The 121,896-nt window shown below is 36.7% G+C and overlaps 4 protein-coding genes across 8 annotated transcripts; 2 read left to right on the forward strand and 2 right to left on the reverse strand.

Annotated features, from left to right (window-relative positions):
* Positions 1-2,836: 2,836 nt before the first annotated feature.
* On the forward strand, positions 2,837-7,733 carry LOC149788918 (docking protein 3-like). Of its 2 annotated transcripts, none has more exons than XM_089975054.1 (3): positions 2,837-3,028; positions 5,422-5,642; positions 6,271-7,733. In XM_089975054.1, exons 2-3 carry the CDS (start codon positions 5,429-5,431, stop codon positions 6,612-6,614), a joined length of 558 nt encoding a protein of 185 aa, XP_089831180.1. In that variant the 5' UTR covers positions 2,837-3,028; positions 5,422-5,428; the 3' UTR covers positions 6,615-7,733. The 2 variants fall into 2 exon arrangements, with proteins under 2 accessions (XP_089831180.1, XP_089831179.1); XM_089975053.1 differs by having other exon boundaries at positions 2,847-3,082.
* Positions 7,734-18,417: 10,684 nt separating this feature from the next.
* LOC149788919 (uncharacterized) lies at positions 18,418-49,072 on the reverse strand. Of its 3 annotated transcripts, none has more exons than XM_089975055.1 (3): positions 48,956-49,072; positions 22,656-22,947; positions 18,418-19,754 (listed from the first exon to the last, which is right to left on the reverse strand). In XM_089975055.1, the coding sequence occupies exons 1-3, from the start codon at positions 48,980-48,982 to the stop codon at positions 19,435-19,437; spliced, it is 639 nt and encodes a 212-aa protein (XP_089831181.1). In that variant the 5' UTR covers positions 48,983-49,072; the 3' UTR covers positions 18,418-19,434. The 3 variants fall into 3 exon arrangements, with proteins under 3 accessions (XP_089831181.1, XP_089831182.1, XP_089831183.1); XM_089975056.1 differs by lacking the exon at positions 48,956-49,072 and adding an exon at positions 25,164-25,286; XM_089975057.1 differs by lacking the exon at positions 48,956-49,072 and adding an exon at positions 24,420-24,631.
* Positions 49,073-55,673: 6,601 nt separating this feature from the next.
* LOC149788920 (ankyrin repeat, SAM and basic leucine zipper domain-containing protein 1-like) lies at positions 55,674-101,666 on the reverse strand. Of its 2 annotated transcripts, none has more exons than XM_089975058.1 (12): positions 101,536-101,666; positions 93,304-93,514; positions 92,552-92,674; positions 91,852-91,966; positions 85,830-85,941; positions 81,281-81,415; positions 79,795-79,937; positions 75,109-75,241; positions 73,842-73,957; positions 71,248-71,368; positions 66,248-66,352; positions 55,674-64,670 (listed from the first exon to the last, which is right to left on the reverse strand). In XM_089975058.1, the coding sequence occupies exons 1-12, from the start codon at positions 101,659-101,661 to the stop codon at positions 64,488-64,490; spliced, it is 1,623 nt and encodes a 540-aa protein (XP_089831184.1). In that variant the 5' UTR covers positions 101,662-101,666; the 3' UTR covers positions 55,674-64,487. The 2 variants fall into 2 exon arrangements, 1 of the variants encoding a protein (XP_089831184.1); XR_016424277.1 differs by having other exon boundaries at positions 64,647-64,670; positions 71,158-71,368.
* Positions 101,667-101,837: 171 nt separating this feature from the next.
* On the forward strand, positions 101,838-121,564 carry LOC149788921 (NADH dehydrogenase [ubiquinone] 1 alpha subcomplex subunit 12-like). The gene is made up of 4 exons (XM_089975060.1): positions 101,838-101,994; positions 114,281-114,363; positions 115,912-115,984; positions 121,172-121,564. Exons 1-4 carry the CDS (start codon positions 101,849-101,851, stop codon positions 121,341-121,343), a joined length of 474 nt encoding a protein of 157 aa, XP_089831186.1. The 5' UTR covers positions 101,838-101,848; the 3' UTR covers positions 121,344-121,564.
* Positions 121,565-121,896: the final 332 nt, after the last annotated feature.

Genomic DNA, 121,896 nt, shown 5'->3' on the forward strand with positions numbered 1-121,896 from the left:
GTCATATACGCTAAATATAGACAATTGACCTTTCAACCATGAATACAGTCGGATGTAATAATGTCGGCTTTTTGCATATTAAAGCGGAGAAAGTACCGGGTGTAATGAGGTTGACATTTTGAGAAAACGTTATTCTTGATCGCCAGTGCCCTCTAGCGGCGTCCCCTGTTGCTACTATTAGTACAACCGGGTAAAATTTGACTTAACAGGCGTTTCAGGTAATACCAACTGTGGCCTGATCTCCCTCCCCGGGTCTCTTTCCTCCCGTCCCTATTTATATCGCGGAATTAAGAAGTGTGTCATGTACACATAAACGCGGGGTCTAGATACACCATTCCTACAACCCCGATTAATTAAGAATCTTGTATTACAAGAACAAACTGGTCGCGAATGCCCTATGGGCGCAGGCGACTCGTAATTCTAAATTAATTAATTAATTTTTAAAATCTCACTTTGTTTTGAAGGGGGAAAGAACTCGCTTGATATTGCATATGTATACGACTCGATATGATGGATTCGGCGTATCCCAACGCCATGTTAATCTCTTTCTTTCCACCAACTCAAAACATGTCTAGTTTTGTGCAAAACTAACTCTCTCTCTCTCTCTCTCTCTCTCTCTCTCTCTCTTGCCGCGTGTCACCTGGTTCTTATCCACTTTCAGCATGATTTGATATCCAGTATTAACTTTGCAATGAAGCTCGCGTCTAAGACACAACCTGCTAGGACCAACATCTCCTTGCTGCGTATAGGCAATGGTTAATCAACGGAACACATTAATTGGTTGAATCTGACAACGTTAACAACTGCATGGAAAGAATTACAGGCTCAAAGATGTTTACATCTTTGACGACCGTTTCAGAGGAAAGTCAATAATATGTTAGCCACGGGCTTATGATAGTCCTAAAAATTGGGAAAATTCAGAGGACTGACTGTTCGAGATAATGGCACAATATGAGATGCATATTTAAATTCACGAGGATGAATGGGTCAGGCGAGTTTTCCTGCGAGACTAGCATAGCCATGATAACATACATACATATATATATATATATATATATATATATATATATATATATATATATATATATATATATATATATATATATATATATATATATATATATATTCTTTATTTTTTTCTTTCTTAGTTATCATCATAAAAGAGTTGAAACTTAGTGACTGTACATGCAAAATTCTTCTGAAGAGGTTGGCTGCTGGATCTGGTTTTAATAGACATGTCCAATGAACTGCTGTGTAAACACGGAAAGACTAGAAAAAGCACCGTCTTCATCAAATTCCAACACGTAAAGCATGCTTTACATGACAGTGCACCCAACACGTTAGATTACAGACTAGCACTGTACATTTCGGATGTCATTTGGAGCTGCGAAAAAATAAATTCTTGCATGCTTTGTTTGCCAGCAAGTGGACACTGTTTTGTTTTCGAATGACCTAGATTATCGTCGCGAACTTACGAAGTGTGGAACTGAAATATGGTTAATTAAGTGTTCCAAGCGGGGCTTCAGTTTGAATTTCCTAATGGAAAGTTGAAAATCTTCAAGGATGCAATTGAGTAGTGAACCGGATTATCGTCTGCTATTAACGCCTTGTGATTACTGGAGAAAAGCAAAATATAAATATTCAACAAAGACATTGAAAATTTATTCATAAATAATAACGACAATATCGGCAAAACTGTAATGCATACCGTATGATAAGTGTAATGAGCATTTTGTTACAAATTGTATTGGTTTATTTATCTCCATTGTTGTTACATTGTTGAGAATACCCTGGCAAATACAACTCAACCTTCCTGATTGTTATTTTATATGGAAGACCGATTTATAGACAATATAGGGTTCCAGTGAACAGTCTAGGTAATGGGGGGATGGGCGTTGAGAGGGAGCAATGACCTCTGTGCGTCTGGCAGTGCGGGCGATGTCTGTAGCTTTTGAAGTTTAATTTTCTGACATAAAAACTGTTCTCTGTACCAAAGTATATTGTCCCCAGGCAACTCGAAACCTCGCGCCGCTACTGCGCTCTTTTGTTTTTGTAGTATTTTAGGCATATCTTTTTTTTTAAATTATAAATATGACGTGTTATAACACCTCGTACAGTCACCCCAAATGATATCGCTTGTGATAAGGCTGAAGTATAATATGCATAACATCCGTATGCGTGTTGGGAGTCGTTTCATTACACCATTTTGTAATCTTATTGTATAAAGCAACGTTTTGTTGTATTTTTGTTTTTTTCATGATGTTCGAGCTCGCAAAAGATAGAAATCAGTTAAGTCGAATGATGCCCTAGTGTTAGACATCACTATAAACTGCCCCACTGCAGACATCGTAGCGATACGACTGAAAAATTGTTAAAGCTACATTAAAAATCCAAATCACAACAGCCACCACAAGATCCTTTATGTTTTGTTTCTTTTCACGCAAAACTCGAACATTATCAACGACGATCAAATCGTCACCACCGGAATGTGACATGTTTTTCGGTGTATATATATAGCACTCTACGTATTCAAAATAACATATTTTACTCTTTTATGTCCACTGAATTCTTCTGTGTTTGCACGAATAGGTATAAATGAGTCGTTACAATCATTTGTGACCAGAATAAACACACAAAAAAGCGTTATCAGCTTAGATAGTAAACGCAGGTTGGTTGAGTGCGCTGAGTTTTCTGCTAATTATAAGCGCACTAAATTCAACGCCCAGTTTTGCATCTTGTTCTGCACATTGTATTTACCTTTATCTTAGAAAGATATTAAGATATGAAAATGTAGGCCCACTCGGAAATTCCGATTGCAAGGGGACTTGAGAGTGATCAAGGTCCTGGATGTAACAAATATTCATGTCTCTATATACAGATACTTATATACTCCACGAAAGCCTACCCACGTGACCTATGACACCCAAATACCACGTTTTCGTGGCAATGCAGTGTGCACTACACAACTTCCTGTTATATACAGTGTGCGATCAATAAAGAATGAAGAGAACCAATAAATAATCCAATGGTAAGTATACAGTACAGTCTGGCAGGCATCTCGGAAGCGTTGAGACTCTGTAAGGTAAGTGGTTATTTGGCTTTAGTGAAATGTTGTAGCCATAGTGTAGAAGCAAATCCCCCACCCATCCCCATTATTTCATATTAGAGTATCATTCACAGACTGTTCTTATTGCTCTCTCCCCTTCCGTTGTGTGTCAACACTATGTGAGTGAAGATGCATCACAATGTGTCTGATTGGGTGTATTTATAATGAATAGGTTACTTTAATATTGTTAAGTTTTTCTGTTGTTATCCCCACCCCACCGCCCTTTCGTTTCTTGGTCGAGATCAACACCTTTGTTTTACTAATCGCCTTCTTAGGTAGGTAATACTAGATATTGTATAATCTGGTGAATGGAAAGCTAGGCTTATGGTGTATAAGATCCGAATCGGAATACCAACAACAACAAAACAAGTTGTGGACTTGGACAGCCTAGCATTCTCTTATGCAGAATCATTTTCTTCTAAATTATGACAGCCATTTAAAATAATCAATGAAATAATAATATAATGAAAAGGTAAAATAGATCATATATAAAAACATTGTAGTAGCAAGATGTAAATTTTGTAACCTATCTCTAGAAATTGCAACAAATCCGCAAGAGTGTCATGGATTTTATAAAAGTAAGTACCTATTATGTCTGGTGACAACAAATGTCGATAATGACATAATCATCGTAACTCATATCCTCAGTGTAACTTTCATCGCCTGTTGGACTGTTTATGGTGAGGACACGTCAATCCCATACACATTTAGAGATCTTACGGCTAATGAAAAAACAGATACCGTATTTGCCACAAAAACTCAGATTCTATTTTTAAAGTGGGTTCATATGTTAGTTTGGAATACATGAGGGATTCGAAGAAGAAAAAAAAAACTGTTATGAAAAGAAACCTGTTATTTCATCAAAACATGAGAAATATAATAATTTGTATAGACCGTCTGACTGTCGTACAAATATCATTTATGTACGAAATGTATGTCCCTAGCCTTAAAAAATCTCCCTCAGAATAAATAAATACGCCGATAATTGGTTTACTTGTTGGGGTGGGGTAGGTCAGTATGTGAAACGGTCTTGGTCCAAAAATTCATTTATTAAAACAAAGGAAAGAAAATACATTAAAAACCTCTGAAAATACAATAAAGATATATTTCTTTTAATCGCAGTGATCCGTAACGAAGAGCGCTTTAGACCACTCGGCCACTTGATTTGGATTTGTAACGTAGCTTTTAAAAAAAAATCAGTCATATTGCTACGATGTCTGCATTATGACAGTTTATAGTGATGTCTAGCACTGGGGCATCATGCCGCAGACATGTAGCATGATATCCCCACCCAGTCACATTATCCTGACCCCAGGCCGACCAATCCTAACACTAACCTCTTCATGCTGAGCGCCAAGCGAGGCAGCTTTTATTACCATTTTTGTAAGTCGTTGGTATGACTCGGCTGGGGATGGAACCCACGACCTTCCGCTTCCGAGGTGGAAGCACTAACCACTAGGCCGCCGGAGTGGTTATCATATATGTAGTATACGTACACCTTCTCGTTTGTTTGTATCCCACTACCGATTTTAAAACGAAAATTATCAAGGAGATAAATAAAATGTATAAAAACTTAGTCACTTCATTCACTTAATTCCTAACCTGATTGTCGCCAGGGGTTTTACTATCTTATCGTCTTTACATGGTTTAAATTTATATTTGAGGAAAGTGGTTCCTTGTTATTTGTGTACACTTTTAGGCAGTGTAAAACTGCATCTAATGTTCAGTACACTTGTGATAAATCTTGGCTCGTCAGGTGTGAGTTATTGGTAGGACTGCGTTGCGTACGTTTCAATAAGGCACGGGTTTCATCTAACATTTTACAGTTTGTTTCTTTAAAAAACGTATTGTTTGGTTGGCAATAATCAATGTTTTTTATTTAACATTTTGTAATCCTAAATCTAAAATGCGTTGACATAAATTATCCGCTAAATTGTTTTCTTTACTTTGTCGGGAAAAGTTTAGGATGTTCTAAAATATTTTTTAATTTTTTGTGTGAAGAATTAAATATTCTGATCAAAACAGTTTAAAAATTGTGGAGATATACGTAATCATTGTACCTATCTCTACCTCTGAATAAAATCTCAACATTATTATAAGTACCCTAAGCAAGGTTTATAAACTTTAAATTTTAGGAGAAATGTTTAGAATTTAGCAAAACCTGGACCAAGCGATAAGCACTATTTTTGTGTAATCCTGGAAAAATGTTAATTAAAACCGTTTAAACCAAGCAAAGGTAAATAAATTTGATATATTGTTCGACGTTATTAGAAGAAGTCCATACGAAAGATTGCGGCATCCTGTCTCTTTTCCAGAGATATTATGTTATTGAATATGTCGGACGGATATTACGATAAACTGGAAGAGGAGGGAGCAGACGAAACACATACCGGATGTGACCTTGACCTCTCCAAGAAGAGAGCAATAGAAGAGTTGCATAAGAAGAAGTCACAACAGTTCAAATTGGAGAAAGAACTTCTAAAGATAAAAAATGAGTTAAAGCATATTGATAGGATTTTGGTACAATCATCAAAAGGTAGGTTCGTAGAGGGGCATACCTATTCTGCGATCCCTGCATTTTTATATTATGAGAGGAAAATTTTAAAAATTGTAGGTCAATACATCATTTTCCAGTGTAGACTGACTAAACTGAACCGTTGTCAGATATCACAGTATCAATTTTGAACCACTTTCCATACTTAATAAGGAATCTCTCTGTTATCGCTGAGGTAACGTGTTAAGAATGGAAGCAGGTTCTGAGATACACTTTACTTGTGAAATTACAGTTATCATTTTATTTATAGATTTTCACTGAAGACAATACCTCGCTGTCGAAATTTTGACCTCTTCAAAAATAGATCTTCCTACGAGACTTAATTGGCAATAATTTCTATAAAGTCTAGCGAGATTACGAAGGGAACTTTTTCCTAATCCAGATTAATCATGGGTCAGCTTATATTTGACCCTATTTTTAATATATCAGACAAAACTGTTCTCCATTGGAAGTAATATTTCATTTTACTGAGTACTCAAATATCCCAAAACTTCATGTCAATACTATTATTTTCTGTCATCCGAAGTTTCAACTTGCTGGTATTTGCACTGTCTCTAAAGTATTTTCGGTAGATGTTTTCACATTATTTTTTTTTCTTTCTCTTTTTCAGAAAGTTCAACATTGTACGATGTGCAAATCGTTGAAACAGAAGCCTCGTCGAGACTGAATTTAAACGGAATGTATTCTTTACACGTAGATCAAGACTCTCTCACCATAAAGGATATTTTGTCAGATCAAAGTGTTTACTGGCAACCTTACAGATCAGTCAAACGATTTGGTGTGGATGAGATGAATGATAAACATGTTTTTATCCTTCAAGCAGATGGCAAAAGCTCAACAAATACGGACGAATTTCGTTTCCGAACAGCACGTGCGGCGGAACTCTGCGAACATGTGAGCCACTTGTGTTACATGGCGGCTGCCTTAAGAACAAACCGTATCAGTCAGTGCTAATAAAGGCGAGGAGTTAAACCCAATGCGTTATATAGATGCTTAATCTGAGTCGTTGGAACGGCTTCCATTTCCAGCATATCCAGTTGCCAAATATACCTTCTCGATTTTTTATTCCAAAAATTAGAAAGTAAGGAATATAAATGTGTAGATCTGCTTTAACCACGACTTTTTATAGCAGACAGTCTTAAAAGAAATCGGCTTTCTCGCATTTAGAGCAACGCTCCCATACATCAGAAGTGACTTTGTACGAATCGGATAATGTTACCCGTGTTAGTTCTGATATATTATTCAGCCTTCGAATTTTGTCATAAAATGTGACCCAAGTTAACGTATTATATTGTGAAAAGTTCCTATTTTTGGACAGCACACTTACATTTAGATCACAATCCCCGACTTTTAGATTCCAAGTACCCATATGCATCAGCGCATTTGACGGGCATATGAATATATTTGTTCATGTGTGAATCACGTTCGAAAGTGTGGTAATACGTAATTCAACATAATTTTTTCATATAATAATTACATAACATTTCAAAATCATCGTCGTATTTCGGAACGCTTCGGACTCTTAAGATGACAAATCATATGGAGCTGATTGCATGGTACCATGTTTATTTGGATGCACAAAGTGAAGTTTAGTGGAATGCGTCGGAGAAAGAAAACAAATCGTTATGATTGTATTTTAGGGACTGTGATACATGGCAAAGAAAACTATCTCGGTTTTGTCAGTGATGATGTAATGCGCAAACGTCCGATTAATGCCCCATATACTGTTGTATGGTGTCTCATAACTGAGTGTACTGTGTACAAATCATGCATTATTGAACAAGCAATCTTTTTTATATTAAAAAAAAAGAAAACAACAAACCCCCTCGCAACAGACATAGTTTGTATTCCAGACTTAGGCCATGATATTTCTTCATTTTGACCTCGTCCCGTTGATTCCCATGTTAAACAAAACTAGAACTAATAACGGGATTTTATAATTAAGAAATCCGAGCATATTCAACACCAATCTGTGTATGACCTAGTTAAATATTGTAATTAAATGTAAGTGTTCTCGCTGCGATTTCAAGTCTATTATTCAATTTGCGCTTGTCAAATAAATGTAAGAGTTTTCTTTGCATTTTTTATCACCAAAGTAAATTTATATAAATTTTGATCGTTCGATACACACATCTGCATATGTGCAGCATAATCAAACTGCCTGGGACTGTCATGCATCCAGATCCATATGCCACCAGTACCATTAGATTTTTGCTTACAAATAATGATTATATTCTGTATTATAATCGGCAATCACACAACTTGCTGATAATGTCATAAATTCTCACAGTTTACATCTTATCTCCTTTATGACTGTCATTCCCTTACTAGCGAGTTCAGATCGAGGCAGTCTGAAGACTGCTTTAATAGGTCGTAAAAGACAACTTTCTTCAAGCTCTTACTGCGGAGTAAAAGACAGTTCTCTTCAATCTGCCATTGGAATCTTTGTTTAATTACTGCTTTTCTCGAGGAAGTAAATGTCTTCGATAAAAACGTAAAGTCTCGTTCATCAACACGCTTGCTCGATTCAAACATAATTATCGATGTTACGCGAGATCCTCGTGAACGAGATTCTAACGACTACGAAGTTTCTACTTTATTGAAGCTTTTGTATTAATGGATTTTGGGCAGACTTATCTATATCTGGGTGGTCCTATATATTAATTATACTATAATTATAGAACTATTTGTACGAGCGCGGGCCATATTTGGCACGTGTGTCACTCTGATCTGTATCTATAACTTCCGGAAAATATAGTGATTTTAGGAATTTTGATTTGGAGATATACATATAATTTACATTCTTCTCGTCTCAGAATTATACATAAAACTTAGTAGGTCTCGACATTGTAGACTGGTAGAAATAGTATTTGCTAATGAATCTATTAAGTTTCACAGATAAAGATAACGGTCACCGTAACCCATAAATTTCCCCTTTTTTTGGTACTATATCATGGGTACTACTCAAAATACATTCATCAAAATTAATTGGTACCAAGATTTGGTCCCACTCTGATAAAACGTGTCAAGCTTGGTTACAGGCCCGATCCTAGGATGTGCGGGGCCCAAGTCAGCAAACGATGAGCGGGTTCAGAAGCAAAACAAATTACATTGCTGAGTTTATTTCCTGAAAGCGCGGGGCCCAAGGCGGTTGCCTTGTTCGCCTTGCCATAGGGCCGGGTCTGCTTGGATAAAATCTTTGCTTAAAATTTGCATGCTGAATAACTGTAAAATACAGTAGTATATTTGCACTAAATCTTCGATTAAGCAGAGCTCTTTAATTGGACCTTCATATTGAGCTACTGCCCTTAAATGTTACTTTATACAAATTTTGCAGAGGGACAAATATTTCAGTTAGGCATGTGCTGAAGTTGAGAAGCTTTATAAAAGCTGTTCCTGCTTGAACACTTTTTTAACAATTCTACCCAAAATGAAGATTTGAAAATTTCTTGCATTCTCTACTGGTGACACATTGGTATTTTGTAAAAGGCTGAGACAGTAGAAAGTAAGAAAAATATCTCCTTTCTCGTACATCTCTATACTGGGAACTTTTATTCTAATTAAGAGCTGAGGAAGGCAGAGATATTTGAATGGCATTTTGTGATGTATGTAAGGCCTTCAATAAAGTCTGGCATAACGGTCTGATTTACAGGCTAAGGCATGCTGGAATTTGTGATAGGCTATTTCAACAGTTCTAAACTTATCTTCGTAATAGGACTCATAACGTTGTTATAAATATTGCACTTCAGATGATCAACATCATACTGGTGTACCTCAAGGATCTGCACTTAGACCACTTTTAATTATAAATTATACATTATAATTTACACAAATGATATTGTCACTGATATTCAGTCCGGTACGAGATTGTTCGATCATAATAATTTGTTATAAATGTGGAGGATTCAGCCATAGATGCTGGTGTTCTGAACAAAGACCAACATAAAACCAATTTGTGGGCCGATCAGAATTTAGTAGATATTAACCTAAACCAATCCAAGTGAATACTCATATCCAGAAAATCACATAAGGGACGTCATCTACAACTCTTAATGAATGATATATTTATTGATAAGGTAAGTCTTATAATACTCTTGATGAACTTGGCATAAATATATGCACGAAAAAAACTTCAAAGCGCGTAAAGTGATATCAATATTACCATATTTGAAATTAAAATTTGACAGGCAATCATTATGGTTCTTATTTCATCATTAAAAAACCTCTAATGGAACATAGATATACTAGGATAGATGTACTCAGGATAAAATCAATGGAATAAAACTGGTACACTCTGTAGCAGGAAGAAGCGTTTACAAGCAACGCATATGCTGGGGGAAAAACCCCAAGTGAAATTAACGTTACAAACATATAATGATAGCCAAAAAGAACCTCGTGGACGTATCCTTTAACGTGCAAATGAATTCAGAAAAGACAAAACTGAACATTTACGGCGAAGCGGGCTATAAAACATCACAAGATGCTGCAAGCAGATTACATGTAAGAAAGGAAGTAAGTTCTTTTATATTAGTTTTAAAATTTTATTTTATTTCATTACGTGATATTTTAATGTAATATTGTTTTCTGGACTTGGCCTATTTCCAAAATTGAGTAATGAAACATTGTATCTAGTTGCTGACTTCGTTCCAAAATCAGTGACAGTTTTGGTAAACACCTTTTTTTTTTTTTTTTTTTTTGGTCTTTCTTACAGTAAGAATCATTGAGTTAAGGTCATACCTAGACGACGTGACATTAAGCATATGTCAATTGGTAACAAACTTCTATTTTTTCCCCAGAAGGATGAACTTTTGACCCTCATTCGGGAATCCGTTTTGCGTCTTAGTTCGTCTTATAACTGTTGTTTTGATAAAGGATTGTCAGTTTTGCTCTAACACCTATCACTTTAAGTTGTGTTATGTTGTGACCCGTTTGGACTGAATTTTTATTTTCTTCAAATTATTGAATTCAAGTGATTATTTTCCCTGGAAATACAAAAATGCTCTGATATAATTCTTGGACAAAGACATTCATTGGAATTTATACTCTTAGCTATTTCAATGCTTCCTATACAAACAGAAGTTTAAATTTCAACGAATGATCTCCCTGACAAAGTAATATGCTACCAATCCAATTGCCAACAAAATGGTAAATTTCATATTGCATTGCGTAGAATAGCTTTTGTTAATTGGTGTTACAACATTTCCAGTAAAATGATAAACAATGTGTTAACTTAGATAAATGACCTGGATGAAACATGAACTGCATTACAGGAACAACATAGACAGGAAATGACTGCCAAAGGTAACAACAAAGACAGGGTATCATGTTTAATGTTAAGAAGACAATTCAAATATGATTGTCCATATTAGACGCACACTAACGTTCTCCACTCAGTGTATAAAATGTCATAAAACTTTAGATTCTCAGCCCATAAGAAGCTATATTGATCCCAAATCGGGGATATTTCGTGTATATGGCTGTGATAGTTGCATCCCAGATATTACTTAAATGAAGAGGAAAGTGCAAATTGCTTTGTAGATTTTCCTAAATGCATAAAAAGCTAGGATGCAAAATAGGCAGGAAAAGCTAAATCTCAAACCCGGCAAGAACATACATAGTCCGATAAACCCATCCCCCACCCAACCTTTGTTGATGCTGATGGGCGATATATGGGTCTAATGTCAGCTGTTCATTAAAATGTACAATTGGTTTCAGATTTTTACATCTTTTTAATGAATAAGCGATCCCCTCATCCGCCATCAATATCATCACAGGCGAGGGGCTGATTTATCGGCCTAGCACATACACACAACATGACATCATTCAATCTTGAGACTACTCTAGACAACTAGGGAGAAGCATGATGATAGAATATAGATGTCTCTTCAGTAACAGAAGAAATGTATCCTATGTTCAGTCATAAAAAATTTGTTTGTGCTACATACTTAACGACTGTCGTTTTTTCTCTGAGACAGTGGATCATTGTATAGAAGCAATAATGACTGACTCTAGGACTAAATAAGTTAACAATCGCTTGTTCGATTTTGTTACCTGAAAACAGTGCAACCCAGACCATAAAATACCAGCAAAGCACTGTCTTTCACATTCTGCGACTCAACACAGAATCCATTAAGAATACTTAGCCAGAAAAAAACCTGTCTAACAAGTTCAGCTCTGCTAAGTCAGCTTGTAGGAAACAAGAAGCCATATATAACTTCACTAAGGTCTCACTGGATAGTTTCGTATTTTGACCCCCCCCCCCCAATTTTTAAGGTAGAAGGCACGAACCTAATTATTACAATCCTAGCATTTATAAATTTCTTACATAAGATAAATTTGTAATGTGGTTTACATTTACTTTGAGTTAGGCTTGGAAATAGGTTGACTTGTTGGTGACTGCTTGTCACAGTTAGACGAGATCAAATGCGTAACTTGGGCTGCAAATGAGCAGCCGACTTGGCTTACGTATTTACGTGTGTCTGCTACAGAGGTAAATATCTAAAAATCTAGATGGTTGAGTGGTGACGAAAAGTATGCTCATTTGTTATAGTACTATTGAACTTTATTCATGCATAAGGCACATACTGATTCTTTTAGCTGCATTGTCGCAGGACAATATTCAAAACAGCTATTTCCTGTCAAAAATTAATGTAAAAAGAGGGGTTCGTGGTAGTGTTGGTTCAGTATAAAAGCCACCAGTTGCATGAGGAATTAACTTTAATACCTCAGTCAGAATTTTACAAGCATCCTTTAAACAAAGATCATTAGTTAGTTTTTATTTGTATCTTTAATGTAATGTTATTATCATTTCTCTTCAAAAGCTCATCGTCGGATGAAAATATGCCCAAAAAACTGTCCAGTGAGACCTAAGTGCACTCCGCCAGTAAAAAAGAACACAGCCTGCTCAACACATTCTGCCTAACAGAAATTTATCTATTGGCACATTCTACCCAAAGGAAGACAACTAGCGCTGCTTATTATGTCCGACGAAAATCGCCTATCCCGGACGTTCTTCTACCCGACAGAACTAAAAAAGGTTTCAAACCTCAACAGAAAACAACACCAAACACGTTATATAGCAACTAGTTTGGTACTAGGTGGCTACAGTACTTACATACATAGCAGCTCACTAAGGGTGTCACTTCAGACTAATTTCAACCCATTTTGTCTTGAAAACTATTTTAACATGTATGTTGTTCCATAAATTGACTGCATGCTTACTTTTCATGTATATAATAATTGGCAAACTTGTTTGGATGTATATTGTAATATGATATCCAGACTTACTCTCTCTTTTTATTTTCAGGAAAACCAGTGTTCAATAGTCAGACATCATCTGACCTATTATACAAAACGTTTTTTTCTTTCTTCCATTGACAACATCCTTAGTATTATCTTCACATGACTATAACTTGAACAAATAGTTATTCTCTAATACGATGTTTAACTACGAGCGGTATTTAGAATGTTCTGACTGCGGGTTTATGGGCCGTTGTGTTGTCACAGAGTATTCTGGTTCCTTGGCCTCTCTCCCACTCGTTACTCTTTGTTATGACGAAGAGTAACGGAAGGAGAGAGGTCAGGGAACCAGACTATTCATAGAATAGAATGATAATTCGGGTACTTCTGAGCGGACGAGTGATTCGGCGGTGTTCCGCAACTATTGGCAACACTTTGGAGGCACAAGAATATTTAGTGACACTAGCGGTGTTAGGGAAAGGTACATAGATGACCGAATCTTTTCCATCGAAATATAAAACTTGTAAAACTCTCGCGACAGACCGACTACGTCAAGCGATTAGTGGTCTCTGTTCGTTTTCTCCTATTTATTATTTTCTCTTAAGTCTAGTTCGTAAAAGGAAATCTGTTTTATCACCTTTGACAATTTCATACGAAATTATTTGGCCATTCTTTTCTTATCTGGCGAGTAGCTATGGAGCGATTTCAACGTCGGGAAGAACCATCGACCCAGGGGAAGCTAATGGCAAGTTTTCAAATATTTTTTGAGCACATACCCACGTTGGCTTGAACCCTCGGAGACAGATTTGTGGTGTCAGTGATATGTTTAGGCGAGTGCCTAAGATCACTCTGCCATCCGGGGCCCCTAGAGTACATGTAGAAAATGTTTTGTTTGGTTTGTATGATACTGTTGTGAAAATAATTTCTCTAATCTACACATTTACCATATTGAATAAAAGATGTCTATAATTGTAATTGTTGGGGCAAAGATCCATTTAACTTTGGGTTTCTTTTGGCCACATACAGTATTCGGAAAGACCGCGGAAGAACCATATGAACTGAGAGTACTGGAACAGCCACCAGATTGACCAGACAGGCATTTTTGCAAATCTAAATATTGTAACCCCTGCACGATAACCACCCATAATTTTATAACGAAATATATCCACAGGTTCCTCTTGCATATTTATCTGATGAAGATGGACCACCGATGTGTGTGCGTGCGTACGTTCGTGCGTGCTTGTGTGTGTGTGTGTGTGTGTGTGTATTTCCATCGCGTTTAGTGATACGACTCTCCTTCGGAACATTTCACATTCTGGGGGAAGAACATTAAAAGTCAAATTAAAAATAACTGGGTCATCTTAAAGTAAATGCGTGTCGTCTGCTACATTTTTCTAAGGCAATGTCTTTACATTTTGGCTCTTTGTCAAGAACAGCCGGATACAGATTTCATGGATGCCACACGTGAATGACAGATAAGTTGCTTCCGGCTGCAGCAAAGCATTAGTCACCAAAAATAAATAGTCTGGTCTTAACAATTAACAATACTGTAACATTGTTTTAGATTTTAACATAGTTGCAATTATAATTCAGAATATTGTTTTGGTTAAATGAATATTTTACAAGAGACTCCAGATTATAATGTAGTTACAGATAATATAATTTTAATTACATGTTATGGTTTCTATCTATTCTATTTCAAGATGTACTGCACATGGTAAAAAGTCAGTATGCATTATTATAATAGAATTACGCAGTATCGCCAAGGCGAACGTGTACAGTAAACTGCTATTGTGATAAGACAAAGGACATTAAACATTTGTTGACGTTTTATATTACAGCAAGTAACATTAGCTCTGAAGAGTTATTCCTCCGACGCATGGAACAAAGAGTATATACAGATAAAGAAAATGGAGTATTTTCAGCATAAAGATCCATATAAATGAACATACAGCTGTTGCTGTTGTTGTTTGGGGTTTAACGCCATTTCTCAGCGCAAGACCGGCTATACATGGCGCTCAGTATAACTATTGGAGAAGAATCTGGGGAAAACCCCAATAAGAACAACCGACTAAGAGGAACCTACTGACAAGCTTTCTGACATACCCACGTCCGAGTCCGAGACTCAAACTGACGCGGACATTACATACACACAGCAAAGATTTAAACAGAAATTGAAAGCATTATTTAAGAGCCATTTAATCAGAACATATACATGGAGTACACACATACAAAGCACGGATTACTGTTTATTCATACGAAGACAGAAACATGCATGGATACTCAGATATATACATTTATTCTCAATTTACAAATCTAAAGTTCATGTCATGCAAATTAGATTAAGACAGTCAAAGAATGAAATAAAAACATATCATTCTAAAATCAGCTCCACTACAAACTAGGCTAAGCACCCCATGTTACGTAGAACAACGGCTAAAACTAGAGTAGGAATTAAATTAAAACATGGAATTAAGTAAGCAAAGAAACACAACAAATATAAGTTAGAAACTAAGATGCAAACAGGTATTAACGACAAAGACACATATTAAACCAAAAACAATTTACGAGTTTTGCCCATCATTGGTAAGTCGTGAAGTCTACTGGATACAAGCAGTTTTCGTGATGTTAGTAAGCAGTTTGGCTGTTGCAGACGTATAACACAGACGTACACGTTTGTGAAATTTGATATTTGACAGTCATCCATTTATCATTAGTTTTAGATTGAAACTGTGTTGTAAACTCATTTTGTGTTTTGTAGGGTTATTTTTTCTCAATCCATTTATATGTTTCATGTTGTTATTTTGTGTCATAATTAATCTGATTTTATAGTGTTTGTACGACATGTGTTTTATGTTGTCTGTGTGCAAACCGTAATTATGCCCTTATGTGTTAAGTTGGTGTAAAGTGATTAGCTTTTAAAAGATTAAGCCTTCTGTTAGGTCGTCATTATCATCAATATTATTATTGTTGTTGTTTGTTACGGCGACGTCACAAATTCCGAAAGTATAAACGAGTTTCGTTTTCGAATATCACATGCAGAAAAACGTTGTGGTCACCTGAGCCACATGAGTTCTTTGGTGGCCTTGAAAACGAACATTCTCACCAGTTATCATTGTACGTATGGTACCCAGATCTGATGGCACGAATGCAAATGGGGTCTGTTAGTAAAACATATGCTGTTCCAGAAGTAGGGTGGTAAGCAGGCAAACAGTTTAACCTCGCACTATGCACGATTTCAAGATGCATTTGCCTACATCACTCAAACCGATTATGCTAGGAAAGAACGTATGAAATTGTGTGCTGAAATTGTATGTTTCCACGTTGTCTGGAACCGAGTTCTCTGTAGATAAAAACTTAGACTCATCCATATTTTTAAATATAATTTAGAAGATAAATCATATGTAATCTTAAAACCAAACCAAATTAGTCTTAGAGACTAATTAGATATTTGAAGAATTTAGCATGAAGTTCATACTTTATTACATTTTATCATCCCTGATGTACTTATAGAGATATGAAATGATGCTTCTTTATAATTTTGATACTTTAGGATGACAAACATGAAAATCGTCCATTCAGTCTTTATACTTTCTTTTTGTTACGTCATCTTTTCTCGAATTCCCTGTAATGTTTTTATTAATATACCTTATGCACAACGAACACATGAACGTTGAGCATTTACATCGCGTAGTACACAGTACAATTTTACTAATCTATTTTCCTAACTAGCTTCCTGGGCGTTAACGTCATGTCACCGCGCTTCATATAGCAATCATGCCATCATGTTGATTCTACTTAAGTTGTTGTAGGGTTTAACGCCATTTTCCAGCACAATATATGCTATAAATGGTGGAGGAAGAACCCGGTAAAACCGCGCAAAGAACCAAGCTTTCTCACAGACCCACATTGGACGAACCCATGCAGACTGAGGTGAGATGGCTGTGATCCGGAACGGTGATCGCTTTAGACCACTCGGGGCCCCTTTACATAAGTCAAATTGTTCATTATTTTAGATGGAAAAATTATGTCGGTGTATTTTATCTTATTAAATACTTTGTATTAAATCATAATGTGACTGCACTTTTGCACAACAGGAATACTTTACAGCCCTCTAGTATTCGACTATGGAACTTGATTGATATCTACCGTCTACAGCAATCGCGTCATGCACTAGTCATGAAATCGATGTTTGATAATCATATGGAATCAGGTCACAAATAGTACTTCCACTTCAGTACCCACGAATGTAGTCCCAGCCTATTTTTAGAGAATTCTTTCCTCTGTCATTTTGGTGGTGATATAAGAGTAATATTTATGCATTTTTTGTAGGGATTTAAAGATAGTTATTTATTCGTTAGAATATGAACTTATGGTGTGGTTTTCTGTATTTATTTTGGCGACAGTGCTAAGTGAGTAGTAAGGCCTTGGTGATGACCCGGAAATGAACTATGTGTTCTTTTGCGTGTTGCTTTGTTTACAGTCCAGCCTCTCAATGAAATGCCCTTGAATCTTTGACAAGAACTTAAGGGTGAAGTCATCTTTGAATGTATTTTAGATTAACATATGATTTGTATTGAGTGTCACACTAGAAACTTCAGTACTGGTAAACAAATGTAGAGACTATATAAGAAAAGTGCGTTCTGGGTCCATATTCACAATCATGTCGATAGATTCGGACAACCTCGGCTTTCTGCGAGACACAAATATAATTCCAATATATGTCGGCGAAGTACTTTGCATAACAACCGAACGTTTTGTTCGCCGGAGATTTCTTTGCAAAAGAAGAAACTAGAACCTGTTTGTTTCAGCTCGGCAATTTCTATGTATAGAATAACCGTGGGATTGACCGAGAAGTTGCGAGGGAATAAATTATTCGATACATTTGTAACTTCTCGGTGTATATATAAACATTCGTATTAAACTTATAGTAAAATGATCAGACTATAACGATGCCTACTGTCAACATTTTTATATAAAGAATGCCTCTAGTAAAAACAATATAGTTTGCCCAATAGAACGCCTCTGCGTCAAGAAATGTGTTTCGACAAACACGAAGGACCTAAATCTAAAATGAAGATCAATATTTTTGGTCACAAATAGTCAGTCTTACTGTTTGTAAAGGATGCTGTTTATTGTTATAACACTGAAAGTTATAAACCGGGGACATTAAAATCGTTATGGTACATTTACGAGTGTACTTGAAGAATCTGTTACAGGTGGTTTTAAACTAGTTTATATTAATGAAAATGTCATACGGAATTGTAACGATCAACGCTACTTAGATGCATGCATATATTTAGGACGCATCTTAGGTCTCCCCTTGTATAGAAGACACCTGCCTAATTTGAACTTTTGTTTCCGATACAATTATATCACGTCCTCTATAGCAATAGCGCATCTAGAAGATTCCTGTGTACAGAAGACACCTTCCTAATTAGAACTAAGATGTTCAGTGTCTTATGTTACGTGTTTAGGCTCGAATAAACAGTAACACAAGAAGAATAAAAAGACAAGCTTTGAAAAATATAACAATTTATTTCCCTGGAACAATTCTGTAAAAAATGAAAAATATGAACTTACGGTTTTAAGAATCAAATCCCCCCAAAAAATCCAAGAATAATCCACGAATAAAATTTTAGAAGTCCTAATAATAAAAAATTCTAATGATTTCAAGTTCTAGTCCCGACGAAGAATCCAAGATGGAAGACGATGACGTATGTTATAACCTGTAGTGTGTTGAAGTCTACAGTTCCTAATAGAAACAGGAAATATCACTCCGGTTTTGGAAATCTGAATAAAAATTTTATAAGAGCTATCTTTGTTCAAGAATCTCACATGAGCACACGTATTTTCCAGGAAAAAAGAATTAATCCTTTTGAATCCAAATAATTTGAAATAACTCCAAACGGCACAACAGTCACTCTCCAGTGTAATAGCACAACTGTGTTTACTTCTCTAATACGATGGTTTAAAACTTGAATTGTACACCCCGAATAAGGGTCACGTGGTCATGTTTATATCACGTACTTTTAACATGACCCTGACGAAAACCAATCATTTTACTCTAAGAAATATTCCCATAATGATCTCGACAACAACCATTCACTTTAAAATAAAAATAGAACTTATTTACGTGGTTGCTACTAATTTTGAATCAAGGTCAGGATCTAGGTCAACACCTGGTGTTTACAAAACGAACAGTCAAGGTCAAACTATTTTCTGGAAAAAGTATCATCGCCAGTGAATAAATTTACATTACAATAACATGTAATGAAAAATAAATAAAATTTGAAACTGACAAACAAACAATTCAAATTTAAATAAATATATATTAACTCAGATATAATTAAATCAAATATACATAACAAATGCTATTATAGGATGTCGTCTATAGATAGGTAGCATCTAGGAAGACCCTATATACAGAATAAACCTGCTTACGAAGAACTAAAGTGCCACGTGTCATTTGTTTCATCTATGGATAGGTGTTACTGTTTTATACATACCAACATGAGATTTATCTTAGGAAGTATTACCCAAATACTGGGGCAGGTATGTTCCTATTGGAGAAGAAAATAGCTTTGTGATGTAAAACTCTGGCCTCCATGGACCAAAAGGTTAACTGTCCTTCTCCCGTAGTGCTCCTGTAACCGGCATCTATGCAGAAACGCTGCCCGTTAACGCTAAGTCCAAACCTCCTAATAAAAGGATACGGCAAAGTGTGGATAATCCTTTTTCCACTGCTGTCCAGTATCTTAATGCCAAATATATCCACTCGTAATGTGTATTCACCTTGCAGACCACATTTCCTGGATGCATTGCTGTCAACTACATGGACTTTATACGCGAATCCTGAAACATAGAGTGAAATATAGAAACCTCAATCTTCCAAATTTTTTATTTTTATTTATTTTTTGGGGTGGGTGTGAGAGTAATAGACTAGGCTGTTTGCTTGACTAACCTTTGCAGTTCATATATTATTCTTGATTTATACATAATACTTTTGAAACTTATTATAAATCAAACGCTGTATCACAAGCAACAGTTACATATTGCATAATGTAACGAGCGTCAAACAATTTGTATTTTATAACCTTGAGTTTGGGTTTCTGTTTATCAATTGACTCTAAAACCTTTATCTTACTCCATGACGTTTTTATATCACTCTAAACTGTTCCCGGATAATGTGTGGACCAAGATATTTATGACCGTAGGTTATAATGTTTATAACATATTACATTAAACATATAGTATATGTTGTGAGATAAATGTGGCTTTAGCAGCAATGTGCATATATTACGAAGTTAGGTGAGTGAAATATTGTTTAAAAAATAGAGAATTCTACTTTCCTTGCAACATATATACTGCAGTCAATTCTACCTCCATTGCGACATATATACTATCAGATTGGATGGCTAGCAGTTACAGCAATACTACAGCCATGAATGTAACTAAATATATTTTTATATGTAATGACTATAACAATCTTAGCGATTAATTAACTTTCAGATAATTTATAACATTTACAATTTAAAAGTGGTACCTCTCATAGGTATTTACGAAAATAAAAATAAGGCTTGCTACCAGGAAGATTCTTCGGAATGACTTCTAGAAGAATTATGGCTGTAGATTTGGTGCATTAGAGTATGAAATGCACATGAATGATCCAGGAAGTACAGTTGAAAGCGAAGATTTGTTTCATAAAATAAAGATGGTTCAGCGTGGTTGTATATAACATAAAGTGAATTGTTTGTGTTATCATGGCTGTATGACGACCAGCCTTTCCCAATCTCATTTGGTTCTCGTCGTGCGAGATTGTGAATTTGGGCCTATAATAGGTGTTAACTTATGGGGACAACCGGCTTACTGGGGAATGCGTCACGTGATGCTGTTCCAACTGAGATTTTTTATATATATACAGATTGCTGTTTATATGAAAACATTTTGACATTGTATATCTTTTCTCTATTATGTTAGCATGCATTTTTTCGTGGTAGTGGTAGGCAACATCTTTACGTTTTATCTCGTCTTACGGAGGATATTTATTTTTCTTAGGTTTTTGTCTTTTGTGTGATTCTGCAGGCTTTCAACTGTTATCATATTTGCTGCCTTGCTTTTGCTTGGCACTATATAGCCAGTGTTGTTCTGATATGACGTTAAGCCCACATCCATCCATCCATCCATCCACATACATACTCGTTAGTTTAATTTGGTGAGGTGATAAAACAAGTCGCGATCTGCATTCGGAAAGCATTGTGAAGCTTGGAAATCCGACCAATTTCCTAACTCCAGAAACAGAAGTTCCAAATTCAGAAATGTCCTGAAAGGCCTACGATTTTAAGTGTAGTCAGAGCGAGGTTATAAGTGGTCAAACGTTTATATTCTGAGCTTCAGTTAGAATATCGTGCATTGTTTCAAGAATATAAGACTAAATCGTTATTTGTCTGGAGTTATGTGCATATCGATGACTGATTAGAAGTGCAAGGAATCCGGGAAATGTAATACCGATCAAAGTATCGAGAATACTGCGAGGGTACACGTGATCTTGCATGAAATTTTCATCCTAAAGATGAAAATAACCAGAGTGATGTTGATATACATGCTCCCCAATTTTATAAATATAAACAGATATAAGTACAAGATACCAGTTCGTGTTCAGTAGCTATTAGCACAGTAGGCCAGTTTTTTTGTGAAAATATCAATGCAGGAGGACAGTTTTTGGGAAAATATTAGTACAGGAGGCTAGGTATTGTGACGGTATGGGTATAGTAGGCGAGTCTTGAGACGTTTTCGGTACAGTAGGCGAGTTTTTGTCACTTTTTCAGTACAGGAGGACGATTTTGCGAAAATATCTATACAAAAAGACAATCTTTTTTGACATTATCGGTCCAGTTATCCATACAGGAGGCCAGTTTTTATGAAAATATCAGCACATGAGACCAGTTTTGTTACGTTATTGTTACAGTAGGCCGTTTTTGTGACGTTATCAGTACAGGAGGCCAGTTTGTGACGATATTGTTACAGTAGGCCGGTTTTGTGACGTTGTCAGTAAGGGGGGGGGCAGTTTGTGACGTTATAAGTACAGGAGGCCAGTTTGTGACGTTACTGTTACAGTAGGCCGGTTTTTGTGACGTTATCAGTACAGGAGGCCACTTCTTTTAAATCAATGCGCAACCATTTGTGCATACCTTTAAGGATAATATACTTATTCAAAGTGATGAAAGAAACAGTCTAGTTGTATAAATACCCAAATTCACGTCATGTCATATCTAATAGCATCATAAATAACTATGAAATGTTTTTGTGTGTTCATCTTGGCCTCAAAGTTGAAGACTGCTACAGGAATCATCCCGGGTGAATGAGGAACAATCTCAAAATGTTCAGATGTAAAACTATCCTCCACTAATCTAAATAAAGACAATTATTGCTGTTTTATGAGTATATTTCATTTGTAATAAGGACTTTACAACACTCGATGTTTTACTATAACAAATGTCTATAACGTTTAGAGAGTTTTGGATTGAAATAATTTTGCTCTGTTTGAAGTGCTACCAGTAGTTATAAAGTTATCTGGTTAGGTCGCCCATGATGATGTAAAATTTTAGTTCCGTCCATTGACATAAATGTCGCAAGTTCTATTAGAAACACAATATCTTTGTCAACCGATGGGTAGAGAGCATGTATTTGGATTTTGGGGGACTGAAATCAAAGTAAGCCCACAAATCAGAAGACCTGACATTAGATGAAACTAACCGTTGACAAATTCTTCCAGTTGCTCAACTTCTTGTCGAACTCGTGCAAGTTGAAGTTCTAAATCCCTCTTCTTGTCTTTCTTTTCTTGAATGGCTTGTAGCAAATCATACCTATCCAGATTAGTGGTATCCGCGACGTCTAGGTAGATAACTTCCTCGAGAACTGAATCTTGTCCACGGCGGCTGCACGGAACGCACGGCAGCACGGTTCTGGATACTTTTCTTATCATGGATGAATCCCAGGAGCAAGATAACGCATTGTAAATCCAATGACTGCCAAAGTTGGATTTTACCTAAAACAATGGTGAAAATCCAGATTAGAGAGAGAGAGAGATTGAGAGTCTCATTTATTATGTAGGACAATATATACAAGATATGTATAAAAAAAATGTATTCAAAAGATTTTGACTGACAAAAATAGTTTAGAAATATATTTAGAAGTCGATCAGAAGACGACTCAAAGTGTTGTGTCGACACAAATTAACTTTCTGAGGCGCAATGCAGACCATTAATGAAGACTGAGAAACGATGTATTCAAGAACCAGGTTTCCGTCTGATACTCCGTGATACTCCGTTAAAAAAGACCACAGTTACTCATCCCAAGCGCAGATGAACCATGGCTTGCAGAGGCTTAGGTAAACTATTTTCTGACGTGCGCGCTGTAAGACTGTACGGGGGATGGAGGAATCCATATATATATATATATATATATATATATATATATATATATATATACTGCAAAAAGATCAACATATATATATATATATATATATATATATATATATATATATATATATATATATATATATATATATATATATATATATATATATATATATATATATATATATATATGTATATATATATGTATATATATATATGTATGTATGTATATATATATATATATATATATATATATATATATATATATATATATATATATATATATATATATATATATATATATATATATATATATATATATATATATATATATATATATATATATATATATATATATATATATATATATATATATAATGTCGAGCTTACGACAGTATGGCGTTGGAACCAAGATAGATTCAATACACGTCTTCGATGTCCTACCGAACGTGCAAAACGAGTCAAGAGACTTATCGGTATTTGTGTTTTACATCAACCCTCAAAATTTTGCATCAGCGAAGTATGATCAGTCTATGAGGGCTTAACAGATGGACAGACAGACGAACGAAGTTCTGAGAGTTATGACTTGCTCATGCATAGTCATAGTAAATAGACGATGATAGTCTAGCAGAAGTGATGTGTGCGTGCGATAAACAATTTATTTTTAAAAAATATAGTTCCGAAGTTTACGTTTACGTCAAATTTTCTAAATCTTATACCGTGCATTACAGTTTAATATTTCACGTAAAACTTTACTCAAGTAAAATTTTGTTAAGTTACCGGCTATATCTGCTTTCCTTCACATGTCCAAAGGCGCAAAAACACAGAAATGAAGACAGCAAAATGTAAAAGAGTACCAAAAAGGAGAAACTTGTAATTATTCCTTCTTTTTTATCTGCAAGATGTTGAAAATACACTTGAAAAACAAAGTGTAACAAATAAAATGATTCCACGAATTTATTTAAATGGTTCACTTTGAGATGTAAAGTGAAAATCATATGTTACAGAATTACCGTTAGGCATCTTTACTGAGACAGAGAGAGAGAGAGAGAGAGAGAGAGAGAGAGAGAGAAAGTATTCCAATATATATTAAATTACACACCTCTCATCAACTCTTCCCAGTGCAGACTGCAGTTTATCAGCCGAGTTTAACATTTACTGATCAACATATTCCTATCTCATCCTGTATTTTTTTTTCTTTCAAAAGATGTTTTAAATATATAATGAGAATGGCCCCTGATGTCCCGGATGCATGATGTTTGTTAGCAATTTGCTGGATAAAATAACAACACAAACTGCGATCTGCCAGGTGGCTCTGGTTAGACCAAGATAATATAAGTTATGTTTCATCAAACAGGTCAAATATAATACCATTGTAAATTATTTGGCAGTCACGTCCTTCCTTCCTTTATCATCAGGACCATTGTTCATTGTATCTTAGGATTATGTAAAGTATATAAAAATATCTATAAACATACCAATTACTCATGAAATAATTGACAAAGAACTTTGCGCTGTGAGATCACTTTATTCTTACATGTACTATTTTGCTTAGATAAAACTTTTGATGGCTTCTCCGGGTATTTGTTAACCAGGGCCGTAGAGAGCGATCACAGGCCGTGGGGTAAGAAACACCCGGGCCTCTCCTAATTCTTCTTCTTCAAAAAAATTTCTTTTCTTTTATAAAATTAAAAATTGTTGTTCGGCCCACTTACGGGCCCTCGCCGTTTGCCCCCCCCCCCCCTTGTCGGCCCTTTTGTTAACGCTTATGTATGTGTGTATTTTTGTTTCGAAAGTGGTGCATATTAGGGCCTGACCAAGAAGTTGATATTGTTTGCACACCTACTTGTTTGAATGAATGCAGAGATTTCATTGTGGACCTGATATATTTTTCTCCTGGAATCCTAGCAAAACTATACAGCTGCAGCCCAGCAACGTGTTCTGGTGCTATTGTCAGGCATCAATATTCCCAAACGTCGTCTCAAACACCTGACCTTAGCCACGCCCACAAAGGCAAATGGCAGGTTTCAAAGTTCGAAGATTTTGTGCACATGCAAACCACATCATGTCCCAAATAAGAAGATTATAAATCTGATTAAAATCAGATCTCCACTTTTGTACATGAAGATTTGACAGCGACCGCATAGGGTTCATGGTAACCTATGTTATTATCATAATCTCTACATTTATCCGCCAATCAGATGAAATCTTATATGTTCGCGTTTGGAGACTCAGCAGTGTAAATGAAGAGCATGAATGTGTATCGAACGATTTGATTCACTTTCAGATTTCTGAAAGCTGTATTTCAATTGGTTAATTCAAAGGTCACCAGAACATGACCCCTAAGCGGTCGTCGTGAGATCTTCACGTAGGACAACGGAGATTTGATTTTAATCGGATTTGAAGGCCGTTTTCGCGAACGATTTGAGAGAAGTTGATAACGACAGCAAATAGCATACACGCAATCACAGACAAGATGAAGCGATGGTCTATCCAGTTTCTCAGAGATGCTGACAGAAACTTCTAAAAACACAAGTTATCACAACTTTTGCCACCCCACCCCCCATAAAAAAAACATAAAGAAACCCGCAAAACAATGCACATAGGACATCGCTGTACAATTACAAAAAATCTGAGTAGTGACCTTCAATTTTGAAAATATATTTAAATTTTAAAACAATCACATGGAACAGCAGTCCAAATCATTCATTATATGATCAATGATACGGAAGCTGTGGTAGCTCAGATGTCAGAGCATAAGGGTCACATGCTTGATATCCGCCAAGACCAGCGTGGGTCCGCTGCCCCTCTGCGCTTTGGTGAAAGCATTTGGCTCCCATTTCCTCTATATGATATAGACAGCAATGTGTTAAAAGTACCGTTAAAACAAAGATAAACAAAACAGAATGTTTACTGATACACGGTCATACACGTATTGTCAACATACAGTACAGCTTCGTCTGTGCCTTTTGCTGCTATTTACAATCACTTTTGCATATTGATAAGTTGATTGTTTTATTTTTTTTTTCTATTTCTATTCACATTGATTAAATCAATATAAGACACACTTATGATTTAAACATGAAAGATGGTTTTAATGAAGAAAGGAGATCAATACAAACATATGGTTAGCTATGCCATTCACATGAATGGTCAACCATTCACGTACCAGCGCATGGAAATCAGTGTGGAATAGAAACTAAGCGAAATGATGAACCCACAAGAGGTAATTCAAATAGTTTAATATAATTACAGTTGATATAAGTTATTATTCTGCTTTAATAACAGTACTACCGACCATAAAACTATGTCAGTCAGCCAGTCAGTCTGTCTGTCTGTCTTCCTTTGGTCGGTTTGACTTAACTTCTACCATTATTCATAAGTCCATAGACATCGTGGGATGACGCAAGTGAAAATCCTCTACGCTCGTCTTTTCATAGATTTTCGCCCGTATCTTGCTACCACGGTCCAGAGAGAGAGGTTGGGGGGGGGGGGGGGGGGCTTTGAACATTTTCATCTTTAATTAATAATAATCTATTTTAAAACCGATAAATTTACCGTATAATGTTGACAGGCTTTGCAACTTTATATTATTAATTATATCAACACTGTAGATAAATCCCGAAGTAGTGAAGTGGGGCTGTTTAGCCTCAATGGGAATTAGCATTAAAAACACCCCTGGGCCTGTTTAGCCTCAATGGAAATTTAACATGGGAGAAACACCTGGGCCTGTTTAGCCTCAAGGGAATTTAACATGGGAAAAAATTTTGGGCCTGTTTAGCCTCAAGGGGAATTTAACATGGGAAAAAAAATAATCTTGGGCCTGTTTAGCCTCAAGGGGAATTTAACATAGGGAATAAATTGTGGGACTGTCGAGGGACAAGGGGAATTGAACAGGGGAATAGAGTTTGGGCCTGTCTAGGGACAAGGGAAATTAACATGGGAAATTGAAACTGGGAGGGGTCTCTATTTCTATTAAAAAAAATTTAAAAAAAATAGGGTAGGCAATTGAAAGTCTATCTCTTTTCGAGAGATTGGAGTGGCCCTGAAAAGGGCCTTTGGGTTTTATGTTAATATTAAGATATATTAACATAAAGGGCACCGCATTGGTCTTCTTCTTGTCCTTAGGCTGCGCCTGATTGCAGGACCGTAAATCAGGACTCTTTTGAGGCATCCTTGACGTTCTACATAGATCCTACGTATCCATAGGCTGGTGTCTGTCCTATGGACAACTGTCCAGTTGGATCGGACATACATTGGTATGTCCGTCCGGAACATCATCGAAGACACAGCGTGGAAGATTGTACGTCGGTCCACATGTTGAGGCGCCGAGAACAGGTGAATCAATGCAGTGAACTGCACTTATTTATAGGGAAAGGAAGGATTGAAACGGATTGAGTTTGTTGACCAATCCAAACACGCGTTACAAAATTCAGTCAGCCCGCATCCAATCTGAAGAGAGCAGTCTGTGACGTCACGTGGTCTATATAGATTCGCTAGCGCCTGTGCGCAGTCAATTCATGCGACAGTTTTTCAACATGACGGAAACTCAGAAAACGATAAATTGGGGTGCACCAGCAGTGGAGACCACCCAAGGGAACCCGGACTTACTTTTAGAAGAGGTAAATTGGGATTTTGTGGATTTTCTTGCCTCGCAAGAATTTGTTCCGGAACCTTCTCCACCTTCTCCTTCATTACCACACGTAGAGAATTTTAGACAGAGACAGAAAGAAGAATTGGAGAAATTTATACAACAGCAAAAGGAAGCGGAACAAACTTTTCTCCTACAGCAACAACAGCAAGAAGAGGTAAGAAAAAAAACAGCAACAAGAAGAAGCAGCAGCAAAGAAACAAGGGTGTGAAAATCAAACGGTCACGGTACTGTTAGACATTTTAGCGGAGTTAAGAAGTCTGAAACAAATGTATCAGACTTCTTTATTACGACCGAAGAGAATACGACCTTCCCGAGCTAAACACTCCAACCCTGTGACTAAGCCTACCGTGCCACCCTTAGTGATTTCAACCAAATCATCATCAACAGTACGCAGTCCAGAAGTAGGCCTTGGCCGTGGCAAAGGCTTAAGACAGTTAAAGTTGATTGCTTAAACTTACCCCTACACCAAAAATGGCCCTTTTCAGGGCCACCCACGTCTCTCGAAAAGAGATAGACTTTCAATTGCCAACATCCATTCAGACTCAAAAGAAACAAAACATTTTACCCCTATAGTACGTGTGTATGAGTGTGTGAGTGTACGTTCTTATTTTAAAATCAAAACTCAAAGACACTTACCTTTTATACCTAATTTATTCTTTTATAAATATTTACAATCCAATTCACAATTCACAATTCTCAACAGAACACTTTAAAAAGTTCATACACTTCTTCTGTCTCATTGTTTAGTCTCTCTGTTTTTTAAATTTCTTCACAGTCACAGTCTTTTTCTCCTCTTCCTCCTCACTTTCTTCCCTTCTTTTCTTCTCCTGTTTCTTTTTCTTTACCTGGCTGCTTTCTTCCTCTGAAGAATCCCTCTCTTCTTCTGAAGATTCCCTCTCTTCTTCTGGCTCCTCTTCTTTCTTTTTGGGCAATCTGGAGACCAATGTCCTTTTTCTTGATAATAATAACAGGTATCTTGACTTTTGTCTTTTCTAACCCCTTTTTTACTTTTTTGACGGTCTGGACACTCTGAAGACCAATGCCCTTTCTTCTGACAGATATAGCAAGTATCTTGACTTTTATCTCGCAAGGAAGGAGAGTAGTCCGTCGGCTGGTCTGAAGAGAATTTTCTAATGACCCCTCGCAAAGCTCTGATGAAACGTTCGATCTGGGTAGTCTCTTCCATCGTTGTGCTCGGTTTGAGAGTGAAATGAATAGTGAAAGGACAAGACACATACCCTTTTATATACGCTGGTCTGCCATGACTATAAATTAGTCCATGGTGTTTAAACTTTAGTCATTTAACGTTTTGCTATCAAGATGAAACGATCCAATTCATTTGAGAAGAAAGAAGAAGAAGAAGAAAGTAAGAGGCAGAAACGTGATCTATCGCCTCGTACCAGGGCTGAAGTCTTGGCACAAATTCATGCCAGTGATTTTGAAGAGGACATGAGTGAACCAGTATCCGAACCCTCTAAACAAAGTTCATCACCCTTAGTCAACCCTGAAAAGTACTATCACATTCAAGAGACGGAAAAGCGTCCCTCTAGAAAATTTAGAACCACGGCTTACAAATACAGGGTGAAGTTTAAAGATTTCAAGTCCGACGTACCCTTGGAGAAAGCAGAAGGGTTCATCACCGACATGTGGGATTCTTTGCTCACCACACTCAAGCGACAATGTCAACCCAAAGAAGACGATCGCTTGAGACTTTCCATACAACACGACGGCTTGAAATCCCCTGTTTGGATTGAGTTTAGCACCCCTGCAGAATTGACCGCTTCCAAAGTCATGGGCAAGATTCAACACGTGCAACAATCTAATGGCCAGTTTGACATCACCGATGGAAAAGCCACACTGGACATGACCCACGTCTCTCCTCCTCAAGGGACCGGACAACGCAATAATGTGTTATTGGTGAACGGTCTTCGCAGCACCAAAAAGAGCCTCGTCCAAATTCACAATTCTCAAGACCAGATGTGTTTAGCCAGGGCCATCATGGTGGGACGAACCTATGCCAACAAGAACGACACGGCAGAATGGAAAAGAGCCTGGAAAACTATTCGACAATCGGGCAGAGCCAAACAACGAAACGAAGCAGAACTCCTGTTACAATAAGCCGGCTTGCCCAAAGACAAACCCTGTGGCATTCCTGAAATGCAAACATTGCAAGATGTCCTAGCTCCACGCTACACCTTGAAAGTGCACCCTCAAGAAGTGCGCGGACCTCTGTTGTTTCGAGGGAAAGACTTTAAGGACGGAAAATACATTCACCTCTATCATCACGATGAACATTATTACTGTGAGAAATGTGACTATGGCTATAACAATCGAGAGCAACACAAGCATTGCGGATCGAAATGCTCAGGATGTTTGGCCTCTCCACCCTGTTTGAACGAAGGGCAAGAACTGGTGCATTGTCCAGCTTGTCTGCGCACGTTTGTCAGCCGTACCTGTTACCAACAACATCTGAAGACGCAAGGTTCACAGCAGAAATGTGCTTGTCAACTGCTGAGATTGTGCCCCACGTGTGGACAAGGCATACGTACCAATAATACCAAGGCACACGTATGTCGAGGAAAGAAACGATGTCACATTTGTCACCACATTGTGGACTTGGAACACCAATGCTACGTGCAAAAGTACCATCCCCAACCAGAGAAAGAGGATGGACACAAGAAGAAAGGCAATTTCATCTTTTTCGATTTTGAATGCATGCAAGAGACCGGCATTCACATTCCTAATTTCTGCGTGGCTCATCGAGCGTGCGAGAAGTGCATTCAAGAACCTATTTTCAGTCATTGCCCTCACTGCAGTAAGATTCCTGGAGGGCGTGAAAAAATCTTTCGAGGACCGAACACGCTAGCCGATTTCGCCCGATGGGTCTTATACCCCATCGACAAGACGTGGAGCCAAGAGGACATCGAACGTTACGGAGATTGTCATCGTCATGCCACGGTGATGGCTCACAATTTTTCCGGATACGATGGACAGTTTCTTTTGAGATACTATACAGAACATGGTACCGAGTGTCCTAAAGTGACTTTGAACGGAGCCAAAATCATTTTCATGCAAGTGGGACAAGTACAGTTTAAAGATTCGATGAGTTACTTGGCCATGCCTTTGAGTCGGATGCCTAAGACGTTTGGAATGACAGAAATGGCTAAAGGGTACTTTCCACACTTTTTCAATACGGAAACCCAATCAACATGCTGTTCTACCCCATTTGCCTGAGGCTCACTATTACGACCCCGACAACATGCGTACCGAACAACGAGACGCTTTCTACGCTTGGTACCAGGCTCACGCCTTAGACCCTTTTGACTTTCAGGAAGAAATGCTAAAGTACTGTCGTTCCGACGTGAACATTTTACGACGTTGCTGTGGAAAATTTCGAGAACTGTTCATGGAACACAGAGGGGTCGATCCTTTGAAAGAAGCTTGCACCATTGCCAAAGCGTGTTCCTTAGTCTACCGACAAAGATTCTTGCCTGAAAACACCGTGGCTGTCATCAGTCCTCAAACGACCAACTATGTCAAACGTCAATACTCGGTCAAAGCCCTACGCTGGTTACATTACAAGGAAGACAAATGGATTCAGCATGCCCGCAACGGAGGGGGTGAAAAGACCATCGGAACGCATTCGGTCGATGACTGGGACTTAGAAAACCCCAAGATCGTGTACGAGTTTAACGGTTGCTTATTTCACGGATGTCCCGTCTGTTACCCTGACCGCGGCACTAAAAATCAGTTTTTACAACGAACCATGGAAGAATTGTACCAGGCCACTTGTCAGCGACGCCTAAAGTTAGAACAGGAAGGATACCAAGTGGTGGAAATGTGGGAACACGAGTACGATCACCGTATGAAAACCGATCCCGAGTTTAAATGCCTCGTGGAAAATTACCAGTTCATGGACCCGCTCAACCCGAGGGATAGTTTGTACGGAGGAAGGACCAATGCCACCTGTTTGCTGTACCAAGCTGACGAAGAGAAAGGAGAAGAAATCAAATACTTGGACGTGTTCGCTGTATCCCTACGTGTGCAAATATTGTCGCTTTTCTGCAGGGCACCCGCAATTGTTAACGGAACACATCGACCTGAAAAACATTCGACAATACTAAAGCTTGATCAAGTGTAAAGTTTTGCCTCCCACGGACTTGTACCATCCCGTGTTACCTCACCATTGACAAGGCAAACTGATGTTTCCTTTATGCCGTACTTGTGCCGAAACGTGCAACCAAGATCAACCTTGTCAGCACACCCAGGAAGAACGGGCCTTGACGGGGACGTGGGTCAGCGTAGAATTGTTCAAAGCTCTGGACATGGGATACCAACTGTTAGAAGTGTACGAAATTTGACACTTTCCCAAGACAGAACAATACCACAAGGGTGACCCCACGCAGGAAGGCATTTTCGCAGACTACGTGGATGCCTTTTTGAAACTGAAACAAGAAGCCAGTGGCTATCCGTCCTGGTGTCACACTCCCGAAGACCAAAAGACATTCAAAGAGAAATACTGGGCACAAGAAGGTATTACTTTAGATCACATCGAGAAAAACGGAGGCAGGCGAATGTTTGAAAAAGTGATGTTAAATTGCTTGTGGGGAAAAATGGCACAACGACCGTGTTTACCCAAGATGGAATATTTGACCGAACCTTCCCGCTACTTCCAGATGATTCACGACAAAACCAAATTTATCAAACACGTGGACGTCGTTCGCGAGAATTTGATCTTGGTCAATTACGAAGAAGATCTGGACTTTGTACAAGACGACCCCTTTAGAAATGTCATCATTGCGGCTTACGTGACAGCTCATGCTCGCTTAAAATTGTACGAAGCTTTAGAACTGTTAGGAGAACGCGTCCTGTACTTTGACACGGACAGTTGCATTTACATCCATCACCCGAGTCAACATCACCCTGACATCGAAGGAGACCGTTTAGGAGCCTGGACAGACGAGCACCCCGACGACAAGATTTTAAGTTTCGTCAGTGGTGGTCCTAAAATTACGGCTACGAATACCGGGACAAACAAGGAGAAGTGCACACGAAGTGCAAAGTGAAAGGACTGACTCTGAATTATCGTACCAGTCGAGTGGTGAACTTTGGGGTATTGAAAGAAGCCTTGCAATCTGGAGAAGATGAACACTTTAAAGTGACCACCTATCAACCCAACAAGATTGTACGTTTACCCACCCGCCACATCGTCAGTCGATCCCTGGAAAAAGTCTATCAAATCGTGTACCAAAAGCGAGTGCGACTTCCCAATCATTTCACCTTACCGTATGGACACGTCGGTATTGGTCTGTATATAAAAAGGAACCCTAGGCAAGATCGATAGTTCATTGTGACTACTAAGACCAAGCTAACAAGATGAATACTTTCAGAGAAACACAAAACAAGTTCAGAAAGGCACAATTCAAGTTTGGGGCTTCTGAAGTGGAATGCGATTGTGAGCCTTGCGATGGGAACGATGCTGTACGCTGTGACCTTAGCGATGCCGTAAAGCATCATGGGAACTTTGTTCTCACTATCCCTATCATGGAAAGTGATGCTGTGCGTGTCAAACCTGAGGGATGCGAAAGCGATGCCGCTCGTCCTCTTGGACACTTTACTGGGTTTCGTTTTAAATGTGGATGTCCACCTTCACGTCTACCCCCCTACGGATGTCATCCAGCCCTGAGCAAACTCCTGTCCATGTCACCCAACCCTCATCGAAACGAACCTGTGAAAGACGAATATTCGTTCCCTGTGCGTTTGTCTGAATACTGCAACTTTGAAAATCGTTTTCAATCGTTCAAAGGAAAATGGCCTAAGTATCTGGGAGGACCGACCCCCGAAGAATTAGCCAGAGCCGGATTTTACTACTTCGGCGAAGGGGATAAAGTCAAGTGCTTCAGTTGCGGTGTGTCACTTCACCACTGGGAACCGCAAGATTCAGCCTACCTGGAACATGCTCGATGGTCTCCCAGTTGTCATTACTTACCCTTAGTAGGACAATATATTTAAATGGATACTTTGCAAGAGAACATTCGTGCTTTGCCTGTGGAGTTGAGAGAACGCATTTACCGAGAGCTGGTCAAAATACAAGTCAAACGTAAAGAACAATTACATCCGTTACGTCACCAGATGTTTAACCACTGGTACCTGAATGCTATACAAGGACTGATTGAGTTGAAAGTGTTCCATTGGACAGACATTGATCAATGACCCCCTGGTTTTAAAAAGAATTGGTTTGGTATTGATAATTCTATTTACTACATTGTAAACTTACTGCATCGAATTCCAGAGGAAGAGTTAAAGACTCACCAACATCTTTTACACAATGTCAACTTAGTGAAAGAGGAAACTTCTGAACGAATTGTAATGTGAAAATTGGTGTTTAAACGATTTAAATTCGACACTGAAGTAAAACCATGTCTGTGCAAATGGTACATTTCTTGTGTCAGAAAGAGGATTTAGTATGACCAATTCATGGATACTTTGCTAGAGAACATTAGTGCTTTGCCTGTGGAGTTGAGAGAACACATTTACCGAGAACTGATCAAAATACAAGTGAAACGCAAACGCAAAGTTATTCATCCGTTTTTAAATTATGCTCTGTTCCAAAGTATAAGAAGACTGATTATGAGTGGATATTACATCAGGCAAAAAGGTAAACGAGGCTATTGGCCACCGCCCAGGGATTCCAAAAACAGTGTATATACTTATGGATAATTTACAAGAGAACATTTTGGGCTTGCCTGTGGAGTTGAGAGAACGCATTTACCGAGAGCTGGTCAAAATACAAGTCAAACGTAAAGAACAATTGCATCCGTTACGTCACCAGATGTTTAACCACTGGTACCTGAATGGTATAAGAGAACTGATTCGTCAGAAATTGTTATAGTGGTCAGACATTGTTCAAAACTTTGAGGTCGCCAATGATCGACATGTTCATAATTTTGGTTACTGCGAGATTCACCTAGAGCAACGCATTGAGGAAGACAAGTTAAAGGATTACAAACATATTTTACGTGGAATCTACTTAGCGGAAGAGGAAACTTCTAATCGAACTCTGAAGTTTAGGTTACAGTTTGGAGCATTTAAATTTCCTACTGGAGAACGAAGATGTCTGGCTAGAAAGTACGTGTATTGCATCCGAAAAATAGAGAATATAAAAACAGGCTGTCATGCCGAGGTTTTTATCACATGTGATTGAACAGATTCCGTGGAAGGAACTCAATGACCATATTCAAACCGTGGATCATTACCATCAATTATTACAAGAACTGTATCCGTCCAATTTGGGACGACGCATAGTGTGTGTCTTAGTGACTTGTTTTCTGGGATTTCGTTTACCAGCCGATTCCTTGTGGACTCTTTACGAACAGTATTTACCACCCCATTCAACATGAAAGTGATGCGTTTAAATGTTCACGAGACACTCATTTTGCTCAAAGCCTTGCGTTTTCATCTGGATACTTCTCGACCTCTACGGGAAAAAAAGATTCGTCAACTTTTAGCTACCCAAGACGTGTATGACGATGTGTGTGTAGCTTGTGACTTACACCCCTATTGGGCAGATGTCCGTGCCTGGAAAAAAGGGGGTTTTGAAGCTTGGACCCAAGAAGTGGCACAGTATGCACGAGAGTTGTTCAAGTAAAAAAGTTACTGTTCAACCTGTGTTGGTGACGGTACCAGAAGAAGAACCCGTCACCTAGGACAGGACTGTCGTGGACATGCCTGAACAACCCTTTCGGGAGGACACTTGCGTGACCTTACCCCCTATAGAACTGGTCAGAACATTGCCCAAAACATGTTGTACAGACAGTTGTGTTTATTCCACGTCAATGGTTTTCATGTGCCTTTTATCGTTGTACTTATGCCTTTGGCTTTTATGTATTTTTGTCTTTCGTGTTCATGTTTAAAACATTCAATAAACGTGTCCTGAAAAGGTATATAAACTCTTGTCTGTTTTCGTGTCACAAGTGACATTCCTAACACTATGGCTACCTCTGCTGTCTCTGCTCCCTCTTCCTCCACTGTCAAAGTCATCGACGAACACTTAGATCGTGCCAGTTGGGAGGCTTTGTATCTTCGCCATCCCTTTAACATGCTCATTGCTGGACCTAGCGGTTCAGGCAAAACCGAATTCGTCAAACGTTTGATCGAACATAAACATCATTTGATCGATCGACCACCTCAGCGCATCGTGTGGTGTTACAAAGAGTGGCAATCGGCGTACAGCCTCTTGCGAGAAAGTCAAGGCGATTCCATCGTGTTTGTGGAAGGCATTCCTAAAGAAGACGACGACATCGTCTCTGACTCCCGTCAAACCCATTTGGTCATTTTTGACGACATGTTAGGAGAAGACGAAGAAGAAATTAAACTGTGGTTCACGCGCAAAGGGCATCACCGTAATGCCAGTGTCGTTTACATCACCCAAAATTTGTTTCAACAAAGTAAAGCCCATCGCACCATCAGTCTCAATGCACATTACGTGGTCTTGTTTAAAAGTCCTCGAGATAAATCGCAAGTGCAAGTCTTAGCCAAACAGTTAGGGACGCCTTGGCTGACTCAGGCGTACGACGATGCCACTCAAACTCCACACGCCTATTTACTCGTCAATCTAAAACCTACGACCCCCGATGATTTGCGATTTCGTACCCAATTGTTTCATCACTGGTGCCAAGACGGAGGGCCTGTCCTGTACACGTCTCCGTCCTCGACTTAATTTCACTCAACAAAAAAATCTATAAAAACATCAGACACTTTTCGTCTGTCTCACACAGCGTCAACATGACGTCCCTTCAATCACATCTCCCCGTCAAATTGATTCGTGCCTTGTATGGCATCAGTCGAGAAAAAAAACACAAATACGGGCTCGTGTCTTAGAAGCTAGTCTCAAAGAAGTCTTACGATGGTTCACGGTGACGGCACATCAATTACTGCAAGGGATCATTCAGATTCCTCATCAAACCAAACGCTTTTTTGATCGAAACAAAGTTGCTTTGACCCAACTGGCCGATCCCCGCATCGACACTCAAACCAAAAAACAAATCATTTTGAAACCTGGAGGGAGCGGTACTCTAGGAGGGGTCATCATTCGCTCTCTCTTAAGATGGGATCCTAATGCCCCCAAAGTTCTCCCCAAGAAAAAAGTCAAACGAATCTCCAAGAAGAAGAAGAAAAAGACCAGGTCCCCAAGGAGACCTGTGTCTGCAAGAACTTCTCCAGTGGCGGGACCCTCCTCTTACCAGACACCACCCCGGAAAAAGAAAAGAAGCCCCCAGAAAAAGAAGCAGAGAAAAAGTCCCCAGATAAAGAAAAGTCCACAAAAAACTAGTCGCAAGAGAGGCACTTCGGCCAGGACGCAACCTTACACTCGCAAACGACGACCTGCAACGGCGGTGACCGCGTCTCCGGCAGCCTCAGGTTCATCCACTTCCCCGTTGATGACACCAAGAACTGAAGAGTACTTGGAGACGTTGATCTCACCAAGAACGTCTCCGTTGATGACCCCAAGAACTTCCCCAGTGGCAGGACCCTCCAATTTAGTGGCAGTGGCTGATGCTCAGAAAGTACCTTCTCCCAAAATCAAAGTTCAAGAAAGATCGGGCATGTTACAAAGTTTACTGGATTTGTCCAAGCAAGAACTGGCTCGATTTAGTCCGTTGCGTACCCCTGCACGACGTGTCATGCCTGTCCTGAAGTTAATACGACGTAAAGACAATCAGTGGCGACGCGTTCCAGTATAAAAAAGGTCTGTGACCAAGTAGGGGTATCAGTGTTTTTGGTGCTCCTGAAGATGTCACCCTCCAGAAAACATCCCTCTTCTAAACAACCCCAAGGAAAGAAAAGGAAAGGACTGCCTCCACGTTTAGTCAAACATGGGGACATGTTATCTGTCCTGTCCAAAGCTTCTCCACCCCTACGAAAAAAACTCATTCAAACAGCCTCCAAAGAGGTCATCGATACCGTGTGCGAATGTTGTTTGAACGTCTTGAAAGGTACGATCCCTTTGTCCAAACACCAGAAACAATGCTTAGGCAAACATCGTCACGTTCTTCGCCAAATGGTTCAAAAGAAAATCCCCCTTCGTCAAAAGAAGAAGATGTTGGTCCAACGTGGAGGAATTTTACCCCTCTTGTTAGGCCCATTGTTGAAAGGAGTCTTGGGAACCATGTTGGGAGGACTGATGGGAGCAAGATAAAAAGGCCCTCTGGAGACCCAAGATCTCAGAATTGACCCTTGACACCCCATGGAAGGACGAAAACTAGCTTTAGTGCCTTACAAAAACGATGGATGGAAAACCATCGTTGGCAAGAACAACGCACCCCGCATTTACCTCCCAATCCCAATTTGAGCGAGATGTCCCAGTTACAACACGAACTGCAGTCCTTGATGGATCGCCAAGATTTGTCCGAAACAGAAAAATCGCAAAAGTACGGTCAACTCTTGCAACGACTGCAACTCTTTCACCAGAAAGCCTCAGACGAAACAGCTCTTCCCACTCTGAAAGATTTTAAGACCTTGATGAAAAGTCCAGCACCATCACCAGTACCACCACCACTACTACCAGTGACGAAGACAGAAAAAGGAGAAGAAGAAGGGTTTCAAACTCCACCAGAAAAGTACGCAAGTTGACAACACCAACTACCTCCAGAATTGGATGGATTAAAATGATGATGACCACCCCTTCTTCATCACAAGAGAAAAAGAAAGTGAAGACAGAAGTGAAGACAGAAGTGAAACAAGATCCGATATCCCCTGTTCTGAGATCCTCCTCTTCGACACCTATTGCCGGTCGCACACGCAAAGCATTACAATCCAAGAAAATACCCCAAGAAAAAAAAGTACCATCCTCCAGGAGTGGGTGTCTTATTAACAAACAAACACGAAATGAAAAAGGTGTTAGCCAGCATTTACTACGATCCCTCTCATCCTGCAGGTTATGCAGGAGTTCAAAAATTGTATCGTGCTGCCAAAACGCGACTGAAAAGTCTCCGTTTACCGCAAGTGCAAAGATGGTTACAAGAACAAGCTACCTACACTTTACACAAACCCATTCGACGCAAGTTTTCCAGAAGTCGCACCCGAGTGGAAGGCATCGATCATCAATGGCAAGCCGATTTAGCTGATGTCTCTCATTTAGCCAGCTACAATCGTGGCTACAAATATTTGTTTTGTGTCATCGACGTCTTTTCCAAATTTGCCTGGGTCGTACCCTTGACTTCCAAATCGATCAGTGATTTAGTGCGAGCCCTTCAACGAGTGTTGAAACAAAGCGGCCGTCACCCTCTTCGATGCCAACGGACAAAGGCACCGAATTTCTGAACCAAGCTTTCCAAAAAGAATTAAAGAAGCGTGACATTCATTTTTTTTACCACCGACAATCCCGAAACTAAAGCCAGCATCGTGGAACGTTTTCAACGCACTTTGAAAGAACGCATGTGGAAATATTTTACGCATCACCACACTCTGAAGTACATCGACATCTTACCGCACCTGGTGCAAGCGTACAACCAATCTTACCATCGAAGCATCGGACGTGCCCCGCAAGAAGTGACTCCCGAGAACGAAGTGCTGGTGTTTGAGCGCCTGTTTGGTACGTCCCCGACGAGGGCTGTCCCCAAGAAATGTGGAGTTCCCGAACGCAGAACCCGTAAATTGGGCAAACGACGTGTCAAAGAAGTCAAAGTACGTTGGAAAGGATATCCACCCAGTTTTGATTCTTGGATCGACGCTTCGCAAGTCATCGACTATAAAAAGAAGTGACCATCATGCCCTTTCATACAGACGCAGCTACTACTGCTACAACTCCTTCACCCAGTTCTTCTCTGCAAGATTTACAAGAACAACCCTTGTGGGTGTGGTGTGGAGAACGTGTGCCTAAAACGCAAATCGTCTTTTTCTGCCAAATCTTCGTGGTGTATTGTGTCATCGGTGCAGCCATCGCCAATTTGAGTTTGCAACAAGGAGACAAACAATTGTGGACCATTTTATTAAGCAGTTGCATCGGTTACCTGCTTCCCAATCCCTCCTTGAAATTCTCCTCGAACGGGAACAACGGGAACCTTGTGTCCAGTGCCAGTGTCAGTCACCACTCCAACAACAACAATAACCCCATTTTGGGCGGAGACACTCCTCTGACGTCCAGTAACCCCTCGGACAGCCACAGACCTCTGGAATTATGAACAATAACAACCAATTTTACTTAACCTTACCCAGTGACAGTTCCATGGAGGTTTTTTCCCACAACACGTTGTGCTGTTACACGGCCAAATTACCTCAGGCCATCCAATTAGATCACGAAGCCCATTGGGAAGTGGCTTTAGTGGAAGTCATTCACCCAACCCAAATCCTCAATGTCCTTCCCAATCAAAATATTTTTACGGTGGAAGTTCATGACGAAGCCTTGCAACAGTACTTGGATGCCCACGTCAAATATGATAAGAAAACCCCTGGCACAAAAACTCAAAAGTCGACCACCTATCACTTGTTCATTCCTCCAGGCTATTATTTTAGTGGTCAACATTTGGTGAGCAATATTGCTTCCAGGTTTAATGTCGTGTTTCTTAAAGCTTTGGAGAGTGTCAAAAAAAGTGTCACCTTGGAATACCACAAAGTAGCTCGTCGCTTCCTAATGAAATTTCCTGAGGGGGGAAAATCATGTCCATTTTATATTGTCCTGAATTGTTTGACATGTTGGGTGGAGATACGGAGATGAGGATGGCCATGCTCAAGAAAAACGAATTGCCAGTCATTTCCGACAATGATTCTTTTAGCAAGTTATTTCGTTCCCCAGTAGAACTGAACCAAGGACTGAATTTGATCTTTGTGTACTCTGATGTGGTGGAGTACAACGTGGTGGGACACACCTCCGTTACTGCGTGTCATTCCTTTCAAAGTGGATTCTGCCACGGCCGCTGACGAGGAAGGTGGAAACACTTATCACGTCCACCGCGAATTTGTACATCCTCATTATTTGCCTGTCAGCAAGTCGTATTTGGACACGGTCAACATTGCTATAAAAGGAGATCTGGGACAAAATATTCATTCACCAAAGGAAAAGTCACGATGAAACTGCATTTTCGAAAACGGTTCTCTCACGACACGTAAGTCATGTATCCAGTGTACCGAGGGGTTGCTCGACAGCGAGGACACGGTTTAGGAGATATGCTAAAATAAGCCTTTTGTTCGGTGGCCCCCGTGTTGAAACCGATGGTGACACGCTGATTGAACGCCTTGAAAGATGCGGCACTGAAGCAAGGCAAAGAATTTCTCCAAAATGTCATGATCGACAAACAAAATCCCAGAGAAGCCTTCATGAGGGCAGGCAAAAATGTCTTGCTGCAAACGGGTAAAGACCTTTTGGTTCGACGAGAAACACCTATAAATGCCCTGCACGCTACTGAATCAGGCATTCGGCAAGGACAAGGCAGAAAGAGACGACGAAGAAAACACCCTTTCACCAGACTTCACACGTCTAAAGCTAGAAAGACAAAGAAAAGAAGAACCGTTCGAGACTTAGACGTTTTCGATTATTGAGAAAGAGAAAAAAATGATGCACCGAGAGTGTTGCGCTTGTTCCAAGTCGGAACTGGATCTGTTTGCCATGCCCCCCACCATGATGACAATGCAAGAATCCCAATGGGTGGAATTTCATCCCGTCTCCTCTTTGACGGATTCCGCTCCCATCGAGTTTGAAATCAAAGGTCAGCCCGAAAATTACATCGATCTGAATAGCAGTTACCTGTACTTGAAAGTGAAAGTGATCAAAACGGACAACACCAATCCAGGAGGCGATGCTAGAGTAGCTCCTTTCAACAATTTCATGCATTCCTTGTTCAGCGAAGTGGACTTGTACTTGAATAACAAACTGGTCAGCAGCAGCATGGGTACTTACCCATATCGTGCCTACCTGGAAAATCTCTTGACGTACGGAAAAGAAGCCAAGAATACTCATCTGGATGCTTGCGTGGTATTGGAAACCTGACACGGCAGGTGTAGCTACGTTTAGCGACACAGTCCTGACAGAAGATGACAATCCTCACAATGTGGGGTTTAACGACCGTCGTAAGAAAATTCTGCAAGGGCGAAGTTTAGAACTGATGGATCGTTTGCATTTGGACATGTGGTTACAAGAAAAGTATTTACTCAACGGGGTGGATATCCGTCTGAGACTGAATCGTAGCAGTGCCGCTTTCCATTTGATGGCCCATGCCAATGAATACAAAACTATCATTCAAGAAGCCCGACTTTACGTGCGTCGTGTGGAAGTGTTACCTAAAGTGGGAAACGACGTCAGTCACACGTTGAGCAGAACGACCGCCAAGTATCCGATACGACGCGTAGAAGTGAAAACGTTCACCATTCCCGCTGGACAGCGATCTATGATCGAAGATCATCTGTTCCAAGGACAGTTACCCAAACGTTTGATTGTTGGTATCGTCAGGAATTCAGCCTTCAACGGAACCCACGATCAAAATCCTTTTGAGTTTCAACATTACAATGTGTCCAAGATCGAAGTCAGTCGCGACGGCAAGACCTTGTGTACCCTACCCTTTGAGCCTAACTTTGGTGTCGCGAAGAATTATTTGACATCGTACTTATCCCTGTACGAAGCCACGGGACAGTTAGGAACCAACACCAGTCACGGTATTTCGTACGACGGTTACGCAGGAGGCTATGCTTTGTGGGGTTTTGATTTCACTGCAGACCAAGGCAGGGACGAGGGACATTTCCACCCTATAAAATCGGGTCAGATTCGTGTGGAACTTCAGTTTGCAAATCCACCTCCAGATCACACAGTGAACGTCCTCCTGTATGCAGAATTTGACAATACCATAGAAATCAACAGTTTGAGAGAAGTCATTCTAGACTATTAGAAGTCATGGAAGACTGTTATCCCTCTTTACCAAGTGGAGAAACTTTGGGGATGGAATGTGAGGAGACCGGGGAAGAAGAATCTCAAGACAAAGACGAAGAAGTTATCATGATGAAATCAAGATGGCCAGAACAAGAAGCCCATTTAGTCTCCTGTTTTGCTACATTCCTGGTAGATATAATGAAAGAATTGATCAAGGAAGAGTGTTATGGATGTCACAACGGTCATCCCAGTCAAATTCAACACGACAAATGTCTGATGTTGAGTCAAGAAGAAAAATTGGACGAATATCTGGACAAAGCTTGGGGTCTCATCGAGATAGAATTCGTGTTGAATGAGTGGTATAAAGGCTTGGATAAACATTCTTCTCCTCCATTAACATCTCTGGAGTGCCGTCGCATCGAATCTCTCTTGGACCAGAGTAAGAAGTCGGAGCTAAACGCCTTTTACTTGTCAGACATTTTCAAGCAAAAAGTCAGGATCGAATTGATCACTTATCATTACCTGTGAAGAAGATAAAACCCCACACAAATCAATGGATACCTAGGAACTTTATTACCTTTTGAACCACAGCTCGTACACTGCTTCTTGGAATCCTGTCGTATGTGCAAAAGATGAACTCCCTCATCGCAAACCTCAAGACCATCAAGCTTATGTGATCAACACGGATGACAGTCATCTCCCAGGAATCCACTGGGTAGCCATCTACTTTCCTCAAGAAAGATGTGTGGAATATTTCGATTCGTATGGATTGCCTCCTCTGGAAGACGATATCATTGACTTTATGAGAAGAAATGCTCAGATCACCCGATTCAATAATGTGAAATTACAAGGCACAGATTCCTTGGTGTGTGGACAGTACTGTGTGTATTTTCTGCATCATCGCAGCCTGGGCTATTCCTTAGAACATTTAGTAACTCATTTTGATCCTCGTTCTTCTTCAAGAAATGGTGTGAAAGTAGATAAATGGTTTTTTGACCATTATGCTTATCTTTTGTCTCAAGCTAGGAAACGTAGTGTCCATCAATGGCCTAATGACTTCCAACAGTGGAAATCACAATTTCATTCACAACGTTGTCAGCCCTGTCCAAAATAATGTGTTAGTTGAAAAAAATGTTTGTCATTTTTAAAAAAAATGTTTGATGTTATATTGTTTGATTATTGTTAAAAATGTTATAGTTGCTTGTTAAGTGTTAAGTGATTATGAATAAAAAAAATGTTGTGTTTTGAAGAAAAAAATGCCTTTGTGGTTTGTTTGGCTATAGGAATCTTGATTCATGCTCTTTGACTTCTTACTATCCCTCTCATGACACTCATTGAACGTTCCGGCTCGAAAACCTTATAGGGATGTTTTCCTTCACGTCCGAGCTTTGACTTTAAAAACCGGGATAATTTCCAGTCTAACCATCCATTGTCGACTCATCCTCCTATGAAGATGTGCTCCAAACTAGCTAAGCTAAACGAAGCCTACGTGAATTTGTATAGGGTCAGACACAGTCTGATACCGAAGCCTGAAGAGACAGAGAATGTGAGAATGTTAAAAGTCACTGAAGACCTGATAGAAGAGCTCTTCAGAGAAGAAATGAACAGGGAGAAAGAAGAATGGACAGAGAAGTAGAGACTTCAGAAATAGCAGAGAGACCAGCAGCAACAACAGCAGCATCAACCTGAACCTGACAGAGGCTTTGTCGACTGTCGTATCGACACCAAAGAGTTCTTCTTCTCTTTCCGAAGAAGCAGACCTATCGTCATAAAGTCTATCGTCAGAGGACGTCGCATTCTTAGAAACTAAAAGATTTGTCCTAGCTTCAACTTCGCACACAAAAAACAGCCCTTTTCAGGGCTACCCAATACTCTAGAAAAGAAATAACAATCGATTTGCCAATGTGTGTATGTAGAGTAGTGTGAATATAAACACTTTTTTGTGGTGTGAGTGTATGTGTTTGTGATTGTAAGAGATCAAGTACGTTTGTGTGGATAATGATAATGTTTTTTGCTGTTTGACGTGCGTGGAGAGTAGATTTGGGGTTTGATTTGATTGCTTTGCGTATGTGGATAGTATATTGAAGTGATTAATGAAAATTTTTAAATTAGTAATGGGTAGTATAAAAAAGTGAGTGAGTGTTTCTTTTAGGTCCGCGCGTTGTTTGGTCATGATCTAGGTAAGATAAATTTTGTTTTAGGGAGATGTTTTCCTTCACGTCCGCGCTTTAACTATAAATTGAAAATCGCTTGGCAGTCTAGCTACCCTGTTCATTGGTTAACAAGACAATGAATACCAGAATAAGCAAATTTCTTGAACTCCAGATGCATCTGGAATACCCCAGGCGCCTGTTAAATGAACTGGCAGCGGAGGCCATATTAGAAGAGGGAAGAATAAAGAAGGAAGAGGATTAGAGAAGACAGAGGGAAGAGGAGGAAAAGAAAATAGGAGAGAGGATGTCGTACAATATTCCAGAGACAGAGGATTGGGGTGCTGAAGCCAATCATCCTCCCTCTGCGCTCCCAGTCAAAAGAAGAGTGAAAGGAGACTGGAGTCGGAGATGTGTGTGTGGTGCCAGACCTGGAAGGTGCCATCATTAACCAGGTGCCCTGGAGTTCTTAAAAAAAAAAACAGCCCTTTTCAGGGCTACCCAAACCTTTAGAAAAGAAATAGTAATCCATTTGCCAATGTGTTTATGTAGAGTAGTGTGAATATAAACACTTACTCTTTTGTGGTGTGAGTGCATGTGTTTGTGTTTGTAAGAGCTCACGTACGTTTGTGTGGATAGTAGATTAAGGTTTCATTTTAATGCTTTGCGTGTGTGAATAATAGATTTTGGGTTTGTTTATTGCTGCTTCACGTGTGTGGATAGTAGATAATATGATATGAGAAAAGTAGGGGATGTTTTCCTTCACGTCCGCGCGTTTTAAGTGATGATCTAGGTAATATAATTTTTGGGCTTTAGGGGGATGTTTTCTATCACGTCCGCGCTTTAACTATAAGAACCCACAGTATTCGTTGTTCACACCATTCTACAAAGAATAAAAAAGAAGATGGCTTCGAACCACCTTGATAAAATGAAAAAATTGCAAGACGTCCTGGACAACTTGGACATGATGGAGCAAATGTTGGTTAACCTAAACGAGGATCACTATTCTTATAGTCCCCATCGAGTGAAGATGGAGATCAACAATTTAAGAAAACTAAAGGACATCATCAGTGATCTGTTAAAAGAAATAAAGGAGGAGAAGGAGGATGAAGAGGAAAGGATAAGGATGAGAGCATGGAACGAAAAAATTGAAAAAAAAGAAGAAAATGAGAAGAGGAAGAAAGAAGAGAAGGAGAAGCAGAAAGAAGAGAAAAAGAAGAAAAAAGAGGAAGAAAAGAAAGAAAAGAATAGAAAAAGTGTAGGACAGAAAATAAGAAGCTGGTGGAGAAATAGAAGAAATTAGAAGAAGAAGAAGAAACCCAAAGGCCCTTTTCAGGGTCACTCCAATCTCTCGAAAAGAGATAGACTTTCAATTGCCTACCCCATTTTTTTTTTTAAAAATAAAAAATAGAGACCCCTCCCTGTTTCAATTTCCCATGTTAATTTCCCTTGTCCCTAGACAGGCCCAAACTCAATTCCCCTGTTCAATTCCCCTTGTCCCTCGACAGTCCCACAATTTATTCCCTATGTTAAATTCCCCTTGAGGCTAAACAGGCCCAAGATTTTTTTTTTCCCATGTTAAATTCCCCTTGAGGCTAAACAGGCCCAAATTTTTTCCCATGTTAAATTCCCTTGAGGCTAAACAGGCCCAGGTGTTTCTCCCATGTTAAATTTCCATTGAGGCTGAACAGGCCCAGGGGTGTTTTTAATGCTAATTCCCACTGAGGCTAAACAGTCCCACTTCACTACTTCCCGAGGAATGAGCGCACACTGTTACGACGAACCATACTGTTGTATGTTACTTGGTGAAAGTTCAATTTCAAGGGTTTCATCCAGCCCAAATTCTTTTTCTCGCTCACTCCAGATTTCTGCGTATTTTGTCGCTTATGCATACGAGGGGATGGGGAACAGAAAACAGGAAGCATTCCGATGAAATTGTGTACCATATTAATCTCTTTTAGAAAACGTGGATTATTAATACTTTTATCATTATTTTCATGATTTAATTAATGATTAATAAGTTTCACATAGTTGCAAGGGCGCCGTTGCAAGAATGTTTATATATACATATTATTGCGCCATGGACGGCTAACAATTTGATATAGCAATGGCATTGGTATATCAAGTGACTTTATCCCAACACTTTCAAAACCATGCTTTTTTAATGTATGTGGTTGGTATATATGTGTGCGTGCGTGCGTGCGTGCGTGTGTGTGTGTGTGTGTGTGTGTGTGTGTGTGTGTGTGTGTGTGTGAAACTGACAACGAACAGTGCAAAGCTAATTTTTAGCTAGCATGGTAAACTTTTGTAATCTCAACGCTTTTTGTGTTTATTGTTTGTCTTGTCTCTGTTTTGTGTTTGCATTTGACAGACACTCAAGGCGAGTCCAAGGTGCTAAGGATAGTTAAAATAAAGTTTTGCAGTGTTTGTTGTCAGTTTGTTGTATTTATCTTAAATCAGTCCCTGAAACGCGATCCCTTGCGGGTTCTGTGCTCTGTTATTCGCCATACATTTGTATTCTGTTTATCTATATGCCTATATGTGTGTGATTTTCATGCCTTTTTTTTATGTTAAACACCATCTAGTTTGGAATATGTTAAAAATACTAAAATCTTTAGAAGGAAATTAAGTATCAGTGGCGTCAATTGTAATGGAACTGGACAGTTTACATATGTAAATTTTGACTCGTGAAACAACCCACTTTTGCGATATCCGCAACAATTGTGAAACATCCGTTAAATGCGAACAAATCCGGAAATGTGGTGAGCCTACAAGAACACATTTGGATGACGTGGACATTTCGCCCTTGTCTTGTGTGATGTTATGACGTCATTTCAAGTGTTAAGATGTGCTGCTGCACCCGTGAAGCTGAGAATATGCAAGGAATTTCTGAACTTAATTAAAACAGTATTCGTGATTAGTAAATAAATTAAGATTTCTGGCCCTGAATAATATCACTAAAACACTCATGTATGTATATATTTTTGTGGTAGAGCAAGTAATGTGATTACACTCGTGTAAGGGATATAACAGAAAAATAATTTTAAAAAATCCAAATATTTCAGTGCAGTATAATGTGTACACCAATACACTCGAATGGTATACTAAATATCACAACCATAAATGCTAAGACAAGTAGTGAAACGTGGTTGTACGCATAAAATAGTGATACGTCACTATTTTATGTGTACAACCACGTTTCAGTACTTGTCGTATGCTCGTGAAATAGGGAGTATTTTAATATATAACAAGTATCCCTAACACATGTAACAAATAAGACGTGAATTTTTGAATGACTCCGTGAACCACATCAAAAGAAGACTATCATTAGAAACATTTGAAAAATTGGTTCTGTAAAAACACTATTAGTCTTAACGATAAGATTTTTAAGATACTCATTCGGGACAATAAACCAGTCAAGAACATGCATTTTTTCACCATAATACAAAACCTTTCCAATAGTAAGAAGAGGTGCAATGGATAATGTAATTTAACGTTTATTTCAAATTTTACAGGCCACATTTAGGCAAGAAATAAATGAGAGTATCAGATGCATGTCTGACATAAATAATGTATTCTAAGTATCAGACGCAGCCAACCCAATTATCTAACCATAAAGAAGAGGTCATACGAAGGTGAGAGTGGTCTCATTTTAAATCTAACGGTCTTTAGGCTTTGATAAATAGTATAATATGTTAATCCATGAATTAATTTAATTGTTATTTGCTTTCGTCCACCATAACTTGCACAGTGGATCGTCTTGTATTTAATATTCCATATCGATCTGTCTTAGCCACTAGGAGGAAGCCACTGTATACATTTGCCAGGAGAGGTTAATAACATAACCGCTTTCACGAATGTAAAAACAATACGGATAATAAATGTGTTCAGTACATATAATAATTTTTAAATACTCCCCAAAATGATCCCCATAGATAACCAGAAATAATTTAGACAGACACAATCATTTGACTTACCATCTGTCTTGCAAATCTAGAAAACATTTGTAACTGTTTCTGACATAGCTGAGTCCTGTAACATTCATCCGGTTAAAACAACTCCAGCAGAAAGAGACAAAAATGCTGACATGACAATCTTATCTTGATGTGATGGGCCCAATTACTATAACGACTGAAGTTGGAATGAAATATTTGTACGAATGGTACCGGTCGGTGTGTGTGTGTGTGATTTGGATTTTTAACTTAGCTTTTAACAATGTTTCAGTCATATGGCTACGATGTCTGCAGTGTGGCAGTTTATATTGATGTCTAGCAATGGGACATCATGCCGAGACATGTAGCATGAAGTGCCAACCAGTTACATTATACTGACACCAGGCCGACCAGACCTAACACTAACCTCTTAATGCTAAGAGCCAAGCCAGATAACTACTGCCACCATTTTTATAAAACTTTGGTATGACTCGGCTGGGGTTCGAACCCGCGACCTCCCACTTCCGAAGCGGACGCTCTAAACACTAGGCCACCGGAACGGATGGTAAAATTACATATAATTAGACAGCACAGAGAGAAACATATCTATCAACAAATGCTTGTATACCTTTTACACACAAGATCAATTATCAGAACATAAACGACTATGTCACAATGTTGATAATTCGATATATATGTCCAAAGGAGGCTCACTTGTATAATAATAATAATAATAATAATAACCATCTGCACCAATTAATTATATTTATAGCTTTTTTTAATTTACCATTATATCTCTTAAAGATGAAAGTGACACACAACGGCAGAACTGTGACGACGGTGTACCAGCCTATGCGAAACTGGTTCTCGTTATATTACCCTGGACAAATAAAATACTCAAACACCTTTCATCAGGGTTCTAATTATATTTTAAATTATTCCACAAGACATATAAACCAATAGTTGACAGAGGAGCATATTGTATTTAATTACTTATTCTCACATTGAATTGATTAAGATTGCACTAGTACTCCATTAAGAAAAAAATAAGCAAAACCTATGACGTTTACAATGGCAGACGAAAAACATTTTAATTCAAGAAACGTATATTACATTTATGAAGGAGAACCAATAAATCAATGGGTGTATGACCACGACGATTTGACATACTAGTATCGAGATCCACATAAAGAAAATAATCTTGATTACAAAATGCAACATACATGCCATTGTTTATTCATAATTTGCCAAGTTATGGCATCATTTTGTCGTCGAAACACTTAATAAAAATGACGCGGTTGAAAACAAATGATACCGATCAACGTGGAAAAATATATTTCATTCAGAAAGACTTCATAGTTGATATGGTTAGGAAAGAAGGAAATGAAGTATTAGTTGAAAGGAAAATCACGCTTGTAGATTTACTAATATTCATGAGACAGTCTACCTAATAGCTAGATTAATAATTTAATGATTAAAATATTTTAGATATTTTGGTTTCCATGTCAATGCATTTATAGCTTTGAAATATTTGTAATCTGCAAATGGGTCTCCTTACCAAGCAAATCCAGTATTCGCATGTATTCTGCAAAAGTCACTTGTTTTACACACATTTCCAATAACTTCTCGACAACAATTGCTGTGTAATGGAAGTTCTACTAAAGCGCCAAGACTATAAATAATTTTCTCTAATCAATAAATGGCCATAAAATAATCCAAATTCACATTTGCATCATATCTTCACAACTGCATGACAAACTCTCATCTGCGTTGTTTCCCCGTGTTAGATTTCCGTAACATAGCGCCAGTACTTAAATACCACAAAATACAAATCACCACCCAAACACAAAATGGACGGAACTATTTTCCTACTCTATCCATGGGTCAGTGTTACAACGATTTTGAGCCTCATTTCACAAGTATCACTTCACCATAGTTGCCACCATAGCATGAATAAAAAGCGTCTCCATATATTGGAATTGTCCCTTCTATTTTTACAAAATATCAGCCCCCATCACATATATTCAAATGGAGATACAGAATCAATCAGTACCTTTAGAACTACATGGCGACATGCCCACTTATCCTGCTGTGACCTGAAATCACTACGAAACTAAACCATGCATTAATTAAATCTCAACACTGCACTCTTAGACATTTTCCCCTAGAAATGTGCTAATTACGCGGGCTGAGGAATATTTCCCGAAGACCGACTTCTCAAAATCAAACAACTAATCACTAAAATCGAATAAATCTATAAATTAGATACGTAAATACAAACTGCACATACTCTAGATTTATTACATGTCTAAAGAAAAAGCTATACCAGCAAAAAATAAAATATTTATACATCACGTAATTATTACAAATATCAAATGGCGATTGCCAGTACAATAAAGCTGTTACGGAACATATTACCCTTCAAACAGTTTGAGATTTGCAAGACTATTTTATCACGACATTTTAATGTTGCATTAAATATTTGAAGAGTTTAAATAATGTTTCTGTGAATAATTACAAACCAGGCCCTGAACATTATTGTGATACAGCGTGCCTAGCCAACAGTGCCTAAAGGTGCGTCATTAACGATACAGATTATATGTTACAGGATATTGAAAGTGGAGCACGATATAAATATGCAGAATCAAATCAAGAATACTACTTGGATAAAGATGACAAGATACAAAATGTTGACGAGTACAAAAGGTCGAGATAAATGCCATCATATACCGTGACACCAACAACCTCTATTGATGGACTATGAGAGACAATCATTAGATTCACAACTAACGAACATAGAAGATGGATAGAAGCAAACCTGTTGGAAATATTAGATTACTAGAATACTTGCTGCAGTTTAGAATTGGATTTAGAAATTAAATTAGACCTACACAAACATTTCAAGAAGTATCCATTAGTTCCGAAGGAGTTTAATAGAGTTATAGCAGTTGATAAATGATTACAAGGGTGCAACAGAAACAGCATCCATATTGTTATCTACATTTGAAAAACAAATATAGATATGACAGCTGCAATAAAAACATTACATACAATTATCTTTAATTTTAAAACTGATGCATAGAGTTGCCTGGATTGCTCGACAATCATGGTAAAAACGTGAAATGACCAAAACCTTTAGACACAAAGGAAAAAATTACTAAGACTTTTCGAAATGGATGAATAACAGTGTGTTTAGTAAACAGATGGAAAATGTCAAAATAGGAACAGCTTAAATATATACACAATATTTATTTCATATTTAAGAAAGATTTATCATTTACAAGCAGGACAATTAATGATGATGACTCGGTGGGTTAGTCAGTTTGACAAAAAAATGAGAAAATCAAATCGACAAACCCAATTCACAGTGAATTCGCTGCATTAGAGCTAAGTGTTTGGTCTACGAAGCATTATACCACAAGTTGAAAAATAAAGACGGTCGTGGAAGGAAACAGTTAACTGACCATTAACGATTCACTGTGTTTTATGTTTGTACAAACGTTTCGCTTGGATATGAAGGATGATATCAACCTTTTATGACACTATTGACTACAAAAAGGACAGCATATCTGGTTTTCCACAGATGAATAAAAGTGTCCCCGACCCTGTCAAGGATGAGTTGAACGGTATACCAATTAGAGAGGTTTCTGAGTTATAGTCGAACGTATATTCATTAGGAATCGATAAGGGTTAAAACATGTTTCGAAGAAATTAAACACCGTGAAATAAAATACTTAAAATTCAATATGTACAAAGTTTGTCTATTTAATCACATGGAAGATTGATATGAAATTAATTGACTCATTATACATGTATGCTGAGATGCCTCCTTTTATTGCCAATATAAACATTACCTTATGGTCAGGTAATCATGACAAAGGCAATGTGAACGTGCACCTTGCAATAAAGTGGATGTTTGATCATTCTGTCCCTTTTAAGGTTATTGTAAAGATTGATACTGCTATCAGTTCTTATTTAACATCCTGGCTAAATAGGACCTATGATCCAATTATTAAAAATTATATTCTCTTCAAGACAGTAAGTATATGCATGTTTCTTTTAAATAGTAATGACTAGGTTTCAATTATTTTTAATGTTTTTGCAAGCAACACATTGGATGTTTACCTCTGATCTAATGCAACAACCAATATAAAAGTTCATAAATCTTACAGGTTCAATATTCAAATTTAAGACATTTCTGTTAATGCCTGGTTTTATAATTTGATTGTCATATTGATATGAAGTATTTACTGTCTGGAAACTATATTCAGTAAATCATGATGGAGAACACTTACAACTGTTAGTAATACGAGTTGTATTTTCAGACTTCACTCTGTGGTGAGGCTTAGGACTTCACTCTAATGTGTAGTTTTGGACTTCACTCTGATGTGTAGTTTTGGACTTCACCCTGAAGTGTAGCTTTGGATTTCAAAGTGTCCACCAACCCTTTTGTATATTTAAATTGAATAACAGTTTGTGGTCCAGCAGTTAAACTAGATCAGTTAAGTTCACATTTTAAAGAATACAATTTGCACAAGGATTCTCTCGATTTGGAAAAATGCGAAAATCGAAAAGTAATATATATCCAGGCACTGGTTTTTTCTGTCATCAATGTAATATTTGCAATTATAAATTGTCTGTGTGTACTGATTTAGTAATTTTAACACACAATTCAAGACTCGTTAAGCCCATTTCCATGTTCACTCAGTTTTTCTAGTTGTTTCCTCTGACTTTTTCATGACGATCTCAAGGATGTTAAAATCACTGGCAATTAATACACACTATGTTTCAGTAGTGCCATCTATGTAGAAGATATTCTTTATGAGCTCAAAAATACCCAATACAATCTATTGCTGCATTGATCTACACAGATCACCATTTCCATTGCATCTAAATTGGTAAAATAGATTTCTTTCTCAGGGAGACCATTGAATATAGCAAAAATTTTATTTGTACAAGACAGAAAAGCATTTTTTGCAATATATTTTAACTTTGCCCTTACACTTTACAATGATAACAATATTATCCAGTACAAATTCATGTGTTATCAAAAAGTTTCTTTTTTCCTCATCTATTTTTGTGATCAATACAAATTCACATTTGTCTCATTTTAGAAGCTTGCTTATTTCCTTGCTCCTTAATACTGCTACATATTGACCTTCAGTCATCTCCAGCTGGTTATCCAACTGTTAAATAATGAGAGTATATTTATTTGCTCTAAGTGAATAATGGACATATTTCATCAAGTGGATGAAAAATGAGTGGTGAAGCCACGAGAGAAAATACTTAAAGTTTTCTAGCATGGGTACATGGGAAAGCCTGCCAGTAGCTTCTTGTGGGTCGGTGGTTCTTCCCTGGGTCCTCCACCAGTTATACTGGCCGCCATGTATAGCCTATCTTGTGCTGAAAAATGGCGTTAAACCCTAAAACAACAACAACAACAACTTAAAGTTTTCACCCACAAGATAAAATATATTCATTATTCTCGTGGAGCAAGCAAATTTTATTTTTTATTTTATATTTAGATGTATTGCCTAGCAATATGTATAACTGACAAGTAGCCGATGTCTTACTGGATCCCACACGATCATATCATCAGTTTACTGTTTATGTCCTGCTATTTTGTGTATATTTGCACAGAAAATCTAAGTTGTAAGATAATACTACATCCCATTTCTAGCTAAAAATATAGAGAAGAAAAATAAAAAGCGTCTGCCCATTTCATGATCTGAACCTGAGTTGCCTGCATGCAAGGTGGCCATATTTAGCATTAGGCCCCATGAGCATCATTAAACAGTTCCACAGTTTTGTGGTCATAAGGTTATCAATATCTATTGATGGGAAGTGAAAAAAGTGTTTTTGTATTCCACTTCGGTGAATTATCAAGATTAATTCTCTCAGAAAATTCAATAATTATTGGCCTAGCATACAATAGTTCATCATATCCTTTCTATTTCAAGAGTATATACCTATTAACGTTACCTGTTTTGTGTTTTACAAATCTTTTTGGCATTGTGTGTCATTTTGTTTGGCATATAGAGATGACTCGTGTTTGCCAAACATACCCTCACTTTTGAAGTCCTTAGGCTTGTAAGCAACTGAATACAAATTATTTGCTTGGTAAAGTTTGGAATTTATTTGCTCAGTAAATTTAAAATGGTAGCCCTTCTCAAAATTAAAAAAAAAATCTGATACCAATTTAGGTATGCCAGATGTATCACTTGTCAAGTAATTGAATAAGTTTATCCAATCTTCAGCTGTTTTCTTCTCCTCTTGCTTCAACTTGAGCTGTGTTCCTCTTTCACATGATTCATACTAAATGTCTTGACCATGATGAATTCTTGTTCTCATGACCTACATAGAAATGTACACTATTATATGTCTGAGCAATGGTATCTTGGGTGGTAGAGCAATGGCCTTGTAATCCAAGGATCACAGGTTCGAAACCATCCAGGACAGACATGATTGGCAATCTTAATGTGTCTTTGGGAAAGGCATTTAGCTCCCATTTCCACAGAACGATATAGCCAATAACGTTAAAATTGCAAATAAACCGCACACTCCCAAATTATGGTTGAAGAGAAAGTTAAAATTGAAGATATGTGCAACAAAAGTTCTACAATTAACCACCATTCTTCACTTAAACCAATTATTCATTTGAACAAGGCTCATATAAAAAAGTTCTACCGTAAGTGTTGATTTCTTGGTTGTGAAGAAAATATATAATATGTAGAAAGGTTTGAGAGAAAAAATATTCTAATACTTTTTCCTTTCAAAAGAAATTTATTTTTCATCTTAAAAAATATTAATAAAGAAACAAAAATTCAATACACAATGAGGTTCTATCAAAATAGTTTCACATAATGTGAATTTTGGCAATTCAGTTTATTAAAAACATTTCATCATACATCACTCAAATTATCTAAAGTATTTCCATCTGAGAATACTCCCTCTCTCTTACATAAACACAATTACAAACCATTAAATGAAACATCATTCGTATTGTTGTTGAGTAAACAAATACAAATAAACTGTTTCCAAATACAATAAAATATTAATCTATTTTTGTAATAACATAGTCATCTTGTCAAGGTTCACTATAATCTCCATTCTGATTTCTCTTAGAATGGTTCAGGGTATTACTCAGATTTTTAATAACTTTCATACAGATATCATGCTTGAATCAGGAGTATCAGTAAGGCAATGGAACCAGTTGTCTGATTGGAAAATACTGGCACTGAAACAACCTCCAACACCATGACCACGACTGCTGATTCTGCATTCAAAATGGTACATTTATCAATGAAATTAAAATGTATTATCTGCATGTCGAGAACTGAATTTACTCAACATCACTAAACTGAAAATGTGTTAACTCTCCTAATGTCTTTATTATGTCTTGAATTTTGAAACATTCTTCTCCCTCTCTCGCATACACACTTAAGCATACTTATCTCAAATGGGTAATGATTTGGGGTGACTATGAATTTTATAAAATTGAATATCAGCTAAAAGTTAAAGTAAAATTAGAAATTTGACCTCAATTTAGATATCAGTAAAATAATCAATGCCATTAATTAAACTGAGTGTGTGGGCTGTGACTGTGTGTAGTTAAAATACAGTAGCATCAAGTTGCCTTGTATCACTTTTTTTTGGGTAGAATTATTGTAGGTACAGATTTCCAACAATTTCTAACTAGCTTAAGGCAGGGATCAAAAAGATGTTTCACAATGTGTGAAGTGTTGCATGAAATTAAGGGGAGCATGAAACTTTTTATTAAACCTAAAATTCAAACAGCCATAAAGTTCTAGAATGAACTCAAGTCTTAAGTCCCAAGTCCAAGTATAAACCTAGAATTTCCAGGTCTAGTATGAAGAACATCTCACATGTCCCGATTCAGCTTCAAAGCAAAACGAGATTATCATTGTAAATTTACAAGGATTAATCTGTAATGGAACCAAGATTCCTAAACAGAGTTCTAAGCCTCATACACCACTAGCAGTATGGGATGTCACTAGCAACTTGTGACATCAAGTTTGGAGATCACAAGAAATTTGGGAAATCACCAGCAGTTTGGGACATCACTAGCCAATGGTCATCAAACCACTTCATATCACATCAACCCTTGGCATATTTGTCTAGCTGAAACAGGATCTACTGCTCTAATATTTGATTGGATGCAGCTGAAAGAAACTGATCCAATCATATCCCTTTGTTACATTTAAAATGGTGTGTTAATACAACAGCCTCTTAACACAACACATGTCACATGCAAGTTTCTCCAATTTAAAAATTTTAAGCAACTTTTAATTCTCAGCCAGTTCTTTTGGACATAGTGGAAATCACCTGACTAAATACCAAACAGGTCACATAATGAGCTCTCTGGTTAGTTTATTTCTCTTGTTATGCACAAGGACTCTTTTATTTGCAAGAGGGTACTTGCTGAAAACATCAATTCAGATTGATAAAGATGTCTAGGGGTTGATGTTGAATGAAGTGGACCAGTGATTCTTGCCTTGCAATGATGAGTTTAGGATTGCATCTTGTGCTTGAAAATTACTATGAACTTTAGGCCTTTATTCAAAACTGCTATTAACTTCAGGCCTGTATTTAAAAAAATTGCAATGAACTTTAGGCCTTTGTCCAAAATCACAATGCACTTTAGGCCTTTATTCAAAACTGTTAAGAACTATAGGCCTTTATTTTAAAATTGCTATGAACTTTAGGCCTTTATTCAAAATTGTTTTGAACTTTAGGACTTTATTTTAAAATTGCTTTGAACTTAAGGCCTTTATGTTAGTAAGGCTTATGTTTGTCTATAGTAATTACATGGTTATCCAAGAATTTCAAACCTTGTACAATACATGTACTAATATCTGTTTTGGAAATAACTAACTACAAAGGTTTCCCAAAATGGGGGTGAGGTAGCAATTGAGAACATAGAAATACAAATATTGCCCTTTCAGATTACTGTCTTCACAAATTCATTCTATTTTAACCAGTGTGTTTGAAATTAAATTTCCAAACCAGGTGTACTTCAGGCCAGCACCTGTTGAAACAAATATAAAAGAAGTTTAAGAAAGCCAAGCAGGTGGCAGTTTTTACATTCTGATATCATCAATGGGGTTACAGTATTTGGATATAAAATCTGGACTTACATTATGATGTACACAGTGATCCCTCACTTTAATACTGTTCAGGGAAGCCATAAACGTGTCTTGATATAGGGATTATCACCTTATAATGGGGTACATCATACACCTCACAATAGTACTGTTAAGCAGATCCATAAAAGAGCACCTTGATATAGATAAGGTTAAAATGATGAGGCAGAACAGTGTTCCCTCACTATAACAATATTCAGGGGAGCCATAAATGTGCACCTTGATATAGACAAAGTCACTTTATAATGTGGTAGAACATAAAGGGATCTCTCACTATGACACTATTCAGGGAAGCTGTAAAACTCTTATCTTGACAGAGGCATGGTCACTTTATAATGGGTTATATTATACAGTAGTCCCTCACAATAACAGGGGTCCTGGTGGCTGAGTGGTCTAAAATGCTTGCCTCAAATGATCGCTGCAATCAGGGATGTGGTACTAAAACCACCACTACACTTCAACCAAAATTTCTGAGGTGAACCAATTTTATGGTTACAGCACACACACACCACAGCAATGATGTTCATGACTGTACCTATGCTGTATCAGAGACAGTGTTATAATGAGGTGATTTATAGTGAGAAACCATATTAACATGTCAATAAATTCTAAATTTGTATCATAATTTGTTTTAATCTGATTGTTATCATGATATGCAATCTAATTGTTTTTTCTGAATAACCAATTATGTGGTACATTTATGTTATATAATTAATTATGTACTGAATATACATATGCAGCCAACTTTAAACAGACTTGACCCAGATTACATAATGCTCCAGCAGAACAGGGTCTATGCTGTTGATTCTGATTTTGATTTCTAGAAAACAGCATGGACACTGCATAGCATCAAACAGCATAGCCCTGACATAACATAGAACATCATGGATCTGTAATAGCATTGACATGGCACAGCACAAAACTGCACAACCCTGGCATAACATAGAACATCATGGATCTGTAATAGCATTGACCTGGCATAGCACAGAACTGCATAACCCTGGCATAACACAGAACATCATACATCTCTAACAGTATTGACATGGCATACCACAGAACTGCATAGAACTGATATATCATTGAACAGCACAGAACTGACATAGCCCAGAAGAGCATAAATCTGACAGCAAAGAGTTGCATAGATCTGGCAAAGCTCTGAAAAGAATGGACTTTGTATAGGATAGAACAGCATGCTTGTGTCCAAGTTCGTACACAGAAAAAGTAAAATAATCTTGGAGTTTGTGAATGTACAACTAATGTACTGGATTTCATCAAAAAGTTGATTTTGTTGTTGTTCTAGGGTTTTCACATGGAGGCCAGTATAACTGGTGGAGGAAGAACCCTGGAAAACCCAGGGAAGAACCACTGACCCACGAGAAGCTATTGGCAGGCTTTCTCACGTCAAAAAGTTGAGAATTGATGGAAATATATATATATACTTAATTGGTGTAGTGAATCTATGAATATCATCCTATACTAAAGCATGCATTCATAACTAATTATTGCATGCATGTAAATATGAGAAGTTAATGGATCACTTTTTTGATATTATTTGATGAATACACTGTCAAAAAATACAGCATTTTTCTTTTAAAATGGGAATGCATCTGATTTAACAAGATTTGTTTCTTACCAATGCACCAACCTGACACATTAATTTGTTATACTGCTGCACAGTTTTAAATTTATTTAAAACTCAATTTGGATGCAAACAAATCTTTGATTTTATATATGTTACTCTTTGTTTTCTTCACTGCAGTAGTACTCTTACATATGACCTAGTGGTCTCAGGTTTTCGCCTTTACACATGCATCTCACCACTCTCCATGCAAGTTCAAATCTCTGATCGACCAATGTGGATATGTGACAAAGCTTGCCAGTACCTTCAGATGAGTCAGTGATTCTTCCTAGGGTCAACCAAGGTTTTTTTTTTACCCACCATCCAAATAGCCTGTCATGTCCTGAAAAATGGTTAAAACTCACAAAAGAAAATATAAACAAACAATAATGCTTGGTCTGTCTTGAAAAGAATTATCAAAACAGATATTTCTTGACTATTTTCTACAGAAACAATTGATTTATCCATTCAAGATGACACAGGTTGATTTGTCCGTTCAAGGTGACCACAAAACTCTGACAAGATATCCACAGGGGCTCCAAGTCAGGTTAAATTGTGAGAAATATACTAAATTTGTTGTTCAAAGGCATCAAATTCTAAAACTAACCATTCTCAATGGTTGAAATATCTTCTAACAACTGGAAATCAAAATACTAATAAGTTTATAAAACTTTTGGGATTCCAAAGTGTTAATGCCAGTCTAAACACAGCTAATATCTACATAGTTTTAAAAGCATGTCTGGAAACATCTCAAGGATTTTAAAACTTCTCCATTTTAAAGTTACGTAAACACAAGGAGATATGCCTTTTCCAGATCCATTAATTATGAGACTTGGAGAATCATTTTAAACTTTTGGGGGCATCTTACTTTCAAATCAGCAACCTAGGTGGAGATTTTGGCCCAAAACCGAATTCTTTAAAATTTTACAAAATTAAAATATTTTAAAATATATCTACATGGAATGAAATTGTTCTATACAAATGAAATAATGATTTATTTGCAAAAATGAATGCTTGTTTTAAAAAAAAAAATTTTAAGCACAGAAATGACATCTCTTTAAGGTCTCACTACACAAATTATGTCAATCAACTGTTATTACATCAAACTGTATTTCATATGAAAAATTATAGCCAGCATACTGGATTAAAAAAAATATGTTAAAAATTAAAGAAATATATATAATGAACTTAATTAGTGCAGTGAAGCCTTAAATCAATGTTTTATCACCAAAATAAACCCTGATTAACAGTTTGGCCTGTTTTGTTTTTGGTGAATCCTGGTATAGAGAATTAAAAATAGTACTGATCACACTCACTGACCTGCCATTGGAGTCAAGTTCTTTGACCAAGGGTAAATCATAACTGTCACGTGTAGGCTGATCCAATGGTGGGAATGCCTTGCCACTGATCCACTGCATATGTCTCAGTTTCTCTTATATGTATGTATGTACAGTCATGATGGGCATATTCATCTTACAGCATACTAATCACCATGGGAAAAAGCAGCTACATGTTACAAAGATTAAGTTAAGCTTTTGAACTAAGCTCAGTTTATCCGACACTACTGTATGTACAGTCACCTTGAAAAGTTTTGCTCACCACATGTATAAATAGATCACAGTGACCTATTTTTCATCATTAACCCACGATGTTAAGATTTTGCATATAACACAGTTTCTGTTAAACTATGTAGAATCATGAAACTTGATGGGTGTATTCATCTTGGAGCATGCCACAAACCAAAACTAAAAGTAGCTCACTGTGACATATTTTCCATACAACAGTGATTAAGTTTCTGCATTTAACTCTGTTTATTCTGACACTAGAGTATGATACCATGAAAATTCATTTACTGCAGTATTTCTGTTTGAAAACATTATAGGAAAACACCATCATATAATATCCATTATATTTTCTGAAATAAAGTCTTCTATCTTGAAGATAAAAGAAAATAAATGATCTCAGCTCGAAAGAAACTCGCAGCCCCCACCCTTGAAAAGTATGATGGCCAGTACCTTATAGTCAATGAATGCACTGTGTCTATGTTAAAATTGTAATTAAAATGGGATGATTAAGCTTACAATGTAACTGACACCCTGTAAAAGACATTTGCTAGCAATTTGCTAGCCACATTATTGATTTTACATGCAGGGAAACTTAGATTGAGGTTCCAAAACCTTGGAAAAATATTTATCAGCGAGGTTTAGTTAACATAAAACACACTTAATCAACAAATGAAAAAATATAATGGGAATATGTCAATTTCAAATAGAAAACAATTGCTCTCCTGGATGATTCACAACCTTAGAAAGTAATACATGTGCTTAGCACATAACAGTACCGCTTCGGTGGCCTAGTGGTTAGAGTGTCTGCTCGGATGCAGGAGGTTGTGGTTTTGATTCCCGGCCGAGTCATACCAAAGACTTACAAAAATGGCACTACAGCTGCCTCACTTGACACTCAGCATGAAGAGGTTAGTGTTAGGACTGGTCGGCCTGGTGTCAGGATAATGTGACTGGGTGGGACATCATGCTACATGTCTGCAGCATGATGCCCCAGTGCTAGACATTACTAAACACTGACACACTGCAGACATTGTAGCCATTTGACTGAAAAATTGTTAAAGCTATGTTAAAAGTCTAAATCACACACACACACACTAACATGCCAGTAAATAACAAAAAAGTGACATTTTTTACAAAATAAAGTTTCCAAAAATTTGGATTTTAGCCTGGATATCTTTCACAACATTTCATTTGACCACCATTCTGGCAAACATGGCATGTAAAACATTTAATTAAATGATCGTTAACATTACTGTTTTGTAAATTGCACAACTTTTTAAATTATTTTGTCATGTAAAATAAAAACATGCTGTTAATATCATAATATTCATATTAACAAAATTACTCTGGATTTTCCATATATTCCTTACTGATAGAATCTACTGAAGCATTGGTACAACGAAAAAGTACCATGATATGTACTACTGGAACAAATACCACAGTAAACAGATTCAGCAGTAATACCGCACACCTTTACCTGACAATGATGTATGTACAGTCACGAAACAATGGATGTACTCAAGTCTGAGGGTGCTACTCATATGGGCAAATATGGTTTAACATGACCAATGATTCTTGCCCCAACATTAAGTTTCTACATTTAGCACTGGCATAATATTTTATAGGTTTATTTATATTATCAAATATTTAAATCAGGTCAACTGGTGTAAAGGTCACAGTGATCTATTCTTCTTCCTCAAGTGACTATGTAAGGGTTCTCGATTATGTCACAGTGGAGCAGGTGAGACACAATATTCTTTAGAATTTTTTTATTTTATAAAGCATCAAAGACATACCTTGTAGCCACCAACCTGTGCTATCTGCAAAAATATAGAAATAAATTCTGAACCCTGGATGTGCAGTCTTTTTATATAACAAATGGCTCTGCACATGATATACTCTTTGACAAACAAACTTGCCAACGAGTTTATGCTGCCATCTTGTAGAATTTTCTTTACCAGAGATATGGCTTAGTCAGAACATCATCAAAATGTACATGGCATCCACCTACAGAAAATCCATTACTTCACAGATTTGGTAACAGTTCTGCCGCTGTTATTGATACTGCCACAGATCAACGAAAAAAGTAAAAATCAAATCACCTTCATGCTATTTATCACTATCCTCTTCATAAACATGGTGATCTGTGTCAAACATCTTTTTGACAGAAGTGAGGTTTTAACTAGTAAACAGCCATCATGTTATTCACATCTAAGTCTACTGTTGACAATATAGTTTGCTGGCAAAATAAGCTGTTGTAGAGCTTATTTCAATGGTTTAATGTTGCAGTGATTCAAAACTGGTAACTATTGGCCTATCAGTTCCACATGAATTGCAAATGCTTAATGATTGACAGAGATTTAATAACCAATTAAAGTCATTATCCTAATCCATATGCTATGGTACCCACATACAGACAGGTTTTGTTTGACCATAATTATATAATCCCCACATAAATACTTGGTAAAGTCATCCATATACAGGATTCATAATAACAAAGATGTAATCACTATGTTGTGCCAAGGTGATTTGGACATACTTCCTGGAATGCATTCATTAAATGTTTTCATCTCATGTTCCCAAGTTTGTGCAACAATCTATTTATTATTAGTAATTGACACAGCGTAAAGTAATTTAGTGTGTTTAATGTTATGGATAGACAAAATTTGTGTCTCCCAGCAATAGTGATGACATTTCTAAAGCTCTCACATCCAGATGAATTTCAACTCCTCGGCCTCCACTGTGGAATGTTACATGCAGAAAGTTCTTTATTTATATTTCAGGATATGAATACTATTTTGCAGAGCTGAACTGCGAGCTCATGTAATTCAGCAGACTGTCTTATGACTATAGACCTTCAAACTACAAACAGCAAAGTAAGGATTGGGAACTAGACTACAAAGAAATCTACATCAAGACTGGATGCAAGTATACTTGCAGAAGAAAATGCAAATGATCAAGAGATAGTGAATATGTTTCATACAAATAAAAAGATTGCAATATCATTCTGTTATTGGTCATTGTAGCCATTTCACACTTAAATGAACATGATACAGAATCACAATGAACAAAATTATAGCACACTTGAATGAAACTTTCCATAACGGCCTTCTTCCTGATTGTTCATGGATGTATTGCAGGATCTTTATCCATCTTGTTTTACATCCAAGACACAAAATTCTATGGCCACAACTCCTGATCACAGATAAATTATTGCTGCCTGGTGGAAGTCACTGAGTATCACTTTGAAACAAAAATGTCAATTTCTCCAGGAAATAATCTCTCTTCAAAATCACTGAGACAACAACTATTCCTGTCAAGACAAGTCCATACACCTGTAATCGACTCCTGGGTTCTGTAACCTGCACTGGAGGTACTGCATCAGGTGGCTCAAAATTACCTGTTGATAGAACCTAGGTAAAAGAAATTTTTATTATTATTATTAAACTTTACAATGTGTTGCAGATCATAGCCACACCTCCTGCCCCAAGAACATAAAAATAAAATGTAATTCTGTTACTAGCATCCTTATACAGAGTATAAATTTTAAACAAATGAATACAGTTTAATGAAACTTTTGCCATTTTTATATAATGACTAGATACAGGGTCATGAACCACATCCATTCTCAATGCCTCAAGATCAAGGCAAGTGAAAAACATAATAAAATCAGTAATCTCATTCCACATACAAGGGTAACATTTGAGCCAATGAAGATATTTTAATTAAACGTTTTGCCTGTTATATATCTTGACTTGACAATGTCTAACTTATTCACCAGTCATTTTCTTTGTCTCACGGTTGTGTGTGTGTGTGTGTGTGTGTGTGTGTGTGTGTGTGTGTGTGTGTGTGTGTGTGTGTGTGTGTGTGTGTGTGTGTGTGTGTGTGCGTGTGTGTGATTTGGTTTCTTAACAAATCTTTAAAAAAAATTCAGTCACAAAGTTAAAACATCTAAAGTGTGTTAGTTTATAATGATGTCTAGCACTGGGCATCATGCTGCAGACATGTAGCATCATGCCCCCACCCAGTCACATTATCCTCACACCAGGCGGACCAGTACTAACGATAATCATTTCATGCTGAATGCCAAGCAAGGAAGCTGCAAGTACCATTTTTATAAGTCTTTGGCATGATTGGGGTTCAAACCCATGACCTCCTGCATCCATGGTAGACACTCTAACCACTTAGGCCACAGGAACATCAAAGGTTAAAAGTCACATCATGGGTTAATGTAAGTTACCTTGTTCAGGCTGTCACTTTTTGACCTCTACAGGTAATATACATCACCCAGATCAACACTGCAGTAGTCAAGTCCAGCACAAATGTCAAAGTCATTAGCAGGAAAAGGTCACAAGACAAGCAATACATATGTTGCCTGTGGTACTCTTGTTATTATTATTATTATTATTGTTATTATTATTATTATTATTATTATTATTATTAGTTTTATTTATTATTATTATTCAAAATGTCTTCTTCAGACAAAGCATTCAAATGGCTATACTGTGGCTTTGTTAAAAAAAAATTTAATGATCAGCATTCATTTTTAAAACAAGAAACAAAAATTGCATTAATAGAATTTGAAGTTGTGATAAATAGTGCAATTCATGCTAAATTTAATACAGAAATCAAACATTTCTGAAATCAAATGTGTTTGACAATATATGTTAAGATATACATTCAAAGTATTCATGGTAATCTACCTTGCAAACCCTTTGTGAGCATGCTCAGTATGGGCTGAGTATATAAAAACCTGAGATTTACCCAACAAGTCCTCATTAACCATTAAATCAATAAGGTTTTAAAACAAAGGATGCATTTTTTCACATGGATACATGTGGTAATTTTAATGCATGCCTTCACCTTATAAATGTTTCACAACCATTGCTGGAAGTACATCATCAAATGTCGCTAAACTATATTCAGGAATGCCTAACACATACATGAGCATGTTGTAGCCAAAAAAAATTTATAAACACAAAGATCTTACATCTTCCAGTTGTTTTTTGAGCCTGTGTAGTTCCTGCTCTAGTGTGCAAACATTTCCTGTCAAATTCACTGTGTGCTGGTAAAGCTGCTTGGGTCCTGTTCCATCCTACACAGAGGCAATGAAAGGTTGGATATACTAAAATAAGTAAAATAAGTAAAAGATAGGCAAGCTGATTTTACCAAAAGGTAAAACTCATTAGAACATCTGTCTCTCATACTATTTACAATTAATATATGAATTAGGAACCACAATGGCTCAGTGGTTGGCATGCCAGATTTGTGACCAAAATGGTGTGGGTTCGAATCCTACCATCAGTGCAGCCTGCTGCATTGCCTTGGCTCTACATGACCCATTTGTAATGCTGTGCTGTAAACACCAAACCAAACCTAATGCATCCATCTAAAAGAAATTTTACAATTATATGACTATAAAATCAGAAAAATTGTGGGAATCAAATTGTGTGGTTTAGGAGTAAATGGACAATCTTCTGGGCATATGATTTTATGGCTTTTTGGGCATATGATTTTATGGCTTTTTGGGCATATGATTTTATGGCTTTTTGGGCATATAAGTTCTATGGCTTTTTGGGCATATAATTTTACAGCTTTTTGGGCATATAATTTTTATGAATTCACACTGTTTGCTTTCATCCCAAGTACAAATGTTTTTTTGTTGCTGTGTTTTTTTAATTTTTTTCTTGTGAAAATATCCAAACTTTTTAACAAAATATGTCATAAATCAGAGTTCAGCTACCCATTTCCATTTCATGATTATATACTGTTTCTTTAATTTTCTAGACACGTACAGTAGTCCCCCTCTTGAATGCCCCCCCCCAACCAACGGCCACCCACTCCTTACGGCCAGAATTCGTTGGCACCGACGAGTTTGTGTTCAAAAGTACCCCTCGCGAAAGACCACCTGGCTAACGTGACCAGCATATTAGTGCAATAATATAAAATTTACCCCTCACAAGCGGCCGCATTTTATTTGAATGTGTATCCAGAACCAGTATTTTATTCATAACGTGTGTTAAGTAATCTGATTTCTGTTTCCTGATGTCAGGTTTTCATTACAAAAGAAGTGGTGAGTAAAGTACATTTACCACTAAGGTTAATATTATATCATTTACGCCTCACGAGAAGCCAAATTTATTCCATAAAAACCGAGAAAGACTCAAATTTTAATCCATACAAAAGGGTATGTACATGTAATCCAATTAGCCTTACTGCTGTGTTATCATAAGATGTCCGGTTTAGTCACTTCAATAATTGTTAAAATTACAATTATTGAACAGTAGTAACAGCTGAGAAGTGGCAGCATCGATGTACAATACCCAAGTCAGCAGGAAAATGGTTTGGCAGCCTTTATGGCTTCCCTTAGTAAGATGTTGAGCTTGTTCACTTTGATAATCAGTGGCTATTACTACTGACAATAATTGTCAAAATTACGAATCCTAGCGGCCGTGAGGTCAAATCTGCGTGGTGTTAATGGTACATATCAAAGCCGTTTTGGCTTCTCTCACTTAGTTTAAATAAATGTATAAAAACAACAGGGTACCAGACTGTGACTAACAAATCACGTGACAAGATCACTTCCTTTAAAAACACACGGCAATTTGTTTAGATGCATACAAAATTGTTTTATCAGTATTGTAGTTGGCAACATGAATAACTTACTGCAAAAAGATCAACATGTCATCAAGGAAAATAAAACTTCTCAGTTTAGAGGAGAACATGAAAGTAATTCAACTGATGACATGGGGGGGGAAGGGTCGTCGAGGATCCTTGCAGAAAACTAATGTCGGGAAGACTCAGATAAACAATATCGTGAAAGATAATGAAACAATTCTGCAGAAGTGGAAAGGTGAAATGGACGGAGAAAGGAAGATTGTTTGAGCCAGGAGACGTTTGTATCCTGATTTGAATGACAAGAAAAAGCAAAAATTTTGTCAGTTGAATTGGGATATGACAACTTTACCGCAAGTAATGGATGGTTGCAAAGATTTCAAGTGCGACACAATATCAAGTGTTCTGTCCTTAGTGGAGAATCAGCTGAAGTTCATAATGAAGTTGTCGAAGATTGGAACAAAAGACTAAACGATATATGCAGGGGATATGACAGCAAGGATATTTTTAATGTGACGAGACTGGTTTGTTTTTTAGACTGTTACCAACAAAGTGACATATCATGTGAACTGTAACATAATTATAAAGACAGCTTTAAAACTATATCAATGGTTATTCATAGCATTCTTTTGAAAATGATGACAAAGTTTGTTTTACATTTATTTCACATCATGCATATGAGTTTTTAATTAAAATATTAAATATTTAAAATTAAATGTACTTGTGACTTTTTTCATATGTCTTTGCTATTCGCATTTGTCATCCCCCTCTAGAAAGGCCACCCGCATCATAAGGCCACTTCTCTGCTGCATTAGGGGTGGCCTTATAAGAGGGGGACTACTGTATTGACAAATTAACTGAAAACAATAATCTGCGTCTCTGTTCCAGTAATAGCTAAAATAAATAATTTCAAGGAATTAATAAGCTTAGAATAAAACTTAAATAATTTCAAGTTAATTTGAGTGAAAACCTGGACATAATGATTTTTATCACTACTATAAACATCTTGTCTATCCATGCAAACAATCACAATCAATCACAATGTATATGGTTAAAGGACACACTGTATTAATTGTATGGAAAAATGGGAACCAGTCAGGAAAGGGGTACATATGGGTTTGGCTGGTAAGGATTGGTTGATAATGAAAATTAGATTTTAGTAAAAAGAATTTTTTGGAGAGCTTATCCTAGTTTTAACACATTAACCCCTGGAGCTTTTTGTCATTTTTGCCTGAAAATCGAGTAGGAAACACATATTGAAAGTATTTCTGAACAGACTCGAAAACACCAAATCCCTGGTCATCTTTCAATAACATACTGCCTAGCTGTGTTAGAAATATCGTTTTTCATTGGCTATTTGACTCGCGCATGAGCAGAAGGGTAAAAGTTGGATTTTTATATTATTTTTTTTGCTAAACAGAGCCATTATTTTTGTATGGAGACCACTCTTTATTCCAAATGCCCATCTTATCTTACTTTTTGCAAAGGCTCATCTGTCTGTTTGCAGTTTATACTGGTTTGCCTTAGATCTGAGACCAAAAAGTCTAACACCTAGACACACAAAATTGGATTCTGACCACGGGCGAATTTTGTGTAAAAAAATGTCAGGTCCAAAAAATGAGGTTTTTCTATCTGTATTTCGTAGTGCAACTAGATATTCCAGATTATTTGGTATCATTGTAGAGCTACATCTGTCTACCTTTCTATAATACCACCCACTTCAGTGTATCATGCATGACCATGATGCTACAGAGCTCAGCAGTAGGCTACTACCTCCTGCCCAGTAAAGTTGTAGCTAGGGGTTAATGTGTTAACGTAACAAAAACAGAAATATTGTTTTTTTAATGGAAATTCAGTCCTTTAACAGACTTGAGTTTGGAACACTCATTACTGAAATTAGCACCTGACTTTGGTGTGGAACTGAAAGAACATGTTTCAAATGCATGTTGGTCCAGAAAATGCCACTGCTCATATGGTTTTCTCCTCACAAAAGCTAACATCCAGGATGCATCAATACTGATAAAATATAGGTTTGATCATGAGCACCTAGAAATTTAAAGTTATTGAATTTTGAATATCATGGTGTCTGGATAGGTTTACCATGGGAAATGAATTAGTAATGCAAGTCCTTAAATATCCCATCCCTACATAACATTAAATCACTAAGGTCAAAACAGAGTTACATCCCCTGTTATCAATGGTAGCTTTGCAAGAGCTTCAATCATGTTACAGCATTATGTTATTCTGTGACAAGGGAAAGAACTGATATTGAAAAAAGTATCCCATTATCATGTTCTGTTTAGTACTGAAAGACTGTAACAACAATAAGTTTTTGTGGTGGTTTTCATTTTGATGACATAACCAAAAATACCTAAACTGACTCCTCCACCAATTTATATGAATTTACTGCGAGTCTTAGGTTCATAAAACATGAAAATGGCAAAAGCAAACTGTTAGGATATTGACCATTGCAAACCCTTGAAATGATTAAAATATGCTCTATATCCACAAGTAACCTGTGGATATGGTTGACTCTAACGTGACTAATAAGGATTGACACCTGCCAGATTTATTCACTAGCTGAAGAGATTAATCTAAGTTCAAAAATTACTAGTCCCCAAGAGATTTTTGCAATCAATAGAATCATAGTACCTTTAAATTTGTGGCACATTTTGGTCAGATAATTCTTCATTGTGGCACATGAATCTCATGTTTTGTCATAAAAGTAGGCCTATAAGTAAAGTATTACCCTGATAAATGCCCAAAATATCACCCTCATAAGCCTATGAGTTTGGGCAATTATCTGGGTAAATTTTAACTCAAAGCCCATTTTAGATATAATGTCCAATTCTGGTGAAAACATCAAAAATATGCAAAAAGATGGTATCTTCTGAGGGCAGCCATTTGCAATACTCATTAGCCAGTCCGATCTTACATTATCTAGTCCTGGAGATTAATATTCATGACACTTGCTTCTGTGCAGAATATTCAAAAGACTTGATAACCAAGAACATAGGAGTTTATATTCTGAAATGTGGGTTGGAATTTCATTATGAATTCTTAAAATGACTGATTGTATCTATTTCTTCCCGATATTTTTATCTTCTTTTCATTGTCTTTTATGCTTCTCTTTTCATCACTTGTCCAACAGACTCGATTCAAGCAAAATTCTGCTAGTCCCTGAACATTTTTACTAGCAATGGGCAACAGGGCTAGTATAAATGTCAAACCCTGCCAGTTTCTATAACCCTAATAAAAAGATCACACCAGATGCAATACACTTACCATAATGTAATACTACAATATTTTCATACTTGCTTTAGGTCAATTAGTATTCAATATTTCAAGAGTGATGACAGCCAAAAGACAGAGCACCTGTACATTGTTAATGAGATCATGGTTCCCCTTAACCTGGTCAGCTATGTAGCCAATCGTGGAACCAATGTATTTACTGTGTTTGGAGATATTGGCTACTATGGCAACAGCTTCAGCACAGCTAAAAATGGAAAAAAAATTGAGATCACAAATACAAAAATAAATGGGTTCTTTCATGCAGGAAATTTGCATTTTGTTCAAGCTAACTGTACAAAAAGCACTCACTTATAACGTCATAGTACAGTAAAATTTGTATTTCTTACCTGGAGATTACTCTTTAAGAGAGGCATCTTTGATATGGAGATTCATCAGAGATTTAAGAATGCAAAGAAAGCAAGAATGAATGATGGTAAATTTAATCAAAACTGAGAAAATTTAGCAGAGAAAATATATTCTGTTTGTTACAACGAAACTCATAAGTCAAATCCATATGCAAATAACTTAGACCCTGATCTGTCAGTGCATGAAGTGCCAGCAGATCAGGGTCTATGTTATTTGTTCAAATGATTATCACTAACAAACTGCATAGACCTAGATCTCCAGGCACATTATGCAATGGCTGATCTGTGTCTGTTCAGTTTGCAATTGATCTCGACTCATGAGCAAGTATATATGGTACCCTAGACATTATATCTGAATTTAAGGTTTTGAGCTTGAGCTTCCGTTTTGTGCTCCAAGAAATTTGAGAATGCAGGGAGATATGCCAATGCATTATGGGATGGCAGATCTTGATCTGTATTGATTAGAGCTTGATGCATACTGTACAAAGATAAAGATGGTATATAACAGCAATACCTCACTATAACACTATTCAAAGAACAGTATGTTACAGTGATCTCCCACCATAATGCTATTTAAGGAACAGTATGTTACAGTGATCTCTCACTATAATGCTATTTAAGGAATAGTATTTTACAGTGATCTCTCACTATAATGCTATTTAAGGAATAGTATTTTACAGTGATCTCTCACTACAATGCTATTTAAGGAATAGTATTTTACAGTGATCTCTCATTATAATGCTATTTAAGGAATGGTATTTTACATTGATCTTTAACAATGACACTATAGAAAGAATAGCATGTTCCAGTGTTCTCATACTATGAAACTATTGAAGGAACAGTATCTTACTATGTCTCACTATATCATTATGGAAATAGCATGTTACAGTCATCCCATGAATATAATGCTATTTAAGGAATAGTTTGTTACAGTGATCTCTCTCTAATGCTATTCAAAGAATAGTACATTGCACCGATCCCTACACAATAATGCTATGGAAGGAATAGTATGTTACAGTGATCTCTCACTACAACACTCATCAAGGAAGTCAATGAACGATCCTGTGATATATGGTAGCAGAGTTGCCAAGCCTCAATTACGACAATCTGAAATCACCTGCACAAAAGTCTGTAATTTTCAAAGATGAAAATCTGTTATAAAATCTGAAATGAGCCAATTTAGATATAAAATTTATATATACCTTGGTGAGACCACTAGAGCCTTAGATAAAGGAGAATTCACTTTGAAACAATGGTCAACATATTTTGTGTAGATCCGATGTGTGCATATATTTACCACTTTGGCTAATATTAATGCCAGAATCACATTCCTGCAATACAAAATGACTTGCCTCCTTTTGGATACTTTAATGCATGGCCATTCTTGGGTTTGCCAAGTTTTTAGCATCTGAACATGAAATACTGGTTAGTATTAACCAACTTGTTAGCAACATCCTGACAGTTTAAAGCAAACGTCATTGGTATTACAATTATGGGAGATAATGTAATGAGATCCATGACCAAACCTGCATTATAAAGGGACTATATTATACTGAGACACTTTATTGTGAGGGAGCACTGTAGTCTATGTTATGTATGATATAATATCTATGATATATGTATTATGACATGATATAGATAGACTGCTTGAACAAACTGCAATCAGTTAATTATCTTCAGGTTCAATAAACTCACAGTACATGTTTATTAACATTAAACATTTGCTATAAGAAACAAGTTCAGAAAGACAGATTTGAATTCAGCAATGTGATTAATGAAATATTTAGTTCCCATTAAACAATTTCCAGAGGGACCTTTAAATTCTTTTTAGCTGGAAATCAATACTTGTGCATCTTTTTTTTTTACAATGAGGGAAAAGCAATATCCAAAATGGATTATTTGCTAAAATTTAGTAAATACATAAATGAAGTCAAACACAAGAAAACCATTAAAATTTCTTAAGTCTAAATGAAAACATGCTGATGAAATTGAAATAGTGAGAACAGCATAAAGCTGTTTGTTATTTGTGTCCTGTACCGTACAGCAAGTAGGATGGACTTGCATTATTTGTATACTTACGTTGTACAGCAGGAAGACTGGACTAATGTTATATATGTCCTGTATTGCACAACAGGCAGACTGCACTAATGTTATATGCATCTTATATTGCACAGCAAGAAGACTGGAATTTTGTTTTATATGTCTTGCATTGTACAGCAGGCAGACTGGATTTATATCATAGTACTGCACAGCAGGCAGACTGGATTTACATTATATGTGTCTTGTTTTGCACAGTAGGCAGAATGGACTTACGTTATATGTGTCTTGCATTGTACAGCAGGAAGACTGGATTTGTCCCAAGGCTTCTTGTGAACAGCTCTTATTCCATCCAGGATCTTCTTTCGTATCCCAATCTGTTCCAAACCCATCTGAACATAATTAAATGAGAACATGAATTACACAGGATATATCTGGATAAGACAGAGGAATGGTGAAAACAGTTGGGTCATTTACTAAATTTATAGGGAGCTGTGATGGCTCAGTGGTTAGCATTCCAGACTCCTTATCAAACAGGTGCAGGTTCGAATCCTACCACCGTCCTAGGTCAGCAAATGTGGTGTGTCCATGGGCAAGGCACATTACTCTAATCACCTCAGCACTAAATAACTTACTTGTGTTGATGTGCTGTAAAGTATCCAATAAACCAAAACTAAATTTATAAAATTCTGTCTCCAAACTCCATTAAAAGTGTTTATACTCCATTTAACATTAACAATTTACAGCAACTGATTCTGTGCAAAAGGTTCAACCACTTAAAGAAGGCTAATATATATCATGTCATCTTTGCCCTTCAAGCATATTTGTTTCATATTGTAAGGTTGATCCTTTGTACCGTTTGTGAGAAGTAAGTTATTTCTTATTCTGTGAGGACTGACATGTCAACTTGTGAGATTTTCTAGTCTCTGAAGACTGACATGTCAACATGTGAAATTTCCTATCCTGTGAAGAATAGCTTGTAATTTTGTGGGATTCCATATCATGTGAAGATTGGGATATCAATTTGTGGAATTTCCTATCCTGTGAAGATTGGCAAGTCAACATACTACAGATATGCAAGCTGAATTTGAAAAGAATGGCCAGATATATTTCTTAATCAATGGGGAACAATCACAACTTTCTCAGAACACATGGGTTACAGAATTGATACCTGCCCATACCAGCTTTGGTCTGCCAGCTTTGGCTGTCCTTGGGAAAAGGCATTTAGCTTCCATTCCCTCTAAATGATATAGGCAGTAATGTGATAAAAGTATCATGAAAACAAGTCAAACAACCAACAGACCAACCAAGCAATCTCACTGCAGTTTACACACAAATGATAGGGATTTTTATATATATAGCAAAACGTAATGCAATGAGCGCAATTCATCCTTACTAGTTTATATGAACCAGATTTTTTGTCCTCCCCCCAAATGTGTAAATATGTTTGACTAAAATGAATACTCCCTGCTTCGGTTCATCCCATAGTCTTTTGTGTCCTCCAAAGAGTTTAGATGAATGAATTGCTACAGTATATTGATACCTTTATCAAATCTTCATCTGTCATTCTTAGGAAATCTGCAAATTCCACTTGCTGCAGTTGAAATAATGGCACTAAACGGCTTAACTCTAGGCCAGTCAAAAACAGCTCCAGTTCTCCCTTTTTTTTAAAATACCTGGTGCAAGAAACCATTTATTTCTAGTAAAATATGTTTCTTCGATAATACTTACCCAGTCATAATACTTTAAGAGAACTACTATTACCTCACAAAATCCAGCCCTCTCAGGCTAAAAAGCTTAAAGTTATCTGCCCACCTAGATGGCACTTAGAGTGATCTCTCCTTGACACTGTGACTGGTGCCAAATCCAGTCAAAATTGTCAGTTACTACTGGAGTGGAGGGCTTCTTACCCCGGAGAGACCATCACCTGGACCATAAGGTATGTGACACAGCTTCTAGATAACCCATCTAAAACTGACTCCATATGTTGTTGTTGTTGTTGTGGGGTTTAACGCCATTTTTCAGCACACGATAGGCTATACATGGCGGCCAGTATTAATGGTGGAGGAAGAACCTGGGAAAACCCGACTCCATATGTAAGGGAACAACTTCAAGAGGAGAAGAAAAAAATTCCCTCCTGCAAATCCAGTGAAAGTCGTGAAGCTGGAAAGATAATGCCTTGTTCCACAGGGACAGGTTCATACAGATCAAACTGAGCCTTCTAGGATGAAAGGTTTCCAATAAAAACTGGAAGTGTACTCAGATCTCCATCCCATGGGATGAATAATTACAGTTAGAGAAAAGTTTCACTTACGCAATGTTTGTGGTGACTGTCCTAACTTAGTGAGCTGTTATGTGAAGTAAATTCATTGATATGGGTTTAGTCCAAAATGCAGAAAAAATATCCCATTTTATTCAAGGCAAAAGTGTAAATATAGATATTATTGTTGTTGTTGTGTTTAACGCCATTTTTCAGAACACGATAGGCTATTTATGGCGGCCAGTATTAATGGTGGAGCAAGAACCCAGGAAAAGCCCGAGAAGAACCACCGACCCACGAGAAGCTACTAGCAAGCTTTCTCACATACCCACATTGGCCAAATCCTAGACTCGAACCCACGCAGACTGAGATGCGATGGCAGTGATCCATAACGAGAGCGCTTTAGATCACTCTGGGACCCGTAAATATGGATATATCATCCTTCCCATATCATCTCCCACAACATCCAAGTCAGATATATGATTAAGCACTAAAGAACAAAATGTATCACAAGACAAAAGTTCAACTACTGTATATTCATATAAATTAGCACGTAAAGTAATTTCAATTTACTGAATAAAAATTCAAACTTTACTTTGCTGAACTGCATTATGTTGGTATGAGTAAACAATACCATAATGAACAATTTATTAGTTTTGTTTCCTTTCAAAACTTTGTTTCACAGGGACTCATATAATTTCTTAATAATCCAAGAGACAAGAATCTCTCCTTAGACTACAAATTTGACTAGGAATGGCAGTCCATTTTCTAATCTGGATTTCCTCGGAATATTCGCACCCCATTTTTCATATTTTGACATTTATGTTAAGGTGTGGGGTCATAGCCAACTGAATATCGAAAAATTTGAATTTGCTGCAATTGTGCAGTAGAGTCATATGGTAGTTGCTTACATGCGGGCCAAGCAAACTTAAAGATGTTACACTGTCATACCTGCTTGAAATTGATAGGGATATGACTTACTTTCTCTGAAATTTGAAGTATTATATTGTTATGTCCTTGATCCTCTGATGAACAAAATGAAACTACAGCATTGATGAAACCAGACCTTGTACATACCATTTACATTGCCAGTAACACGACCACAAATCTCAACCTATGACATAGGTCCAATAGTCAGGTGATATCAACAACAGCCCTTTTCTAATGAAGTTGTACAAAAATTAAAAAATATTAGTCATATACCTTTTGTAAAAACCTGAAAAGATCACATTTCTTAACATATTTATTCTGAGAAAAAAGACCAGAAACCTGTTGCCATTGCAGGAACCTGGATAGTGATATTTATCAAGCAGAGAGCACATATCAATATGGTAATCACGTGATACAACAAAACCAGTGTTGAGATGTGCTGTTTCATGCACCTTGTACAGGTAGTCCTCAGAATAAATATATAATTTTTGTTTTTCTTTTTATTTAATACAAACAGTATGTGACTTTCGTTTAACAGAGTTTTTTTCAAGATTTGAAGGGGTTGTTGTTGATAATGGACCTATGATGTTCTGAACATGCAGAATGTGAGATTTGTGCACTCGTGTAACCAGCCATGCAAATGGCGAGTACCAAGTCAAATTTCATCCACACTTTAGTTTCATCTTGTATGTCAGCAAATTAAAGACAATGATTGTTATACTTGCAGTTTTTGAGGAAATAAAGACTATTCATGCTAATACTACTTGATGTAACGGTGTTTAAGTTTTCTAGGCCATCAGGTAAGCAGCATGCCTATACTACCACCATGTTGGCTTACTGTGACTGGTTTTTGTACCTTCAGTAGAAAAAAAGATACCCGTGTCTAGCTGTCCATGAACTAACCAGTCTACTAGACAAATCTAATCAACTAAGTATTTGGATTGTCTATACAAATATGTTTATGGCAAGCACCCAAATGATCCATACAGCAACCTTCAATATTATGGTCAGTACTCAATAAATTTAACTCACAATCAGTTCAGATATGACTCAATTACGTAATTGTTACTGCCATCAAGTGGTGGCAGAAAATTCCTGGGTGTTTCCTGACTTTCATCATTATTTTTAAGGTCTGGATTTTTTTATATCATTTTCTCCTGACTTTTTGTGACCCATGCATGTATGTACCAAAGGCACCTAATCATGTCAAGGTGGCAAAGTGATAATATAGGAAGTTAGGTAACTTTGTCATTTGTGAAAGGAAGAACAGAAAAGTTAGAAATTTATAGTGAGAGTACACTTCCCTTCAAAGATGAAACTCCTTCCAACTTGTTTTTGAGGTAGAAAACTTCCAACCTGCTTGTATGGATTTTGCAAGGCTTCTGTCTGTAGAGAGCATGCCACTCAGTGCAAGTAGAAGTAGTAACTGATGATTTTATGGGATTTGGCACCAATCCCAGTTTCAATGGGAGATAACACAATTTAATTACCACCAAGGTGGGCAGATAACTTTTAGCTTTTTAGCTAAATGTTTTTAGCCTGGGAGGGCTGGATTTCCAAGGTACTAGTAGTTCTGCTAAGGTGTTATGATTGGGTAACCTATTTTAAAGAAGAAAGACTGTAACACAAAACATGATATGCTAAAACAGAGCAGCCTAACTATCACAAGTTTCATAAATGGCACATCCATTATATATAGTTTTCCTGGTTTTCAATTACCAAGAGCAAATGAGCCTAATGTGAAAAAAAACACTGAAACTGAATACAGTATTTAGAGGAACACATTTTAAGATAAAATCTGAAAAGATTCACTGATCTGAATTTTTTAATTGTATCCAGTTAAAATTATGTATTGAAAGCTTCAAACAACAATACTTTTATAATTCAGGGATGTAGTAAACATAGCTAATTTCAGCTTTTATATTGGCTGCGATTTTTCTGTGCACCATTTTCCCATTATCTTGTGTGGTATAGAAATAATTAAAAGAAAAATAATTATGAATTTTAAAATCATTTTTAAATATTAGAGTAGATGAATAAATGTATGCAAAACTAATTAATTAGAATTTTTAACCCATTTTTAAGGATAAAGTTTGAAAGTTATACAAAAAAACCATTATCTGTACAAATATTAAAATAATACTAGAGCAGCTACAATTACTAGCTTTCACAAATCCACATTTTAACTGCATACCAACTCATCATACTTACCTCCATCCTCCCCCTTCCTCCCCCCAGACTATGACACATGGGTCATCATGCAAAATCTTTCACATATATGATGCTGCTTCCTGCTATGATTGCACATATAATGTTTGGTCAGAAAATAGTTGAAAATGTCAATGTAACTGAAAGTTTGGTAAATCTGGTTCTGACTCCTGGGCACATAAGGGGTGGGAACCAAGGATCATATCCCTCTTCCATATGGTTATCCCATGGGCAACAATAACAAGAAAGTTTTGAGAATTTCTACCCAGCACTTTAGGAGGATGTGGTTACAGACAGACAAACAAAGGGCATCATAATTGCCCTGATACTTTTTTAAAAAGCATTGGGATAAAAATAATCGAGATTTTCAATGGATTATTTTTTAACAAAATATTGGATAGGAGAGTATAGCAAATTACTGACAAGAGGGTATTTCTTGAAGTAGTTTCCTTACAGTAAACTATAATTTGTAATGTATGCCAGATGATTCTGAAACAAAGATATGAAACTAAAATGACTAAAATAATGGGAGATTATATTTTCCCTGGTAAAAGAAGAAATAAGTTGCACCATTAGTCATTAAAATAAAGGAACCAAAAGGAAGAGAATGTTGGCGAATATTGTGGTCTGTAAAATGGGATCTTTCATGTCACATGGAAAAAGTGTTCAGAAAATCTACTCATACAAAAGTAAAAAGGTTCAAAATATTCTGAATCAATTATCTTTATGACCAAACTTTTTGACATTTGCAGGAATACTTAGGTATAAAAATAATGAAATAGTAAGTTGGAAAATAAGGCTAATTTTTATGGGCAGAAAAATGTGACATACCTGGGGGCATCACCTGCAGACATCTGGCTTATATTAGGTATTCTGCTGTTTACAGCTGTCGCAGGCCAAACCTGAAAATGTGAATCTCCTGATGGGGTCCCATTCTGTGCACATTGTGTACCTCCACTCAGAAGAGATCTAATCTGCATATAAGATATAAGGAATGTGAACATTTTTAATTGGTGGGTTACCATCCTCCAGCCATCTGCCAATAACTGTCAGTCAACCTTTGCATATTCAAAATTTTCATGTCCTTCTGACCATCATATCATGAGCTATGAGTGAATCATGATATAATGACATCTGGACAGTTAAAGGTCAAAGTTAAAAATAAAAGTTGGTTTGCTAGAATGAGTGTGTAGGATACTCTTTATATGAATTATGATTGGTTGAGAAAGTGTAGCCTATTTTTTTAATAAAAAAACCGCAAAGTCTCTTGTTATACCTAAATAACACTGACACATGTTCAATTAGGTGTCAGTTTCACCTATCAGTCACTGTATCAGGTAGCTTGCTATCTATTAGTCAATCAGATCATAATAATATATGCTGTTCCCCCCACCCCCAAAAGCCAAATTTAGACTGAAGGAAAGGTGCAACCATATCCCTTTTACAGTGTGACTTCTGCCTTTTTTTGTTGCATGGTTTAATGCCATTTTTCAGCACACGATAGGCTAAACATGGCGGCCAGTATTAATGGTGGAGGAAGAACCTGGGAAATCCCCGGAAAGAACCACCGACCCTCAAGAAGCTACTGGCAAGCTTTCTCACATACCCACATTAGCCGAAGCTGAGACTTGAACCCACGCAGACAGTGGTGAGATGGCAGTGATCCATAACGGAAAGCGCTTTAGACCACTCGGTCACTTGGGGCCCCTGACTTCTGCCTTTAAAGTCTTTCCAGAATGGTTGAACACATGTGCAGTTTTCACAACATAGAAACTGAAAAGTCAAAAGCTTAACTCTTTTCCAAGTAATGTAATTCACTTTTCACTGAAAACATATCTTTTCTGTACTGTTACATGGTAGTCAATCCCAAAAGGAAACTTTTACCATATATACTCAGGTACAAGTCCAACTTCATACAATATAGACCCTCCATATTGTGCAGGCAGATCAAGGTTTATATTATTTGCTCATACACTTCAATGACCACAAAAGACAGGGTGAAACCACTGTTTGCTTAGGAAACACATTTTCACTGACCGGCAAAGGAAGGTGGCCGTCAAATAAAGAGCATTAATTTAGGAAATTTGTGGGGGGGGGGAATCAAAATGGCTATTGTGACCAGGTGAACACATGCATGCATGCAAGAGTAGCCCTTTCTTAAAGTAAATTTTCATGCCTACAGTCAAAGGTCAACCTTTTCCTTCATAATCCACATTAAATTCTGGGCATACAATTGAAGCAAATTACTTCCCCAGCAAAATGTAAACTTTTACTTGGCTACCAGACAAGAGAATTTTTCTGCCCTATTTAAACATACCTGTTCTAGTCCCAAAGATGAGGCCAAGTCAACAGCAGTCTGTCCATCACAGTGTTTCAGCTTTGGGTCTGCCTTACATTCCAAAAGCTTCCTCACTGTGGCACCATGATTCTTGCTAACCGCCCATGTTAAAGCCTGCAAACACAAGTAGGTGAGCAATATATGTAAGCTCAATCTAAAGAAATCCCCCAAATATAAAAATGTCCATATTTATAAAATTTTGCACGTTTAATAAAGGTTAACATGTGATAAGAGTCCGTCACTGGGTATCTACCATAGAATCAAATTTTGAGGTCTCTTAAGACAGGCAGTGTCTAGAAAGTAGCATTTTAACAGCACAATTAAAATTACTATTGAACATCTTGCTTGTTTAATTTTCAGTTTTAAAATATGGTGAAACAATTATACTCTAGACCATTGATTATCAATGACGTTAATATTTTAAGATTTTTGACTCAACCAGGAATGTTGGAAAATAAAACCATATGGAAATTTCCCCATATGTGGTTACACCCATTTAGCATTAGTAGATAAAGGAAATTTGATCTAGTACTTGGTAATGCAGACTCGAGATCAGAAAATAAAATGGTCAGATTAAGATGCTTTTGTTGCCTCAGTATCCCCTTGTAAAAGGCATTTTACTTTTTTGCTGCACCTGACCAAGCTGTAAATGGATATCAGCATCCATTGGGAGAGTGGCAGGGGATGGTCATACTCAAACCACATGCCTTGCTTTTTTGCCATCCCATTTACCCTTCAATGCCCTCTACTTTGCCCTTGTAAGCATTTACTTCTGCCTCTCTTCACTCAGCCATTTAATTAGAAAAATTCCATCGAATGCTAAGTCTTGCCTTCTCATGGCTGGGATATTCTACAAACCTTGCAAAGTCACTAGAGCAAAAAATAGGTCACTGTGATCTACTTTTGAAAATGGTGAAAAGTATCCCTCATGACAAATGCATATATTAAGTTCCCTGACAGCAATCACCAGTGTCAAAGAAACTGAGCTACAGCACAGAACACACTAGGTCATGAAACATAGGTCACTGTATCCTTTGTCATGTGATGAATACATTCATGAAGCTTCATAACTACACCTAAAACAGTGGCAGAAAAATATGAGCTAAATGCATTTATGCCAATCCCAAGAATGAAAACACGTTGGAAAATTGGTACCAACATCTTGTCTATGCATCACATGAAGAAAGAAAAAAACTGTTTATGTTTTATTACTCCTTCTTTAGCATGGGATGCTTTTTTCTTTCACAAAAGGTGTGCTTGATTCATGCAAGAGTCACATGTCTAGAGTTGTATTTCCAAATGAAGTGCAGATAATTAAGATTTGGGTCATGCAGGGCTCAACCTAGATCTGAATTTTATGACTATCTGATTTTAGATCTGAATTTTATGATAATCTGATTTCAGTCATGATCCCACCCCTTATGTGCCTAGGAGTCAGAACCAGATTTACCAAACTTTCAGTTACATTGACATTTTCAGCTAATTTCTGACTGAACATTATGTGTGCAATCATAGCAGGAAGCAGTATCATATATGTGAAAGATTTTGCAACTTAATTCCAATGAACACTGATATGAAATCATGTTCTGATATTTTTATTAAAGTGAAAAACGTCATTTGGAAGAATGTCTAATCATAACTCCTCCTAGTATGAAATGCAACACTTTATCTAATTGGTTATCAAAACTAAGTGGCCTAGGAATTCCAAATATCACAAGGACATATAACTTTATCAGTGCATGTTAGATGCATTTTAATATAAGTAGATCTCAATTTTAATCATAAATAATTTTAGGGAGAAGTCATTTTGTTCTCCATAGGCCAAGTTGGAGAAGTTTGAACTTGCAGGGAGACTTGGTTTGGGTTGGCAAATAACTGGCTAAACACACATTTTAATTATGTAAATATATATGTATGTGTCTTTACATACATTTTGATAGTTGGCTGCATAAATTAATATTAAATTTTTTTAATGTGTTGTTTGATTATTAAATTGTTTATTTTGTCAATGTTTATTATTTGTATTGTGCTGAATATGGAGTAAAGTTTTTAAAAAATTCTTTAATTATGGTTATTAAAAAAGAAAGAAAGAATGGAAGAAGATGCAGATAAAAACAGATAGGTATAATGCCGATTATTATCCCACACTGACAACCTATAAGTGATTATCCCACACTGTCAACTTATCAGTTATTAACCCACACTAACAATCTACAAGTGATTATCTCACACTGACAAATTTAAGTGATTATCCCACACTTTCAACTTATCAGTTATTAACCCACATGGACAATCTAGAAGTGATTATCTCACACTGACAACCTATAAGTGATTATCCCACATGGACAAAAAGTCAGTTATTAACCCACTGACAACATATAGGTGATTATCCAACATTGTCAACTTATCAGTTATTAACCCACACTGACAATCTAAAGTGATTATCCCACACCAACAACCTATAAATGATTATCCCACACTGTCAACTTATCAGTTATTAACCCACATGGACAATCTATAAGTCCATCTCACCTCTGTCTGCGTGGGTTCGAGTCCAAAGCTCGGCTAGCATGGGTACGTGGGAAAGCCTGCCAGTAGCTTCTCGTGGGTCGGTGGTTCTTCCCTGGGTTTTCCAGGGTTCTTCCTCCACCAGTTATACTGGCCGCCATATATAGCCTATCTTGTGCTGAAAAATAGCGTTAAACCCTAGAACAACAACAACAACAATCTATAAGTGATTATCTCACACTGACAATCTATGAATGTATATCCCACACTAGCAACCAATCAGTTATTAACCCACACTGACAACCTATAAGTGATTATCCCACATGGAAAACAAATCAGTTATTAACCCACATTGACAACATATAGGTGATTATCCCACGCTGTCAACTTATCAGTTATTAACTCACATGGACAATCTATAAGTGATTATCTCACACTGACAATCTATGAATGTATATCCCACACTAGCAACCAATCAGTTATTAACCAACACTGACAACCTTTAAGTGATTATCCCACATGGAAAACAAATCAGTTATTAACCCACATGGACAATCTGTAAGTGATTATCTCACACTGACAATCTATGAATGTATATCCCACACCAGCAACCAATCAGTTATTAACCCACACTGACAACATATAATTGATTATCCCACATGGAAAACAAATCAGTTATTAACCCACACGGACAATCTATAAGTGATTATCTCACACTGACAATCTATGAATGTATATCCCACACTAGCAACCAATCAGTTATTAACCAACACTGACAATGTTTAAGTGATTATCCCACACTGACAACTTATAAGTGATTATGACACACTGACAACTTATAAATTATCCCACATGGACAACCTAAAACTGATTATCCCACACTGACAACTTAGTGATTATCCCACACTAGCAACCAATCAGTTATTAATGCAAAATGACAACCTATAAGTGATTATCCCACATGGACAACAAATCAGTTATTAACCCACACTGACAACCTATAGGTGATTATCCAACACTGTCAACTTATAAGTTATTAACCCACACTGACAATCTAAAGTATTATCCCACACTGACAACCTATAAGTGATTATCCCACACTAAGATCCTATCTATTATTATGCCTTACTTACTACCCATCTGTTATTATCCTACATTGACAACATATGTTATTATACCACACTGACAACCCATCAGCTTTAATCATCACTGACAATATATCAGTTTTTATCAACACTGACAACCTATCAGTTATTCCACACTGACAATCTACAAGTTATTATCCCAAAGTGATAACTTATCAGTTATTATTTCACACTCACAACCTACATTTAGTATTCCACATTGAAAATGTATTAGTTATCATTCTACACTGATGACCAGTCAGTTATTTTTGAGACTAACATACTATTAGCTATTATTCTGCATTAAGAGCCTCTCACTTATCATTTCACACTGACAGCCTATCAGTTAATATTCCACACTTTTCACAGAATAGATTGGGACTGCAGAATTCTGCCCATCTGAACATTTGTTCACCAAGACATGATGAGAAAATATTTTCTTAACCTACTGGTTCTATACAAATGACTTAAATTTCAAATTTGTCCTGCAGATTTTATCACTTGTTAATGGATTTTAGTAACATAAAAGTCCTGAAAATTCCTCATATTTATCATGATATTTGGTTTTAATTTTATATTCAAATGATTTAAATCTACAGAACATAATATATGACTTAATGGAAACATTCTATCATTATTTGTACAGCCATAAGGCTTTTACAAATATTTATGAACACTGCAGTAGTTTCCTCGAGGACTATTTTAACATCATGAAACATATGTTATTAACTAGCTAAGTCAATGAATGTTATTATTTTTCTAATGTCTCAATATTGTAATTGCATCAGGTATTCTTCCTCCTTAGTAAAATGCCTTCTACAGTAAATCAAGAGGGCAAGATGGGATATGCATTTTACATAGAAAGTTTAGTCGAATCTAAACTAGTTCAAACTTACAGTCCAACCTCTACTGTCTTGTTTGTTAATATTGGCTCCCGAATCCACCAATTTCTGTATAACATTGATTCTTCCTTCCCTGGCAGCATAGATGAGAGAAGACATGTGGTACCTGAAAAAAACAAGCAATGAAATCTAGACACTTATTACACCAAACATTAAAGATATGTTAATCCAGACCATGTTTAAAACAATCAATACAGTCAGGCCATGTTAATTTTGACCCCGCTTAGAACAATACACAACGGCCATGGTAATGAAAACCATCCTGAGCAAACTATACAAAAAAGCCTTGTTAACTGACACTGTTTAGAGCAAATACACTAAGGACTTGTCAATCCAGGCCCTGTTTAGAGTAATCAATATAGTAAAGCCTTGTTTCTCCAGTCCAGGTTTAGAGCCAAAGGTACTATGGGCTTGTTAATGCAGACCATGTTAAGAGCAAACAATTGAGCAAAGTCTTGTTAATTCAGACTCTGATCAGAGTAAACAATAAAGTAATGCCTTGTTAATCCAGATTCTGTTTAAAGCAAACAATACAGTAAACCATTGTTAATCCAGGCTCTGTTTAGAGCAAACACAGTTAAGCCTTATTAATCAATACTTTGTTTATAGGAATGTTTCAATTATCAAACAGGTGGTTTCTGAGAATAAATGTCCTCTTTCTTGTTTAAAGCAATACATTAATCCGGATTTCATGCTAATCAGTATATAAATATTGGGTTTGGGTTCATGATTAACAGCGCAGAAAATGTTTTACTGTGCTTTGAAAATCTAAGAAAAGTGTCTTGCATTATTTTCTTTATTAAATCAGTTTGAAACCATAAGTGAACCTGTAATGGCAGACATCGCTGTGTCTATAAAATATGACATCATGTGCAGTGTTTCCCTTTACGCACATTTGTGCATCAGGGATGCACGCTGAAGAAAATTGACGCACACATTTTGTTGCTGTGCGTTTTTTTGACGCAAAGGATTTGCATAATGTGATGAGGATTTATTTAATATCCAATGCATTAGACAAGGGGTGGCATCGTGTATATTTCGACCACAGGCACTGACTGGTTCCCCGCTTCGTTTACTTCTTGTGTTGCGCTCCTCTATTCGTATAGCGGAGTGTAACGCAGGGAACATATGAAATAAGGAACCAGACTAGCATAGGTAATGTTATGACGGAGTAGCTTCCCCAAATCTCGCAAGCCCTCAAGCGATTTCCATCGCTCAGCAGGATGTCATCTTGATGTTTAACCTCAGTGCTTGTTGCATTAGAAAGTAATCTCCAAATTAAAATGTCGTACACTAAGAATCACTAGCAAAGAAAGTGAAAGAAGCAGAACACAAAAGAGTAACTGTGGATCTAACTTTAATGAAAAATGAAGAAAATAATTCCCTTGACTGGAATACGGCACATCCATTAGGATTACTCAGTACCAGTGTGACTTGTGATCACGTGATTGCGAAGACTGCAAAAGTGAATAATCCTTTCATGAAAGGGTTTAAGAATTTTTAAAAAATGTGCCCTCGTTCGCCACAAGATATCTGGAGAAAACTTTATAACCCAAGACATTCTTTTACAACAAAGAAATCAGTAAACTTGCCAAGACAAATGCGTTTATTTAGATTTCACAGTCAGGGGGTCATTGCAGATTTTGTTTGGTTTTTAACTTTGCTGCAATAAAATATCGTAAAGTTCAAGTGTAACTAATTAGAAACAAGATGAATCATTAGCATCCTGGAGTTTTTAGTAAATTTGTTCTAGGAAATCAATGATAGTACAAATTTTATTACAGGCAGTAAATTAACTGCCATTTGGTTAAAACGATTTATTAGGCTTTTTGTATTGGCTTGTATGTAATGTGTTGGTCTATAATATTGCTTCAAAAAGATTATAAGGCGAGTACGACTTTAAAAGAAAAAAGAACTAATAAAATTATTCTTTGAATGGATAATGCGTTTATTTGCTAGTTTATTTGTATGTTGAGAGAGAGAGAGAGTATGTTGTGCAAGTTGCAATATCCTATTTCAAGCTGAAAAAGTACGAGTCAGATGAAAATTCGTCAGTATATTTTTGACCCCCACATTTTTTATCTGACCCCCAGTTCTGACACCAAGGTTTTTTTTACCCTTAGTTTTACACCCCTGGGGGGACTGATGTGATTGTCTGTTTTTCACAAATAATTGGGCCAAAAGATTATGGAAGATACATTTATTCAATGAAAACAATGTCTAATGAGAATGTGATAGCAGATTAAGCCTAAAAATTTATTTATGAAGATTAGAAACATATGTAACAATGTTATGTTGTGGAATTTGACCACTGTCAAGGTCAAGGTTGTTTTCTGGCATCATTTCATTTTGTGAAAATATGAAAACAGATACTATTTAACCAATACATGTCATTATTACCAATATGTAGGAAAAAAATAAAATCATGAATTTGCAGCCTATGTTGTAATGAAAAGTGAGTGGTTATATTAAGAAAATCCCTCTTTCTAAAAATAGATGCACTCTCATGGCACAATGTGTGTTTGTGGTTGTGTTGATTCGGCTGGAAACACGGGTCTAGTTCAGTCGTATATTAACTTCAATGCTTCAGTGTGCTGTCTAAGACTAGTTACATAAATATTTTATCCACAACAATGAAATTAGTATAAACAGTCTGGTCTGAAGTCATCTGCACATATCTACTTCGATGTACATGTTAATGTGGTTGTTTCAAAGTAGTTTAGAAATCTTTTTGACTGCAGTTGTATACAAAACTTTCACAAAATAAAATAAAAATTTAAGATACTTTATAGCAACAGCAGCATCAGATGAACAAAAAGGACCAAAAAGTTTCCTTTGACACCAAGTGCTAAATTCAGAAGTCACCCTAAGCAAGTCATATCACTGGGCATACACAAAAACCAAGAGGTGCATGAAGAATCAATATTATATATGGCAAATGAAAATAATGCAACAAAATATAAATCTAGGACTATATAAATATTTTAAAGAACATGTACTAATACATTACAAACCCAATGTAATAAACAATACATTGTACATAAATATTTCGAATTTTCAATTACTGGTACACCAGAATAACCACTGGTGGCCAAATTTGTCAAGAAAGCAAAACAGTTGTCAAAATAAGGGGCAATTAAGAAGCTAAATACAAAATATTATTAACAGATCTGGTGTTGCTACTTCCAGCACCAAACCTGTTAATCGCTGGCTCCCAAATATTTTTATGAATTTTAAATGGAGAAATAAAATTCTGTTTTCTGTCTTTGTTACATGAGTTTCATTTTCTACCCTAATAAAGTTTTAATACCAATTTAATGGAACATGAAATAATGATGTATCTTTTGTTGTTTTGTGCTAATTGCAAATGGTCACCAACATCTTAAAATATATCTAGAAAATGTTTCACATAGTAAATTAAAATAGAAATAAATACAACATGCATTAAAAACATGACCTATCCACATCTTCATATTGAAATTTGACTATTTCATTACAATGATATCGGTCACTATTTAGTTGGCATAAAAACAATTATTTTTTAAGAAATATTTTTATGTTATGTACACCTACTATTTTCACATTTGCAGCAGACTCAGATAAAAATAGGTGTGACGTTTGCACGTATTGGGGTGGGGTTCTTCCAATATAATTTAATTAAATTATGATGACAGTTCCACCCTGGCTCGTTAGGTTAGAAAGTTAAATTAGTGATGGTGTAGATTTACAGCTCTGAGCCCCCAGTCAACAATGCCGACAGTTAAATTATAGAGAACACTAAGATGAAATTCAATCAATAACAATTTAATAAATGTGATAATTTAAAACGATAACTTCCAATCACTCATCTTTCCCTCTACCAAGTGACAGCCTAATTCATCCCGTGATTTACAGGATGAGTTCGATTTTCCCCCTGTCCTTGCATCTACTCATCTATTTCTTTCCCGCTGATTCCTTCCTTCTTTCCGTTCCTCTAACTCCTCCTTTGTCTCCGTTTCCCTCTCTACTATCTCCTCCTACAATTTTGCTCCCAGACTTCAACTTCTCCTGACTTCTCTCCTTTCTTCTCCTTTCCTCTGTCTCTACTATCTCCTCCTCCAATTCGCTCCTAAACTTCACTTGTCCTGAGTTCCCTCCTTTCTTCTCTTTTCCTCCGTCTCTCTATCTGAGACTACGGGACCAAACTATAACTGGTCCGTCCCTCAAAGCTTCCTGTGAAAAACCACAAGGCGTTAACATGTTTTATTGAATCTCACCTCACACTATATCGACAATTAATCATCAGATAGCTATCACTGTTTTGGTCACGCATGCATACACATCGAAATTCCCACACACTTCTTGCAGGGTAAACAATGGCATAATAACACGGTATCAGCAAATTGTTATACAGACATCAATACATTGTGTCACGTCAGTATATACACATATATATTTAATCTCATCATACTACAATCTGACAACAATCAGACGCATGTCTGTACATTACAAATATTCAACAAGGGCAAAATCTATAATCATATGAACACATGTGTCAGTCTACTATAAAATACCCACATAGCGAATTACAATATTAACTCTTACGACGGCTAGCAAGCTATATAATTCTTTACAAATATCAACTCATTTCTTCAAAATATGCAAACATGTTAACAAAACAAAGTAATTCTTCGTACTACGATTCTGGCAATAAGTATACATACGACCTACAATTAAAATGCAGTCGCATTCCACAAAGACCGAACAAATATCCTACTGACCTTATTTGAAGCTTTCTGTACTTAGAATTTCCCGCTCTAAGATTTTCCCGCCAATAACGAATGGCTATTCGGAGTTACGCTAACCTCCACTGTGGGTAATTTCTCTCAGCGAACTAACTCTTGCCAGAAGACGCGAGATATCATTTTACCCAAATCAAGGTCTCCCCCCATCTCGATTCTGATTGGGTGGCGCTGTGCCCCTGTCCAATCGTCTTAGCGGCCAGTTCAACCTGTCTGTCTGTTTGCAGGGAAAGAAGTTAAGACACTCCCACTTCTTCAGGCAACTTCTTTTGATCTTGGAAACATGAAACATTTCGACACCTAGGTGATAACTGGCTATCGGGCGGCCTCGCAACTCCTATGTCCGGCTCTTCAATTCTAGCCACAACAATCTTACGCAACGGATTAGTGCTAGCCTTCGGCAATGTTTGACATCAAACAATGGCTTGTCAGAATTACTTCGATTATACATGTTTCAACTGGGCTACTCTGGGTCGGGGTAAACATGACAATAGGCATGGGAGGGTTTGCAAATAAATAGGCACAGGAGGGTTTGCAAATAAATTGGCACAGGAGGGTTTGCAAATACATCCTTACTTTAGAGATGAATGAAGAAAGCCTCACAAGGATTGATTTTAAAAACCAAACTTAACATACAAAATGATAACAGGCATCTCATTAAATCGAGATCTCTGACATAAACGGAGACTGATACGAAGTCAAGTTTTTTTGACCATTTGATTTACCAATCAAATTACAGCTTTTGCATTTATGAAAGTTAAAAACATCATTTTTAGTGTTTCTGATGAAACAATTTCTTGACATGTAAAGAAGTGTCTTATCTGTAAATGGTTTCTAAAATATAAGTGGATCGAGAACCCCAAATATCATCAAAACTTGGCCTTTTATTGGTGTGTGTCAGATCTACTTATAATATATAGCTAATTGATTTAATCAGATTCCCATTATTGTGATGGGTTTTTCATTATAACCCTGATTGACTGGGCTGGGTGAAATCGGAGTGGATTCATGATAAAACTCGTGGAGTGAAGCACAGTTGGGGGAAGAATAGAATGGGGTGAAATGTGCCCAAAATAAATGTAATGGGATTTGCACTGGTCATTCAAGTTCAAGTTTCAGCTGGATAATATTAAAATCAAGAAAAATAATTATACATTTATCATAAACAATGTAATGAAAGTTAATGAACATAAGTTATGGACACTGAACCAATGTTAAGTGACTTGTTGTTTTACCTGTCATAGGAATTGACATCTGCACCCTTGTCCACAAGAAGTGTGACACAGTCCATTAGGTCAGATTCATTCCTACTGGTAGAGCCACAGCAAGACATAAGCACAGAGTACTTATCTGTAACATTAAAGTTCACAATTTCAATTTAACTTTTCGTAAATTCTTTTTAGTAGATAACATAATGGTATAAAAAACAACAACAGTCCATTGATTACGTTAAGAGCCTTACTTAGCAACCAGAAAATAAATATAATGCAAATGAAAAAAAATTCACGTTTGAACAAGCATTAAGAGATTGGGGCTCTAACATTCACTTTAGGATGAAGAAAAATGAATGATATTTCTGCTATTATTTGTTGGTTTTTCTTATTTTGCTTGAATGTATGGATATTATTAAAATAAGCCTTTCTGCCCATCAGTCTGTTGGAATTATATAAGTACAAACAGAATTAAAATCTAGGGTTCTCCACAGAATATGGTGAAAGCTCAGGAAAACAACAATCACATTCTTCAATAAATTTAAACCGTTAGGGTAAATGGAGAATGAAGAGTATCCTGATATGCTTTGACACTTGCATCTCCATGACGTTTACTGAACAAGACAAAAACTTAAATTTAATGAGATACTAACAGGCATAGGAATTTAAAACATACAGGTATGAAGATGAAAGACGAAAATGTTTCAATAAACACAAAAATTACCTGTGTGAAAATTTGGGTTAGCTCCCCTGTCAAGCAACAGTTTCACCATGTCTGAATTGCCTGTATTAGCTGCATACATTAGACCTGACCATCCAGATTTGAGTGCAGTGTCCACTTTGAAACCTGAAAATTTCCCATATCAAGAATAACAGTTCATAAAAGCACAGGTAGTTGTAATACTTATAGCAATTTCAACCACTCTTTTTGAAAAAGAAAAAAAATCCCCACATTATGTGATGGCAGATCTGGGTCTATGTTCAATTTCCCATTAAAAAATTAATGTGGTCATTTCTGTTTACTACACCCAAGTTAAAACCATCTTTAACCTGTACATTCATCTTTATTGGTATATTTCATTGCATATTAGTCAATATAACAGTCAAAGACAATTTTCATGACTTGCCACATCCTGCATTTAATAATTTTTCATCAGAATGGATTAAAAAAAAAGCAAGAATGAAAATAAAGATTATCTAAAGATATAAGCAAGTGGAAATATCTGGACTTTGTATCACATATCAAAATGGGTCTTTTCAACCTCATCCCCTGAAGTTTCATCTGGGATCAAAATCCTACACTGGACTATACTCATCATCAAAAAAATATGCACTGCCCCTCTAAACTGGTACATAATGAATTCAGGTTTAATGGAAAATCAGCTGATAGAAGGACAGATGAATGGATGGATACACAAATGGACAGCCATGAATCACTACAATAAATCCACCAAAGTACTAAAACAATCAGGAAACCTTTGTCCAAGAACTGCTGTACTGTGTCCTTATTGCCTCTTAAGATCGCCATCTGAAAGTCTCCTTGTGACACTGATTTTGATTCTGTTTGATGTGAGGCATGAACAAGGTTGTCTTTCCTGTTGACTTGCTTCTGTGGGGCTTTTTCATGTGGTTTTGTGGGTGGAACTCCAAAGCCACCTTTTCCCATTGGTTCGCTTACACTGTCTGACTGCAAGAGAAAAAGGTGGGTTTTGGGGGTGTTTTTTCTATAAATAAAAACAATTTTTGAAAAACATGACACATTTTTTAACTTTCTTAATTTCAGATTTAATTGTTCCCTTAAAGATAACATTAAAATACAAGATGTTATTTAGAATTGCCAATGATACAGAATAAGGAGTATCTTTACAATAATCTTTAACATAGATGGCTCAATCGTTATTTATTGAAGGTAACAAAGAGTAATAACTTGTTTCTTCAATTTTTATCTCTTTGAATTACCTAACTACACATGAATTGGGTTTTTACACTTTGTATAACTTAACCATGCAAATAAGTTTAATAGGATCTGCCACAATAAACTCAAAACATAATATTACCTGAACTATTGTCAGTTCATTAGGTAATATGTGCAACTGTAACTGTTTATCCATTACCATTTAACCTTGTAATCACCTCTGTGATAATCAAGTATATATAATGTATCAAACTTGACTGTATAGTTTCCACGGATTATGGGCATATATGGTGGTGTCAACAATGATATTGCTCTCTATTTTAGTAAATAAATATGTTGCATTCAAACACTGAACCGCTAAGTCCAACAGGTTAAATGTTTTCTCAAAATGGTGCTAATTAGAAGCTACATTCTGAAAATGTAGCAGACGTTATATAAAGACATAGACCTTTATTATTTATTACAGATATTTATTCCATGCAGAATGGCTCTGAAATGGTGGTCAACAGAGTTTGAAAACCATAAGTCAACCACTTTATTTTGCATCAATGTACTTCTGTAAGGAAAAGGCATCAGCTTCAGTACAGTATGAGGAAATTCAATATTTATATTTTAACATGTGCAGCAGTGTCAATATGGGGTGACAACTATTCGAGATATTCTTTAATATTTTGGCCTCCAGTTCCCATGGCAACACAGTCAGAACTGAGCTAGCAGTAAAACACCAAACTCTCATCATGCAAATTTGGATCTACATCCTACATCACAGAACTAGTCCCATCGTACTTCCATGGTAACTGTAATGTATTACATTAAAATGATAACTACAACATCAGGGACAGTGGATTATAATTAACCATGTTAAAGATAGCTTTTATCATTTTATCAGAAATTTATTACCTTTTAGAGAAGAGAACTTTTATTAATTGACTATTTGAAAATAACTTGAATTTTAGTGTTTACCATCAATTGGAAAATCGTAATCAGTATTGTATTATTATCTGTATCTCAAGTACACTGGTGCTGATCCATGGAATATCAAAAACCATTAACGGTCCACAATGAAAGTAGGTGTGACTTTAATCTTGAAAATACACTAGTGGCCACCAAAGATTTTACACTGCATCTCACCTATTACAAACATTTAATGTTTTCATTGCCGAAAATATCTTTATAATAGATATTACAGTAAAACCTGTTATGAGCAACATCTGTATGAGCGACCATCTATCATTTCCGATCATAATCATAATGCACGGATAGATTTTATTATAAAAATGCTCTCAAGAATGACCATCACAACTTGCAACCACAATGTCTTGACAAAAAATGCATTTAGCCACTGCTATGAATGACTGCTTACACCATTCCCCCCACCACCACAACTGGCTAGCGATTTCAGAAATCACTTATCTTTAGGTAGTCATTTGTAACAATGACCGCTTGAATATTAAAGATTGTTCTGATATACAAAAAAAAACATTATTGTAGGGTTTAACGCCATTTTTCAGCACACGATAGGCTATACATGGCAGCCAGTATTAATGGTGGAGGAAGAACCATGGAAAACCCCGGAAAGAACCACCGACCCACGAGAAGCTACTGGCAAGCTTTCTTACAAACCCACAATAGCCAAATCCGAGACTCGAACCCACGCAGACAGGTGAGATGGCAGTGATCTGTAACAGAGCGCTTTAAACCACTCTGCCACTCGGGGCCCCTGTAACTAATTGAGTTACCCTCTCTAAATAAAGTCATTATTATTATTAGTAGTAACTCCCATATCTCTTGCCTTGGATGTCATATAATTACATCTGTATATTTGTTTTCATGCACACTTAATATCACATTGGTTAATAAAGTCCTGTTTAATTCATATCCATTATTAATTTGAAGCCTTTTGAAAATTGAAATGCCTGAAAACTACTGAAGCTTCAGTAAAATACTATCATGATCAAAATTTTAGTAAAATCTCACAAAACTTTTATTCAGATATTTTGTGAAACCTCACAAATATTTCAGTGAAATTTTAATGAGATCTCACCACAATTTCAATGAAATGAAAAAGACTTAAGTGATGCCATCATGGATTAGGTTCTGTATGCAAGAAAGAAAACGAGGACAAGAGGAACCTAAATCTTATTTGATAATGTTTGTTAAAATAATTCATTTTAAAAATTATTGTGAATATATATCATTGATTCCCAATAATGTATAAGAATCATTAGGCAGCTTAATTTAGATCAGAAGCAGATTTGTTGTGGTTCTGGCAGAAAGTGCTTAAAAAACCAGTCTGAAATCCATTTTAAGTAAGCCTGGAAACTTTTGTACGGGATGGACTATTACCAAATTCCATATGAACTATTCAAAAATTCCATATGGACTATTCACAAATTCCATATAGATTAATGACAAATTCCATATGGATTATTGCCAAATTCCATATGGAATTTTATTCCATATGGACAACATATAGATTTCATAGACTAATTTGCATATTTCTTGGGATTTTCCATACGGAGTATATAAAGAATCCATAACAATTCCACATGGATACACTGAAATCCATAAGAGTGGTTCAGCTAGCCTATAGAATAAAAATGTCCATATGGATATTTCTGTAAAAGTACGTATGGATTCCATATCTAATCCATGTGGAAAATTTTACATGTGTCCATGTACACTGGCATTGATTTTACAATATGTATTTTTCAGAATTTGTAAATAATGACCTTCTTAAAGGTTGCAAATGAATACAGGATCCAAAAAAGTGAATAATTTCCATTTAAACATATGTGTCATCAAATTCTAAAAAGTCATATCAAGACATGCCAACCCCTGATGAGGAAAATCCAAGTGGACAAAAAGAGGAATCCAAGTAGAAAAAGAGGAATCCACATATAACATGCTAAAAGTTTTTTAAAAAACCAATGATTTATTTGCCCATCTCGTCTCTTAACATCCTTTACTGCTTCAAGTTTTCATATGTAGCACTTTTAGCTATAGAAAAAAACAGATTTTCATGTTGCATTTTAAAACACTTTGTACCAGCTGAGACCATGAAAGTTTTGCACACCAATAGAGCACAAAGTAGAGTGTGACTCTGCTGTAGCGCAAATTCGGATATAACACGGTCATGGCATGGCTCTTGAAATTTCATATATATGTATTTTTCTTGTGCACAAAAAAAATCTTAAAAAGTATGAAAAAAACGCAAAAAGTTGCTTATCATTTTAGGGAAGAGATCACGTATGAATAATACAAGATGATCATGGCTTGGCTCCAGAAATTTTATATGTATTTTTCTCATACATGAAAAAGTATTTTTCACATACATGAAAAAGTGTTTTTTTTTCTTCTTAAAAGTAAGAAAAAGAAAAAAATGCATAAAAAGTTTATTCTGGGATCACGTAGGTCTTCGCCAATGTCGCAAACTTGGATTATTTTTCCTTATTGGCTGCAAAACATACCATGTGGCTTTTTTTATATTTGTTGGTGACATTGTTGGCTGTTTAAACTTTTATATACAACCATTGGTTTGGAGTGCAGAAATTCAGAGGCCCCATAAAAGGAAGCTGCAAACTGGATATAAAATGCACTGAAATTTATCTATTGTTACATAAACAAATTCTTTGTCCATATTGACAAACCATCTAAACAGTGCATTGTTATATCATAATCCGCTTATACTGACATCTAGCATGAGTTCTGTATGTTGTGAAATATCTGCTTTTTTGTGTTGACATTTCTGGTAATGGAGATCAACCGGATGAGGCATTGTCTCATAATCTATCTTTCATTGGATTTTCGGCCGCTCTCTAGTAATTAATATATTTACAAAGACTGACATTTATATGTGGATGGTAAGTAAAATTCCTCATTGTTTCACTCAGAATTAAATCTTTCAAAGTGCTCACGTTTTCTGTAATAATCCCTGTTATCAGAACACCTGCGTCTCTATCATCCGTTGACCCTTTGTTATGTTTCAGACGCATGCATGGAAGGCAGCATCATGCTGCTACCACAAATGTAAAAAAAATATAAAAAATTCATCTTTGGTTTATTCAGTAGGCACGGAGGGACAGTAACTAGAATAGTCTAAACGATGGCCAATTCCTTTTTAAAACTGTATCCAGATAAAATAGTTTGCTGAAATTTCAAAGGAAACATATTACTTTTGAAGCACTGACTGTTATGAAAATGTACTCAGCAAATGGAAAAAATACCAGTCTCAGTCATGCAATACAATTTTTTGATGTTGCCATCACAATAAGAAATGGGCATTCCTTTGGTTCTCCAAAGCTGTTCTTTAGTGGTGACTTCAATAGCGCATGCACCCTTCATCAAAGAAAGCCGACTACAATCTTTCAATAACAGCAAAGAACTTTTCTTCAGTTGAAGTCAGTACCAAACTTAAATAAAAGTGATGGAATCTGATGGATTTTTGCATTGGCAATGTGACTAGAACACATTAACTGTGCTGTGAAAGTTTCCTTTTGTAGGGAAAAAGTTTATGGCTTAAAACGCAAACCAACTTTTACCAATTTGGAACGTACTTTAAAACAAATGTGCTTCGTCATTCGTTACGTGATTGTGCTATGTTTTTCCACTGAATTCAGACCAATATGACATGTTACAAAATTAATGAATATTTTAAAGCTGTGTGTGGATATTTTCATGGAATCACTTGTATTGTGGATTCAATGTATATGATGAGGTTCGCAGGTGAGTACACAGTGTTGATACTCTAGTCATGCTATACATTAGACATTTATATATAAACAGGATTCACGTATATGTACCAATTCATGGTTCTCTAAATAAAGTAAAATATTATATATGCCTTCTGTTTTCACTACAGGTGTATTTCTCATTTAATATGCATCAATTCAAGATGGTAACTGTGCCGATGAAGCATGTATTTTACCGCTGCATTTATTACCCACACACACACACACACATTTTCTTCAGCTAACTGACTTGGTTGCATATAACACGGCTCAGTATATAATGCGGTCAGGTTTTATGGCTCCCAACTACCACGTTATAGCGGGGTCACACTGTACTGGGTTACTGAGCCTCGATCTGAATTCAATTTTATTTTTGTTAACAATACTGAACAATCTCTCACAGTCTGCATTAGAATGGTAAGAACCAATATTCCTTTCATAACCTGACAAAGAAGAGGTCATTTATATCTTCCAGTGATTGTGTCTTTTAGCTGGGAAATAAGGTGCAAACTGCACATCAACTCTATCTGCATTAAGTATATTGTCAGGTAGAATCCCAACTTGATCCTTCAGTAATTCTCCTTCCAGACGATCCAAGGTAGACAAGGATGGCAATAGTAAGGGATATCTCTTGACAAAGAATCTAACACTTTAGAAGCTTTTTGACTGTCTCTCATTTACATCAGCAACTGAAGCGTTTAAAAGCACTTCATCTCCATATGGGAATTTCTGGAGCATGTAATCACAGACTGTAGCATAATAATCTCTAACATTATCATAAAACACCTTCACAGCAAGAGTAGAATTGTGTTCTATGAATTCTCTTGCTTCTGCACCAATAGCAAGATCTTCATTATCTTTCTATTAAGAACTCAGTAAACAACACCTCTGCATTTATAATAGTCATGTCTACACTTTAGTTCTACTGCAAATAAGAAGTTACCTTAGTATTGGAGTTCATAAGACGAGCTAATTTAATGTGTTTCTTTGTTTTCAAGTGTTTCTCCACATCAAATTTACCACCATGCCCAATATTAAAATTGTTTCCGAACAGACTGCAATGAGCATGATGCTGCTCTAGAACACAGAGACTCATATCGTTGCTTAAACCTGACCTGTCATGTACTATATAGTACATGTATGACAGGTCAATTTTAAGAAACGATATGAGCCCCTGTGCCAGCGAATGGAATGCCATTCATTTATTCCTCTTTGTAGGATACAATTTTTTGTTGTTGTTGTCTTTTTCTGACCCACCTGTGAAATTCTTTGAAAACATGTGCTCTAACACAAACATCGACTAGAAAACATCTGAAGACTTTTAGCGCCAAATAGTAAAATTATTTCCACATGGCCTGCAATAGACGTCACATGATGCTGCCCTCGTGTCCTCATCTTTGGAGGATTCTGTTATTTTTTGTTTTGTTTATTTTTTGCCTTTATCTAATCCATCTGTGAAATTATTTTAAAGGAGATATTTTTGCTCTCATACATGCATCAACTAAAATAAATTATACTTTTTAGCGCCATATACCTATAGACTGGTTCTGTACCAAATATAAATTACATGTAGAAGAAAAAAATCTGCAAGTAAAGCCTGTTCTCTCCTCACTAAGCCATACAGCTGCTATAAATAGAATACGAGGTCAAAAGTTTGAAAGTAAAACCAGCATGTTTCTTGGTAATAAGAGAGTTGCTATAAATAGAACATAAAAACTGTTAGGAAAGTGCACGGACAAGCGTACTTTAATACTGTAGTTATGTAGAAGCAGTATTTTCTAAAATATGGTCTGTGGGATTAATGGGATGTTAATAGAAACGAGAAAACAAACAATTAATATTCTGGGAAGGTGGATATACTGAAAAAGCGTAATCCATATATGTTTAAGCGTAAGGCGTAATTTAGTGAAAAAAGCGCAATGATTAAGCCAAAAGCATAATGGTTGACATGTATGGATACCCATTACTGAAAGAGTCGATTCTGAATCCCTACATGACCTGCATGACTTTAGTAATAATCAAATGAAAGCTACGAAAGGCTTACTGTACATGGATCAGGGACGGAAGAGTCCTACATGTAAGACCTCGACACTGATATTTATGGTTTCGGCATCAGGGTCTATCTGCCTAACTAATGATGATGTGTAGTGTTTTGATATTGACTAACATAATAACGAAAGTAAAATTTTCAGGAAGATCTCACACAACTGGCAACTAAAATAACGACGCTCTACTACAAAGTAGTCATAATGTTTAGTCAGACTTTACTTACCCTGATGTCTCTTCTCTAATAAATTAAAATTCTCACAAAAGAAATGGACCTGTTTTCAAGTTTTGATGGCCTACATTTCAGTTGGTTGGAATGCAATGAAAGCAAGGAATGCCGAAATCAAGTTGAGTTGAAATATTATTCATTAACAAAATGAATAAATATATATATTATGCCTATTGGAACTGTAAGCAACATTTCTTTTCGTTCAAGAAACATATCCCCCACATAAACCTACTTCGGCATACCTCGACTACCGTTGCATTGCAGCAAATTCAAATGTATGTCAACGGAACACGAAAATGTTGTTCTTGTTGTTCTAGGGTTTGACGCCATTTTTCAGCACAAGATAGGCTATACATGGCGGCCAGTATAACTGGTGGAGGAAGAACCCAGGAAAACCCAGGGAAGAACCACCCACCCACGAGAAGCTACTGGCAGGCTTTCCCACGTACCCATGCTAGCCGAGCCTTGGACTCGAACCCACGCAGACAGTGGTGAGATGGCAGTGATCCGTAACAGTGAGCGCTTTAGACCACTCGGCCACTCGGGGCCCCCAACATGAAAATGCGTCCATTTGCTAGTGTCATATTTTCACTCCGCCAGAATAAAGACAGCACAGTAGGTATATTAATTACTCGTAAATTAGTGGAAGAGTGTCGATATAGGCTGCCAAGTGTGTGAGATATTCCTGAAACTTTGACTGCTCTATGTCTTACATTGTAGGACTAGGGACGGGATGGCACACAATTTAAATCTGTAACGAAAGCCTGCATCATCATAAATTGTCATACCCATAATTTACTATTTGGTAGATTATTGCAGGATTGGCCCACATTTTCACTCCCTAATACGAAACCATCTTCATCAAAATCATCATCTTCTGCTCCACCAGGAGAAAACGTAATGGGCGCAGCCATGTTGTTTTTTAGATATATGCGGACTGAATTTGTCCAGTATTTTAATTCGGAATGCAATAGAAATGGAATAGAAACTTGGAAGGTACATAATAAGAAATTATGTAATATTTTTGACATTTGTGGCTAAAAAAATCATTAACAGACTTTTCGAAAATATATTTATTAATTTTTCACCAATGAATTGAAAATGTCTTTGAAGCGCAGTGCTGAACACAGGTCAACAGAGTTATGGAACTTTAGAAAAATGTCGAAGTATCTTGAGAAGTTTAATATTTTGAGAAAAATAATTAGGGCAAATGGAGGCCTAAAAGGATCGTTTCTGCAGTTATACAGGTATGGAATAAGCTAAAGAATTGTTTGAAACAGAATAGAGCATTTTCACGAGAAGATTTAAATTGTCATTTTTAGTTGACCTGTCTTGCGGATCGCCAGAACTAAGTCTTCATAACAAATAAAATACACAAATGATGTCTATTTTTGGGAGATAGGTATAGAAAAAAAAACAACAATATTTTCCTATTTTTTAAAAAGCAAACAACTAATCGGCATACAGTTTTGCAGGAAATTTTTATTTTCTCTAAGCAAAAAACTAAACAATATAAAACTAAGCAAGAAATTAGCTAGTTTAACAGATCTCAAAGAAATAGTGTTTAGGCACAGACCCAGGACAGGTGACATCCATAAACTCACAAGCCCTGACTGCAATTCCACAAGCTCATACTCCAATTTCCACATTCCGAAAATTTCCCCTATTTAATGTTGTCACACAAGGTTGCAATAGCCACAATTTGAATATAAATTTCAATAGGGTTCAAAGGGGTTTTAAGGTAATGCAAGTGTCATTAGTACTAATCACTACACTCTCTAGGGACTGGATGGTCGTGGTGTTCAAACTTGTCTGTGAATCCAGGTCAGAACCGAGTTGAGTATGTCATGTTGTTTGCAGCATGTGCAAAGAATTAATAGACCCTTTTATTTTTTATTGTTTTGATTGCATACACGCAAAGTAAAACTCTGTAACACAAGGGTTTGAAATTATTGTGGGGGGGGCTTTGCTGATAGTTAAATTAGCTTAAAAAATGAATTACAGTTGACTATTTCAGCAACTGAAATGATCACGCATTGCTTTCTATATATGCAGTAATAACCGACTTCATTGAAATGTTGCTGCTGTTAACAAACTTGTCAAAAAAATTATAATGCATATGGATTAAACATTCTCATTCAAGGATGGGCCTGATCTAAATTAAGAGGCCCTGGGTGTCTCACTATCAGATTTTTGAGCACTAGTTAACATTATGGCTATGGAATTTGAGAGAAGCAAAGCACCAACTGTGAATCAGTTTGAACTTGGTGTAGTTTCCTTTGACCCTTGCCATGCCATTTTTTGGTATTTGAACAGTTATACTGAGGTGTACAGGGGTCAAACCAGACTTTAATTTTAGGGAGAAGTGACTTCTTTTGGACAGTACAGCGAGAAGTAAGACCTGGACAGGGAGAAATGGGAGCAAAGCAACACACGCTATAGAGATCATAATTTGCTTGTCGAGAAAAAATCTACAGCATTAGTGATCATTCCTGGGATTTAGGAAGCAGTTCACTAATACGCAAAGCATGTAAAGTATGGCAAAAATAAATTTCTGAACTCTTGGTTGACAAAGATGTACTTTGTGATGCTATCCATAAAAAGGGGTGGAGGAATTTAATTCCTGAATGTGTGAAATCGAAGGTCGTGTTATACATCACTTATCTTACATTGCAAAGTATGATCATAGGGTTTTAGTATTAAAATGTCATTATCTAAATAAAATTAAAAATGGAAAAATATTCACTACTTATTCTGGCAACATTTTTTGAAAATTGGCACCTTAATATTGAGATTGGCGATTTTTTATGCGACAACTTTTTGAAAGCTAATACCATCCCTGTAATGTGTATGCTGGAAGTTCATCGGCTACACGAGGCCTCATTGGCTGGTTGGCTGCTGTGATTGGGATGAGTGCATGCATGGTATTGATAATTTGTTGTGAGCAGACAATCAGCGGTAGTTTACAGCAAGCGTGTTAAAAAGTATTTACTTTTAAGAATATTCTGTCTTTCAATTAACCACCAAATCAAATGTTTATTCCTTAAGTTCCACTATTTAATTCTGATGTTAAATTCAAGCCATGTCAGGATGAATGTTATGATTAAATTTATATTTTGGAAATTTGTTTACATCGGCACTGATTATTTCTGCCGATACTGATTATACCGATTGTGCCAATAATTGGCCTGATTATGAGTATGGCCGATCAATCTGTACAGCTTTAATGTGTGTCTGCATGCGTGCATGCGTGCTTTTTTTTCATTCTCTTATTTGAATTATGCCCTCTATTTCCCATTATGCATATTTGCATTTAACATTTGTTTTAGTTCGAGTCTCGGATTCAGCCAATGTGGGTATGTGAGAAAGCTTGCCAGTAGCTTCTTGTGGGTCGGTGGTTCTTTCCGGGGTTTTCCCGGGTTCTTCCTCCACCATTAATACTGGCTGCCATGTATACCCTATCATGTGCTGAAAAATGGCATTAAACCCCACAACAATAACAACAACAACAACATTTGTTTTAAGCAATACTTTATTTTCAAGTAGGAACTTTTCTGAGTTATATCTTTATTATAAACACATTTGATGCATGATTGAAAACTATCATATTCATATGCAGTGTATTTTGGCAATATGACTTAAAAAAGAGAACAACAGAAGCTATACACTGCAATGAAATGTAACTGAGTAACTAGATTACAGTATTGGAATTGCAAGTTAGTACAAATGCTTAATCAACTATGCTGAATCAAGAATTTTTCTTTTTACTTTCTAAAAGCTCACTATATAATGGTAGTGGAAAAAGATGTCTAAGCCTGTTTGAAACAGCCCTTGTACTATGTATGTGAGAGCCAATGCACATGTCTTTTATATCATACCGTTTGACCTATTTCATTGCAGTCGATAAAACTTTACCGTAACTATTCATAGACAACACACTGAAGAAATAAAGTCAGTATATGAATGAACTAAGCCCTTTTTTTTCAACTGAATCGACACAGCCAACATGCAAGTGCATCTTTTTTTAGAAAGAGGGGTTTTCTTAATGTAACCACTCACTTCATAGCTTCGTTACAACAGTTCATTGATAGGATTGCAAATATAAGGTTTTATTATTTGTCTATGTGCTTGTTGTAATGTTAGGCATTAGTTTAATAGTATTTGCTTCTCTGTTTTTTATTCGTTTGTATTTTCACAAAGATGACTGAACTCGAAATACAACCTTGACTACACACTACGTATAGCATCTCTAGAATTGCACAACACAGCAGTGTCCCATATGTTTCTGACCTACATAATTGCATTGTAAAGCTAAATTTTCAGTAATGTAATATTTAGACTCTGCCTTTTATAAATTGTATATTTTCCTGAATACATTTGCCCAATGGTTTAAGAAAAGAGACAATCTACTACTTCCCATACAGAACAATGTCCACCATTATTTCCCTTTGTCCTGTTCACTTACGGTTGCAAACTGATTTTTATGAAGAAAATAATGTACATGTGGCAGTTAAAATATTCATGTTACCAATTCTATTCTTTAAACACAAATTGCTATTTACGTACGTTTATGGTAAGGTTTGAAACACAAGTTTATATGTATTTATCATCACTGGTGGAAATTAGGCAGTGATAGATGCTAACTCACTCAGGAAAAGGTTAATGGTCAATCAGCAATCAAAACACATACCTTTGAATGTGCATGAATTTGTTTGTCAGCACAGTTGATATCAACACCAACTTTTTGATGGTGTGAAGCCTTGAGCCGTAACATAACACTTGGCTAAGGAGAAGGAGCATCTCTAAATATATGGTCATTCAATTTTCCTCCAAAAAAAATCACAGGGCAAAGTTGTTATGACATTTACTAACAGAAGAAGGTGAAGTTTACATTTTTTAGGCGACTTAAGTCACCCACTTCATCTGGTAGCATGACCCTTGGATGTAGGTCACAGCTAATTGCCTATCAAAATGTTGGAATTTTTGCTGTCACCGTGCAGTGTTGACACATGGTAGCCACATACTAGCCAGCCTAGCAAATTTAAATAACATTACACTAAGTCATACCTGCATGAAAAATCAATAGGAAGATGCTTTATTTTCTCAAAAATTGTGAGTATAACATTTGTTACATCGTTAATCCAATGGCAGATGAGATGAAACTACAGTGTTGATGAAATTTTACCTCAAACTCATCATTAGCATTGGTGATCACATTACTACCCAAATCTTGCAACCTTCATTTCCATGACATTAGAGCTCCAGTGGTCACTAGATGTCTAGAATAACATAAGTAGAGAGCAAGGGTCAGATTTGTTTATCTATTACTGTCAGAATGTTCCTTTAAAACCAGATGGCATTTGTCCTTTAATTGCATTCCCTGATTCCATTAACATTAGTAATGTAAGCCTGCTGCTTTCTGAATCCAGTGCTACTAAAAGATGAAAATTCTTATTTTCTGTTTCTGTCATATAGACAGTGGGCAGTGACTCTTTCCCATTACCTCCCCTTGCCACAACTAGGTGTTACTGATTTTCAAGCTTTGCTCTTGTAAACAGTTATCGAATAAACCTTCCATTAAATCAAATATTTTGAGTGAAATTCAAGCCATCCTTTCAAAATTTTGGATTTATTTGGATTAATATTGATTCATAAACAATTGATATATGTTATTTTTTTAATTTGTCATATATTTTGTGAAATTTATCAGAGTTTTGGACTTGGTCATTTTAGACCTCATGGTACAACATGCTATTGTTGATTCATGTTTAAATTTCAAGTGCTCTTGCATCCTGTCTTTATTTCATGGACTCTTTTTGACAGGTGTTATTTAGTGAATACTTTAGTATTAACGAACATGTTAATTTGTCAATTATTTCTGTTAATGTATGATTTCAAACCATGCTGTTTTGTCAACATCAGTGAGGAGGAAGAATCTCCTTCTTTCCTTCAACTTTTCCAATCATCAAAACTCAAGGGAATAATGACTGACTGTCCGAATATATATGTGACCTGGGGAATGCCAGAGCCTTGCTTTGAGAATGCTGGGTATCAGCCATGTTCTTATCATGCTGGTACCGGACACATTCCACCATCTATCATTCCAAACTCTTGGCGTTGGATAAGAATGTAACGGCAGTTAACATTTCTGCCCCACCACTTTAAAAGGTGGGTATGAATGTGTATCTTCCCATATCAGAACTGTTTTGAAATGTTGCTGTCACATTATCTGTGCAAATTCCGGCCTCATTAGCAATTTTCCAAGTGACAGAAAAATTCACCAACCAACACATAAGGAAGTTGATGACCCAAACTGCTCAGGTCATTAATAGAGCAGTTTACCATACAATGGCTGATGTGTTGACTGCCTGTGCCAATCTTGACTTGATACATCATGATGCATGTTTGCATGCCACATTTTTAAAACTGCATTATGCCTTGGCTTTAACAATTACTCCATTTGGCTCACCATTGCTGTTTGGGGGAAAAACTGAAGAAGTTTGTTGCATGCAGCTCAGGAACTGCCCATCCACCTGTATCCCATTTAGAAACCCTGCCATCTCTGCCACAATAGATGATAACAGGCGAGCCAGGCAAAAGGGATCTTTTATGTCCTAAGGGTCATTCAGGTCTCAGAATCAGACTAGTAAGCAATCTTACAGGGGAGTTAAGAAACATAGTTTCTCTACTTCCCAAGCCCAATATCTCTGCCACCCAGGACAGCCTAACAATGGTTGCCAGACTCCTCTAGTTCCAGTCACATTGGATCAACCTATTTCTGTAAAATGGATATGTGACTCAAGTCATTCCAGAGGGGATTTAGATTTTGTTTATTCACTTTATTACGATTATGCCATCAGATCGGGAGATGGACTATATTCTTCAGCAGGAAATAGTCACTTCTTGGTGGTAAAAATTGTATGAAAGCAACAATCTCCTGGGTTCTATTCATGGCCATTCCTTATCAAAAAGGTCATTTGCAACTTCAGGCCAATCATAGGCCTGAGTCGTCTCGATAAATTCATTCTTCCACCAAAGTTCCAGATGGAGATGGCAAGGTTTTTCGTGTTCAAGTATGCAGTCAGTCTCAGTCTTACTTTTATGTCCCTATTCACCTGGTATTGTGAAAGTTTCTTTTGTTTGCTGGCTGCAACAAAGTTGACAAATTTTAACCCCTTCCTTTCAGTCTAAATGTCAGCCTCTTGGTCTTCACCAGAATTATGGATTGCATTGTCACCCTGTCGACAGCCTCTATGGCAATGGTAGCATATCTGGGCTATCTTCTTCAGAGACATGATAAATGCTATTCTCCTAAAGGGCAGAAGTGATTTTATATCCATTTTGAATCATCTTGGTTTTCTAGTGAACTCGGAAAAATCTGCCCTTTACCCATCCCAGTGTTTTGTCCACCTGGATATGGAGTTAATCTTCTTCATGTCTGCATCATACAGATCATCAAAGTCATAGAGTCTTTTTCCAGCAGGATGTGGATTTCAGTGAGAGAGTTCTTGCAACTCCTCAGGTTACTCATAGTGGCAGCAGATCTGATCCCACAAGGTTGCATTTTTGCACACTTGTTATAGATGGTTGCTGACTCAATGGCACCCCATTTCCAGTCCACTCAACCAGAAGGCAAATACCACAAATGATGTATGATCATTCTTGTGTCAGTGGTGCAACCACAGTTAACTCACAAGAGGAATTCCTCTGGAGAAACCCCAAATGGAAATGATATATACAAATGCAAGTTGTTGTGGAGTCCACTTGCCAGGCTTCTGTATGGTCAGCAACAAATGGAGACTAAGGGGATGACCTCTTCACATAAACCTTGTTGAAATTAAAGCTGTCGTAACATTATTTCAGGTCTGGAAGTACTGACTCAGCAGGAAGTCACTCCTGATTATGTCAGACAACTCTGTAATGGTGACTTACCTCCTCAAACAGGGCACTAAATCGCACAGGTTGTGCATGGATGCTGGTTTGGCTGTTTCTTCAGACACATTTCAAGCAGAGTCACTGTTCTGGCTGATGTTCTGTTCAGACAGGGCCAGATTATTCATACAGAATGGTCTCTTTACTGTTGTTTTTTTTTGTATTTGTGCACTTTGGGGCTTTTGATGATCAACATGTTTGTGACAAGGTGGAACCATATATGTAAGCTACCCACTTTTGTCTCACTAGTCCTGGACCCAGAAGCTTGGACCATGGATGTTCTGTCAATCAGCTGGGAGGGTTTATGGGACTTTGCTTATTCCCTTCCCCCAATCTTAGCACCAAGCTTATTGCACAAAATACATGGTCAGAATTGCAAGATAATTCTTCTCTCAGATGGGACAAGTCCAGGGTCATCAGTTTGAATTAGTGATAGACCTAGCCAGGAAGACTAAACTAAATCTTCTCAAGTCTCGTTTGTTTCACACCTACCTGGACTGTCTTCTCCCTCGTGCCTTGCTCTTGTCAGGACATCCTTGCAAGAGAAAGAATTCAGACCTTTGATTATGGAGAGAATCTCGAGAGCAAGAAGGCCATCCACTCTGAAGATTTATGACGGAAAGTGGTATGTTTTTATGTACTGGTGTAGAATCGGTGTCCTTTGATTGACTCAAGCTCACAGCTGGCTGACTTGCTCTGTGACATGAAAAGCTGGCATCAGTTATCTTCATTCACTGGCAGAGAAGATATTGGTCATGATAAAAATCTATCTGAACTAATAGCCAGTTTTTATTTGTATGTACCAAAATCCCTCACCCTGTTTTCAGTTTGAAATCTGTCATGGGTCTTAACATAGTTTAACTTGGAGAAGTTTGAATCATTTTCCGGGACCTAACAGGGCTTTTATCATACAAAACCTGATTCCTAATAGCTTTAGCTTTGGCTTGCAGGGTGATATAAATGCCCTTTCAGTCAACTCAGACTATCTTCATTTCAGATTGGATGGTTCCGTAATCCTCGTAACACAACCAGGCTTGTAATCAAGAACCATCTAACATCAGTGGGAAATCATAAACTTATCATACACTTCCATTCATCTAGAGATAATAGTGACCATGCAAGATCCTGTCCATGCCCTTTAGCATACAGAGACAAATTGTGGCAACTGCAAAAGATTCTTTCTACCAGGGAAAAGCATGATAGTGGGATATCACCTGTTTTTGTGGCTTATATGCATGGCATACTCTGATGGCTCACCTCGTGATGATTTCAGCTTATGAAAATAAAACAATATGTGCATGCCTTGCACTGGAATGCAATATTTCTGAGACATAATAAAAGCTGTTGGCTGGATAGAGCCAACCTTCTTGATGTTTTTTATCTGAGTGTTTTAGCTTCACAGAGACAAAGTCTGAATCAGGTGGGTCCTATGTCTGCAACCCAGTTGAACGCAAGACCTAATTAAACCAACACAGCCTCTTAGTTTCACTGGATTCACCAATGAATTTTGACTAAGAATATTTCAGTAACCATATTCTTAACCTGATAAGAGTGGTCACAGATCAGTTGACCTTTGGCTCTGTTGCTTTAAGCAGGAGAACAGGTTGTTGTTCACACAGGGAATCCAATCTCTCTTGCCTAGAAGGAAACCCAAGGTAAAGGTAGGATGCTCATCATTTCCAACACCTGCTACTTACTCTCCTAATGTTAATGTGATCGGGGAAAGTACTCAAAGGAGAAAGCAGACTTTAGAGTAAATTGTGTTTCTCTGAGAATATTTAACCAATCACATTACTTGAAGAGCCTTAAAACCACTATGCTAAGCAAGCATCCTCGTTGGTAGTTTACTGAGCTTAAAACTGGTGACAAATAGCAGTGGCAAAGGGAGGTAATGGGCAAGAGTTACTGCCCTTTTTCTATATATATGATGTACATTTTGCAAGAAAAGATGAAGTTTTGGCTTTAAGTAGGGCTGCAGTCAGGAGATAGCAGGCTTATATTCCTCATCTAATTTTGATCAGGTAAGTAGTTTCTGAGAAACAGGGTTTTGCACAAATCATAGGGTATCCAGACCACACATACATACTGTATTAAAAACTTGTTTTGATTAGTATTCTTGCTGAACAAATTAAAGTACATTTCATTAAAATTGTATGTTGACCCAAAAACTTAACTTCTTTGGTGCACTTTATCACAAAATGTAGTATCACTATGGTGGTTTAGATCCAATTGACGATGTTGGGGCCACCACAGTGATAGTAGTCAAAAAAGGAAACTTTGTTGTGAAAAGTTTATATCAACATTTAAACGTACTTCTTTTGGGGAGAAAATACTTTTCTTGACAATTGCATTTTTTTTGGCAGAAAGAAATTGTTTATTGTGTAAGGTACATCATTTTTCTTGAGGTTTGCATTGATTTGTTCAGGCTCATAGCGAATGTTCTAGGTTTTAACATCTTTCATCTGGTCTATTTCAGAATTGTTTAAAATGGATAGTGTATTTAGGAATTCATTTCTCACAGCTCCACCAATGGTATTGGAGGTTCTTTTGTTTCTTTAGGTTTTGCAGGCAAGACATGGATGGCACAGATGTGCAGTAAGGTTGTTTTTTTTTTTAAACTCTGGTCCATTCTTGGGCACATTTCTTGAAAATGTTTTAAGAAAGGATATTTTGGGGATTTATTTTATCATTGCTTCTTCATATATGATGTTTGAAGGATCATATTGTATCTGTGAAGGTCATATATGTGGTTGGCACAGATGTACAGTAAAGTTTGACCTTTCCTCATGCCCACTATCATGGGAATGTTTGACAAAATTTTATAAAAGGGGTATTTTGGGATTAATGTTTGCCACTGCTTCTCTTCCCACACTGGTTAGTGGTTAAATTGAAACTTTATTAGCATAGGTGGGCAGATTACAGCTCGCGCACTAGATCTGGGCTTTGATTTGGTTTATCCGTTAATTCACATCGTAGGGTATGTCTTTAAAATCACTTATCCAGCCCATACCTTGGAGGAAGTTGCCATTGAACGCTTCATAGGCTACATATACAATATGGTTGGCTTAGATGTGCAATAAAATCTTATGATCCAATTTTGAGGAAACATTTTTGAAAGTTCTGGGAAGGTTTTGCGTCATTACTTCTCATACACTGGTTAGTAGGATTTTATTGAAATTTTGTGGGCTAGATTCATGGTTGGTGCAGATTTGCAATACGGTTCCTTTTCCCTTTGGCCCATTTTTGAGGAAATCATATGAAAAAATGTCAGCAAGTTGTTGGGTTTTTTTTGAGAATTCAGTGCTTATATTCTTATACTACTATACTGGTAGGAAGGTTGTGTTGAAATTTTGTAAACTTGATATACCATGTGGTTAGTGTAGATGTTAATACTGTACATCACTGTTTGACTGAAAATGATTGTAAATGAAGTTGGTTTGATTACTCATGTACAGTTTTAATTATTTGGACATACCATAATGGATATACATGTATACAGATCTTAAAGCCTCAATAAGGTAGGAATTGGGGGGGGGGGCATTTATTGGAAGGGAGTTTCCTATTAGAATAACTATGATATATTGAAACTTTGTAGACTAGATATGTGGTTGTGTAAATGTGCAGTAAGGTTTTACATTTTACCTGTGACCTATTTAAGCGGAATTTTCTTGACAAATAAAAGCTATCTTTGAGGCCTTATTCTGCTGTTGCCTCTCTTCCTAAACTGCTTGAAGAATTGTCTTATCCTAGCATTTCCACAAAGAACAGGGATGTTGTAATAATCTTCACATCCATGGCCAAGCTTGACATCACCTTTTCTTCCACACCATTTGGAGGACCTTGTTAAAATTGTCTGTGGTCTGGATATTTGGTTGGTGTAGATGTTTTTCTTTTTCTCTTGTGGCCTGATTTTGAGGATGTTCTTGAAAGAAATGTCTAGTTTTTTAACTGAAAAATGTTGCTTTTCCCATGGGACAGTCAGCCTGTGGAACACACCTCCAGCCATTGACGAGATTTCTGACTTGCTGTCGGGGATTTCTGACTTGCTGTCTTTCTACCTGTGATGTGACCAACATGTATACTTTCCTGGAGTTATGCTTTTTGAGGTTTATCAAGTGAACTAAGCTTGTTGGGCCTTTCCCAGTTTTTGCTAGATATTTTTAAAGTTATGTTGGGATGGGAGATATGAGTGCATACCAAATCAAAAGCAAGGTCTTTGCCCAAACCATGGAATAGGAGCATAGGTTTTCATTCTAGACAGGGGCCCCGAGTGACCGAGTAGTCTAAAGCGCTCTCCGTTACGGATCACTGCCATCTCACCTCTGTCTGTAGGTTCGAGTCTCGGATTTGGCCAATGTGGATATGTGAGAAAGCTTGCCAGTAGCTTCTCGAGGGTCAGTGGTTTTTTCCGGGGTTTTCCCTGGTTCTTCCTCTACCATTAATACTGGCTGCGATGTATAGCCTATCGTGCACTGAAAAATGGCATTAAACCCCACAACAACAACAACATCATTCTAGACAGCATAATTTATTGACCTTGAATTTAACCCTACCTGCTTGAAAACAATAAGTAGATAATTATGCTTATCAATCATAACATGAAAGATTTTGTCTCTTTAGTATGATATTTACCAACATTTAGAGCATACTGACTGCTCCGGTGGCCTAGTGGTTAGAGCGTCCACCTCGGATGCGGGAGGTTGTGGGTTCCATTCCCGGCCGAGTCATACCTAAGACTTACAAAAATGGTACTAACAGCTGCCTCGCTTGGCACATAGCATTAAGAGGTTAGTGTTAGGACTGGTTGGCCTGGTGTTAGGATGATGTGACTGAGTGGAACATCATGCTACATGCCTGCGGCATGATGCCCCAGTGCTAAACATCACTATAAACTGCCACACTGCAGACATAGCGATATGACTAAAAAATTGTTAAAGCTACGTTAAAAATCCAAATCACACACACACACACACACTCTTTAGTATATTTACCAACGTTTAGAGCATTTACCAAATGGACCTTGTGCTTGGCCACTTCTCCGTAGAATACATTTCCTGATAATATTCAGAAAAACATTGTTACTGCTAAGATTCAGCCCTCTCAGAAAGATGACAAATTTGATCTTTCGCCATCTGTTCCATACAAGGGGAAGAAACTCTTATCCATTACCTCCCCTGATAACCCCTAAGGGGGCTAACACTCAACTGGTAATCAATTTGAATTTTTGCTGAGGTAAATTAAACATTGAAGTGCACTACCTCTCAGAATCCTGCAAGTTCAGCTTCACGTATTCCCATCCATCAAAAAGTGGTAAAATATTGTAAACAAAGGTTTCCACAAGATCTTGTAACCCTTTTTTTCCCTTAAGTTTGTGGACTCATTTCTCGGACATGGTAAGCTGCACCCAGTATAGTCTACACATGGTTTGTAGTTGTGTACTGTAACATTAGTAACAGAGTATTCTCATTACTTATAAGTTATAAGGTCCAATATGGATTATTGTTATACTGAGGAATACATGATATAAAAGATTTTTCTTTTTTTTTCTCTTCATTTTTTGCAGTCCAGCTATTTAACTCTTGAGTTTATAAAAAATTTCAGGACTGATGAGCTTAAGATTGGAGACTTTGTTGGGGAAGACAAGTATGGAAATAAATACTACCAAAATAAGTATTACTTTGTTGGTAAGTATTTTCTAAGACTTTAATTCTAGTTAAGCTTTCTTTTAAAATTATAGGTAATTTGAAGTTACATAGTTTAATGGGTTCTCTTGATAGATTTTATATATTATATCACAGCAACACATGAAAGTTATTTAGTGCCAAAGCAACTGGAAACAGGGACACACAACTGTTGCCAACCCAGGATGATCTTATGGCAAGATTTGAAACCTGGCACCATTCTGGTCACAAGTCTGGCATTCTTAACATCAAGCCATTGCATTTTTTTTATTAATACTTTATCAAGAGTTGTCTCCTTTTCCATAGACACAAAATCTGCCATTATCTTAATCAAGTCTTGAGTATGAAGCAATAATTTGACATCAACCTTTCAAATTATTACTTCATACTTATGTCTTGATGAAAACCCTTCATCTAACATTTGCATTGCTCTTGAAGACATGTTATGGCATACCATATGAACAACATTCTTATAGCTTTAATAGCAAATATTAATTTACGTTTTGAAAATTTGAGGAAGAAATATGCTTAGTCAAAGAGAAAATTTGATTAATTATTCTGTTTGTCTGCCAGTCTTTTGCAAAGTGATGTAACTCTTGTCAGTTGTTTGCTTTTGTCGGTTTTAATGGCACTTTAACTACATTAATGGCTATATCATACTGAGGAAATGGAAGCTAAGTTACTCACCCAATGACAGACCAAGGCAACTGACTCAGGCTGGCTTGGGTGGATAATGAACCCTAAACCCTTGGATTACAAGAGAATTAATGCTTCAAAGATTTGAATACAGCTGATTATTGGCAGAATAGGCTATAACATATAGTAAATTCATTTTTATTATTGTGAAATTTACAGTTGCTATAAACTAAAAATTTAAATGTCTTTGCCATAAATGATAACACTGATCAGCTGGGTGGGCTTGCTGACATTAACATATTGTGAAGTAAAGTTATAATTGAGGCCAGGTATCGACAGCCTGTGACAAGCATTCCTAAGATGCATGCCAGACAGTTTGGAAAGTCACATGGTATGAGTTGTAGTTTTGTATTTGCCAGACACTTTGGAAAGTCACATGGTATGAGTTGTAGTTTTGTATTTTACATAATAAAATAACAGTTAAATTAAAGAGATAAACATAACTTGGCCTACAGCATTCTACATCTGAGTGGACCTGTCACAGCAGTTCTAGAAGGTTGCCAATACTCGTTTTAGGCTACAGATGGTTTTGTGAGCACTTGTAATTTCTAGCAAGCAACATAAACCCTGATCTTCTGTCCCATTAAGTAGTTCAGTAAATCTGCATTGTCCATTCTGTTCAGTTGTATTCACATTATACAGTACTCCCTTACTATAAGGCACCCGAGTACAAGGTGGTCCCTTAATATAATGCTGGAATGGTCATGGATCCCATTTCATTATTTAATAGTAACACGATGTATAAAACACCTCTTTATAGGGCAACCTGACATAAGGCAGTCCACTTTTATGATTCTCATAATCACTGTAGTGATTATACATGGACACAATGTGATGAACTGTTTTGTTTGTCAGGTCGGAGCAGATGGGTTCAGTATGCAGATAAAGTGAACATGGATTATGATGCAAGTCAGATTCCAGCTGAGTGGTGAGTGTCTTTGACTCTTTGAAAGGCTCATAAAGGAAAAGAAACTGGTTGTGAATTTATTAAATGTAAAATGTATTGAAAATTTTGCATTTACCAAAGTTGTGCACTTTTAAAATTTTAATTTCATTATTTCTTTTCTAAGGTCAACACCTTTCCCAATGCACAGGATTGCATTATGTTTGAATATTCTTCACCTATAAAAGCAGCAATTGTCCATAAAAATTATGTTTAGTGCATTCTGATCATGTGACAGGATGACAGTAAGTTGAAAGTGACTTGAACCTTTGGATGTAATTTTGAAATATAATTCAGTTTCATATTAAAAAGTACACTTCTCAACAACATCTCAGTATATCTTGATAAAATGTTGAATTTGCTTTACATATTATTTATAGATAAGCTGTAGGTTTTCAAAGTAGGTTGCTCAAATCTCACAGCCTTATTTCCTTGTGTATCTGCATAATCTGAATACATTTTCATTATTTACTATATAGTTCAACATTATTCTTGTGTGATTTTTTAGTAGTTCCAGAATGAAGTTTATGGCAACAGAAAGTTAGTAGACCAGTGCATCTGTGATACACTGGATGTGACTTGGTGACATAATTGTATCCATTATGTAGTCTTTCATAACTGATCTGCCATATCTTTAAAACTGCTCAGCATATTTTTTTATATGGAAGGTTTGAAAACCAGTCTAGCATCAGAAGAAGCCAACATGGTGGCGTTAAAGTATAGCCACTTTGCGGATGGGCTAGCAAACTTTAACGTTGTTAAATCGAGTTAAACCTGCATGAAATTGATTTGAAAATTATATATTTTCTCAGAAATTGTGAATATTAAAACATTGTCTTTAATCTGCTGAAAGACGATACAACTAATGCATTGATGAAATTTGAGCTAGTACTAGCGATTTCGATTGCTAGTTGCACGAGCACACATAATCTCACAACCGTCATTTTCAAATGTTGTAGAATTTTTTTAAAAATGAAAGTCGTATACTGGTTGTAATAAAAATACAAAAAAATTAAAGAGCACAAAATTCTCTATATTTATTCCAAGACCAACTTCCGGAGCTTTTTTGTATCATGTCACTACCACGTTGACATGTGCGATCTCACGCAGGGAGCATATGAAGCAGGGAACTAGACTACTCTGCTTGATGAATCATACTGGCCAAGATTTCTCGAAATAAATATGTGAGAATTATATATTCTTTCTGGTTTTTACAAAAGGTATCAGACTTTCATTTAATATAATTGAAATTTTGTACGACATTAAAAAGGAGTTTATTGTTGATATCGTATGACTATTAGACTTCTGATGTCATTGTTTGATAGTTGTGAAGTCATGTGACTATTAATGCAAATGGCGAGTACCGGGTCAGGTTTCATCTATGCTGAGTTTTGTCTAGTCTTTCAGCAGATTAAAGACATAATGATTACAATACTTACCGTTTTTGAGAAAATAAATAATTTTCCTATCGATTTCATGCAGGTAAAAGTTGATATAACATAGTTTAAATTTGCTAGGTCACCTGGTAAGCTATCTCACGGTGGTGGCAGATTCCAATTTTTTTAAATATGTAATTGCTTTGAACCCACACTCCATCCTAAATGACCAATATTTGGAGGAAACTCGGATCAGAAACAGTTTTGAATCTCTTAGCTGAACTTTGTTGCAAATCTATTACAGTGACATGTAGCTTGAAGCATTGGTTTCAGATCTTGAATAGAATGCAGGTGAAATGGGAAATTGTCATCCCTTTTATTATAGATTAAGAAACGATAAGATCCCATGTACATTGTATCAATACAGGTTTTGGGACTGGTTTATGGAACTACAAGAAGACAAGATGATTTTACCGAAAATTCCTTCCTTGTTTATACAACAATATATAATTTTGAAGGTCTTTTGTCAAAATTTAAATCAACCCTTTTGTAAATGTCTTTAAATGATGGAATTTTTAACGAAATTGTCTTAAGGAGTTTCGATTGGTTTGAAAAATCTTGTTCGAGATTTTATTAGCACATAAATTCAGGGTTAAACTTTCTTTCGTTACAAGATAAGAATCTAGTACTTTGCATTATTGTTTTTTTTCTCATACTGTGATAGGAAATGTTTACTTTGTATGACATGCTTATATATTGCTCTAGAATTCTTTGGAATTAAAAGTTTGAAAGGAAACCAAATAATTTATGCTCATTATGTTGTTTCCATCAAGCAACATAATGCAGGTCAGCAAAGTTAGAATGTGTATTTTGTACATTGAAATGGCTTTAAATGCCAATTTATAGGAATATAGACAAATTTGTTTCATGTGACTCATTTTGTGGTTTTGTACATGATTATATTTTCTGACATATGTTGGAAAGTCTTGAAAGAGAAACATCTTCAGATTCGGAAAATGCATATTTTAGAATCCAAAATGTTTTTTAATTCCATTCAGTAACGGTCATATGCTAACCTTGAAAAAATTAATTTCATCCTTGGAAAAAACCTGGAAATTTATATTATGAAAAGTTTGAGAACCATGTATAAAGAACATAGTTAAAATAGGTAATTTTTATGTTGTCCAGGAGGCCTTCTTACAAGTGCAACTTCTCTTGAGAGAGGCCTAGCAAGATCAGAGTACTATCAGACTTCAATATAACACAGCTTACTCTTCAAAGTTGCAAGTCCCATTACCATTATTGTAATACTTATCCAAACTGTTTATGCTTGCTTTATCTGTAAAACAAGACAAAATCGATGTCATATCCCTTCTTTTTCTGGTTTAGGTAGGTTTTCTGTTGTAATATGGTTTTGTGTTCACATGTAGTTTTTTAATTTTAATTATGCAATACTTAACCATAGCTATTGTTTAGCATTCTTTTTCGTTCTGAAAAATAAATGAACTATCCGTTTGATGTGCATACATACTACTTTATAGTGAAGAATTGTCAGTATGATGCAAATCCTCATGCAAGTCACCTTGTCTTTGGTATGTCATGTGCAGAACAAGCACAGATGGTTCATCTTTTTCAGACAACTATTACATCAGGATATCAGAGGGGGTGGGAGGAGGGTATTTGACAGTAGATATGGATAATTATTGCATAATTAAAATCTACATTTTAATAACAGCAGTAGCTTACCAAAAGCTCTTGTTTAGCTGAATTTGTCAGTAGGAGGGTTGGATGACGCTCTGTTAAACTGATTTTAAAAAAAAAAAAAAAAAATGGAAAGTACTCACCATTGGTGGAGAGGTTCCTATTATGGGATGTTGGTGTTTCTCAGGGCCACATGTTGTATCGTAACAATGGGACCCAGAGAAGAAAATGCCTGCACCTTGTTGTGATAATGAGTAGGGGTAGAAGAGCAAAATGCTGCCATTATGGTGTCCTTCAAGGATGTACTGATTAAGGTAGGCCCAGGAGGTAGCAATGGCTGCTACATGGTCACTGTATGAGAAGAACGGTACATCTCTTCATCCAAGGGAGGCAGTGACAAGCTATGGTATAATCTATGCATCTCCTCAGTGGGTGGCAGTGAAATGCTAAAAAATATCCTCCACAATGGGAGGCAACGACACGCTGCTATATGGTCACTGTATTTCCATAACAGTGGGAGGTAGCAACATGCTGGGGGGGGGGGCATTTTGGTCAGAAAACCCCTTTTCAGTGACAGAGAAGCCAGAAAATTCTGATGAAGAAGGAGAATGAGGATTCTTCTTTCTCGAAGTGTGGCTGGAGTTGGCAAGATTCCAGCTTGATGCAGACCATGATTTACAAAATGCACAATGATTTTTTTCTTGTATATTTGGAAAATTAAATACTGCCTGGATGAGTGTCCCACGAAGACTTCTTGTGGTCTCACTTTCCCACAAACTGTTGACAATATTTCTTTACACAATTAATAAATTAAAATGTATATATTGTCATGTGTAACTCACCTTGTTTGTATTTACTGTGTAATGAGTACACCTGTGTTCTTTTTTTCCCATGTAAGAGAGTTCTCAGCATTTAATATATTTCTTCCGTTGAATAAAGGAAGAATACATATATACAACAGCAGTGTGAAAAAATTTATTGCGTTGAAACAGATATTTAATATAGATACCATAAACGATTCCTGCACTGTTAATCTAGACTGAAAAACACACAGCATATAGTTAGCAAGTTTAATTATCCCTAGATGTAAAACGATTTAGATAATAAGTGTATCCGATCCCAGCAGGTGTACATGAAGTTCCTGAAGGAAAGAAACCTGGAGATAATAGGTTCCCATGTAAAAATTTGGAAAAAAATGGAACTGATAATGTAACACCATTAGAGATAAATTATTGTTGAGGCCAGGCCACAATTGTGATTAAAAAATCACTGCCACAAGCAAATTTTCTCTGGTGAAGTTGGCACACATATGATCAGGATGTATGCTCATCATTTAGATAGTGCAGTTTTTGTGCATGAAAAAGAATGCTAAACAATAGCTATGGGTAAGTTATTTCTGCTATTCAATTAAAAATTGAAGATCATTTTGTTGAGTATTCGCAGTGATAGGGCCCAGTGAGCTTATGGCATGGCTCTGCATCCATCATACATCATGTGTTTTCAATTGTGAATCTGTGCAGTGTTTGTCGATATGTAAAGAATTGCTTGTTACCACTCTAGAATACATATTTCTGACCAAATTTAAATAAAACTTGGATTACAAGTTTATATTATCAAAATCTCAATGGGTTCAATAATGAGCAAGATCCACGGATATTAATCAGATAATCTGGCATTTAATCTGCCAAATTTGATTCCACTCTGTAGTCATGTTTCTTGTATGACTTTTGATCAGACTTGAAAAATTTGCTTACATCATTAAGATCTTGGAATTATTGGTTTGATGATCAAGAATCTTGCATATTAATGAGGTGATCTAGCATCAGATTGGATGAGCCTGATATCCCTATGGAGGCTGCATTTCTGATCTGGTTTTGATCAAACTTTAAATGTGGGCTTCTATCGATAGGATCAGATAGGTTCGATAAAGAGCAAGATCCACACATGTTAATGAGGTAATTTGCATCTGATTGGCTGACATAATTTTATACATGTTGCAGCTTGTTGTGGACACTTGCTAAATGGAATCACTTCTATGCAAATTCAGTGTACATTTTGTTAAAATATTGACTCATGATATGCCCTTATCTTGTAGGCATCGATGGTTACATTACTCTACCGATGATCCACCTACCAAAGTGCCACCAGTCGCAAGGGATTGGATAGAGCCACATACAGAAAATATGTCTGCAACACCCCAGGAGTATGTCCCATACAGCACAACAAAGCCAAAAATAGAAAGCTGGATACCACCTAGGAAGAGCTAATGTGTCATAATTACAGACTTATGTTTTTTAAGGGGAACTGTTATTATTTAAAACCATATTCAATTGGATATCACTGGCTAAGCTTTGAAATAAAGTGTTGAATTGTATAGCAACTATTTGTTTTTTTAGAGAAATGAACATTAAAAGATACTGAACTATTCTTCTGTAAAGTAAAGGTTAGTAGATGGCTTTTGAGTTAATAAAGATCGGATTAAACAGAAGTTTCAATTTTTCTTTCTCTCCCATGAGACTTGATCAAAGTAATTATTGTTGTCAGCAACCTAAGAGGTCTTGCTAGGATTTTAAAACTAGGAGTCCAGGACTGCCAATTTGGTAAAAATAAAAGTCCCACCAGCAAAAGATGCCGTTCTATCCTGGAAAATGCATATCTGCCAACCTTCCAGGCTCACAATTAGTGAAAACAGGGATAAAAAGTCATGAATTTGGACATGAATTAGTGTTAAATACCATGACAATAACTCCATCCACTCTGTCAAAACTACACTATATTAAGTTCGCAATATAAGACTAAAACCCTGCATATATGCAGAAA

Source organism: Sinohyriopsis cumingii, chromosome 11 (assembly GCF_028554795.1).
Source record: "Sinohyriopsis cumingii isolate HCF-2022 chromosome 11, ASM2855479v2, whole genome shotgun sequence".
Taxonomy (NCBI): Eukaryota; Metazoa; Mollusca; class Bivalvia; order Unionida; family Unionidae; genus Sinohyriopsis; species Sinohyriopsis cumingii.

What these genes read in the sequence shown, in the direction of transcription:
- LOC149788920 (XM_089975058.1), bottom strand. Translation starts at nt 101,661, where the DNA reads ATGGCTGCGCCCATTACGTTTTCTCCTGGTGGAGCAGAAGATGATGAT. An exon ending in CAGATGAAGATTTGATAAAG is followed by an intron (nt 73,958 to 75,108) that starts GTATCAATATAC and finishes AATTATGTTCAG; the next exon opens with ATGGGTTTGGAACAGATTGG. An exon ending in ATCTCATTAACAATGTACAG is followed by an intron (nt 66,353 to 71,247) that starts GTGCTCTGTCTT and finishes GCCTCTGTGTAG; the next exon opens with GATGGAACAGGACCCAAGCA.
- LOC149788921 (XM_089975060.1), top strand. Translation starts at nt 101,849, where the DNA reads ATGTCTTTGAAGCGCAGTGCTGAACACAGGTCAACAGAGTTATGGAAC. An exon ending in AAATAAGTATTACTTTGTTG is followed by an intron (nt 114,364 to 115,911) that starts GTAAGTATTTTC and finishes TTTGTTTGTCAG; the next exon opens with GTCGGAGCAGATGGGTTCAG. An exon ending in AGTCAGATTCCAGCTGAGTG is followed by an intron (nt 115,985 to 121,171) that starts GTGAGTGTCTTT and finishes CTTATCTTGTAG; the next exon opens with GCATCGATGGTTACATTACT.
- LOC149788918 (XM_089975054.1), top strand. Translation starts at nt 5,429, where the DNA reads ATGTTATTGAATATGTCGGACGGATATTACGATAAACTGGAAGAGGAG. An exon ending in TTTGGTACAATCATCAAAAG is followed by an intron (nt 5,643 to 6,270) that starts GTAGGTTCGTAG and finishes TCTCTTTTTCAG; the next exon opens with AAAGTTCAACATTGTACGAT.
- LOC149788919 (XM_089975055.1), bottom strand. Translation starts at nt 48,982, where the DNA reads ATGTTTTCTAGATTTGCAAGACAGATG. An exon ending in CTAGATTTGCAAGACAGATG is followed by an intron (nt 22,948 to 48,955) that starts GTAAGTCAAATG and finishes CCATTGTTTTAG; the next exon opens with GTAAAATCCAACTTTGGCAG. An exon ending in ACTGGAAGAATTTGTCAACG is followed by an intron (nt 19,755 to 22,655) that starts GTTAGTTTCATC and finishes TCTATGTTTCAG; the next exon opens with GATTCGCGTATAAAGTCCAT.